This window comes from Anabrus simplex, chromosome 1 (genome assembly GCF_040414725.1).
Source record: "Anabrus simplex isolate iqAnaSimp1 chromosome 1, ASM4041472v1, whole genome shotgun sequence".
Lineage (NCBI taxonomy): Eukaryota > Metazoa > Arthropoda > Insecta > Orthoptera > Tettigoniidae > Anabrus > Anabrus simplex.
Window position 1 is genome coordinate 1014783701 of NC_090265.1, and position 144179 is coordinate 1014927879.

At 39.1% G+C, this 144179-nt stretch overlaps 1 protein-coding gene across 1 annotated transcript; it reads right to left on the reverse strand.

Annotated features, from left to right (window-relative positions):
* Positions 1 to 5960: 5960 nt before the first annotated feature.
* Positions 5961 to 115978, reverse strand: LOC136875677 (ATP-dependent RNA helicase DDX54). The gene is made up of 13 exons (XM_067149234.2): positions 115553 to 115978; positions 108512 to 108679; positions 101676 to 101884; positions 93475 to 93621; positions 89101 to 89269; positions 68879 to 69089; positions 60530 to 60741; positions 47835 to 48035; positions 45653 to 45791; positions 26214 to 26397; positions 16064 to 16202; positions 6276 to 6429; positions 5961 to 6196 (listed from the first exon to the last, which is right to left on the reverse strand). The coding sequence occupies exons 1-13, from the start codon at positions 115745 to 115747 to the stop codon at positions 6024 to 6026; spliced, it is 2301 nt and encodes a 766-aa protein (XP_067005335.2). The 5' UTR covers positions 115748 to 115978; the 3' UTR covers positions 5961 to 6023.
* Positions 115979 to 144179: the final 28201 nt, after the last annotated feature.

A 144179-nucleotide genomic window follows, 5' to 3' on the forward strand; every position in this document is an offset into this window, starting at 1 on the left:
ACACACACACACAAAATTATCCATGTTTGATGTTTCCCAGGATATAAATGGTGATCTTATCAAGAAACTATATCATATGCAATCAAATTAAACTGTGAAATAGGTTCAATTTTCTTACATGCAAAAACATCGAGCCGCCTAAGTTTAAGAAAACGAATGTGCTGCGCCTGAAAGATATTTTCGCGACTGAAGTAATAACAGCCTTACAATATTTAAAAGACCATTCATGTACATATATTCACGATTTTTAATGCAGGTACCACTGTCGAATAAAGTTTTCGATAAAAAATTGATTCGACATACGTGTCAGTAGCACAAATGTAGCAACATTGCAGCCGGACAAGATGCTTGATTCTTTTGACAAGACCAAGGTGCTCAACAGTGCTAATGGACTTGATTTATAAAAGAGATTAAAACAGCAGGCTGCAGTACCCATCTGATATGCCACTGTGGATTTTGAAAGTTGTTCATGATTTTGTATTGAAAGCACAACCATTTGTGTATAAAAATCCTCTTGCATCTATGAGTGACTATTTAGTGCCTGTGTTGCATGATTTTCCTCACTTCAGTTGTTCTGAAATCGGACATTCATAGTTATTGAGTGAAGTTATTTTCCTTTTTGCTAGTTGCCGTACGTCGCACCAACGCAGATAGGTCTTATGGCGACGATGGGACAGGAAAGGCCTAGGAATGGAAAGGAAGCGGCCGTGGCCTTAATTAAGGTACAGCTCCATTTGCCTGGTGTGAAAATCGGAAACCACGGAAAACCATCTTCAGGACTGCCGACAGTGGGTTTCGAACCCACTACCTCCCGGATGCGAGCTCACAGCTGTGCATACCTAACCGCACGGCCAATTCGCCCGGTAGCGAAGTTATTTGCGAGTGTGCTATTCCTGTATTCTTAAATAATATAGCCACATAAATAACAGAGATCTTTGAAAGATTTGAACTCGAGAACGCGAAACACTTCAACAGAAAATTGTGTGAATATAATTCTCTACAGTATTTACTACCAACCGTTAACATTATTTTGTACAGCTTATCCGCTGCGGAGGGGTACGCTCTTCTCTGAATTTCTTTATTAAGGTGTAAGGTGAGATTCATATATGTTTTTTGAGTGATTGGCTATATATTTGAACAGAAATATACTAAACACTTAACGTGTGCTGTAATGAACAATCGTGTTTCAATGCCAGTGAAGCAGCGCTCCGCGGTAGAAATGGGAACTAGGCCCATATCGCTCATATTGCTGTATTGGGAAGGCGTATTAGCGCAGTCATAGTAGAGGGCGATGGTTTTATACACAGACACTGAACATGGCGACCGGCAGCAGTACACGTGTTTTGGTGTACCTCCGAATTTGTTGTACATAATGTGTAAATATGCAGTGTTTTATTCATGTGTAATAAATGTTTGAATCACCTTGTGAGTGATGTGTATGTGTCTGCTCGTTTGGGGCAGTCTGGTCCTCCATTTGATTTGTTTCAAAATTGTATTTGTGCGCCTATGGAACTGAACTTTGTTATGTGCGGCCGATATGTTGTTTCGTCGTTCGCAACAATATATATAGATGGGACAACTAATAATAAATATTTGAGAATTAAATTTTAGGCCTTCCCCTAAACTACCATTTTTCTCAGTGTGAATAATATTATTTATGGCGTAGATTGTAGCGACTTATTTGCCGACTTTGCATACCTATTTTAATTAAGATAGGACCACTAATAACATAAATAATAGGGAATAAAATTTTAGGCCCTCCCCTGAACTACCATTTCTTTCAGCGTGAATAAGATTATTTATAGTTTATATTGTAACAACTTATTTTAGAACTTTAAATACTGGTTTTCATTAAGATAAGACCACTAATAATACAAATATTCGAGAATTACATTTTAGGCCTTCCCCTAAACTACCATTTCTCTCAGCGTGAAAAAAATTATTTATGGCCTATATTTTAGCGACTTATTCCTGGACTTTACATATCGATTTTCATTAAATTCTCTTCAGCCGTTTTCTCGTGATGTGTGTACAGACAGACAGACAATTTAAAAATGCATTTCCTTGTTACTATGGACATGACTGATACAGAAATACCATCCTTTTCAAATTTTGAGCAATGTACAGACAAAACTCTTATTTTATATATATAGATTTACAGTATGGCTTTTGGTGCTAAGAGTGTCTGAGGACATGTTCGTCTCGCCTGGTATAGGTCTTTCTATTAAACGTTCATGGGTGACCTGTGTGTCTGGATATGGGATAATTATGATAATGAGGTAGGGAGAAGGTAAAACCCGGTGTTGGCATATAGCCCACTCCTGTCGAAGGGTCTGCTCAAGGCTTTATGTCGCCATCCAACAGGCGAACCGCCATCAACACTGTCATATGCCTTCACTCCATATGAACACTGCAGAGAAGTTTGAAACTGAATCCAGATTTTGGTATGCAATCTAGTGAATTGTATACCATTACTTCTCCTACCCTGCTGGCCATAATTTCTTTTTCCACCAGCAGCAGCTAACTGCAGTATCGGCCCATACAGACTTGACGCCGTAACGATCATGGCCACCAGGTGAGCAGTTTACTTATGTATAACTTATCAGATAACCTGGAGTATGGCAATGACTGTAGTTGATGGTTATGAATTTCATGTTTTTGGTCCGTATTGAACTGAGAATAATATATAAGTAATAATAATAATAACGTAAAAGTTTCCACCTTTTCAATACTACAATATATTCACAAAATTACAAAAATTACAAAATTACAAATCCTAGGATTTCGCCACAAATGATCTTTGCTCCAATACGGCTGATGATGACCCCTAGATGGGTCGAAACTAGTACCGTATAATTTGTAATTTTGTGAATATATTGTAGTATTGAAAAGGTGGAAACGTTTACGTTATTATTATTATTACTTATATATCAATGACTGTAGGTAAAATTATGAGAGTCTAGGTACCTGAAATATTATATTAACTTAGCATTTTCCTCGACTGCAAAAACTCAAGGAAAAACTCGCACAAAATTTCATTATGACCCAGGATTGAAACATTTGGCTTTGATTCCTTGATCCTTCTCATAGCATTTAAGTTTACACACCACGAGTGGACTCACTCTAGTTTCCTGCATTAAATTCTTTTTAAAATTATATGGTGGCCAAAGTGACACTGAAGATGGTATAATGACCAAGTGAACATGTTTTTCAACATAAATGCACTGAATTTCATTCTCTCACTTGCATAGGTTGTCTGCCTCCGTAGCACAATGGTCAGTGTTATTAGCTGCTATCCTCGGGGAGCCCCAGGTTTGATTCCTGGTTCAGTGGAACCATGATTCTACATTTTTGGAGGGACCGGAAAAAAAAAAACCCACAACGTACAACACGGGAAAACAGAAAATCTGGGAACGAATGAACCATCAGCAATTTGGCTAAATGTCACAAAAATGAAATATGTATTATTATAATCTTATAAACACTCTTAAACCAAACCAAACTACAGTCCCAATGGACCTTCCGCCTACCAAGCGACCGCTGCTCATCCCGAAAGCCTGCAGATTACGAGGTTCACATGGTCAGTGTGACGAATCCTCTCGGCCGTTATTCCTGGCTCTCTAGATCGAGGTCCCATCTCACCATTCGATAGTTTCTCAATGAAAAGGAATCGTAGAGTGAGTGAACCTGGAATCAGCCCTCGTATGTAGGTAAAAATGCGTGACCTGGCCGAGAATTGAACCTGTGCCCTCCGGGTGAGAGGCAGACAAGTTGGATTGCGGGGCCGGCTTAAATTATTAATTACTGGTAAACGACTTAAAAGTCTCGAAACTTCGTAAGTTCCCCCTGAAAACTTCTCTTAGTTCAGCAACTTTGATCAGCCAAACTTCGAAAAATCTAATACCGGTAATGCCAAGCCAAACAACAATCGACCGAAGTAGTTTTTAATTCTGTAATCTAATAAAATAAAGCACATTAGATACAAAAGCACCCAACATGATGGCAAAATCCCTTCTTTTTTAATCTTCCAGTTTAATTTGGTCACCTGTATACAGTTCGTAGTAAGTTGATGGAAATCGTGTACCGCGTAAATTAGGCCTACATCGACTTTTAAAGGTCATGTTGAACTCGAGAACATGGTTTCGAATGTAAATATCGATTCTCGCAAGTTCTCGAATGCATTATATTAAATTCTCTCCATCACTAATCACAATCAAATTGGAAAGAGAAAAATTATCATCAAAACTTCAGAAATTACGGTTATTCGTAACCTTGAGCTCAGTTGAAAAGCGCGCTCGCTGTACAAGTCAGTACGAGTGTGAAATACTACAAACTTTTTAAATCTAACGTGCGCAAATAAAACGACTGAGGTTTTTACGACATTTTAACACAAAAACATGAAATTCCCAGTCACGGCAGCGCGTCGGCCTCTCACCGCTGGTCACCCCATGTGAGATTTGTGCTGGACAAAGCGGAGGCGGGACAGGTTTTTCTCCGGGTACTCCGGTTTTCCCTGTCATGTTTCATTCCAGCAACACTCTCCATTCTCATTTCATAGCATCTATCAGTCATTAATTAATCACTTTGGGGGTGGCAACCCCATTGTACTAATAGCCTATATCTGATTCATTCATTACATCTCTGACCCGGTCAAAGACTGGAAAACAGGTTGTAGGTTTTCATATTCATAATAGGACCAAAACAGTAATAGGCAATCCCAAAACCTTCCATGGCTTTATGTAAGGTGGAACATCTGTCCTGGTCTCGATAACATAATCGTAGATTCACAATTAAGTATTTATTTATCTTCCACCTAGTCGATAAAATGATTGCCTAAGGCAATTTAATGGTTAAAAATGGAACATGTTTCGTATATTATCAACATCTTCAGCCACATAACACTGTTTAGATTAGATGAAAAATACATAAATTGACGAAGTAATGCTTTAATGGAAATGTCTTTAAAATTAACATAAGATTGACAACATTAAAACAAACAAAAAACTCAAGAGAAAAAACAACAACACGTAAACATAATCGTATACGATGATATTAAAATAAACAAATTTGTGTTAAGAAGGAGCAGTTTCTATTTCTGCCTGAAAGCCCAGTGACTATACAATGCCCTGAGGGAAATGCCGGAAACCTGTTCGGCGATACAATTGGAAACGTAAAAAATATAAACATCTAACCCTGGACATAATGTAGATGTTTTGCAAGTACGAACATTTGATGAAACTCGTTCCGTCTCCAAGTAGAGCAGTCGAAATGCGCTCTGTTTCCTTCCAATTGTTGTGGCCACTCTCTGCTTTATGATTTCCGAGGATTCTCTAAACAATACCATCTGAATGCGATGCTAAGATGGTCCGTTATGCAAGTTCATAGCCGATCGCTTTTCCAGTACAGTACTTCCTCTAATTATCGCAATGATGGGACGTTAAAACCAAGATCCGTAAGTAAGCTGCAACTGTCCTTTCGTGAGATACAGTTTCTTGAAAAACTGTGTGATTGAGGATTTAGCGTTGATGGGACTGAAATTTCTGGAAGGTTGATCTGGGAAAAGTTTCTTCGAGGAACGGATAATGAGGGATTTTTACAATGTGATTTAATTAGGATGCTCTCGGGACCACGTAATTTGAATGAATAATACGGGAAAACATTTCCGGGAATGTATAATCGAGGCTTTACTGTACTGCCAGAAACTTAAGAATGGCAGGAGGGCAGGTTTGTGGTTGAAATGGTACAAGCAGCTTGCCTCCATTAGGGGTGTGCCTGAAAAGAGCTGCACCACCTCAGGACAAGGACACAAATTTACTTTACTTGCAAAAGAAGAAAATCCCCACATGGCTTAAATTCATCAACAAGAGCAACAATTTGACATAGTCAGGCAGGCATAGATAAACAACAAACGATTGTGCGAATATATCCAGTAGTATTAAGGAAATTAAATTTAACTAACATACAACCAAAAGACATAATTTATTTACACAATAATTAATCAGTTATAAAACAGATATATTTGATTATGATCTTCTTTTAGACTTTGATTTCTTTTTTCTACCATATTTCTGTTTCTTCTTTTCCATTTCTTTTCTTGCCTTTAGAATTTGTTCTGGCCTTTTAAGTTCTGACTTAGTTTTCAGACGAACTTTTTCATTGTGTCGGAACCAATGAGTATTTGGATGTCGATGAGAAGCTGTAATAAACAAACACAGTATTAAACAATTTTAATTACAATAGAGAAAAGCATAACCAAAAGAAAGAGGTGCACTTACTAATTTTCTGGTTTTTGCTCTCATCACCACTATCATCCTCACTCTCATTTTCATCCACTTTAGTCTTTTCCTTCCATTGAGCGTATCGATTACTCTTGTAAGTGGCTGGAATCCAAGCTCCAGACTCTGTGCGGATTTTTCCAACTTTTGAATCCTGAACAAAAATCACACCGGTTAAAACAATGCAGACTGAAATTATATAACAAACATGATGTTAAGTACTACCATCTCATAATTCTAATTATGCAGCTAGTATTTTAAATTACAGTACACACAATCAAAGACCAAGCAAAATAAACACACTTTTTTCAATACAACCTCACACAATACATCATGAGCCTTAAACTCCTAATGTACATGAGGTAGATATAATGGCATCCTTTCCAATTAACTATAAATACAATACAGTGCTTCTAAGTTAAATTAAAAATTGTGTTTCTGTGTTTCTTTTCATACTTTTCATACTTAAGCTGCTCATAAAATCAACACTGCATAGATTTAAAGAGTATATAAAGATTTTCCATTCTGAATTACAACATTTAATTAATGGATACACTGATAGTATACAGTACTGCGAAGTACGATTTTTAAGTAAGTACGATTTTTAAATATGTCCGCTGCAGTGCTTCAGTCGTCGTTCAGTGCACGCACGCTCAATACGTACACCTGTTCATATTTCTGCTTGTGCATACTGAAAATGCCCCAGACTACAAACGGTCTTGCCGAATGCAAAGTATGCGCTGTGATTAGTTTTCTACGTGAAAAAGACGTGAAAGCCGTTGCAATACATTGGTAGATTAGATAAGTGCATGGAGAACACACTACGAGTGAAGGAATGGTAAAAAAATGGTTTAGAGCATTTAAAGAAAGCCGTACTAATGTCCAAGACGAGAAGCACAGTGCTCAAACATCCATCATTACTGAAAACTTGGTGCAGAAAGTTGATGCAATGATTCAACAAAACAGACTTTTTACGATTTTGTTGCCTGAAATTTCAAGGAGCATTCTTTATGAAATAGTGGCATGATGTATAGATTATCGAAAGTTGTGCTCATGCTGAGTACCGAGGATGCTAATGGAGGTGAACAAAACCAAGCACATAGGCAGTGCTTTGACTTCCCTTGAGTGGTACAGTAAAGAAGGTGATGCTTTCCTAAGCCAAACTGTCACCAGCGACAAAACATGGGTAATCAAAACAGCAATCCATGAAATGGAGGCACTCAACCTCACCCAAGAAAGTGAAGTGCAAGCAAACATTTTCAGCTCACAAATTCATGTGCGCTGTGTTTTGGATAGCCAAGGTGTGTTGCTCGTGGAGTTTTTTTCACCGGGGTGGCACAATAAATGCCAAGACTTATTGTGAGACCTTACGTGAATGCCGTCGTGCAATCCAAAACAAACGGGATGGCATGCTCACAAGGGGGATTTTTTTGCTTCATGAAAATGTGCGACCTCACACGGCTAATCAAACCTGAGACCTCATTGCTTCATTTGGTTGGGAACAATTTGATCATCCTCCATATAACCCTGACCTAGCGCCTACCACTTGTTCCTTCTTTGAAAAAGCATTTAGGAGGTTAGGATCATGATGATGACGACAATGACTTAAAAATGGCTATATTGCAGTGGCTGGCACATCAGGTGGCAGATTTATACGAGGTGGAATTCAGAAGCTGGTTTCAGAATATGATAAGTGCCATAATATGCTTGAAACTTACGTCGAGAAGTAGTTTAAGGTACATGCTTACATGTAAAAAAAAATTAAAAATGGCAATACTTATTTCTATATTAAAACTGTACTTACTTAAAAAACATACCTCGTACCTTCATTCTTTGCAAGGCAACAAAAGATGTTCATAATTAGAACAGAGGAATGGAGAAACAGACTGATAAAATAGAATATTAGTTACACCATGGTATCAAAACAAGTTTAGTTGGTTAATATATACATTAAAACCTGTCTACACTGGAATTACTAGGGACGAGAGAATATTTCAGTTTTAGAAGGGGGTTCCATTTTATGCAAGTTTAACCAATATTTTAAGCTTACTATGTTCCTATTCAATCCATGTATCAAAAAATTGGATTAAAAGAATTTTCTTTGAAACAAAAAAATGTTTACACTGCATGTATGTAGTGTACTACTGTATGTTTTATTTTAACATCTTTCTCCATCTTCTTCCTTTCTCTTAAGTGTATCACAGACCCATGTTTTATTAAACTGAAATAACACTATGACAAGATTTCATGGACTGCTTCTGATTTCCATTTGCTTCCATGAGCTAAACTTTTTCATTAAGTTTTATGTTTTTTCCCTACCATATTTACTACCAGACTGAGGAATAAGACGTACAGCTCACTTGTGGTACAGAAGAAGCATGATTACACTGGTAGAAAAACAGGGCAACTGAGTTGAAAGTGCATTCCAGTGCACTTAAGGGGGAGATAAGCGCTCAAGATATGGGCAGGAGGTGATGAGTTCAACAAGTTGAACCAATCACATTATTGGCTTCAACAAATGTTCTATGCTCCTAAACTGATTGCAGAAGAACAACAGAAGAAATGAATTGCACGTTGTCCTTGCTTGCTGTTTCTATCGTACGTGTTACATGGAACATTATCTTGACGGGAGTTCAGTATTATTCAGAGATTATTCCCTCGCGGAACCGGAAATAGCTGTCCGTTTCCACGTTGGAAGGTTTCGTTTTAGGCTGCATAAAGTGCCATATACTTTCATGGGACCACAGAAGAAGTCTGTTTAAGGCAGGCAGGTTCCGTTTTTTTTTTTTTTTTTTCAGGGTCCAGTTTATAAGGGTTTTACTGTATGTGTAGGGGCGGAGGGGTATATACATCATGGTAGTATATACGGAAGACATTTTCAGGAATCCCCAAGGATGATTTATTAATTTCTACACAACCACCAGAACCCTTCATTCTTTATTAGGTAAGATGATGTCAGAAACACATACACTTTTTCAGTTACAATACAAATTTGTCATACATATTCAAGAAACCAATAATATACTGTAATGTCTAAGAACATTTAGTATTAGAAGAGCAAAGAATGATTCTGTAGATGGCCGCATATCCGTGTGTCCCCCTCAGGGGCTCTCATCTAGGGAATGTGGGTGATGACCATTTCCCCTAGCTGAATCCATCAGTGCTTCCACTTGTGCAGTTTTGTCACTTTTATCCATCCTATAAGACCTCCCTTGACGAACTCTTGTTTTCTTTTGATACCAAAGGTAATAGGTTTGTGAGGTCAAAGGTATTTTTCATTTTCAAGACCTTTGTGGTCTTTTCCTTTCTTTTATCGATACCTCCGTTCTTAAAAGGGTCAGACCTCTTGAAATGTTTTCCTCTGCTTAGTGGTTAGAGAAGATGGTTGCCCAGCTGGACTAATACAATAATTAACACCACTACCACTACTTATGTTTTACAATGGGGTGGTTGGAAGAATGGAGGAAGTGAAGGACACAAGTAGGAAAACGGTGGCTCTTCTCTACCACTGAAGTTTGTACCAACAACTTCTTTAACATACACACTTCTTCTTCATGTGTGTGTCAGAGAGCTTTATTAAACTAGAGACAAGAAACTTAATGATATGGAAATCTTGGGTCTATTAGAGGCAGGATGATATGATAACCAACCCTTCAACACTGCTCAATGAGCACTCTTTATTCTCAATCATAACATGATATGTTACTATGAAGTTTCCACAGTCATATCAGAAACGCTAAATAACACATTTATCAGCTTTTGTTGTTTGAGTCATCATTTCACAGATTGGTTTGATGGGGTGCTCCATGTCACCCTATCCTCTGCTAACCTTTTCATTTCAACATAACTACTACATCCTACAACTGCTGTAACCTGCTTGTCATATTCATACCTTTGTCTACACCTACTGTTCTTACTGCGTATGCTTCCCTCAAAAACCAACTGTACAAGTCCTGGCTGTCTCTCTCTATTCTTCTTGTCAAATGCAGCCAAATATATCCCCTCTCACCAATTCGATTCAATATCTCGTCATTCCATCTTCCCATCTCACCTTCGGCATTCTTTTGTAACACCACATTTTAAAAGCTTCTATTCTCTTTCTTTCTGAGCTACCTATAGTCTAGCTTTCACTTCCATACAATGCCACATTCCAGATGAAAGTTTTCAAAAACATATTTTTAATTATGCAATGTGAAGAAAACAAGGTGAAACTCTTTACATTTTGCAGAGAACTTTGCTCTTGTTTCTGTAGAAATCTTCCTTGTGAACAGCTGAGATTTTCTTCTGAAGAAGCAGAGCAAAGTTCTGTATGAAACGTAAAGAGTTTCACCTTGTTTTCTTGACACGGCTTAAGCCAAAAGGCCATACCATGTCTACAAGTACGGGCCGTGAAAGCATCAATGTTAACATCTTTCTAAATGCTATATCAATGTTCGAGGTGAGTAAATATCTTTTCTTAAGAAAGGCCTTCCTTGCTTGTGCTAGTCTGCATTTTATGTCCTCCTAACTTCTACCATCGTTAGTTATTTACTACCCAAGTAACAATACTCATCTACTTCCATTAAAATTTCATTTCCTAATCTAAAACTTCCTGCATCACCTGACTTTGTTCGACTGCACTCCATTACTTATATTTTGGACTTTATTTTTTTTTTTTTTTTTCAGTTCAGAGACCGGAACTCGTGGAGAAGCCTCGCTCACCGACCCATCGCTTAAGATGGAACGACGTGGGATATGTATGTACTCCTTCCCTGAGATTCTGTCCATACCATTCAATAATTTCTCCAGAGCGTTTACAGAGTTAGATAAACTAACAGTATTATCAGCAAATCTCAGGGTTTTGATTTCCTCTCCTTGGATTGTAAATACCTTTCCAAATTCCTCTTTGATTTCCTTTAACGCCTGTTCTATGTAAACACTGAAAAGGAGAGGGGACAAATTGCAGCCTTACCTCACTCCTTTCTGGATTGCTGCTTCTTTTTCAAAGCCCTCGATTCTTATCACTGCAGACTGATTTTTGTACAAATTATAGATAATTCTCTTTTCTGAGTATATAAGCCTGATCACCAGCAGAATCTCAAATACAGTAGAACCTCCATAATTCGAAATCGGTTAATTCAAAATCCCGCCTAATTCGAAGAAGCTCTCGTTCCCGGAAATATGAGATACAGTTTCGCATGTTATTTAAATTGTTTAATTCGAAATACGGATAATTCATAATTCGAAGTACAATGTCGGCCCCATTACCGAAATTCAGACTTTTAATTCAAAACTGCCTTTACATTTTAAAACAATAGTATGTTACAGAGTAATTTCAACTCGAAATTTATCCGCTCCGCGGCATAATAGAACGCGCGTTCTGAAACGTGGAAAGATAGCTTTCCGCACTTACACTCACTTCGGTGGGTCTACAGTGCGCTTCATGATTGCTAAGTTGAATGAAACCGGAATTCTTTTGTATTCAACCTCTTAAGGAACGCCGTAATATCACGCAACAGGCAGTGTGAGGAAAAACAGAATCCGCGAACATTGGTGATGCCGGCAGTTGACGAAAAAAACGTGGCTCATATAATAAATTCGTAGGCACAGAACAATATTGTCATTGCCGGTGAAACGGCACTGCTTTATTTTAATTTGAGTCCAAATGGTCTTATGGTTTTAAAGGAGAAAGTGCCAGCCGGAGAATCGTACAAGGGTGGGAGATGGTGGTCATAGGAGTGCGTTGGAATGCACTCGGAAGCGAGAAACTTTATCCCCTCGTCATAGGAAAGTTCGATAAACCACAATGTTTTAAGGGCGTCGAGCACTTTCCATGCCAGTACAAAGCATCTAAAATTGCAAACAGTACAGAAATCCAAAAAATAATGCATTTGCACAGGGGAACCAGTATAAATTTATCCTTGTCTTTGAACTGTGTGATTTTCTTTTCTTTTGTTGCATGAGGTTATGTTTGTCAGTGATTTATCCAAGTGCATTATTTGAACATTGTAAATGCACCTTGTTAGATTCATTTCGGAATGTTTTTTCCATGGCATTTGAAAGGTTTAAACTGTGAATCGAGGTGACTGCATGTATTAATGGGTCTTATAATACTTTGTGACGCGGCAAGTGTTTACATTTCTGAAGTACGAGAGAAGTGCCATGGCGGGAAATTGTACAAGGATAGAGTCATAGGGAAGTTCAATTTTAAGGGCATCGGGTACTTTCTGTGTAAATACAAGGCATCTAAAATGCATACAGTATAGTAATCCAATTAATAAAGCACTTGCTCATGGGAGCCAGCATAGATTTCTCCTCGTCTTTGAATCGTGCTTTTTTTCATTCTTTCGTTACATGAGGTTATGTTTGCCAGTGAGATATCCGAGTGCATTATTTGAATACTGTAAATGCACATTCTTGGATACATTTTGGAAATAGTTCTTTTTTCATGGCATTTGAAAGGTATAACTGTAAATCAAGGTTAACTGCATGCAGAAACAGGCCTTAGAATATTTTGTAACGCAGCAAGGGTTGGTACTTCTGAATTGCGAATTGGCGGTTAATTCGAAATCATGTAATTCGAAGTCCGATTTTTTAGTCCCAACGGCTTCGAATTAACGAGGTTTTACTGTACCTTGGTCCAATCAGCATTATCAAATGCCTTTTCTAGATCTACGAATGCCATGTATGTGGGCTTGTATTTCTTAATTCAGTCCTCTAAGATCAGACACAAAGTCAGGATTGCTTCACGTGTTCCTACATTTCTTCGGAAGCCAAACTGATCTTCTCCCAACTCAGTTTCAACTTGTCTTTCCATTCTTCTGTAAATAATACATGTTAAAATTTTGTAGGCATGGGATACTAAACTAATGGTGCAGCAGTTTTCCCACTTGTCCGTACCGGCTTTCTTGGGAATAGATACAACAATATTCTGCCAAAAATCAGATGACACTTCTCCTGTATCATACATCTTATACACTAAATGAAATAACCTTGCCATGCAGGTTTCTGCTAAGGCAGTCAGTAATTCTGAGGGTATGTCATCAATTCTTGGTGCCTTGTTCCTACTTGGGACTCTTAAAGCTCTGTCAAATTCTTTTTTTTTTCTTCTCGCTATTTGCTTCATGTTGCATCGACACAGATAGGTCTTATGGTGACGATTGGACAGGAAAGGCCTAGGAGTGGGAAGGAAGCGGCCGTGGCCTTAATTAAGGCACAGCCCCAGCATTTGCCTGGTGTGAAAATGAGAAACCACGGAAAACCATCTTCATGGTTGCCGACAGTGGGGTTCGAACCCACTATCTCCCGGATGCAAGCTCACAGGTGCGTGACCCTAACCGCACAGCCAACTCGCCCGGTCTGTCAAATTCTGACCTCAAAATTAGGTCTCTCATGTCATCACCATCAACAGCCTGTTCTTGTTCCAGAACCCTAGCACCTACTTCTTTCTTTATTTACCTGTATTCTTTTCTGCCCTCCTCATTTTTTGCATTCTTGTACTTTTGTCATGCGTCATCAGGTCTAGTATCTCCTGAGTTATCCATTGATTCTTAGTTGATATTTCCTTTCTTCCTAACTTTTCTTCAGCAGCCTTACTGATATTCTTCACGACTGTCCATTCTTCCTCACTGTGTTTTTTCAGCCTTTTCATTTAGTTCCTGTGCAACGTATTCCTTGAAACAATCTCTCACACTCTTTTCTTTCAGCTTGTCTAAATTCCAACTCCTTGCATTTCTTTCTTCAATTTCTTCAACTTCAGATGGCATTTCATAACTAACAAGTTGTGGTCAGAGTCCACGTCTGCTCCTGGGAAAATCTTAAATCCAACACCTGGTTTCTGAATCTCTGCCGAACCATAATCAAGTATATTTGATACCTTTCAGTGTCTCCAGGTCTCATCCATGAATATAGCCATCGTTTGTGGTGTCTGAACCAAACATTATCAAGGACTAAATTATGATCGGTGCAGAATTCAAACAGCCAACCTCTTCTTTCATTCCTTTGCCCCTTTATCTTCCTTGGCCTACCACTGCATTCCAGTCTCCCATCACAACTAGATTGTAGTCACCTTTTACATATTGTATTAAATCCCTTCATATATTCTTTTAATTTCTTCATCATCCCCTGAACTAGTAGACATATACCTGCACTACTGTGGTGGGCATTGGCTTGGTGTCTGTCTTAACAATAATCCTTTCACTAGGCCGGTTGCAGTAGCTTACCCGCTACCTATTTTCTTATTCATTATAAAACCAACTCTTGCACTTCCCCTCCCGTTTGATTTTGTATTGATAATTCTGTAGTTGCCTGACCAAAAATTCTGCTCTTCCTGCCAACGTACTTCACTTATAACAACTACATCTAATTTTGGTCTATCCATTTCCCTCTTCAGATTCTCTAACCTACCACAACAATTCAAAGTTCTAACATTCCATGCTCTGACTCGCAAAATCTCAGTATCTACTGTATCTTCTGGATGATTGCCCCCCTCTTGTGTAGTCTCCACCCAGAAATCCAAGTGGAGGACTATTTTATCTCCAGAATATTTTAGCCAGGAGGAAGCCATTATCATTACATCATTCATACAGAGGGAGGGAGCTGCATGTCCTCAGGAGTTAGTTACGGCTATAATTTCCTGCTGCTTTCGGCCATGTAGCAGTATCAACACAGGTAATCCATGTTAAGTATTATTACAAGACCATATCAGTTAATCATCCAGACTGTTGCCCTTGCAACTTTCGAAAGGCTGCTACTCTCCTTCCGATGAACCATTTGTTAGTCTGGTCTCTCGACAGATCTCCATCTGATGTGGTTGCACCTACGGCTTGGCTACCTGCTTCACTGGGACACGCAAGGTCACATCGTTCACAGGAGAGGAGTTATCAGCTACTGCCTTTTTAATGACAGAGTAGTCTTTGTGAAGAACTTAACACCTTGTGAAAAACATTATGCAGGTTTACGAACTAATCTCCAAAACATTAGATGATAAGATTGTCACATTTAATTGTTAGGTAAAAAAGACAAAACATTATTTCACATAGAAAGGTTACAATGATTTAAGGCGACACTACTCCCTGCCACGAGAAACTATGCATTACTAGCACCTCAAAAGATATAATGGGTACTTTTGTCTTGGTTTGTAGTAATGTAAGAGGACAGTGACCACTGTAATTCTACAATGAATAGAATACTGGTAACTTTAAATCAGGAGTCTCCAAATTATTGCACCCTGAGGGCCACATTTCAAGCTATGAGTCTCAGTGGGGCCGGATCAAGACAATTTATCAGAAATAAAAGACTGCAAAGAAGTATTATACAATATTTTCAGAGTAAAGTTTATAACTCAAGTACATTTCACGGAGAGGTATGAAACTTGCTTTTTAACCCTAGAAATAGCAATGTTCAATCGTGTGATGGCAAGCATATTTAGCAGCATTTTCTTGTCTAAATAAAATACAAAATATACGTTTCTTCTTTCCTAGCCGTATATGTACCCATAAAATGGGAACTCCCGAGCTCACTCAGGGTCGGCTCGGAGAGAGAGTATGCCCGACGTTCTTTTACCAGATTTAATGGCACTTCATATTTTAGAATTACCAGTGTAATTGTTCATATTTAGCATTTGTAATCAATGGTTGCTATGTTATATTATTAAATGTTTTTGACTGGTCGTCTTACATCCGTGTGACCGAAATCAGTACCTATGAAGCCCATTAACCAAAGATATCCTGATGCAGTCAAATTTAAAATAACCACTATTTCTCAAATGCCAAATTAACCCAAAACAATTATTAATGAACTAAACTCACCTTGTTTACAGCAACCATCTTCTTCTTCTTTCGGTCCCAGCGCATGAGCTGCTTGTTTAGTTTCAGCATCTCCTCTGAGTCCCCAGTTAGGTCAAGTTGTGCTTTTGAAGCCTCAGACTGAAAGCTGTTCACTGAAAGTCTGCAACATAATTCATAAATTAATTACAATTTCAAAATACACATTACTTCACAGATATCAAATTAAATCACAAATGAATCCTACAGTAATTTGACAATGGTCTCTTGTATAGTCACAAGATATATGAGTGTAAACATGAAGACCGTTGAGGAGGAGCAGGACCAGGAGGAGGAAGAAAAGAAATAGCATTTATATGTTTAAAAAAATTTAAAAAAAGTTAAATGGGTATTAATAAGCTAGGCAGCCAAGGTTTTAACATTTGATCTCTGGAATTATACCTTCCCTAGTCGACTACTTCACCAAATCACAACTAGTCTATTAAAATCGGATGGCACTTCTCCTGTATCATATCTTACACACTAAAGAGAATAACCTTCACATGCTGGTTTCTCCTAAGGCAGTCAGTAATTCTGAGGGTATATCACCAATTCCAGAGGCCTTGTTCCTTTTTAGGTCTCTCAAAGCTCCGTTGAATTCTGATCTTGAAACTGGGTGTCCCATGTCATCAGCATTAACAGCTTCTACTTGTTCCAGAACTTTATCATCTACCTCTTTCCCTTGATACAACTGTTTGATATACTCCTGCTATCTCTCTGCCTTGTCTTCCTTCCCTAGGAGCTCTTAATATTCATACACCTAGTTTTCCTTTCTCCAAAGGTTTCCTTGATTTTTCTGTATGGAGCATCTACCTTTCCTAGGACCATACAACCTTCAACATCCTTGCACTTGTCTTTCAGCCATTCTACCTTAGCTGTCCTGCACTTTCTATCTACTTCATTCTTTATTCGCCTGTATTATTTTCTGCCCTCCTCATTTTTTGCATTCTTGTAGTTTCATCGCTCGTCAATCAGGTCCAGTATCTCTTGAGTTATCCATTGTTCCTTAGTTGATCTTTCCTTTCTTCCTAACTTTTCTTCAGCAGCCTTACTGACCTCACTCCTCATAACTGTCCATTCTTCCTCTACTATGTTTCCTTCAGCATTTTCATTAAGTCCTTGTGTTACATGTTCCTTGAAACAACCTCTCACACTCTTTTCTTTCAACTTATCTAGATCCCATCTTCTTGCATTCCTTCCTTCCTTCAACTTCAGATGACATTTCATGATACCACATTGCTTCTGGGAAAGTTTTCTGTTTCTGAATCTCTGCCTAATCATAATTAAGTCTATTTGATAACATTCCTGTATCTCCAGGTCTTGTCCACGTGTACAGCCGTCGTTTGTGGTGTTTGTACCAAGTATTAGCAAGGAGTAAATTACAACTGGTGTAGAATTGAACTAGCAAACTTCCTCTTTCATTCCTTCGTTCCAGTCTGAATTCTCCTACGGCATTACCTTATCTTCCTTGGCTTATCACTACACTCAAGTCTCCCATCACGATTCTTGCTTCCTTTAACATATTGTATTGAAAGTTCTTTCTCTTCATATATTCTTTTGATTTCTTCATCATATGCTGAACTAGTAGGCATACAGACAAGATGTCCACATTGTAATTGGTAACTTTGACAGCCAAAACAACGTCTGGGGATATGAACATGAGAATGAAGATGGAGAGGCTGTGCTGGAATGGGCTGAGACCCACCAGATGCTACTGTTACACGATGTTAAACTACCTCCTTTTAACAGAGGACGTTGGCAACGAGGTTATAACCCTGATCTAATCTTTGTTAGCGAAAGAATTGCTCAGCAGTGTATAAAGAACATCGGCACCCCTATACCACACACACAGCACGGGCCCATCATGTGTCAGGTACTTGCTGCGGTACACCCCATGAGCATACCTTTCCGCAGGCAATATAATTTTAAGAAAGCAGACTGGAACAAGTTCACTGCATATCTGGAAGATGCTGTATCTGATATAGGTATTTCTATGACTGACTACAACCTGTTTGTAGATGCAGTGAACAAGAGCTCCAGACAGTCAATTCCCAGAGGTTGTCGAATGAATTATGTTCCTGGTCTTAATCAACATTCCTCAGCTCTGCTGGCTGAATACATTGATCTATTTGAGACAAATCCCTTTGGCGAACAGACTTTGCAGAAACGTCTAGAGCTGACAACAATGTTAGCAGAAGATAAACAAAATCGTTGGATATCTACCCTTGAAGAGCTGGACATGTCCAAAAGTAGTCAGAAAGCCTGGTGTCTCTTAAAGAGGATTAATAATCACTTCACAAAAGCCCCTGTACACGTCAATTTGTCCCCAGATGCCATTGCACATCAACTTTTGCTCAATGGAAAAATAGGGGGTTATATGAATAGAGTTGAAATAGAACTCCAAATAGACAAGGAGTCCAGCGACCTCACTAATAATATCATCCTAGAGGAACTAGAGAAAGCCATAAAGAAATCAAAAAATGGCAAGGCTACAGGTCTGAATGATATGAGAGTGGAACAAATAAAACATTTTGGTTCCTGAGCAAGGAAGTGGGTTGTTGATTTTCTAAACAATTGCCTGCAGAGTAAACAGATACCTAAGGTGTGGAGGAAGTCTCGAGTGATGGCTATTTTGAAACCAGGTAAGGATCCATTAGATCCTAAGAGCTACAGGCAAATATCATTACTTTGTCACCTACATACGATATTTGAGAGGATCCTACTTGAGCGCCTCACATCTAAAGTAGATCAATATCTTATTCCAGAATAGGTGAGCTTTAGATCCGGAAGGAACTGCACTTCACAGGTGCTCAATTTAACTCAGCACATAGAGAATGGGATTGAAAGATGTAAAATCACAGGAGTGGTATTCGTGGACCTTACAGCAGCGTATGACACAGTGCATCATAGAACTTTGATCACCACGCTCTATAACTTCATCAGAGATTATGGTCTCACGAAGGTAGTTGAAACTCTCCTGCAGAATCGCCGGTTCTTTGTTGAGTTTCAAGGAAAGTACAGTAGGTGGAGGGATCAACGGAATGGACTTCCCCAGGGCAGTGTTCTCTCGCCAATCCTCTTTAACATCTACATGAATGACCAGCCAAAGCCTTCCTACACAAGAAGCTTCATTTATGCCGATGATCTGGCTTTAGTGGTCCAGTGTGACGACTTTCAAACCACTGAAATGCAGCTCTCAAATGAACTTAAAGAACTTTCAGTGTATTATCAGAAGAAACGGCTACTGCATTTCATCTTCGAAATCGAGAAGCTACTAGACAGCTGTGCGTAACGTGGGAGGGTAAGCAACTGAACCATTGTTTTACACCAAGGTTCCTGGGTGTCACCTTAGATCGGATTTTAACAAACAAGAAACACTGTGTTAACTCTGGACAGAAAGTCTCAGCCCGAAATAACATCCTCCATAAACTTTGCTCAAGCAAATGGGGAGCCCATCCAACTTTGTTAAGAACCTCAGCTCTCGCTCTGAGTTTCTCTGCAGCCGAGTATGCATGTCCTGTCTGGTTCAGGTCAGCCCATACAAAGCAGGTGGGTGCCGCCCGTAATGAAACATGCAGAATAGTAACTGGGTGTCTGAAACCTACTCCCACTGGTGTAGCCAGGAGTGTGGGGGCAGGGGGCCGGCCTCCCCCCCAAAAATGTTTCCTGAAACTAGAGCGAGGATCAGCCGTTGTTTTATGTATGATATGAATAACTTACAAACTTAAGCCGGAATGATAAATTAACGTAGCGACAAAGAATCTACTAGCAGGGATCAATAGGGACATACATAATTCTCCATATTTGTCCTGCTTGAATGAAAAGAAAACACTTAGGATTGTAATGCGCGGGGATGTTTCCCTGTAGAGGTCTCAGTATTGGGAATGTAACTATGTGTTGACAAATGTCAAAAGATGAGGAAAAGGGCAATTAGCCAGGGATTACTCAGTAGGGGGCCGGAACGTGACCACCGAGATAACGCTGTCCACGACCAGAAACAGTTCCAAGCTTACAACATCGTGTCAGCTTTTGCAGATCGGTTCCAGGAAACTGGGGTTGTACTGTGGTTGAAAGATGTGCCGAGTTTAAGTTGCAGTGGTCGGAAGACTGTGACAGGATTGTGAGCTGCACGTTAGTTCCTCATTTTGTGCCATATAAGTAACTTTTTTTTGAAGACGGACCCTTTTGTCACTAAGGGCAAAACTATATGCATCCTCGGTAAGTTATGAAAAAGTTTTTTATTCTAACAGTAGCAAGACAGATCACGGATGCGTGCCTAAGTTCTATAGGTAGGCCTAATATTTTGTCAAATGCCCGCGGACTGAATGGAACCTCAAATGGCACCATCAAAAGTGCGGGTAACTATCTTGTAATTAGCGGACGTGATAACTCAGTTCCAACGGTTCTATCTTCTCATCAAGACGGCCGAGGCTTCAATCACAATCGATGCATGAAACATTTTTAAAATGAGAAGTCACGTTCTATTGATTCGGATTCTACTTAAAACACTAGATCCCGTCACTTACCTTTCTTTAGTACTTTTGAGCCAATACCGCATCATTTATGGCGGTAAAAATGAAATGGCGTATGGCTTTTAGTGCCGGGAGTGCCCGAGGACATGTTCGGTTCGCCAGGTGCAGGTATTTTGATTTGATGCCCGTAGGCGACCCGCGCGTCGTGATGAGGATGATGATGATGAAGACGACACATACACCCAGCCCCGGTGCCAGCGAACTTAACCAATGTTGGTTAAAATTCCCAACCCTGCCGGGAATCGAACCCGGGACCCCTGTGACCAAAGACCAGCACGCTAACCATTTAACCATTGAGCGGACATTTATGGTGGTGTATTTTGAGTATCCAACCATTCTTTGGGCTTATCTTGTACCTTAAATGGTGAGAGGATGTAGTGGCATACCCACAAAATAATTTCAGTGGCCAAATCCAGGCCAGTAGCGTGGATACAACTTTTCCTTGGAAGGGGTTGTGAAAATATGTTATATTTTTTATTTAGAATTTGCTTTGCAGCAGGCCATTACAGGTATGGGATTTCTGTCGTCAGTCCTCTTTACCGATGAAGCAACCTTTACCAGAAATGGCATCATCAATCTGTATAATCGTCATCTGTGGGCTACAGAAAATCCACAGGGAATGGTTGAAGCGTCTCGCCAGCATCGGTTCAGCATTAATGTTTGGGCAGGGATTTTTGGCGACCACATACTTGTACCAGTTATTATTCCACAACGCCTCAATGGAGGAACGTACCTGGACTTCCTGCAAAAAACTCTGCCTGGATTGCTTGAGAATGTGCCTTTGGCAATAAGACAGGTTATGTGGTTTCTGCATGATGGAGCACCACCCCACTTCCGCATTACAGTTCGAACAACATCTTCCCCAGGCGCTGGATAGAACGCGGAGGCCCTGTTGCATGGCCTCCTATGGATTTTTACCTCTGGGGACATCTGAAAAGCGTTGTGTACGCTGCACCAGTTCCTGCTATGCAGACTCTTCAACAGCACCGTCCATTTCCGGACACATGTTTGTAGGACATTTTTTCCTCCATTTCCAGTCAGCAATCAGTCCCTGCAGTTTGTTGGTTTTATTAAAGTTCACCTTGTATGCTTAAAAAAAAATAATTAAAAAGTTAAATGGGCATTAATAAGCTAGGCAGCCAAGGTTTTAACATTTGATCTCTGGAATTATACCTTCCCTAATCGACTACTTCACCAAACCACAGCTAGTTTATTAAAATCGAATGGCACTTCTCCTGCATCATATATCTTGCACACTAAAAGGAATAACCTTCACATGCTGGTTTCGCCTAAGGCAGTCAGTAATTCTGAGGGTATATCACCAATTCCAGGGGCCTTGTTTCTTTTTAGGTCTCTCAAAGCTTCGTCGAATTCAGATCCTGAAACTGGGTGTCCCATTTCATCAGCATTAACAGCTTCTACTTGTTCCAGAACTTTATCATCTACCTCTTTCCCTTGATACAACTGTTTGATATGCTCCTGCCATCTCTCTGCCTTGTCTTTCTTCTTTAGGAGTTCTTAATATTCATACACCTAGTTTTCCTTTCTCCAAAGGTTTCCTTGATTTTTCTGTATGCAGCATCTGAATAATTTGGAATTGCCTTCAAAACTAAACGAGGCCTCGGATGGAAATATTGTAATGATATTAATGATGGTTCAACACCCGATGCTCCATCACAACCAAAGAGGAGAACAAACAAAATTTAACATGAGACTGTAATCAAAATTGCCACGCTAAACATTCTGACACTAACTGGCAAAATAGAGGAATGTGCAGACTTAATGAAAACAAGGAACATAAACATACTGAAACTAAGTGAAACAAAGTGGAAGGGAAAAGGATCAAATTGGATTCTTCCCAGAACATCAACAACATTCAGTGCTATGTACCACAGACTGGTTGTAAAGATGAAGAATAAACCACGAAACCCAGAAGGAACTAGACTCCTTCATCTCTGTCTGAGGAACAACCTTGTAATAGGAAACTCAGGGTATCAAAAACAAAAAAGCCATAAGGTCACAAGATATGGATGGAATGGAAAAAGTGAATCTCTATAGACTATTTTTTTTTTAAATCGAGAAACAACTACAAAATCGACTGTTAGAAGTAAAAGTGATTCCTAGTGTCTCCCTGGAAAGTGATCATAGATGCCTCATTGAATACTTCAAGTTCAACAAATTAAAAGAAGTAAGAACCACAAAGATAAAGAAACTCAAGACATGGAATCTGAAGGACAATGATAGAATAACAGAGTTTCAAGACATCAAAACAGTACTACCAAAGACAGATGACAAAGAAGTTGAGGAGGAATGAAGGATCTGAAAGAAAATCTAGTAACGATAACTGAGAAGGTGTGTGAATGAACCAGTGGCACAAGAAGATGGAAGGAAACTCCATGGTGGAATGACAGAACAAGAACTGCTGTCCTGAACAAGAACAACATGTTTAGAAAATATTACAAGGACCGGACTGACCATAATAAGGAACTATACAGGGTTGCTAAAAAATAAGCAAAACAAGTTGTTGCAGAAGAACGAGAGAAGTGGTTGAACAAGAGGAGCAATGAATTAATTGAAAGAGGATTAATGTTAATAAGAAAATATTATATGGGATGATGAAAAATAGAAAAAAGAGATAAAGAACACTCCAAAAACCTAAGAGATGATAATGAAAATCTGATCAATGAAGACGATAAAATCAAAGAGATTAAGAGGACTTACTCTGATGAATTGTTAAATGTGAATTGCATGCAGCCTACACAAAAAGACAGTACTATCTCATACATGTCTGCCTATGACAACGGGTCAGACTTAACATGGAATGATGTGGAATATGCCTGAAAATACATCAAAACTGGAAAATCAGCTGGTGCTGATGAAATTAATGGAAAAATGATCAAGGCTATGGGCTATTCTGGAAAACATTGGATCTACAGACTCTTTCATAAGATATGGAAAGAGGGGGACATACCAGTTGATTGGAAAACAGGCATCGTAATTCCAATTTTCAAGACAGGAGGTAGAAAGAAATGTTTAAACTATAGAGGCATCACTTTAACATCTCAAGTTTGTAAACTTCATGAAAGAATTATAGAGCGTAAATTCAGAGCTCTTATTGAAGAGAACCTCTTCGAAGAACAGTATGGATTCAACAACTGGCCTCCACGGTATGCACCAGCCATGCGTCTTGGTAGGTGTGCTAGGTACCAACTGATGAGCCCAGCCTGGCACACGAGGGCGAAACGCTGGCAACCAGGAATGAGTTAGCTGGAAAATTTATAATGTCCAATAACGGACCATTTATATTGGTATTATAAATTTACTCATTCGGAACAAATATTACAGATTCCCAATGGGAATCAACATCTGTATCATCTGATGGCCAAGCAGGCATCAATTTTTAGTAGTGAGACAGAGTGTCTCATAGTGCATTGGCACTGCCGGTGGCTACAATTAGCCAACGCAGTGGCCTCCATGGTATGCACTAGCCATGCGTCTTGGTAGGTGTGCTAGGTACCAACTGATGAGCCCAGCCTGGCACATGAGGGCGAAACACTGGCAACCAGGAATGAGTTAGCTGGAAAATTTATAATGTCCAATAACGGACCATTTATATTGGTATTATAAATTTACTCATTCGGAACAAATATTACAGATTCCCAATGGGAATCAACATCTGTATCAACTGATTTAATCTTTACCGTCCGTCAATCAATGGAAAAATACTACGAACACAACAGACATTTGTGGTTAGCCTTTCTGGATATCAAGAAAGCATTTTATGCTATGAACAGGGAGAAGGTGTGGGAAATACTGAAGAAAATTGGAATACAGGATGACACAATACACAGGATCAAGAATTTGTATGAAGATACCTGCAGTAAAATCAACACAGCTGTGGGAATGACTGCAACATTTGATATACAATCAGGGTTAAGACAGAGCGGTATTTTGTCTCCTCTTTTTTTTCATCACTGTGATGAACGAGATTCACAGCAAAGTACACCAAACCATTAGAGGTAAGAAAATGAAAGTTATCTTTTTCACTGATGATATATGCTTGTGGGGAGACTCTAAAGAAGACCTTTGAAGAACAAATAAACTCCTGGACAGAAGATGCTAAAAAATATGGACTAATCTTCAGCCAAGAGAAAAGTGAGGTTATGGTCATGAAAAGATACGGACAACCAGTGGGACACATTGAAATGGAGGGAAAACAGCTACAGATGAACCATCAATTCAAATATCTTGGAAATGTTATCTCTGATACTGGTTTTAGAGACAAAGAAATTTCCCACAGAATTCAGACAGGTGGCAACTTCTACAAAATATTTAAAGACATAATATGAAACAAAAAAATACCAACAAAATGTAAGAGAGTCATATATATATATTTTTTTTGCTATTTGCTTTACGTCGCACCGACACAGATATGTCTTATGGCGACGATAGGGTAGGGAAGGCCTAGGAATTGGAAGGAAGCGGCCGTGGCCTTAATTAAGGTACAGCCCTGGTATTTGCCTGGTGTGAAAATGGGAAACCACGGAAAACCATCTTCAGGGCTGCCGACAGTGGGGCTCGAACCCACTATCTCCCGATTACTGGATACTGGCCGCACTTAAGCGACTGCAGCTATCGAACTCTGTGAGAGTCATATGAAACCTATTAGTACCAGTCATGACCTATGGTTATGAAACATGGACCATGAGAAGTAAAGATGTCAGTAGAATCCAGGCAGCAGAAATGAGATTTGTCCGTAGCATGATCGGTAAGACATGGAGGGACAGAGTCCGTAATGAGGAAATCCGCAAGGAGGCTCAAGTTGTAAGACTGCAGGACAGAATAACATATCAGCGACTGAGATGGTATGGACATATGCGAATCATGGAGGATAACAGATTACCGAAACAAGTGTATGACCTAAAACTTGAAGACAAAAGACCAAGGGGGTGACCAAGACGCAGGTACAAGGACATGATGAAGACTGACATTGAACAGCGAGGACATACTTTGGAAAGCACTGAAGAAGGAGAGAAGTTCAGAGACCGGAACTGGTGGAGAAGCCTCGTTCACCAACCCATCATTTAAGATGCAACGACGTGGGATATGTACGTATGTATGTATGTATGTATGTATGTATGTATGTATGTATGTATGTATAGTCCCAGGGTATTGAAACGGATAGATCTGTTAACATAATGCAACAGGCCTGATACCTAGCATCAGACACCCTACAGTCGCAGGTTTATGAGGGATTTCCTCTTGCGCCAACTACCGACGTATTGAGTGGGTCCCTTTCGCAAACATTGTTCCTTCCTTCCACTAATTGTGGGCAGGAGCCAGTTAGGCTTAGGTCAGATTTATGATTTTATGGTCTCAAGGCTCTTTATGTATCACCATTCTCCTATACCAATGTCAAGGGTCGCCTAACCACAAGCAATAAGAGTATACCTCAGTGAAAATCAATAAACTTCATTATTTAGAGCTTATCAGCAAAATTATCGCAGTGCCATCCAGTTTGCATCTGCCAAGACATTAGCTTTGCGGATACCTGCATCCATGCAGGGCTCTACTTATCATGTTTTAATGTAAGCGTATCTTACCCTAGTTCTGAATGGTGATCAGGGGCAGTGTATGGGATGAAGTTTTCAACATCCACTGTCATTTTCTTCTTTTTCTTTGGAGGTTTGTACAGAGAGTCCAGCTGAGGTTGTTTTGGTACAATAATACGATGAAACGTTTCATTGATATCTTCTGTATTACTGCCAGGAAGTGAAGTCCTTGGAACTGTAGACACAAGAGAGAAGTGGTACATTCACAAATTTTACACAGATATGAAAAGTATGGTTCCCAGAAAAAGTTCAATGTAGTTGCATAAAAAAAATATTCTGACTCACAAGTAACAAAGAGTACATATTAAAATAATACTTTCTTCTTGTTAACTGGCTACTAGTCTAATGAGTGGGTTTTACTTTCATCCTAAAATGTTCTGATTACCATGAATTTTGTAAGTACATACATACATACCTATATCATTATAGACTTATGTCTGTCAGCATTCAGTCTGAGTCTCTGTGAATTAATGAAGCACCTCCACAAACCTCTATTTGCAAGAAGCTCGGCAGCCTTGCTTAGTTCTACACCTCTTATCTTAAATCATTCAAAAATGAGACGAACCATCATCTTCTTGGTCTCTCTGTGCTTCTTCTCTTACCCATTATGCATGAGTCCAGTATTCTCCTAGGTAAACCTATGCTCCTCCATCTCACATGACCCTACCACCGAAGTCTGCAGTCCATACAGGTTATGTATCTGCGAGGCCCAGCACGAAGATTGAACGCATGAAATGATGAAGACTACTAGAACATCGAGCTACCATCAAAGAAGCATTGATATCATCAATATCAAATTCTACAATGTCATCCGTAGAAAATGGCTGGAACACACAGACTGAATCCATCAAGACATGTGCGACATCCACCCTAGGTATTACCAAACCAAATCGATGCCTTATTGACAAGCAGACTTGGTGGTGGAATAATGATATGCAGCAGGTAACTAGGAAAAAGAAAGCTGCTTACAAGACATGGCAAATTTAGAAAGGTACCAGGCTCTTAAGTCCAGTGCAAAACGAGCTGTAGTAACTGTAAAAACAGCACATTACAAAGCATTCTATGATGAGCTGGATAAGCCTGGTAGCATGAATAGAATCTACAAACTTACCCGCGCTCGCGAGCACGCCACACAAGATCTAGATCATGTTATCAACATCAAAGGCAGAAATGGGCTCCTCCTACAAAAGAGACATGACATACTACGTTCCTGGAAGGAATATTTTGAGGATACATGCAACAAGGAGCTCCCTCATCCACCTCTACATACAGCTGATCCCATTCATGACCCAGTGCCCACTATCACTACAGAAGTGTCCATTGCCATCAACTAAATGAGTCTGGGAAAGTGCCTGGTGCAGATGATATCCCAGCCGAAGTATGGAATCTTCTGGAAGAACAAGGTGTAGTATGGATTACTGACTTCTTCAACAAGATTATTATGGAGGAAACAGTACCAAAGGCCTGGAAGAACAGTATCACAATTCCAATTTTGGAAAGGACAAGGAGATATACAGGATTGCTCAAATTATAGGCCAATCGGCCTCTTATGCCATACTGTGATCATTTTTGAGCGTTTTCTTGATGCGAGATTACAAAACATCATCACTGTTTCATCTAACCAGTGTGACTTTGTTAAAAACAGCAGAACAACAGACTAGATCAATGCACTTCATCTATTGATGGAAAGACACCACGAGAAAAGGAAGAGAGTTCACTTGGCCTTTCTTGATTTGGAAAAGGCGTTCGACAGAGTACCACATGATCTCATTTGGCTGGCAATGAGACTACACAATGAACCTGAAGCCTATGTCAACTGGGTGAAACTTCTGTACCAAAAGACCATAAGTTCAGCACAGTGTGCAGCAGGAATGTCTGAAACCTTCCAAATCAATGTTGGTGTCCAAGGATCAGCCTTGTCCCCACTACTCTTCATACTCTGCATGAACGCCATCACAAATGACATCCAGACCAGACATTCATGGACATTATTATATGCGAACGATATCATGTTAGCTTAACGAGACACGTGAGGGCCTCGAACAGCAAGTACAAGAGTGGAAGATCCGTCTTGAAGAATTTGTGATGAAATTAAATCTGAAGACTGAGCACCTGGAATGCGGTGACCAAACTGATGGCAACTTAATAAAGTGACCCAGTTCAAATACCTTGGATCATGCATCACTTCAGACTGCAGTACGATTCCTGATGTCAAGACAAGAGTCAGCGCCCCATGGATGAAATGGCCCCAAGTTACTGGAGTCCTGTGTGATAAGAAAATTCCAATGCATCTAAAATCTTAAGTCTACCGAACAGTTATTAGACTTTATGGATCTGAATGCTGGCCTACAGCATCGAAGTACGAACAGGCACTTCATGCAATGGAAATGAAGACACTGAGGCGGTCCGATGGCTTGACTCAACTAGATCACATCAGGAACAATACTGTGCAAGAGAAATTCAAGATTACTCCAATCACAGAGAAAATGCGCGATTCACATCTGTGATGGTATGGGCATCTACTCCGTAGCAATGAAAGCTCAGTCGCAAAGACTGCCCTTCAACTGAACGTGGAGGGTCAGCGACCTCGAGGGCAACCTCAAACATGCTAGCTGGATAAGGTGAGAGATGACGTGCGGCTAACCAAACTCAGCCCTCGGGACGCTATGGATAAATTGAAGTGGAGGAAACACCGTAAGAAGGCAGACACCACATTAATGGGAAACTGCAAAGAAGATGATGATGATAATGCTACAGCCCACACTGCTGGTGTCATCAAGAATTGTGTACAGCAGTGGGGGTGGGAAATCCTATCCCACCCACCCTACTCATCAGACATCAGTACATGAGACTTGCACCTCATTCCACAACTGAAGAAACCACTGCATGGAGGCGCTTTGCAAACAGGGTGGATATCATCACGGCATATCGGCTACGATGGCACACATTGATGGCAATGCCAATGGCATTCAATGCCTTCCCCATCGTTGGCAATGCTGTGTGGATGCACTGGGGGACTATTTCGAACGATAGTAGTTGAGTTTGATTTTGATTCATTTTTGTACCATTTGTAGTTGTGTACAATAAATTTACACAGAGTTCCAATGCATGTGTTTCATTTCAACCTTTGCCATGACCTCCTGTACTGGAACCCTATTTTATACTAACATTCAGATACACACTGCCTTAGCAGTTCAACGCACATCTTTGAATTCCCATGTTGTCGCCTTATCGCAAGATATACCATGGTTGCCATGACTTATGGAATAACCCTTGCATTAACTGAGCTGACACAAAAAAAAAGACTTCATTCTTAACAAAACTCACATACATACATATCTATGGGTAGTGGTACTGCACTCACAGACTGTCATACTAGTCTAACATCTGGTGAGGTGATACGTATGGATTCTAGTTCAACTCACATCAAGTAAGCACTGTTGGTACACTGACCAGCCACTGTTCTATCTTGGGGCTAACCCATCCACCGACCAGCTTGCGTGGCATATTACATCTGACGATTCCTTAATTGGAATGTTTTATATTCCCACCATTTAGTATTTAATAAGATACAAAAACATAATATATTAGAATATGTTTCAGTCTGCAAGACCTCCTTCAGTTAATGAATTAATATACAGGGTGTATCCGTGATGATGTTACAAACTTTCAGGGATGATGGAGGACGTCAAATGGATCGATTTGAGATAAGGAACTGTAATTCGGAAACATTAGAGTCAAAATTTATTAATAATCAAGTTGTTTAATGTTTGCCTTCTTCCTCCCTGCCTAAATGCAGCAGTGTACACAGTCGTCAATCAATCAATCAATCAATCAATCAATCAATCACTACTGATCTGCATTTAGGGCAGGCGCCCAGGTGGCAGATTCCCTATCTGTTGTTTTCCCAGCCTTATCTTAAATGATTGCAAAGAAACTGGAAATTTATTGAACATCTCCCTTGGTAAGTTATTCCAATGCCTAACTCCCATACCTATAAACGAATATTTTCCCCAATTTGTCCTCTTGAATTCCAACTTTATCTTCATATTGTGATCTTTCCTACTTTTAAAGACACCACTGAAACTTATTCGTCTACTGATGTCCTCCCACGCCATCTCTCCACTGATAGCTCGGAACATACCACTTAATGGAAAATTCTAAATTCCCATGGAGGGAATTAGATATTTTTCACCAATAGAGCATGTCAAAAATGTCAAAAACATATCAGATGTAATCTGATATATTTTTGACAATTTTTTTTACATACCACTTAGTCGAGCAGCTCGTCTCCTTTCCCCCAAGTCTTCCCAACCCAAACTTTGCAACAATCTTGTAACGCTACTCTTTTGTCAGAAATCGCTCAGAACAAATCGCGCTGCTTTTCTTTGGATACACTGGAACCATACTCTAGTTGGGGTCTCACCAGAGACAAATATGCTCGCCCGTTTACATCCTTACTACAACTCATAAATACCCTCATAACCATGTGCAGAGATCTGTGCCCTTTATTTACAATCATATTTATGTGATTAGCCCAATGAAGATCTTTCCTTATATTAATACCTAGGTATTTACAATGATCTCCAAAGGGAACTTCCACCCCATCAATGCAGTAATTAAAACTGAGAGAAGTTTTCCTATTTGTGAAACTCACAACCTAACTTTTATCCCCGTTTATCATCATACCATTGCCTACTGTCCATCTCACAACATTATCGAGGTCATTTTGCAGTTGCTCACAATCTTGTAACTTATTTATTACTCTGTACAGAATAACATCATCTGCAAAAAGCCTTACCTCTGATTCCACTTCTTTACACATATCATTGATATATATATAAGAAAACATAAAGGTCCAATAATACTGTCTTGAGGAATTCCCCTCGTAATTATTACAGGGACAGATAAAGCTTCACCTCTGAGTTCTATTTTCTAGAAACAGAGCCACCCATTCAGTCACTCTTTTGTCCAGTCCAACTGCACTCATTTTTGCCAGTAGTCTCCCACGGTCTACCCTATTAAATGCCTTAGACAGGTCAATCGTGATACAGTCCAATTGACCTCCTGAATCCAGGATATCTGCTATATCTTGCTGGAATCCTGCAAGTTGGGGTTCAGTGGAATAACCTTTCCTAAACCCAAACTGCCTTCTATCAAACCAGTTATTAATTTTGCAAACATGTCTTATATAATCAGAAAGAATGCTTTCCCAAAGCTTACATGCGATGCATGTCAAACTGACTGGCCTGTAATTTTCAGCTACTATAGTAACTCTCCATTCATTTGGTAAAGTTCCTTCATACAAACAATAATCAAACAAGTACTTCAGATATGGTACTATATCTCAACCCATTGTCTTTAGTATATCCCTGGAAACCGTATCAATTCCAGCTGCTTTTCCAGTTTTCAACTTTTGTATCTTACTGTAAATGTCATTGCTGTCATAGGTAAATTTTAATACTTCTTTAGTATTAGTCACCTCCTCTATCTGGACATTATCCTTGTAACCAGCAATCTTTACATACTGCTGACTGAATACTTCTGCCTTTTGAAGATCCTCGCATACACACTCCCCTTGTTCTTTAATGATTCTTGGAATGTCTTTCTTGAAACCTGTTTCTGCCTTAAAGTACCTATACATACTCTTCCATTTTTCACTAAAATTTGTATGGCCGCTAATTATGCTTGCCATCATGTTATCCTTAGCTGACTTCTTTGCGAGATTCAATTTCCTAGTAAGTTCCTTCAATTTCTAATTACTTCCACAGCCATTTCTAACTATTTCTTTCCAACCTGCACCTCCTTCTTAGTCTCTCTACTTCTCTGTTATAACATAGTGGATCTTTACCATTCCTTACCACCTTTAAAGGTACAAACCTATTTTCACATTCCTCAACAACTGCTTAAAACCCATCTCAGAGTCTGTTTACATTTTTATTTACTGTTTTCCACCAATCATAGTTAATTATTAAAAACTCCCTCATGCCTGTTTTATCAGCCATATGGTACTGCCTAATAGTCGTAGTTTTAATGTCTTCCTTTCTTTCACATTTATTTTTAATTACCACAAAAACAGCTTTGCAATCACTAATACCATCTATTACTTTGGTTTCTCTATAGAGCTCATCTGGTTTTACCAGCACCACATCCAGCATATTTTTCCCTCTAGTTGGTTCCATCACTTTCTGAATCAAGTGCCCTTCCCATATTAACTTATTTGCCATTTGTTGGTCATGCTTCGTGTCGTTCGCATTACCTTCCCAGTTGACATGGGGTAAATTGAGATCACCCGCTACAATCACGTTCTTTCCTTATCGTTCCCACATAGCTGATTATCTTATCAAATAATTCTGAATCAGCAACTCCCCTACCCTTTCCTGGTCTGTACACTCCAAAGACATCAAGTTGCCTATTATCTTTAGAGAGGAGCCTAACCCCTAGAATTTCGTGTTTGTGATCTAACTTTTTCGTAGCTTACCAATTCATCTTTCACCAGAATGCATACTCCCCCTCCTACCATTCCTATCCTATCTCTACGATACACCCTCCAGTTTCATGAGAAAATTTCTGCATCCATTATATCATTTCTCAGCCATGATTCAACTCCTATTACAATATCTGGTAAGTATATATATCTATTAAATTACTTAATTCTATTCCTTCCTTTACAATACTTCTACAGTTGAGCACTAACATTTTTAAGTCATCCCTACTTGATTTCCAGTTCCCTGTTCCCTTAACACCGCTCCCGAGGCCACCCTGTTTCCCTGAATGTACCACGTACGTTCCTGGAACACATCCCACTTGCCCTTCATCAACGGATGTGGTTTCAACGTGCTGAAGCCCCACCTCACTTTGGACTGAGGGTTCGTGAACACCTGGATCAGACATTCACGGCAAAGTGGATAGGAAGAGGAGGTCCAGTTTTGTGGCCTACTTGTTGACCTGATCTAACCTCACTTATTTCTTCTTGTGGGGCCAAATGAAAAGCCTTGTGTATGACACACCTGTCGAGACTGAAGAGGATATTCTTGGCAAGAATTCTCGCTGCCTGCGGTGCTGTTCAAACGACACCGGGGATATTCAAACAGGTAGGACAGAACTTTGTGCGATGATGTCATGCCTACATTTGATGTAGGGCGACACCATTTCGAAAATTTTTCGTAAATGGAGCAGCTTGTGAAACCTGTGCATGTAAACAGATTAAATGAGTAGAATTTTGCTTAATTTTTGACTTGATAGTTTCCTTAATATGGTTCCTTATCTCAAATTGACCCATTTGCCATCCTCCATCATCCCTGAAAATTTGTAAGGTATGTATTTATATCTTACTAAGTACTGAATTTTGGAAATATAAAACATTCCAATTAAAGGAATAATTATTTTATTAGTTAAAGTCAATACGGAACAAACATGACATTCACAGGGAGTCTACTGAATTCCACTTTCAAAATTCCAGTATATTTCCAGTATATTCAGTATAACTATCAGCAACATTCCAGTACCTAAAGCTATGCTTTTTTTAATGCTTTTTAAGTTCTTTAGGAAAAATTACACCCTTGATGATTACAGGTTTGTAACTTTTTGTGAACAAATGCATATTTTGTATTTAATAAATTCAGTTAGCTTTGATTTCTTAAACACAAACAATTTTTTAACATTTTTTACAGGGCCTCCCAACTCCCCTCATAGCCCTCTACTCCACCCATTGCTTTTAAATCTCTTTAATTAGAAAATTTATACAACTCTTGCTTGAAAAAAAAAAAAAAACTGCAAACTCAATTAATACAAAATTATTTGTAAGACTATTAAAACAATTAGAAGACAAAAAGTTGACAAATTGCCAGTTTTATATAAATGAAAAAAAAAATGTATTTATAGCTTTATACTATATAACTCTTTGTTTTCAGTTTTCAATGCTATATTTATATTATACACACACAAAATACACTTGAAAAGTCTTATCTAACATCACTGCTTCTAAGTAACAATGCACTTTTGGCTATTTGGATAATTTCGTCAACACTTATAACCAATAAACACAGCCAAAGAAAGAGTATCACATAACACACACTGTGGAAATAAACTGTTTTTGAACAGATTCTGTACCAGGCTTATTCTAAGTAAAAACTTATTCTAGATAATAAGTCACAAGAAATATATATGAAATCAATCCCCTTTATATGCATCACAGAAACATAAAATGTTACTCTATATACAGTAGTTTTTATGCTGTATGATATATATGTAATGTACAGAGTTGTGTGCTATGCTATGTAGCTTATACATTTTATAAGAAATTTGTGAATTATTAGCATATGTATTTAATTATCAATTCACAATGACTATAGCTTATACTCAAAAGGTACACACGCACACCCTTACGACAGTATTTTTTTCAGTCTTTTCACTACTTTCTCCAGTTCTTCTGTCTCTTCCTTAGCACTCTGCATAATACATCGTTTCTTCAATTCTATATGTTTTATTTCTTCTGCTGTTAACTTTCTTTTGGCTGCGTGGATCATCTTTTTCGAAACACTGACAGCTAATACTCCACCAGCTGCAAATACACCAGATGCTGTGCAGTCAAGCTATTTTCATGAAGATTCTCTACTAGGCATTCTCTGTTTATTGTAAAACCTCTTTCTACAGTAGCATTGCTGTGAACCAAAACAAGTACTTTTTGTGTGAAGTGGATCAGTTCCTTTAAAACTGTGTTGAGAATAGGCCGTGCTAAGAAAATCGTCCAATCGATCAGTTTTGGGATCAAACTTCTTGAGATACTTCACTACTACTTCCTTTAATGAGAAATCTAAGTAGTCTAGTTTTGCAATATCAGCTCTCATAGGAGATAATTGTTTTGTCTCAACAAGAACTTCTAATGCAGCGGTTACCCTGCAGGTCCTAATCGACGAATTGGTCATAATTGCAGGATTGAAGCAGCTGGCACCTCTAACAAACTTGAAAGCAAGAGGGCTTTTGACAAAAATCTTCATACAAATATCAATAAGAAATTTTCTGCAGTCTCCATAGAACCGAAGAAATTTCACATCTTTTATTCCCTTATCTTTTAAAGCTGCTGAGGCTGCAAATCCAATGTCAACAATATGGAAGGGCTTGAGGTTTTCTGTTTTCTTCAAATCAATCGAGAGAAGTTTCTTACTAGTATTTGCTGACTCTAAAACCTGGTTCTTTACAAATCTTCCATACAGGTGTTCAAGTATGGTACTACTCAGATCAGAGAACATAAAAGGCAAAAGAAGATCATTACTCTGATACTTCGAGAGATACTGTTCTAGTTCAAGGGAAACAGAACACATGAATTCCAACTGTACTGGGAGCAGATCATTTCTTACAAAACTTTTTATAATTTTTATAATTCCAAAGTTTTCTGATGCAGGATGTTTTTCCTCAAAAGAATCAACATACTTCTTAATGAGTGGCAGCATTTCCAAAGTCTTTCACTAACTTTTGAGTTTTCGACCCATCTGATAGAGTAGAACTTCAGAGGAAAGAGAACACAGTCTGTAGTTGCTTCCTTGGCAGATATCATGTGAAACAGTTTTTTGCTGGAACTTGAAGCATTTACTCTTTCGATGTGCCTTTTGCCTTTGGCATGAGATCGAACTGAAGACACCCCCATGTTGCTAATATCAAAACTAGTCCTACACAAAGAGCAATACCCATTATAGTTAGCACTTTTCACTCTTTGAAGTTGATTCCAATCTGAATTTATTGTTCTGTCCAACCAGTCATTTTTCCTCTTATTTTACTCACTGTCTCTTAAAAATAAGTGTAACACTAATGTAAATAAATAAATAAATAAATAAATAAATAAATAAATAAATAAATAAAATAAAAATGGATGAATTATATTATATGCATAATATAGGCTACTTTAAGTATAGCATATACCCCTAATTCATCCATTGTTATTATACCTGAAGTACTGCAAATGAAAAAAAAAAAAAAAGAAAGAAAGAAAAAATGAAAGAAAAGGGAACAGAAACTGAAAACAGTATTAGTAGGAAAGGGCAGTTAGTGACTGTCTACAACACCAAGAGAGATGCTGGGCGATGAGGGCGTTACGTCCAGACGCCAGGTTATTAGAGAAAATCACAAGTTAATATTCTAGTAACTGTATTGTTACTACTGTACTACATAAGTATTACTTCAATAAAATCACTTTAAGTTATAATGCCAACCTAAACAATTGCTCTTATTACCTGGACTTTTGGAGTGCAAATATCCAGGGTAAATTATAAAGAATGATAATATTTGCTCCAATATATTTTATAATTTTTCCAGTATATGGTTCAAAATTCCAGTATCTATATTAAATTCCAGTATTTCCAGTATCAATAGACATCCTGATTCATCAACTGCAATTCCTGAATAACCAGGATTTATTTTTGTTTTTAAAAGAAGGAAGTCATTCTATGTAGTGTAAACTCAGTTAATATAACCAAGATAGACTACATTATCTCAGACTGTAATATCGAAACCAAAATGATGGATGTCATAGGGGGATCAGCTGCTGATAGTTCAAGGTTAGGGTGCCATCTAAATAAGTTCAGTAACTTCATTTCAAAATGAAACTTTTGCATATTAGAGTACTTTCCACCAGGAACTCCAACATTAATGTCAAAAACAAGTACTGTATGAATTGAAATGATGCACACTAAACAAGACGACTGTTACTAACAAATTTAATTCAATACCTAACACATTAATACATAAGCAGCCTCCTGTGGGATTCAAAGCGCTAATGTAAAAAGTGTGAAATGAATTTATGTAGCATCTTCGCAAATCAAGAAGTTAAAATAGGTTATATTTATCACTAAAAATAATATCTTACAAGATATTTTTAAATTAATTTCCTTACTTTTATTTAATCAAAATCATGAACTTATATTTACTCCCTAATACTCAAGAATACATTATAAGATGAAGAAGCAGCACTACCCCTTCCTACTCCAATGTAAAAAGTCTATGCACACAACATTTCCCTATCCCCCCCTACATCCTTTACATTCTCCACTAGTGGCTACAAGATTTCTCCTAACCTCACTACTAAACTACCAAGACCAGAGTTAAGAAGCTCGCATCAGTCCAAACGCAGCTGTTGAAGGTAACGGATGACAGCAGTTAAGTACAGAAACATTTTCATCAGCTACTAAAGTGACAGTGGAAGGCTACTACATTCATTCGTCCATTCGTTATTTTTTTTATCACCAATTCATAATCAATGACTAGTTTACACAACATAAACAATATTGTACATATATGCACAGGATTTAAAGTGATTTGATAGAATGTGAGGATGTTCTTGTAGAATGAAAAAAGCTATTCTTTATTTAACAGTGTGTATATTATAGTGTTATATACATTTTAACTTGTGTTTTTGGCAGACTGAAAATCTTTGAAGTTACATATCTCAGGTAGAAAAAATGTTTGAAAGTGTACTAGAACAGAGAACGAGAATAAAGATGGAAGGACAATCGCAAGAAGTGCAGTATGGCTTTTGAAATGGAAGATCGACACTAGACCCCATTTTCAATATGAGGCACTTAATGGAAAAAAAAAATTTGCATACAGAAGAGATATGGTGATGGTATTCCTTGATGTAAACAGATAGCTTATGATAGCAGACCCAGAGCAAAGGTATGGAAGTAAAACAATGGAAAATTTGGGGAACAAATATTAGAATATGTGCAAGCAATGTACAAAAATTGGAGTAAGGTGTCCAGACACCTGTGGGGAGAACAGAATGGTTTTGGAATGAAACTGGAGTATGCCAAGGAAGTGTGCTGTCACCACTGTTATTCATAATGGTTATGGACAAAATTGTGAAGGAGACAAAGGTAAAATATGAGGACAGGGAGCTGAATATAATTCTGTTTGCAGATGATGATATGATGTGGGGAGCAAACCGAGAGGAAGTAAAGGGTAGCTCGACATATTGAGTGAGATTATTGAACATTCCAGAGTGAAAAATCAGCGTGGAAATGGTGTTGACATAAGGAGAAAAGGAAGGGAACAAAATGAGAAAAATAAGGGGATAAAACCTTGAAATTGTGGAGAGCTTCAAGCACTTGGAAGTGAACTGATGCAGGATGCAGAGCTGGACACAGATCAGTAGAAGGATTCAATAGGGAAATGCATTATAACGGAGTGTGAGCAACAAGGTGTGGAGGAAAGAAGTACCAATGAAGGGCAAAGAGCTGATGTATAAATGTACTACTGCCCAATACTGACATGCAGCAGAGACCTGGACACTGACAAAAGACATGTTACGAGAAAGGAAGAGGGAAGGATACTGAAGTGGATGATGGAATTCCAGATAGAAGTAGTGAGGACAAGACTACAGTGGTTGAAAACGATCGAGAATAGTATAATTAGAAGAAACCTGGATTGGAACACAGTTAGGGGGGGAATAGTGGTGGTCAGATATAAGAAGATGGAAAGGTGCCATGAACATCTCAAACCAGTAGGAGCTGGATGAGGGAAATGAATGATGATGCTTATTATTACTATTATTATTGTGAGCATATAGGCATATCTCTATTAATCCAAATTTTGATATTAGATTCAGAATAATACCAATATTAATGGTCTATTATTGGACATTATAAATTTTCCAGCTAACTCATTCCTGGTTGCCAGCGTTTTGCCCCCGTGTGCTAAGTTGGACTCATCAGTTGGTACAAAGCACACCCACCAAGATGCATGGCTAGTGCATACCGTGGAGGCCACAGCGTAGGCTACTTGGAGCCACCGGCTTTGCCAAAGCACTATGAGAGACTTTGTCTCGTTACCAAAAATTGATGCCTGCTTGGCCATCAGATGATCAGGTTCCCTATGGGAATCAACATCTACATCATTAGATTCAGAAGCTGGATAGTACCCTCAGAAATAACAGTACCCTCAGTCTGTAACATCTTTAATGCTACAATAATTTTACAATAAATAGAATGCTCATAGCTACCGTAAGAGCAACTTTCTGCCTCTTGATGGCCTGTTCAAATTCAGAGAAGCTTTAATAACATTCATATGGATCTATTGTATCACAGATATGCAATGAGATAGACTTATGTTAGTTCTTTGTATTACTGACAGGCTCCTGGATATGGGTAAAAAATTGTAGCGGCTCTGCCTGGCCGAGGTGGTAAAGGCGTGCTCGGTTCGCCTGGAAGGACGTGGGTTCGAAAAAAAAAACCCACAAACACTCGTAACATACTTTGTATCCCTGTCAGGAAGTCGTAAAATTTAATAAATGAGATTTCCACTTCCGGAGGTGCATATGGCCCTGAGGTTCACTCAGCCTACACAAAAAATGAGTACCAAATTAATTCCTGGGGTCAAAGGCGGCCGGGCATAGAGCTAACCACTCTACCCCATCAAGTGCCGAGGTTATGGATAGTGGAAGCCTTTACCTTCCACCCCTTCCAGGGCCTTCATGGCCTGTACGGAGAACACTTTGCATATCATAAATTCTGGCAAATACTGTACATGTGGTGAAACTAATAATTCCAATATTATTCTAAAGCAAATTTTATTCTCCTATGTCTTACTATATCTATAAGACTATTAGAAAACAAGGCATCCTCAAAAGTATTCATCACGGTATAAATACTACTGGAGGGGAAAAGATGTTCATTCTAAATTGAAAACTGACTCACCAAATTGTACAGCTTATCCCAGCGGTTACACTTAAACGTCTCGGTTGGCGCACACACATTTTTGATACAACATCTTCACATTCAGAAAACTCAACAGTCGAAACAGGCATTCATTTCTGAACATGGCCAAATCCAGCACCATCCTCTACCTTAACAAAAAGAACACTATCATCCTTCATTACTACGTTAAATGGAACCAGCCGTTTGTTCTGAAGTCATCAAAAGTAGATAAAATCTTGTTGGCAGCATTTAGCAAAGTTCAACTTTTCAACTTGTCTCCCTACAACGCTCACCACTGTTCGTTGGAAGGAGATATTTCCTAACCATAAATCTTGGTTTGATATGTTTGACAGTTTGGTCTTTGACTTCTAAATTTCCCCAGTGTATATTCCTTATCTATTTCTCCCTTCAAGCTTTATATTCAGGGAATTTGAAAGCTGAAGTATCTGCAAGAGTATAATTTAATCTAAAAACCTAGTACGCAGCATTACGATCCATTTTGGGAAACGTTATAGCTGTTCATCATCATCTTCATTTGCCGTTTCCAGCTTCCAAGGTCGGGTTGTGAATCAAGGACCTCCATCGCTGCCTGTCTCTCCACCACTCTCTCCTTTTTTAAGTACCCCTTCTGGTTTTCCTCCCCTCTTCTCTATGCACTCCCACACTGAATCCACCTCTTTCGGGGTCTTCCTCATGGTCTCCTTCCTGTTAACTTTTCTGAAAAAGCTTTTTTGGCACACTCTCTTCTCCCATTCTCATCATATGCCCATACCACTTTAGCTTTGTTGTTTCTATCCTGTCTTGAAGTTTCAAGATTCCTGTCCTTTTCCTTATCTCTTCATTTCTAATTCTATCCTTTCTGGGCTTGCCCTCAATACCTCTTAGGAATTTCATCTCAGCTGCCTGTATTCTACTCTCCTTACCTCTCATTTTGTTGTAGTCCACGATCAAGCTGCATAGGTTAGCATGGGTTCATAATAGGTTGAATATAATACTTTCTTACACTTCTTTGGGACATCTTGGTTCCACAAAATACCCCATACACTCTGGTAGAAGCTGTTTGCTTGATGTATTCTTTTTTCCAATTTCCTCGGTAATCTTTCCATCTTCTGTGATCACACTTCCCAAGTAATTGAAACTTTTAACCACTTCCAGAATTTTACCATTCAGTTTTATCTATCCTCTTCCTTCCTTCCCTCCCCTTGTCATCACTATTCTTCTCTGTGCTTACTTTCACCCCAAATTTTTCTCTCTCTTGATTCCATACACCTACTTGTTTTTGAACTTCCGTTTCATCACCACCCCATATCACTATATCATCTGCAAACAACATGGCTTTTGTTGCCTGTTGCCCCAATCTCTGTTTAATGTTCTTATGAATTTCATCCATGATGAATAGTATGTGGGATAGTACACTTTGCTGTTGGAGACCAGTTTCAACTTTAAACCATTTTGTTTTTCCTATATTAGTCTTCACACTACTAACACAATTTTTGTACATAGCTTTTATCATTCGAACTTCCACTCTGTTAACTTGTTCTTTCTTTCATGTGTCCCATACCAACCGTCTGGGCACACTGTCATAAGCCTTCTTAATGTCAATAAATGTCATCACTATGTCCTCTCCCAACTCCAATTTTTCTCCATCATATGTCTTAATGTAAAGATCAGGTCAAACATTGATCTGTCTTTCCTAAAAGCACACTGTAACAGCTGTTATAGTAAATAGTAAGACTACATTATGTACGATATTATATATACTACGTATTTTAATACATACACTTCTAACAATGGTTCATGGTGTGGGTTACTGTAGTCATGTCCTAGTTCGTGAACCATGGGCAACGGCTGAGTGGCCTAGTAAGTGGTCCTGAGAGTCGGGATAAAAGTTGCTATAGAATGGAAGTGGGCATCTCTGACAATTTTGAGTCATGGCCCTCCTTGTGCTCAGGTGGCTAGGACTATACAATCCACCGGCGGCCCATAAACCGTTAGAGGAGAGATCCTCACATGGACTATGTGTAAGTAGGGTAGCATCCTGCTTCATGAATTAACTGAGCTCAGAACATTTTAAGCAAGCCTCGGACCTATGGGAGTAATGGAGTCCCACTCCCATATGACAGGCGAGGGACTCCTGGAAACAACTTGGCGAACGAAATGGAATTCGATGGGGAGCTATCAATATTAATGGGGCTTATGGAAGAAAGAAAGTAGAACTGGCTGAGTCAGCTAAGAGGATGCATCTGGATGTGCTAGGAGTAAGTGATATTTGGGTAAGGGGAGATAACGAGGAAGAGATAGGAGATTATAAAGAGTACTTGACGGGTGTTAAAAAGGGAAGGGCAGAGTATGGGGTAGGATTGTTTATCAGGAATACAATTACACGCAACATAGTTTCTGTTAGGCACTAAATGAGTGAATGATGTGGGTAGATTTGTCAGTTGGAGGAATTAGGACAAGAATTGTGTCAGTGTATTCACCATGTGAGGGTGCAGATGAGGATGTTGACAAGTTTTATGAAGCATTGAGTGACATCGTTGTCAGGGACAACAGCAAGGATAGAATAGTGCTAATGGGCGATTTCAATGCGAGAGTTGGGAATAGAACTGAAGGATACGAAAGGGTGATTGGTAAATGTAGGGAAGATATGGAAGCTATTGGGAATGGGAAGCGTTTGCTGGACTTTTGTGTTAGTATGGGTTTAGCAGTTACGAATACATTCTTCAAGCATAAAGCTATTCACCGCTACACATGGGAGGCTAGGGGTACCAGGTCCATAATAGACTATATCTTAACCGACTTCAAATTCAGGAAATCTGTTAGGAATGTGTGAGTTTTTCGGGGATTTTCTGATGATACAGACCACTATCTGATCTGTAATGAACTAAGCATCTCAAGGCCTAGGGTAGAGAAAGTGAAAAATGTCTGCAAATGAATAAGGGTAGAAAATCTCCAGGATGAGGAAATTAGACAGAAGTACATGGAAATGATTAGTGAGAAGTTTCGAACAGTAGACAGTAAACAGGTTCAGGATATAGAAAGTGAATGAATGGCATACAGGAATGCTATAGTAGAAACAGCAACGGAATGCATAGGAACAACTGTGTGTAACGATGGGAAAAGGTGAACATCTTGGTGGAATGATGAAGTGAGAGCAGCTTGTAAACGTAAGAAGAAGGCTTATCAGAAATGGCTCAAAACAAGGGCCGAAGCATACAGGGATTTGTACATAGATGAAAGAAACAGAGCGAAACAAATAGTTGTTGAATCCAAAAAGAAGTTGTGGGAAGATTTTGGTAATAACCTGGAAAGGCTAGGTCAAGCAGCAGGGAAGCCTTTCTGGACAGTAATAAAGAATCTTAGGAAGGGAGGGAAAATGAAATGAACAGTGTTTTGAGTAATTCAGGTGAACTCATAATAAATCCCAGGGAATCACTGAAGAGGTGGAGGGAATTTTTTGAACATCTTATCAACGTAAAAGGAAATCTTCCTGGTGGTGTTGGGAACAGTCAAGTGAGGAGGAAAATGATGTTGGTGAAATTACAGTTGAGGAAGTGGAAAGGATGGTAAATAAACTCCACTGTCATAAAGCAGCAGCAATAGATGAAATTAGGCCTGAAATGGTGAAGTATAGTGAGTAGGCAGGGATGAAATGGCTTCATAGAATAATAAGATTAGCATGGAGTGTTAGTAAGGTACCTTTAGATTGGACAAAAGTAGTAATTGCACCTATCTATAAGCAAGGGAACAGGAAGGATTGCAACAACTATCGAGGTATCTCATTGATTAGTATAGCAGGCAAAGTATTCACTGGCATCTTGGAAGGGAGGGTGCGATCAGTGGTTGAGAGGAAGTTGGATGAAAACCAGTGTGGTTTCAGACCACAGAGAGCCTGTCAGGATCAGATTCTCAGTATGCGCCAGGTAATTGAAAAATGCTACGAGAGGAATAGGCAGTTGTGTTTATGTTTCGTAGATCTAGAGAAAGTATATGACATGGGTACCGAGAGAAAAGATGTTTGCCATACTGGGGGGGGGGGGGGTATGGAATTAAAGGTAGATTATTAAAGTCAATCAAAGGCATTTATATTGACAATTGGGCTTCAGTGAAAATTGATGGTAGAATGAGTTCTTGGTTCAGGGTACTTGCAGGGGTTAGACAAGGCTATAATCTTTCACCTTTGTTGTTCGAAGTTTACATGGATTATCTGCTGAAAGGTATAAAATGGCAGGGAGGGATTCAGTTAGGTGGAAATGTAGTAAGCAGTCTGGAATATGGTGACGACTTTGTCTTAATGGCACATTGTGCCGAAAGCCTGCAGTCTAATATCTTGGAACTTGAAAATAGGTGCAATGAGTATGGTATGAAAATTAGCCTTTCGAAGAAGAAACTGATGTCAGTAGGTAAGAAATTCAACAGAAATGAATGTCAGATTGGTGATACAAAGCTAGAACAGGTCAATAATTTCAAGTATTTAGGTTGTGTGTTCTCCCAGGATGGTAATATAGTAAGCGAGATTGAATCAAGTTGTAGCAAAGCTAATGCAGTGAGCTCGTAGTTGCGATTAGCAGTATTCTGTAAGATGGAAGTCAGCTCCCAGACGAAACTATCTTTACATCGGTCTGTTTTCATCCCAACTTTGCTTTACGGGAGCGAAAGCTGGGTGGACTCAGGGTATCTTATTCATAAGTTAGACGTAACAGACATAAAGTAGCGAGAATGATTGCTGGTACAAACAGGTGGGAACAATGGCAGGAGGGTACTCGGAATGAGGAGATAAAGGCTAATTTAGGAATGAACTTGATGGATGAAGCTGTACGCATAAGCCGGCTTCGGTGGTGGGGTCATGTGAGGCGAATGGAGGAGGATAGGTTACCTAGGAGAATAATGGATTCTGTTATGGAGGGTAAGGGAAGTAGAGGTAGACTAAGAAGACGATGGTTAGACTCAGTTTCTAACGATTTAAAGATAAGGGATATAGAACTAAAGGAGGCCACAGCACTAGTTGCAAATAGAGGATTGCGGCGATGTTTAGTAAATTCACAGAGGCTTGCAGACTGAACACTGAAAGGCATAACAGTCTATAATGATAATGTATGTATGTACACTTCTAACACACCATACCCTTTAAAGAGTGTGGAATATCTCCATTATACACCATACTTCAATAACATTATGTTGTTATTCTCTATTCATTATGCAAACATTAACCATGTTTGTTTAGCCAACATTTGGAACCAAACCTTGGATAAACTGATCCCATACGACAATCAATACTATCCAATTTAATTTTTTTATTTGTAGAACATTTCCTTACAGTCAACGAAGATGCGAACGTAGTCATAAAAAAAAGACGTGAAATCTAGGAGTAATGTACCTTATTCATGTCAAAGGCATTATCACATTATGTTTAGAAAACAATATAATTTTTAGATTTTTTTCTATTTGCTTTATGTCGCACTGACACAGGTAGGTCTTATGGCGACAACGGGATAGGAAAGGCTTAGAAATGGGAAGGAAGTGGCCGTGGCCTTAATTAAGGTACAGCCCCAGCATTTGCCTGGTGTGGAAATGGGAAACCACGGAAAACCATCTTCAGTGGGGTTCGAACTCACTATCTCCTGGATGCAAGCTCACAGCTGTGTGCCCCTAACCGCACAACCAACTTGCCCAGTATTTATTTCCTTTTATGTAAAAGAGAAGAAAACCTTACAAGGAAAATGAGAAAGAGAAGCAATCCATTACCTGTTATATTCAATTCTTTCTCTTCTCTATCTGCCAACTTCCTCTTGTGATTAATGATTGCATCACGATGTTTCTGACGTGTAGTTTTCATAACAGAATAAACAGATGAACTTGATCCTTGGCCAATTTCAAAGACAGTCTAAAGAAACAGAATATGCTGATTTTAGAATTAATAAATCCTCAGTTACTTTAAGGTTAAGTCAATATTCCACCTTTACAATACCAAAAGTTTATTGTCTAATTATTTAAACAACATTATTTAAAATATGACGGGACATGTTTCGTCTAACTTGTAGACATCATCAGCCGTATAAAAGCACATAAAAGACAAGGACAGAATAACACATTGAAATAAATCGGGTTGCTGAATACGTCAATTAAAATAGTGAGGCTGTTCTAGATTGTTCCGAGCACAAACATTCAAAAGTTGTTGATGAACAAACTTAAAATTATACACATGAGATGACACAGTAATACTTGGTATTAAAATTCTTCTTGAGGGTGCTGTTGACATGCAGTATTCAGTTCCGTCTGTAAAAGCTGATAATTAGGTGCACAATGTTATTTCTAGTAGAAAAAAGACGATCAACGAGCATGTGTAGGAAATCCAGAGAGATGATATAAAGATCATCTAATTGGTGCAAAGTTGACATTTCTTATTAAAATTAGGTGGAATATCTGATCGTATGACGTATGGAGAAATACAGTGGATGGCCCTAGAATAAGAATAAGGACTATTGTAATTATTGAATTCTTATATCGTAAGATATCGTAAGATACAAAAAAACTTGCCTAATTTCAATAATTACAATAGTCCTTATTCTTATTCTGGGGTCATCCACTGTATTTCTGCATACGTCATACGATCAGATATTCCACCTAATTTTAATAAGAAATGTCAACTTTGCACAAATTAGATGATCTTTATATCATCTCTCTGGATTTCCTACACATGCTCGTTGATAGTCTTTTTTCTACTAGAAATAACACTGTGCACCTAATTATCAGCTTTTACAGACGGAACTGAATACTGCATGTCAACAGCACCCTCAAGAAGAATTTTAATACCAAGTATTACTGTGTCATCTCATGTGTATAATTTTAAGTTTGTTCATCAACAACTTTTGAATGTTTGTGCTCGGAACAATCTAGAACAGCCTCACTATTTTAATTGACGTATTCAGCAACCCGATTTATTTCAATGTGTTATTCTGTCCTTGTCTTTTATGTGCTTTTATACGGCTGATGATGTCTACAAGTTAGACGAAACATGTCCTGTCATATTTTAAATAATGTTGTTTAAATAATTAGACAAACTTTTGGTACTGTAAAGGTGGAATATTGACTTAACCTTAAAGTATACGTACGACACTACGGACTTTACAATGAAATTTATTTTATGCAATCCTCAGTTGTCAACAATATGAAACTCTTCCATGGAATATAACGAGAAATGTAATTCTGTCTGGAGAAAAATACTACATAAACAATTGACAGCAAATCTACCACCTGAGTGACAGCCCTAAACGCAGATCAATGATGACTGATTGCTGATGATTTGAGTGTACAAATTCATATATAAACTTCATGTGAGAGCCAAAACCTATTCCATACAAGAGTCACAGGAATCTTGATAATCTAGTCCTCCCTGCCTTTCAATATCTATTTGAAAAAAATAGAACAAAAGGTGCAGGAAATCTCTGCAAGACTTTGGAATTCACCACAAAATTTACATTTTAAATGAGTGTCAAAACCATAAGCCAAAAGAGGCACCAAGTATTTAAACTGAAACATTGTCTTATGTTACTTTAATTACATTAAAAAAAAAAATAATAATAGTAATAATTTTCAATAATGTTAATATTAATTTGCTAATAATTTCACAATGAGCTATACACTCAACAGAGGAATAGGGTCTTAAGATAATTCCTGCATCCATTTGGTCTTTAGCCCATGCATTTAATATGTATTGAAACCTATCTGGTAACCTGGTTTTATTAGAAGAACGTATGCTGTAATATGGTATTAAGTTTATGGACTGGAAAAAATATTGTGAATCTACAGAACTTGTTAATACAAAGAAAGACTCAACACCGAACCACTCAGTTTCAAGATTCTGAATCCTCTCATGGTGACAGAGGTTGCCGATCTTTACATTATAAGTGGTATGAGGTAAACTTACACCATTGGGCCTGTATTTCTTCATCTGATCCAATATCTGATATTTGTCATTATTTGTAACCTCTTCCAAACCAAAGACAGAATGTGGCTTTAGACGAGAAAAGTTAATTTCTTTCACTCGTTTCACACTTTCTACAGAAGCGCCAGGACGAGATCGCAGGTACTGCTTGTAGGCATTGTTACATACTCTACTCATGTTTGCCTGGAAAAAGAAAAAGAAACATTCATAGTAAAAGATGAAATTAATTCACTGCACAAGAGTTATAATAGCTTCAACAAATACAATACATTTTCACTAATGACTGGGCAAGCCCTGAAAGGAAAGACTGGTCTTCTTAGTCGCTCAAGTACAGTATGTCATGAGCCTATATAAGGCTGCAAGAGCTTGATAGAAATGTTTACTGGCTACAGCAGTTGAAATGGACATATGGTGAGCGCTTGGTGAGGCAGACACGGGCATGATTTTTGGTATTCACTGATTGGTCATTACATTCACAAGATTCCCGGCAAGTTTCAGACACTATCTTTAACAGTGAGTGATGTAGTTGTGAAATAGGAATGCCAGGGAGGTATTAAATCTCCACCTCGCCCAGGGAAGCCAAACCAATTAACAGAGGAACTGTTGATACCTTCAAAGAGTGGCGAACAGGCAAGCTTCATTAGACTTGTGGCCACACACTTTCAATTGGCATCTGGAAGTGATGCCAGTACTTGTAGCAGTTGTCAGGAAGTCTTAGTAGTTGCATTCCATGGGCTGGCTGCAGCACATACACCAAGGACCACAAAACTCAATAAAAGTCAAGAAGGGTAACATCAACTCAGATCACAACCTATCTATAATCAAAGTGAAGTTTCAACCTAATCAGGCCCAAATGTACATCATGGCGAAACCCACAAATCGACCCAGAGATTCTGAAGCGAAACTCAGGCTCTTTCATGGCCAATATATCTGAGAAAAATGCTTCTAGTTGGTCAGAACATAAAGACAAACTTGTAAAAGCAGCCAAGTGCACTAACATGCCACCGAGGAAATGTAAACATAAGGGGTGGAACGATATCTGTGATTAAGCATTAGAACTCTGCATGGAAGCATGGCAAGACAGCAATTCGTAGAAAACCACAGGCAAGTGGCATGCCTTCATCAAAATGGAGAAAGAGACATAAAAAATTATGAGATTCCAAAAACTGCACTATGGTCAGATCAGACAGGCAGAAATCAAGCAAGAGTTCAAGAAAAACAATACTAGAAACTTTTACAGAACATTTAAAGAAGAACCGACGAGTTATGGGCACCCACGCTATGTTTTAAATGACCAGATGGGACTTCAGAAACAAATAATGAAGAAAACTGTACGCTTTTGAAACATCAGAACCAAATCCAGATTCATAACTCCAACAATAGAAGCAGATGAAAAAAAATATACATGTGTTAAAAAACAACAAAGCTCCAGGGGAAGATGGTATAATTGCTGAAACATGGAAACTAGGTGGCAGAAATCTCCCTTAGAAAATCTATACAATTCTTATGATACCTGGACCAGTGAAACAATTCCTGAAGACTGGAAATGTGCAATAATTTACCCATTGCATAAGAAAGGGGATAAAACTAACATAAATAACTACAGAGGTACTGTATTTCCTTACTAACAGTCACTTACAAAATTTTTTCAAACCTCTTACTCAAGAGACTTGAAATGCTAGCATATCATTTGATTGGAGAAATCAGGCAGGGTTCAGGAAAGGCAGTTCGAGCGCAGAACAGATTCTTAACCTCAAGACGATCCTATAAATTTGTATAATAAAAGCAGGCAAACTGTGAATACTTTTGTGAACTTCACAAAGGCATCTGACTCGATAGACAGACAGATACTTTTCCGTGTACTGGAAGAATTCAAAGTAGATTGGAAAACAAGATAATTCATCATGCAAACACTAACAGGCACCACATCAAACAACCATTTGATGTTAAAACATCAATCTGACAAGGTGGGTTGTCCCTTTTATTATTTAATCTTATTTTTGAAAAAGTAATTAAGACTTGGTAAAAAGAAGTTAAAGAAATAACCCTTGGCAGATTACATAAAAACAAAATTTATTTACAGTGTTTGGCCTTCGCTGATGACTTAGCAGTGTTGTCCAATAACAGACTGGAAGTGATTGCATCCATCAAAAAACTCCATGAAATTGCATCTAGAACAGGACTCCAGATCTCATACCAGAAAACCCACTACATGGAAGGATCTCTTCAGTACCTAGATGGGCAACCAATGAAAATGATAATGGAAGAAGTCATCCAACATTCAGAACTGAATCGTGAAGCAAACAAAGAGCATACAGACTGACTTGGAGCAAATATAATTAAAAAAACATATCCTGAAATGCAAAATTAAGGCATTATAACACTGTAATCAAGCCTGAAGCACTATATGCATCTGAAACACTGATCATTGATTAAAGATGTAGAAAAGCAAGAAAGAAAAATTGTAAGGAAATTTTTTGGACCAGTCTGGACAGGCAGAATCTGGATGATAAGGAAATCTCATGACCTATACCAACACTCAAGAGAAAATCTCAGACACATTTAGGAAAATACATTTGAAATTTTATGAACATATTCTCAGAATGAGTAATCAGAGATTGATCAACAGAATGATGAACCTTGTCGTATCAATGAAAGTAAGAAAACAACTGGTTGCTCGAAGTTGGAAAAGATCTCTAGGAAATAGGCATCACAGACAGATTAAAGTTCAGAAAATTAGTTGACAATCCCCGCTGGACACACCATCCAAGCACTACCACCAAAAAAACCTGGCCACAAGATTGGCAAGAAAAGCCACAGAGAAAAGATGAAGAGATTTTGAAAAAAAAAAAAAAAAAAGGCGACATCAACTAAATAAGCTATGACTGAGCTCGATAGCTGCAGTCGCTTAAGTGCGGCCAGTATCCAGTATTCGGGAGATAGTAGGTTCGAACCCTACTGTCGGCAGCCCTGAAAATGGTTTTCGGTGGTTTCCCATTTACACACTAGGCAAATGCTGGGGCTGTACCTTAATTAAGGCCACGGCCGCTTCCTTCCCACTCCTAGCCGTTTCCTGTCCCATCGTTGCCATAAGACCTATCTGTGTCGGTGCGACGTAAAGCAACTAGAAAAAAAAACAAAAAAAAAGCTATGCCTTAAAAGTCAGGCATAACAAAGAAATAGTAACAAAAATAATGATAATAATCTACGTATTTGGTTTTAAAATACATTTGCACAGTTTCAATTACCCCGTTACTCCTATTATTTGATAATTATTGGTGATTATCGCTGCTCTTCGTATTCAAATACTGTACAGTTCGCATATGGTCGAGAAAACAAAAGTAATAATTAATCAGCAATTCCCATATTCTAACCTCTGTGGTTCTGCATAGTTCAAGTCTCTGGTGTACTTTGAACTTCCAATCTTGCAGCATTTAAGGGCAGTTTCAATTTTAGTTTGTTTGTAGAAAAATCTGTCTAATTAGTATTCAGTTTAAAGTAAATTTATGTTGTTTCAGTAAACTTTACTAGGATACAAATAAGCATAGTTTAGAATTGTAGTGCAGTTATTTTATCAGGAAAATGTAATCTTGCTCGCTGTAATGTAGTGAAGTGGGGGGGGGGGGAATCTCTCTAGGAAGTTAGTTCTAACTACATTTCTAAGGCTTCATTTAACTTACTGTAAATAGAAATACAGTAATATCATAATAATAATGTCCGGCTCCATGGGTAAATGGTTAGCGTGCTGGCCTTTGGTCACAGGGGTCCTGGGTTCGATTCCCGGCAGAGTCGCGAATTTTAACCTTAATTGGTTAATTTCTCTGGCACAGGGACTGGGTGTGTGTGTTGTCTTCATCATCATTTCATCCTCATCACGACGTGTAGGTCGCCTACGGGGGTCAAATCAAAAGACCAGCACCTGGCAAGGTGAACATGTCCTCTGGCACTCCCAGCACTAAAAGCCATATGCCATTTCATTTTCATAATAATAATAATAATAATAATAATAATAATAATAATAATAATAATAATAATAATCCATCAATTATTTAGTGTAATTACATTTCTATAGTTTCAATTACATTGATATTCTTATTATTTTATTATTAGGATGTGCCTAGTACAATTGTATTAGTTATTTATCAATAAGTATTTTGCTTGCTTTATTGTTGTGAAATACTTGCACAGTATGTGGCATTTCCTTGCTCTTATATATACAGTATACCTTTATTCACTGAAAATGTTATTTTATTTCTGTTATTTTCATATTAATTCATATAATATTTCTGTGAGGAAGATCAATGGCTGTGGGTGTGAGTGGACATTAAAGAGGGAGATAATTAGGCTTGTAATGGAGGACAGGAATGAAGGTAGGTCTCCCTCAGTCAATGTAAAGGATCCGATCGGTAGGCACGAGCAAGAAGAAGGAAGGGGAGAAGTTGGGAAAAACAGGTTGGCAAATGTCTTAAGGGGAAGGAAAATGAGGGCTAAGGGTTTTGCTCAGGGAGTGATACCAAGAGAGGTATTGGTGAGGAATCAGTATGAGTCACTGCAGGTAGTGGATCAGTGGTCGAGTGTTGGCCTCCAGATCCCAAGATAGTGGGTTCAAACCCGGCAGAGGTAGTCAGATTTCTGAAGGGCGGAAAAAAACTCATTTGACACTCCATGTCGTAGGATGTCGGCATGTAAAAGAATTCTGGTGACACATGTGTTGTTTACCTGACAAAATTAATTAAATCTCAGCCATGGATGCCCAAGAGAGTTTTGGTTTACTCAGTCTGCCATCCAGTAGGCCTAGAGTAAAACAGAACGTTGAAATTGACGAGCAGACAGCCAGATGGCATCAAATTGAAATGTCTGCACACAGTAGCTGAGGCCATACGATTATTATTACTATTGCAGGTAGAACAGCACAGGAAGATGAAGAACAGGGAACCGTTGCAGAGGAGGGAAGAGGGAGGAGGGAAGAGGGAGGAGGAAAGGAAAGGTAGGAATGGGAAATGCAGAGTAGAGGATAGCAAAGGGGAGGTGGAACAGAGTAATGGGAGATAGAAAGGGGAGGAGGAAGTATGTTTTGCAGCTGTCAGGAAAGATAAAAGAGACAAGGAGGGGAAGGGATCGAATGAGATGAGTGGGGTTGAGGCTCTGGTCATGGTGGATTCCACTGGTGAGCATGTTGGGAAAATGTGAAGGGTGTGGAGGAAAGGAAACCAGGGAAGAGTTGTATCCAGGAATTAGGTTAAGGCAGATGTTTAGGTAAGTATAAGAAAAGGAGGAGGATAAGGAAGTGGTAGTATTTTTTCACATTGGTACCAACACTGTAAGGCAAGCACGTATAGGTACCAACATAGCTGGGGATGTGTGGGATCTGGTGAGAAGTTTAAGGTAGCAGAGACTGTTATCAGTGGAATACTGTGTAGGAGAGATATTGACTGGAAGGTGATTGGTGATTTAAATGTGACTATGAAGTAGGTACATGGGAAACGGAGTGAAATTTGTAGATCGTTATGGCTGAGTAGGAGATAGAGATCTATGCCTAGATGACCTTCGCTTGAACTGCAAAGGTAGTTAGGGGGTTTGTTTAGAGGAGCTGTAGGAATGTACAATGTACATTCAGGGCTGACTAGGGAGCAAGGATGAGAGTACAGTAGAACCTCGATTATACGTTCCTGGAAACTACATTTTCCCGTATTATTCATTCAAATTACGTGGTCCTGCGAGCATACTAATTAAATCTGTTCCTCGAAGAAACTATTTCCCGGTTCAACCGTCCAGAAATGTCAGTCTCATCAACGCTAAATCCTCGATCACGCGTTTTTCAAGAAACTGTATCTTACGAAAGGACAACGGCATACATACGGATCTTGGTGTTGACATCCCGTCATTGCGATAATTTGAGGAAGTACTGTACCGGTACTGGAAAAGCGATTCATGGTGAACTTGCATAAGGGATCATCTTAGCATCGCATTCGGGTAGTATTGTTTAAAGAATTCTCGGAAATCATTAAGAAGAGAGTGCCCTCAACAATTGGAAGGAGGCAGAGCGCATTTTGACAGCTCTGTGTGAAGACGGAATGAGTTTCCTCAAATGTTCGTACTTGCAAAACGTCTACATTATGTCCAGGGTTAGATGCTAATTTTTTTAAATTACTTTTTTCGAGTGCATCGCCGAACAGGTTTTCGGCATTTCCCTCAGGGCACTGTATGGTCACTGGGCTTTCAGGCAGGAATCGAAACTTGTTCTCCTTTTAACATTTTCGTACTAGTAAGAGACTGGGAATTCCACGTTTTTGTGTTAAAATATAAAAACCGCAGTCGTTTTCTTTGCACACATTACATTTAAAAACTTTGTAAGACTGGGAATTTCACGTTTTAGTGTTAAAATGTTATAAAAACCGCAGTCATTTTATTTGCACACATTACATTTAAAAACTTTGTATCATTTTGCACTCGTGCCGACTTGTACAGCGAACGTGCTTTCCAGTTGAGCTCAAGGTCGCGAATAATCGTAATTCCGGAAGTGTTAATGATATTTATTCACTTTCCAATTTGATTCTGATTAGTGACGGGCAGAATTGAATATAATGCATTCGAGAACTTGAGGATTGATACATTCGAAACCATATTGTCGAGTTCAACATAACCTTTAAAACTCGATGTAGGCCTAATTTACATGGCAAAAGATTTCCATAAACTGACTAGGAACAGTATACCGGTGACCAAATTACAACGGAAGATAAAAAAATTTTTAAAAAAATTCGCCATCATGTTGGACGCTTTTGTATCTAACGTGCTTTTATTTTATTAGATTAGAGAATTAAAAACTACTTTTGGTCAATTGTTGTTTGGCTTGGCGTTACGGGTACTACATTTTTCGAAGAGTTTGGCTGATCAAAGTTGCTGAACTGACATAAGTTTTCAAAGAAATTTCACGACGTTTTCAGAGGAAAGTGATGACGTTTCCCCGGTAAAACTGACTTAAAGTTTCGAGACTTTTAAGTGGCGTATTGGTAATAGCCGCGGTCTAACTTGCTTGCCTCTCAGCCGGAGGGCCCGGGTTTGATTACTGGCAAGGTCAGGCATTTTTACCTGGAGAAGAGGGCTGGTTCCAGGTTCAGTCATTCTACGATTGCCTTTAATTGAGGAGCTATTTAATGGTGATATGGCGACCCCGGTCTAGAGAGCCAGGAATAACGGCCAAGAGGATTCGTCACACTGACCATGCATCACCTCGAAATCTGCAGGCGTTCGGACCAAGGGCGGTCGCTTGGTAGGCGTAAGGCTCATTGGGGCTGTAGTTTGGTTTGGTTTAGGGGCGTTTGTAAGATTACAAGTATATATATTTCATTTTTGTGATTTTTTTTTTTTGCTAGTTGTTTTACGTCACACCGACACAGATAGGTCTTATGGCGACGATGGGACAGGGAAGGGCTAGGAGTGGGAAGGAAGGCCACTAAGGTACAGCCCCAGCATTTGCCTGGTGTGAAAATGGGAAACCACGGAAAACCATTTTCAGGGCTGCCGATAGTGGGGTTCGAACCTACTATCTCCCGAATACTGGATACTGGCCGCAATTAAGCGACTGCAGCTATCGAGCTCGGTTTTTGTGATGTTTAGCCAAATTGTTGATTCATTCGTTCCTGGATTTTCAGCTTTTTTTTTCGTGGCCCCTCCAAAAACGGAGAATCGAGGTTCCACTGTATAGGGAGCTGGAAGCCAAGTAAGGATGACAAAGCTGTTAGTGTTAAACTGTCAAAGTGTCATAAAGAAAGCAATAGAATTAATTTATTCACCCAATATTATAATGGGAGTTGAGTTAAGGTTAAGAAGTGATATTATGGATGAGGAAATTTTCTCATGAACTGGAGTGTTTATCATAGAGATAAGATAGGAACAGTAGGAGGGGGCGTATTCGTATTGGTGAAAAAAGAATTTGTAAGCTACAAAAAGTTAGGGATGAGAACCACAAAATTCTAGGTGTAAGGCTCACCTCTTAAGATTAAAGGCAACTTTATGTTACTTGGTGTGTACAGACCTGAAAAGGGTGGCAATGATGCTGATGTGCAATTATTTGATATAAAATTCAGTTATGTGGGGAATGATGCATACAGGAAAGTGATTGTAGCAGGCTGTTAATTTACCAAATGTTAAGTAGGAAGGTAATGTGAATGACAGAAAGCATGACCTACAAATAAGTTGGGAAGGACTTCTAACATGAAATGGCGTAAGACTTTTAGTGCCGGGAGTGTCTGAGGACAAGTTCGGCTCGCCAGGTGCAGGTCTTTCGATTTGACTCCCGTAGGTGACCTGTGTGTTGTGATGAGGATGACATGATGATGAGGACACATACACCCAGCCCCAGTGCCAGGGAAATTAACCAATTAAGGTTAAAATTCCCGACCCTGCCGAGAATCGAACCCGGGACCCCTGTGACCAAAGGCCGGCGTGCTAACCATTTAGCCATGGAGCCGGACAAGTACTTCTGAACAAGAAAGTAATGGAACCAACTAGAGAAAAGAATATCCTAGTGTCGGTGCCAAAAGTATGTGCAGTCGAGTTTAAACGCTAATAAAATTTGAACCAGTCCACCAATCTAAAATATAATCACACCATCACAAAGCTTGTTTTATTCTGCATTCTTTGGTGGTACTTGCATATTTGTGTTATGTTTCTTGTGAAAGTTATATTAGGCAGAATACAAAAGTACCTATTTTTTTGCCCGTTTTCGTAAACAACAATTTTGTAGTACCATTACATGAAAACGCACTATCCGATTTTCATGAAATTTGGTTGGATTATAGAATGCAGTATTATAAATATATTTCTGAAGTTTAATTACTTTACACACTTTAACCAAAAAGTTGTTACTGTTTTTGTAAAAGGCTGTCCGTTTGATACTGGATGGTCTTCCGAAATCGAGACTGAGTTCATTAGAAAGGTCAAGTTTTTCATTTCAAATCGTTGTACAGCAGAAGTCTGTTATAGCGAGAATCCATAACGGCAAAAAATGTACTCGCTATAGTGGATTGTCGTTATGTCTGACTTTTTGTAAAAGTCGGGAAAACCCCCATACACATTAAAATCAGTATGAAATGGCAATCAGTTAGTTCAAAACTTGCATTTTCGCAGATAATAACCACACTACGGCTTACTTGTTTTTTGTTTTTCGAAATCCGATACTACGTGAAAGTGCGTGTTGAATTTCATTCTGAAAAAAATATATTACTGCATTTCTCCGAATCCCTCATTTTTACAGGTTATAACTCTCATATTTTGGTCCATATTGAAATGTACAATGAAGTCAAATAAATAATAAAGTTTAATTATTCCACCTATTCAATAGGCATCACAATATCAAAGGGAACTTGTTGAAAATTTGCTTTATTTCAGCGGGTTTAATAACCATTAATTTAAAATTGGCATCACAATATCAAAGGGAACTTGTTGAAAATTTGCCGGCAATACATACTGCACGCGTCTCTACAATACAATGATCCATCGGGAAAATATTCTTGCTTACTATAGAACTGTTACTTTCACTCAGCGTCAGATATAACTGGCTGCCGCTATACGTATGTCTTGCTTGCTGGATTCGGCCAACTTCAGCGGCTAGCGATGTATAGGCCTTAATCACGGACTTTGAAAGTCAACGAACGAGTTTAATGCGCCACAGTATGGCAATTCCGCCCTTGCATTTTTGTGCACATTCCTCAGAATTTCATCTTCGACTTTAAAGCGTCCTTGTCGTCGGCTACTGAATGCATTTTTTGTGCAGTACGCATTTTTAAGCTATCTTTGTCCTCACGGTAATGCCGAATATTTAGTTAGGCCTATGCTGTATTTTCTTGTGGCTGTACAATTATTATACATTTCCGCGTGTTTAATAGCCATTAACTTAAAACTGGCATCATAACATCAACGAGAACACATTGAAAATTTGTCTTTACAATATCTTTACAATATGACGATCAATCACGAAAATATTCCTGCTGTCTATAAAACTTAATTTTACTAAGCGTCAGGTACAGCAGACGTATTATAAGCTACTGAGTAGCCGGGGCCTTCCTAAGAATTCGAAGGCTCGCATGTTTTGATGCCATTCTGCAGATTTGAGAAACGTTTTTGTAGAGGATAATAGATTGTTATTCTCTCTTCACTATTTCCCGAGATCCAGTGACGTTACACATAGGCTCTGTATAACCAATCGCCGCGGCTAGTGATGTGTGATAAAGAGGCAGTCGTTTATTGTCAACGAGTTTTGTGTGCGCGCACGTGGGGGTGAAAAGAAACAGCGTGGTTACTGCGGTAGTTGCCAGTGGTGTTCATTACTATCAGGCCGCGAATGCAAAACTACCTTTGATTTTTCACCTAAGATTCTGAGGAAAAAACGTCGTCTTGGATTCGGAGAAGTATGGTATCACTCCAGAGGCTCCTATGGAAAACAATTCAGTTTTCTTCTTCAAAAGGCGTCACCTAACCTAACCGTATATGTATCATGAAAACCTATTTGAAACACATGTAGAGAAATGATAACCTACTCGCAAAAAATTGACATGGGAATAGCTTCCTGAAATTTAACTAGATGCGAGAAAATATGAAGTATCCTCTGAAATCAGTGATGTACCCTGCCATATCTTGAGGTGTATCACATTCTTACTTAATTTCAGTATACAATATACAATTGAAATTAAGAGATCGTTATTTTTAATGAGTTAACAACTGCTATCGGCCACGTTATTTACCCATTTGTTACAAAAACGTTATCCTCTTTCAGTTCAAATTTTCTTTAGAGAAGAGCAGTTGACGGGTATTACTAATCAACTCCAACATCGCCATCAAATGTTGACGAGAGAGCTCGCAAATGCACAAAGCGTGAAAACTATACCGTACCGAAGAGGGTCGATCGCATTTTGTGGCAAACGTTTCAGTTTTCTTATTCAAATAGAGTCACCTATCCTAACTTAACTGTACTATATGTATGATGAAAACATACTTCAAGTGCCAGTAGAGAAATTATAACCTCCTCGCTATAAATCTACATGATAATAGCCTTTCCGTAATTTAATGGACGCGAGAAAATATAAACTAATCTCGTAATCAATGATGCACTCTGCTATATCTTGAGGAGTAAGCCTATCCCATTCTCACTTAATTGCGCTATTTAGCATAAAATTAAGAGATCGTTTATTCAGCGTTTATCTTTAACGAGTTAACAACGGTTATTGGACACATTATTTATGCATTTATTACGAAAACGTTCTCCCCTTTCATTTTCCTTGTGGAAGAGCAGTTGATGGGTATTATTAATCGACTCCCGACATTGCCTCCGAATGTCAACGAGAGAGCTTGCTAGTGGGCATAGCGAGAAAACGATACTGAAGATGATCGATCACATGCAGTATAATGACTGGGTGCATAAATATCGGCAATGAAAAAAATCGAGCGTGCATAGTCGCTCGTAACAACAGATACATCAGTGATAGGGCTCTCGCTGTAACCGAAGGATAGCACACAGTTTAAAATAGGAATTTTGAAGGGACGGACAAAAATTATGTTATAACAGGGTTCTCGTTATATGCCGTACTCGCTATAGCGGACTTCTACTGTATATAAAAAAATACAATGATTTTTGTATGTTATACCGATTTTTATTTGAAAGCGAGCTATAGGCAATCTTTGCCAGGGGTAGTGCAATTAACAGATAAGGCCATTTAGCGCAAGCCTGTGTTCACTTATATTCTGGCACTCACGTGTTACATTAGCAAAAGTTTCTAATTGACCTGTGCAATATTTCCACTTTTTACATTTCCCATCAGCTTTTCACACGAGGGCTTTGGATATCCAACAGCACCTATAAAAATGGATTTATTTCATTTTATAGATTTTGTTTTTTTCATATTTTGTACATTTAGAATATTATGCACAATGTATATACAGCATTGTATAATGGTTACTATTTACAATGTAAGGATCTGTTTGCATAAGTCATTTATTCACCTACATCTGATATATCATCAATGAATCGTCACTTTCGGAAGTGTACCAATATGTATTATTATTTTTCTTGTTACACTATCACTGTCAATAAATATCCTTGAACGTAATATTGCACTAGACTAATTTGAGGCTGCTCTATCGACTGGACACAAAAAATTACACTTTAAGCAATATTTTGTTTTCAGTGAGAACCAAAATTACATTTTCAGTTGACACTAGATGCCACATGATATACTTGATGATGATTGTTGTTTAGAGAGGCCTAACATCAAAGGTCATCGGCCCATGATATACTTGATGAGCACACCTTGTTTGAGATGACTACCTACAGATTACAAAAACAAAATTGAAAATATCTTCCAAAACACAACAGAGAAGGTGCTTGACAACTCTTAGCTGGGATACCTGATAAACCAAATACTCATGAATATTCATACCACCTATTGTAACTTAGTGTGTTACATCCAAATATAATATCCCTCTTTCCTATCGTTCCCTCAATTCTGATGATCATGGTTTCCTAGGAGATTACACAGAAGTCTTCTTCACCTTCCTCGATTTCGTGTAATGCAGCCAAAGTGTAGAATTCTTTGTGTCACAGACAACCTAAGTATATGTAGAAGTGCTGTTTGGAAAATGGAATTTAATTTTATGGTCTCAATTTGCTGTCTAATACCTACCAAATCTGTTTCTATTCCTTGCCAAGCAGCAAGTTCACTCAGTTCCTCCTCCATCAGAGACTGGGGAATTACACCTATAGTGTCTTCATTCTCCTTGGGCTCGAGACTGAGAGGACGACCCAAGAATAAGTGCAGATCAAGAAGATAAGGATACTCATCACTGGACACTAACGAGTATGCAGTCCCACTCCGACCAGCTCGGGCACAACGACCTGGAGTCACAAACAAAAAGTAAAAATAAGTTGCAATGGACCTAGAAGTATAGCTTCTTTGGATTTAGTGATGAAATTTGAGATCCCAAGAGTACTTCCATAGTAAATTCAATAAACAATTCACTAGCAATCATGTCTAAAAGCAGTTCTTTTCTTATGATTTATCCATGAATTTCAGTTCTGACTTGAAACTCAATTGTTTTCAGGAAGAGGTACATAACACAAAAATAATATAAGGCACCAACTGTTACTGACAATTGGATTAGTTTCTTGTTGTACTTTACAACACTTGTCACCTCCAATAATCAAATAGGCAAGTTCAAGTCCGTCACGCTGTACTGATTTTCCACAGGAATCACGAAGAATGAATAGTGGCATTACAAGAATAATGGCAAGCAGTTTCATTCCTCTATCTTGAGTGAATGTAAAAACACTCAAACTTCCATACCTCGAGGAAAGCAAAGAAAAACTATTTTGTTCATTTTGCTAGTGTTCCTTTTCAATAACGCTGAGGCTTTCTATGATGGTGGACCTATTGGGGAGCTGGGCTGAGTAACTCAGGCGGTAGAGTGCTGGCCTTCTGAGGTCAACTTGGCAGGTTTGATCCTGGCTCAGTCCGGTGGTATTTGGTGCTTACATACGCAAGCCCTGTGTCGGTAGATTTACCAACACTTACAGGAACTCCATCAGAACAAAATTCCAGCACTTTGGTATCTCCCAAAACCATAAAAATGGTAGTTAGTGGAATGTAAAACCATTAACATTTATTATTCTACTGGTGATCCAACCAGTCTTTGGGCTGAAGATTCAACATATGTTTCTTTTGCCTGAAGTTATTCATATACCACTACAGGAATATAGAGCAGACAATGAACAAATCTGGAAGCAATAATGAAATCACTGACTTGACAGCTGCACGGAACAGGTTGTGTAGTTGTAAGTTTGCATTGGGAGATGGTGGGTTTGAACTGCAGCAGTTAAGATGATCTTCTTTTCTTTCTGTTTTCCATTTTCACACCAGGCAATGAAGAGGCTGTGCATTAATCAAGATACATTTAATTTACAAGGAAACATGTTTTATAAGACTGCAGCATCGACAAACACAGGGCATGCCAAGAACTATGGGAAATGGAGACACACTCAAGCAATCCCACATCAAATCAACACTATTTTCAATGAAATTCTACCAACACTGATTTTGATTAAATTTGGTAAGCTGAATACTTTGATGTATAAAATGAAAATCTTTCTATATATGACTGAGATACCAACCAGTTTTGAAGTTGTGTGGCTTTAATGCTTCAAATCTTACATATGAAGCATTGGGTAGCAAATATTATTCTGATGGAAAAAATTAAAAAACAACCTTCTAGGCCCAGCATGTCAAACAGGCAGCCTGCGAGCCAAATGGGGCCCCCAAGCTTGTGAAATGCAGACCTGCCTCACTTCTGAATTTAATGAAACAATCATACCTTGTGCATAAAATATGAAATAAATATTGCTTGAACTATAAATTTTCTAACTCCGCCACTGACGGTCCCAAGCCTGTATGAAAAAGGAGGAGGGGGAGGATTAACACCTTGTTAAAAAAAACCTCGGTTCACCTGTCCTGCGTGATAGTACCTTGTGAGGGACACTTGCCAGGGTTACGGTGAAGACAGAGATGGAGTCCATTAGTACGACGGAAACGGCGGAAGAAGCAACCCAAGATGCAGTGGCGGTTCCCAAATAGGGTGGCTGCCATCCTGGTAGTGAGCAGGGGAGTCTCATAGATGTGGTGGAAGCAACTAACCTATGGGACGGAAACACTAAAATCAAATGACCTGGTCCTCCAGGTTGGGGGTTGGGTGTAGGGATAACAACCCCACCCTAGAAAAAATGTGCACAGTTACTGAAACACATAATAGAGTAAATCGGACGGATACCTCGTTGACGAAATTTGGCTTGAAAACAAGGACAAGATTGAGTTTTTGGAATGTAAGAACGATGTTTGAGTAACGGAAATTGGAACAAGTCGCCAGGGAGAAGGAACGATATAAGCTGGCGATACTTGGATTGAGCAAAACACGGTGGAACAGTTTCAGAGAATACAGGGTGAAAGATGGCAAGACTCTTTTGTACTTGGGGAAGGAAGAAGAAGACCATGAAAATGGAGTGGGTGTACAACTGACAAGAGAAGCAAGGAGAAGCCTATTAAACGGGAAGCCGATCTCAGATTGGATCATTATAGCACAATTTAAGACTTGAGTAAGAAATATATACCTCGTGCAGGTTTATGCATCTACGAAACAAGCAGATGCCCTAGACAAGGACAACTTCTGTGGACAACTAGGGGAGGTACTAGCTAGTATTAAAAAGAAAGACATAAAAATTGTGATGGGAGACCTTAATGCTAAGACTGGTAGTGAAAATGAAGGGTTAGAGCGAGTAATGGGAAAACGTGGAGTTGGGGTCCAAAATGACAACGGTGAGCGTTTTATCAAAATGTGCTTAAATAACAGGCTGGATATTGGAGGATCAGTGTTCCCACACAAACTCTGCCATAAAATTACATGGGTCTCACCAGATGGCAAGACACAAAATCAAATCAACCATTATGCAATTAGTTAGATGTGGAAGCATTCCCTTCTTGATGTGGAAGCGATCACCACCTTGTAATAGCTGAAGTATGGGTGAAGATTGCTGCCACAAGCCATCAGAATGCAAAATGTAGTCAGAGAAGATTCAATATAAGAAAACTGCAGAACAAGGGCATCAGAAAAGAATTTGTGTTGGAGTTGAAAAACCAGTACTGTACAGTCAGTTGGAGACAGAAGATCAAAGAGGAGAAGAGGGTAATTCACACGTCAAGAAACAATGGAAGAAAATCAAGAAAACATTAAATGCCAATGAGATAGTATTGGGATTTCAAGACATCAGAAGGAAGCCATAGACATCTGATCATACATGGCAGAAGATTGAAGAGAGAAGAGGGGTAAAGGCCTTGATCAACCAATGCAGAGACTAAGAAGAGAAACAACGCCTTAGGGAAAGGTATAACGAAATTCATTGGCAAGGGAAGAGATGCCTAAGAGCTAATAAGAGAAATCCGGAGGAACAGCCTGCAGAAACGTGTCAAAAGACAGCGAAAAGGGGTGACTGAAAAGAGCTCTATGGTATCACCAAACAGCTGTCCTGGAAACGTTTTAATGAACGTAAGCCAGTGAAGTCTAAAGAGGCTGAGCAGTTGACTATCAGCGAGGAACAGTTTAAAGGATGGAGGGAATATTTCAGTGAACATTTTAATGAACGTAAGCCAGTGAAGTCGAAAGAGGGTGAGCAGTTGACTATCAGTGAGGAACAGTTGAAGCGATGGAGTGAATACTTCAGTGAAGTATTCAACAGGACCTTGGTCCAACAACAGGAACAAGAGCAGGAGGAATTTGACCAACAGGAAATGCCTGCACTGCAAATCAGTACTCACTCTCCCAGCAAAAGTGAAATTATCAAGGCTCTTCAAAGATGAAAGACTAACAGAGCACCTGGTGTGGATAATGGTGGCAGAAATGCTTAAGGCAGAAATGTTACTGCCATTGTTCCAAGAAATTTGGAACACTGAAACCATCCCAGAAAATTGGAGGAAGGGAATCCTTATCGTGTACCAGTTCAACCACATACCAGCTCTCCTGCCATTCTTAATTTTTTTTTTTGCTAGTGGCTTTACGTCGCATCGACACAGATAGGTCTCATGGCGACGATGGAATAGGAAAGGCCTAGGAGTTAGAAGGAAGCGGCCGTGGCCTTAATTAAGGTACAGCTCCAGCATTTGCCTGGTGTGAAAATAGGAAACCACGGAAAACCATCTTCAGGGCTGCCGACAGTGGGATTTGAACCCATTATCTCCCGGATGCAAGCTCACAGCCGCGCGCCCCTAACCGCATGGCCAACTCGCCCGGTCTCTTAAATTTTTGGCAGTACCGGGAATCGAACCCAGGCTCGAGGATGGCAGCTAATAACACTAACCATTATGCTACGGAGGCGGACTGTAGAGTACCTAGTAAAGTATTCTCAAGAGTTGTTTTCAACCATCTTAAGAGTGCCAATGGATAGTAAGCTCAGGAGGGAACGGGCTGATTTCAGAGAAAGCAGATCATGCACGGATCAAATCAACACCGTGATGACTATTTCTGAACAATGCATGGAATTATGGTCTGCACTATATCTGGCATTTGTTGACTTTGAAAGAGCCTTTGACAGGGTGCAGCGAGAAGCGATCTGGCAAACAATGCAGAGGTATGGAGGACCTTCAAAGATCATCAGTATTGTGAAGATGATGTACAGAGAATATACTTGCCAAATGAAACATGATGCAACCTCTCAGAACCATTTAATATAGATTCCGGAGTAGGCAGGGATATCTACTCCCACCACTGTTTTTTTTTTTGCTGACGTTAGATGGGGTCATGAGAAAGGTGACTCAACATAAAAGGAGAGGTATACAATGGAATCTAACTGACCGCCTGGATGATTTGGATTTTTCGGATGACATCTGCCGTCTGACCCACACTTTTACAGACATGAGTGAGAAGCGTAAGGAATTGGAAAAAGAAGCTCAGAGAGTAGGATTAAAAATTAACAGAGTCAAGACTAAAGAGCTTAGACTGAACAGCAAAAACAAGAATGTACTGGTCGTGAAAGAAGAAGAGATTTAGCAGGTGAAAAGCTTTTGTTACCTGCGAAGTATTGTTTCCAAGAATGGAGAGGCGACAGAGGATGTTGTAAATAGGATCAAAACAGCAGAAGGAGCCTTCGCTCAGCTGCGACCATTATGGAGATCTTGTGAAATATCATTAAAAACAAAGCTTATGATCTTTGACTCAAACTTGAAATCAGTTCTATTTTATGAATGTGAGACGTGGAAGGTGATAGTAGAGATTACAAATGCTTGAGGACTATAGTGGGAGTACGGTGGCCAGAAGTTATCTCCAATGAAGAACTCTGGCAGCACACCCAATAACGGAAAGCTGAGGTAGTCATAAAAGAAAGGAAATGGAGATGGACTGGACACACTTTGAGAAGAGGCCTACAACATATTCCAAAGCTACCCTCAAGGAGCAAGGTGGAGAGGCAGACCGAGGACGACCTGCCGCAGGACCAATGAAGCAGAGGTGACAGCCATTAGGTACTCCTGGACTAACATCAAGAAGATGGCAATGAACAGGGTCAGATGGAGAGGTCTAACGTGTGCCATATGCTCCACACCGGACTGAAAGGAATTAAGTCAAGTCATCAATTTCCTATCAGCCCAGATGACAAGGAATCACAAATTATTTGCACATATTTTAAGATTCTGAGAATAATATAAAAATGTGTATATTTGTCAAGGGCAAAAGTATTGTAAATGTTAATACAATGAAAGCTTTAAGGTTGGTCTGGGACTTATTTCTCTCAACCTCCTCTCACTTTGCACCTACTATGGTACTTACAAGGTCCTACAATCTTCTGTCCTTAGTCAGCCAGTGTCAGTGGGTCTAAGGAATCTTCCTTCCCTTTTGAAAGCCCGTTCAAATGATTGCTGCACTTTCAGGCTTTTTTGCCATCCTACTGAAGTTGGAGGCCAGTCCGCTAAGTAGTGCAGCATATTTGGCTTCACTAACTACTATGAGAGTGGCGTTTTTACCTTTTATGTGGCCAGTGAACACTACTCATTTGTAACACTTGGATTACCGTCCACAGTTACAGCTCTAGGAGTGAACCTTACACTGATAATGTATGTAACTTATGCGGTTAGTTGACAATAATTATAAAGGGTTTTTTTTTTCTGACAAGGTCATTCTTCAAATTCTCAAATAGTAAAAAGTGAACAACTGCAAGTGGTCACCGCATGTTCCAAGAAAGATGGTAACTTGCTTACTTCTGCTGTAAAGCAGAGGTAAAATAGCAGCCAAACTGAAAGTGTCCCAAAGGAATATATTTTAAGATGCCACTATGAAACCCATCACCAAAAATGCAATCAGTACCAAGATAAAAGCAAGAGATGATAAATTATGAGACTTGAAAGCTGCACATAGTAAGTAACAGTCTGTGTTCAAGAACTGAAAATGAGACAGTAAAAGCCTTTGTTACGCGAGTTTCATGATAGCACAGCTGATAGCAAAATATTCAAAATGATTCAGAAATAGCGAATTTGTAAAGCAATGTCTTGTGATAACTGCTAAAATTGTGTGTCCTGTTAAAGCAAAACTTACAAAAACATTTCCTAGCCACGAAATACAATTGCCAAGAGATACTTCTCACTTCAAGATACAACTGTTGAGAGTATCTTTGGAGAAGTATATAATCTCTTGGAAAGGTTTAATAATCCCTTATGAAAACTTTTTTTTTTTTTGCTAGCGGCTTTACGTCGCACAGACACAGATAGGTCTTATGGCGACGATGGGATAGGAAAGGCCAAGGAGTTGGAAGGAAGCGGCTGTGGCCTTAATTAAGGTACAGCCCCAGCATTTGCCTGGTGTGAAAATGGGAAACCACGGAAAACCATTTTCAGGGCTGCCGATAATGGGATTCGAACCTACTATCTCCCGGATGCAAGCTCACAGCCGTGCGCCTCTACGCGTACGGCCAACTCGCTCGGTCTTATAAAAACTGATGTGTGTAGTAACAGATGGAGTTCCTTCTATGATGGATAAGAGCACCACATTCGTTGCTAAGCTGCTGGCCAAGAAGAAAAAAAAAGAAGTCTCTCCTGGTAGTAAGTCGCACCATATTCATCAGGCAGTACTTTGCTCAAAAACAATAAAAATGGACCATATTTTAAGATCCGTAAAGAAAGGGGTAAATTATATTCACCCCTGGGGCCTGAATAAATGTCAATGTTCTGAAATGCTTCTGACTCTTCGTGAGGAGATTAAGAGTATTTCTGGAAGTGGAAGGAGAGTCGAACAATAAACTAAGTGACAATTGGGTTCAGAATATGGCATTTATGGTAGACGCTACAAGACATTTAAATGGCAATTTCAATGTATGACCATATCAGGGTTTTCAAATTAAAGCTAAAACTTTAGAAAGGGCAACTAAAAAGTGGCATCTTAATTCATTTTCTTACCTGTCAGGATTTCAAAAATCCCACCTGTAGCACTTCTGATTTTAATAATAATAATATTATTGCCTTTACATCCAACTAACTACTTTTACGATTTTCAGAGAGGCCGAGGTGCCGGAATTTGGTCTCACAGAAGTTCTTTTATGTGGCAGTAAATCTGCTGACACGAGGCTGATGTATTTGAGCATCTTCAAATACTACCGGACTGAGTCAGGATCAAACCCGCCAAGTTGCCATTAGAAGGCCAGCGTCTCAACTATCCGAGCTACTCAGCCCGGCGCTTCTGATTTTAGTCATTATCCTTCTAACATAAAAGAACTAATTAACGAGTTTTAAAACCAGTTTGAAGATTTCAACACATCTGAAAATGAGTGATTAGTGATAAATTCTCCTTTGTGTTTCAGAAAACAGATAGCAATGCCCAAATGGAACTTACTGACATCCAATGTGACACTGTAGAAAAACAAGGTGAATGAATTTGGAATCCATAAGTTTTTTTATTTGCCAAGCCAGTACTCCAAAATGCGCCAGTTCAAAGCGAGAATACTAGCAATATTTGATTTTTACTTATGAAGTTAAACAAAACTGCTCACAGATCAAGACTGACAGCACAACATTTATTGTCCATCCCGAAAGAGACATCATCACAAAATCAAGTAGCTGAAATTCAAACTCCTGGTTTCTACTAAAAGGTGTCAGATTTCAAGTAAGCAGTATGTGTTTACTCTGTCCTCCAGACCCCAGTTATATAAAATGTGTAGACTGTTATAGCTGTGCAGTGAAATTATAATAATTATATAAGTGTAATGTTTTTATTCCATATACTATAAAATTAAATTACATTATAAATCCAAAATTAACATCCAGTAAAAGAAATACAGTAAAGCCTAATATTTAATCTTCTCATTTTGCTGTACAACCTTTGGAGCTAAATTTATCAGTCAAATTGGTTCTATACATATGTTGAGTTCGACGTATCTTTTCTAGGCCATTCAATTACAAGCATTAGAGTTGCACTTGAAATGAGTAAAATATATTAATAATTGTATTACTTACCAACTCTATGTACAAACAGCTTTGGTTTTGCTGGGAAGTTATAATTAATAACGTTATCCAACTGTGGGATGTCAATTCCTCTGGCTGCTATATCGGTCACAATAAGTACTGATACCTTCCCTACTTGAAACTTAGCAGCATTTATTTTTCGAGCTGAAGGGTCAAGGTTTGAATAGATGTATGTATTGCTAATGTTAGCTTTATCCAGCACCTGTAATATTAATAGGATTATTCATTATAAATATACAGTATATTCCTGAAATGGAATTTGCTCAAAACTTAAAAGAACACCAAACAAGAGAGGAATAATCTACAAATGAAATTTGCTCAAAACTTAAAAGAACACCAAACAAGAGAGGAATAACCTACTCAATATCATAAGAGAGCTTGAGGCTCAATACGCACTCAGCCTAACTAGAGTGTACAGAGCTACTGACTTTTGTGAAAATATTCACTACCTCACCCTGCATTGCACTACAATTTAAACAACACTTCACAAGAGTACTTTGGAAATTTGATTCTTTCAATGTCTTATTCACACTGCCTTACCTTCTCCAGAGTGTTCTAAAACCTCATGTACATACACAAGAAATACAGACATAGATAGAAAATTAATTTTCTTAAAAGCTATAAAGACCATTCAAAAAAATTAATTAGTAGTCCAGCTATGTAAAATTGTTGGAAATATCTATTTTTAAACCTGCTTGTCCAGTAAATTGTAGTTTATTGGGGATAGGAACAGAATCTACAAATTTGGGGCAATTTACAGCAGTGTAAAGTCCTGTCACCATTACCTGTTGCTGGTGAAATAATATCGAGAATACCATAGCTCAATTGGTAGAGCAACCGACGCGAAATTGGGAGGTTGTGGGTTCGGATCCCACTGGTGTCTGGTTGGCCATTTTTGTTCTGTACTTAACATCTCTTCAATACGTACTAAATGTACGTAACACGACCTAATAGGTTGAAAGTCGGTTTCGATTACAATGCGGTCGTGAAAATTCAATATTCATTGACTTGGCCCTCAACGGGCAACTTAAACGCACTCTACAGTGAGATGGTAGTAGTACCAGACCTGTAGCTTAGATCCTTTCCAACAGAACAAAGATGGCCTAGGCCACCATAGCTCAATTGGTAGAACAACCGACGCGAAATCGGGAGGTTGTGGGTTCGGATCCCACTGGTGTCTGGTTGGCCATTTTTGTTCTGTACTTAACATCTCTTCAATACGTACTAAATGTACGTAACACGACCTAATAGGTTGAAAGTCGGTTTCGAATACCACTGTTGTCTTCATCATTATTGACATTTTCAACATCACTACATTAACTTGAACTCTCAAAAAAACCCAAACCCCATGGCACTACAGCCCTTGAAGGGCCTTGGCCTACCAAGCGACCGCTGCTCAGTCCGTAGGAATGCAGATTATGAGGTGTCGTGTGTGGTCAGCACGACGAATCCTCTCGTCCGTTATTCTTGGCTTTCTAGACCGGGGCCGCCATCTCACTGTCAGATAGCTCCTCAATTCTAATCACATAGGCTGAGTGGACCTCGAACCAGCCCTCAGATCCAGGTAAAAATCCCTGACCTGGTCGGGAATCAAACCCGGGGCCTCCGGGTGAGAGGCAGGCACGCTACCCCTACACCAAGGGGCCGGCCAATCGAACTCTCACTTTCACTAAATAAATCATTATTACAATACAATTCTCTTTCACTATTATTATTTAGCAAAGACGCGAAACATTGCACAATGATAAAGCCATAGAGTAAACAAATGGCGGCTAGAGTCATTCTTTTATCTCTGGTTTAGTCACGCAAGGAGGATAAATACTTAGAGCAGCACACTTGCAATCTTCCTGATTCCAATGATGTGCAACAGATGGAAATTGCATTAATTTCTGGCTACAAACAAAGCAATTACGGCAAAGCTGCACAAGTCCGAGAACGCATTTGGGCTGACACCGTGCGGCGGAAATGGGGAGCCCGAGTATGTACTCGGGTCGACAGTGAAGGATTTAAACCTAATAAAAATATACTACTGTATTTAGCACTAGATTTCATTAGTTTCAGACAGACACCAATAACATACATCCACACACGCTGGTCAGTCGAAATTGAGCCACTCTCCACGAAATGTTGTCTGGCTAGGAGAGACTTGCAAGGAGATGTTGTAGCTCATTAACAAAGCCTCCACCATCTGCAGTTTTGTAGTTACTCTAATAAATTTCTTCCAGAGGATGGATTTATTGAAATAGGTATAACACGGTCATTATTAATACAACTGAAAAAATATTCTTCATGCATATTATTTGCAACCTGGTACCAATTACCTTTCAATACAACTAATTGTATATTTTCTGAACTGAACTGGGGCCTATTCCACGAACGAACTTTGCAACTTTTCACTTTGCACTTTGCAATTTTCAGTTCAGATTTTGTTCCACCATAGCTTTTCAGATTTAGCTTGCAAAGTGAAAAGTGAAAAGTTAGAAATCTTTTCACTTTTCAAGCCTGTTATGTTCCTCCATTGGTACAGAAATGCAAAGTGCAAAGAAATGAAGTGAAAAGTTTTCATAAATCTTGCAAAGAGATGATTCCCTTTTCATATGTTAATTAACAAGTATGTACATTAGTTTCTTGGCGTAGAATTTGGTTTAGTGATATAAACACGTTACGACGTGAGCTTTTGTTAGCATCAAGTGAGGACAGTGATGAAGAATCCAATAATAGAACGTACAAAGACAGGATTAATTTTCATAACCTCACTTCGACGTAATATCGTGAGTGATTTCGTATTATCCCAACATAAAGAAGTAAATTCCTTTCCGAAAAAGAACAAATTCTTATGTTTACATTTTTTAGTAAATGGTGCCCAGCTGTACTGTGTAACAGCAATGCATGGGACATCAAAATCAATTATTTGCAGAACTGTTACCAAAGTCGTAGATGTTATAGTAAATGTAATATTTCCTAACAGTACGTTAGCCTGATAATCCACTTAATATAGCGACGGGATTTCTAATGAAGGGTGAATGTCTTTCTGTGTGTATATGTGTTGACTGTACTCTCGTTAACATTGATGTGTGTCATCATTTGAGAGGTTATCTTTAAAGTTGTCAAAAAAGGATGTCACGTTTCTCCTTGACAACTTCCAGCACAGCCAGCTTCTTATAATGACCTTTCTTTCCCATGATAAAAACTTCAACGATACGACAATTATACCGCCAAGTTCGCCGCGAAAAGTAAAGCATTAAAATCATAGAGTATTAGGCCTATACAGTTTGCTCATGGAATAAACTCGATCGGATCACTCATTCGCAAAGACTTCACTTTGCGAAGAAATTGAAAAGTACAGCCTAGTTCATGGTGGAACAGAAAGACTTTGCACTTTGCAAGAATTGAAAAGTGCAAAGTTGCAAAGTTCGTTCGTGGAACAGGCCCCTGGTATATATTTCAATGGAAACCAACCCTTTACCATTCTCTGTCAGTCCACCTTTCTCACTTCAACATGTCTCAAACCCTGTAGGATTCATTGTAGTTTAATATGTATTTCAGTTTCTTTTGACATTAATGAAAGGAGAAAGAAGTAGTTTTCTGACCAACTGAATAATGAAGGTATCGGAAAGGCTACGAGAAAATGAAACACACTCTAGGCCTCGCAGACTTACTACTACTGAGGATAGTATTACTTTTTGACCGTAGTAATCGGGGTATTAGATGAACTGGCACTCAGTTTCGGTACTTCAAAAACACAAATGATATAAGAGAGCCAAAAGTTCCCATACATATCAGAAAGCTTTGCTCCAGTCTACTCATGAGCATTCTACCAATAAATAGCCATTTCTTGGTTCAAATTTTGTCTCTAAAGTCCCAGACACTGCTATCATGTTGAGATTCCTGTTTAAATAGTATTCTTGTTTATGCCCTCAGGCTTCCATGTCACAGCACAGATAGAGCGTGTTACATTACAATTTAGAGAAAGATATAAATCATAGCCTATATACAGTGAAACCTTGTTAGCGCGTCCCTCATTAACACGTTTTCCCGCTTAGCACGTCATACATTTGAAGTACCGATTCTCATCGTATTAAATCTATATAAAAATATCTCACTTATCACGTCACGAATTTTTACTATTACTGCTTAGTATGAACACACTTTTCCTAGCCCTGAAAATGTTATGTCATCCATTATAAAACAAACGTGACTTTCAACTTGGGTAAAAATCCATCGCCAAAGTTGCGTGATTACGGAAAAAGGCATTACATTCCTGAACTTCAGAGGGTAAGGTGCACGTTCGGGGAGTAAGCTGTTAATCTCAGGAATGTTCAATTTTGCTTGCCAGTTAGCAGCAAGATTGCTGAATAACACAGCGAGTCTATTTGTGCTTGTATTTCGCATTCCATTCAGAAGTTCTGTAGCGAATATTTGTTGCGTGATACGGTAGTCTATATCTGGATTAGGAACATATAAACATACCTATTGCATCATTAATTTTCGCTTACTACGAGTATGATCACATGAAAATGTTATTTGTCATCCCTTGTGAAAGAACCGTGATTTACAACTCGGGTAAGAGCTGTTGCCACAGTTGCGTCATTACGGAAAAAATAAGCTTATCTGTGCTTGTATTCCAACCCGAAGTTAGAAATTTATTTGGGTTGAGGGGTACAGTTTAGTTTTTTGCCTATATCTGGATTAGGAACATAATCGTGTGAAACTGACCAGCATGGTGCATATTCGTCTTGTGATAGCCTAGGTATGGATACGGAAAAAGTGAAATCCCTTTCTAATGAAGACAACATTAAAATCTTTCAGAAAGTTGACGAGCATCTGCATCTCTAAGTGCGCAGAGGTCGCGAACGCTGAACTCACACCTTCGAATTTCGACTCTATCAATTCAACTTGGTCGAAGTTTTCAAAATGGTAGCCAAAGTCATTCTGTAGCAGTCGCACATGGCCGAGTATAACCTCTAATTCATTGCCTAAGAGTGTGACCAGAAAATAATGTTTCAGAATACCCAGTGCTCTGAAATAAAAGGTTTCTACTAACATTTGTTTTAGAAAGATTATGATTTGCAACAATACTTGGATATTTTTATTGGCCCCTGTGCATATGTTTTCATATTTGTTGCCTGGTGTTTTTCACACCGTTCAGTGCACTTGCTATTTTATAAGCCGCAGCAGAAAAGGATTTCATATTTGTTCTCTCGTGTTTTTCACACCTTTTAATACTTTCCTCTTATTTTGAAAAATGATATAGTTTTCACTGTTCCCGCGGATACAAGACCTAAAATGCCTTCATGTCGAAAAAAAATCGTATCTAGTGTTTCCATATCCCTGTTGGATAGTTTTTATTCGTATATTCATTAGCACGTTTTCTCGCTTGACACGTTCATTTTTGTTGTCCCCTGCAGAAATGTGTATATACATACATATACTGTATACAGTCGAACCTCGATATCTCAAACCTCCATTACTCAAATTTACAGTATCTCAAAGTAACTTAAATTTCCTGGCCGTTTCTCCTATTCTTCACGTGTATTTTTTCCTCTATTACTTGAAATTCAGTCACTCGAATTTCTCGATGCAAACATTTCCTCCCTTTTAGCAAAAAAATATTCTAACTCGAATTTTGTGCAACAACTGTGCAATACGGCATTTGTGGTTTGTGAAGAACAGTTAACAAATAAAGAAAGGGTTACAGTGATGCTGGGAGCTAATGACGGGAACCAAGAAACTAAAACTTCTAGCGATCGGAAAATCGGCAAAGCCTCGCCGTTTCTCGGGTGTGAACTAATTACCAGTCACGTACGAAAGCAACCCCGCGGAGTCGCAGATGACAAGCTCCATTTATGAATCTCGGCTGCATGGTATTGATGAGAAGTTTCAACATGAAGCGAGGAAAGGTTAACAGCAACAAACAGAAGAGACTAACGGATTTTTTCCAAAGGTGTTAACGGAGATATGTTTCTCGTTTCTTTATAGTATGTTCTATATTCTGTCTTCTAAAAGTTACTGTAATAAGGGTTATAATTAAAGTGATGCCATAAAATAAAGTTAGTAAATTTTTAAATACAGTTAAAAATAATATATTCAGAATAAGCCTGTAGATAAATGGTATTCTCTATAGCTCAAAATTTCGATAACTCGAAATAAAATTCGAGATATCGAGGTTCCACTGTATATCCAATTCTGTCACATACGGAAAATTGTGAGAAATCTACAGCATGTACAACGATGCAAAATGTCTCATTTGATTTGTTATTAACCCAAGAAGTGTGGTAAAAGTGCTCAGAACTCAAAATGATTCTTTATAAATTTAAAATATGAAAAATTAAAAGCATTAAAATAAAAGATGTTGGCAATAATAAGCATGCAGTTGCATAGCGTTTTTAAAATGTCTGTTCGTAACAACCGTAGTTTATTGTTCAAACCTGAAAGTGAAACTAACATGCCTGTTTGCAATACAATTAGTTAAATATGTTTTTATTATATACATAGCCAGATAGATAGGAGGAACATAAAATGGGTCAAACATAAAGGCAAGTCAGGATGTAAAGAGGGAGCAACAGAAAGAGAAGACAAGGATAAACATGAAAAAGATGAAAGGAAAAGGACAATCTCCATATATTTACACACTGCCAACAACAGATAGGCTCTCTGTTCATCAATCCCAGTTCTTCTACATCCATCTCTTAACCAGACAAGCTCATTTCTGCTTCCTAGCTTCATCAGGGGGGTGGGCATCAACACTCACCGAGGGGTCATCTTGACAGATCTTCAGTTTAGATGCAGGAAGTGGAGGATAAGAAGAAAGCTGGATACGTACAGGAAAAGGGAAGAAACATAAGCAAAATAATACCAACAGCAAGCACGAAACCTCCTTTCAGAAGGTGCAAGGTCTACTCTGACCACCTTGGAAAAAATTTCAAGAGAAAGAACAGGGGGCAAATATGGTTATGCATATGATAAGTGTAAGGTGGCATTGCATGTAGACAATTGTTTTAAGATCTAAAACACTGTGTTGAATTATTGTTAGAATGTGAACTGTGTTTCAGTGTGTTAAATTGCTGTAGCAAAGGTATTCTTTTTTTTTAAGCTAGATTAAATTGTTATCCACGTACATTTTTTCCAACGAAAATTGCAGTTCAATGAATTAAACTGAAATATTTTTGCCTTCAATGACAAAATACTATTTTCAAAAGGGACGGTTAACCATGGGCTCACCATTGGTGAACATACTCCCAAATAACATTGAAAATGATTTCTTAACCAATCAACTATCTATCTAATGGGGCGAAAGGGAATCCGGTTCCTATTCCGGAACCCGGCAGCGGAACCGTAACAAGTCGGGCCCCTCGAATGAGTAGCTCGTCGGGGTAACCCAAAAGGACCCGGAGACGCCGTCGGGAGATCGTGGAAGCGTGCTGGGCCCATAACCCAGAGGTCCGTGGATCGAAACCACGCTCTGCTACCACTTGTTACCGTGTTTTTGTGGTAGTTATGCGTGAAAGAAGGTGCGGGGTGGTGAACGGGTCTCAAGCTACTAAAGTAAAATTAATTTAAAATTTAATCAGGTTATATTTTCTTTTCAAAAACAAAGAAATAACAAGCATGGCAGGTACAAAGTAGCAAGTCCAAGGGTAGTTACAATATTTACAGGATTTGGGCTTCGAGCCCTGAAAACACAATGCTTGGGCAATCAGCTCAGTTTTACCTCCAAACACAAGTTTCAACAGAGGGGCAGAAAACCCCATTCATGCCTAGGAGCCCTAGCTCCAAATTACACTGAAAAGCCTCCACGAGGCATACAACACTCAATTTTCAAAAGAGCCACTCGCTCTAAAATTTAAGCCTCTCCCAGGCCACACCAAACTCCACCTTCAAGTTGTCCTCAACGGACATAAACACAGGGGTAAAATACCCAATCTACTGAGGTCTATTAAATGAAAAGAAGGTTACTTAAATGACCTCTAAGGTAACAATTTGAGAGGAGGCGAACTTGCACTCCTAATACACTTTGATTAAGACCTACTTGGCACTAGGCCGTTAATACAAGGGCTAATCCCATACTAAAGAGGTGACTTAAGAAGAGAACAATTTGTTTTACATTAACGAAGAATAGGTTGAGAAAAATAAGTTCACCTCAAAACAATATGAGTGGGAGCTCGAGAGGGTTAGCACTCTCTACCCCAGTATGTAGCTTTAAAAGAGAATATATGAAAAAAGTAGTTACATTTAGGAAAAGGTTACATGGTGGAACGCTTAGAACCCGCCCCGAGAGTTAAACTGCTGAGCTAGCAAAGAAAGAAGTTATTAATCGGCCATTACCTTGTTGTTGACCGCTGCCGAGGAAAGAGGCGCTTCCCGCCTCCTGCTATGTACTTTATACACTGAAAGATGGAACAGAAGTGGCCCGGAGACCCTAAAATTAGCAGTTTATATACTCTCGCGGAAGTTTCTAGGCGTTAGGGGAATGAGAACACCCTCCCACGAGGATTTTATTGGTTCATCCATAAACCCCCTACACAATACTAAGAAGAAACACATAATTGGTGGAAAATTAATTTAAGAAATTCGGGATAGGCTAGATTTAAAACAAGGGGAAAGAAGGGGTTAATATTGCCAACTTAACCAATGACTGAAAGAAATTTAGCAAAGAACAAACATTTGAAATAAAAATTTCTCCAACAAAATAGTTCTTTGACTCCGCACTAGGGTGCACTATTGTTGATCTTCAGTAGTGTCCTCTAGAAGAGAAAGTTCACACTTCTTACTTCAAGCAAAACAAAAACACATCAAAAATGACACAGTTCAAAAACTCAAAATTTTCCACGTGGTGACATCTTCTGAGAAGGTAGCGAATTAATAGCGTATATAAAATTCAGACTTCCTCCAGCAGAGGAGTTTCAACTGGCGCAAATTTTAAATTAGCGGCATGGAGGAGACATGCAGACGACATAATATGCTTCTATGACAATGATATCACAAACGCGCAGCACTTATTAGACACACAGAATTCCTTATACAGGTCAAACAAATTCACAATGGAAACAGAAACCAACAAGATCACTTTTTAGACATCACAATTAGTAGAAATAATGACAACCTGTCATACAAAATATACAGTAAACCCCCTCAGATCTCACGCACAACAGACAACGAATTCATCCACCTGAACATGCATAAATTAACAGGACTGAATACAGAGTAATATTTATATCACTGAACACACCAGATTTCAACAATGAAATACAGACAATAATTATTAAATATTTATTAATTTTTTTTTTTTTTAAGCAGGGTTCATATGGAGCAAGGGCATATGATGCTGCTGATGGTGATTCATCCACTGGATGGTAATGTTAAGGCTTGAGCAGACCCCTTGGTGCTATTCAACAGGAGTAGGCTATGTGCCAGCACTGGATTTCACCCACTTCCTTATCATATACCATATTTTCTCGCATAATTAACGCCCTTGCATAATTTACACACCCAATTTATCTTTGGCTCCAAGGTGGAGAAAAAGAAATATTCACGTATTTGACACACCCACTTCTCCGAACATCCATCATACAGTTCCGGATGTGTTTTGAAATAAAGATGTCAACTACTCAGGTAGCAGTCTTGCTATTGTGAAACCAGGCATTCCAAATACCGGGTTGCTGTTATCGGCCAGTAGGAAATACCACTGCACTAGTTCAGTGAGAGAATCACCACAGAAGTGACTAGTGACCCTATTTTCCAGTCTGGTACAAACATATTTTACGAGTGTTTCGGGTACGGGACATGCGTTTTTCTCCGATCTCAAAATTATTTGTTAGTCCACAGTGAGCAAGTATTCCACCAATACTGCATCATATAAAGTCGCGGTGATCAGTTACGCCAAAACATACGGGAATAAGGCAGTGGGCTGCAAGTATTCAGTGTCTGAATGCAACATGTGCTACCGCAGTAACAGAGAAGTGCACAACAAGTGACCAACAAGTCTTGCAAAGCATATCGCGGACCAAAAAGCTGCAAGTTTCTGAAAGAAGAGAGGATCTGCTTAAATATGTGATTTCGTAACGCAACGTTGAATATACTGTTTCTCACGAAATTATTTATTTTTTTATTATTATTATTTTTTTTGCTAGGGGCTTTACGTCGCGCCGACACAGATAGGTCTTATGGCGACGAATTATTTATTTTAAAGGACGAGAAATAGCTGCTGCACATGGAATCAGTGTCTTGGATTTGAAGGTTAGCCAAGGCTTGATGATTAATTTTATGAAGAGAAATGGACTTTCTCTTCGATGAACACCATTATGCCACAAAATGCTGAATGATTTCAACCAAAAAGTAATTGATTTTCATTGCTTCGTGACTGAGAAGCGTAAAGTGAAGGAATATTTGCTTTCCCAAATAGGAACCACAAGTTAGACGCCAATCAGTTTCCGTATGCCACAAAGTCGAACAATCAATAAGAAAGGGACATTGAGTGTTATCGTAAGTGCTACCGAAAGCAAAAAAGAATGATGTACTGCAATGCTATTCTCTTTGGCAATGCTTGATGTAACAGGTGATGGCAGAAAGCTTACACCTTATGTTGTTCAAAAAAACAACGCTTAAAGTAAAATTTCCGTAAGGGATCTTGTTCTTGGATACGAACGGTTTGGGGAAATAAAGCAGGGGTCCCTCTTTCGATGCCCAGCCCTTCTCGTGTTGGACAGTTTTCCTTTTTTTGCTGGCATTTCATTATTATGTACTTACATAAATTGTACTTTTATTAGTACACGTTTCTTTCACTTCAGGTCGTCTTGTCAGCTCGTAACGGGAAGAATATTTTCCAGTGTCGGTACTTCAAACCCACGTGTTCAACTTACCTGATGTACAATATTTGATTTTTCAGAAAAATCTCACCAATTTGCGTGTATATGATTTTTGATGTATCTTTTAAATGTAAATGAATTGTAAATATTTTTTTAAATATCTGAATTCCTCAATTTACGCATCCACAGTTTTCGCCTGCATTTTTTTGTCAAAGAAGTGCGTTAATTACGCGAGAATATATGGTACGTCATTAATTTCATCTCATTAACTCCTCTGATGGGGTTGATGACAGAGGATCTGGTTGTAAAAACTTGCTATGAAGATTCAACTCATTTCTTACCCGAAACAAAACAAGGATTGGACACACATATATACAGTACATATGCATGTTTAAAAGTAATTTGATAGAATTTGAGGATGTTCTTGTAGAACAAAACATATTCTGTGATTAGTATGTTCTTTTACTGGTATGTTATAGTGTTCTAAGGGTTACATTTCGTGCTTCGACAGACTGAAAAACTTAAAAATTATGTTAAAGTCTACAATGAATTACCTCTCTTAACCAAGTATTTTATTAGGTCCTCAACTATTTTTGCACTAAACAGTACTCTCCTTCAATTGAAACATGAAAAAGAATGACTTCCTTCTTAACAAATCTTTGTGTGTTGAGTCAATCATATGGGTTACAAGTTACACCATTGATTTTTACTTCAGGCACAGTCAAGCAATGAATACAATCTCAAGAATCCCATTGTACCTTTCTATATTCCATGCAGTCAGTCATGTAATAAAAGATTAGACATAAAAGGTGGCATCTATGCAATCTACATAACTGTCTAACCTTAGTTACATCATGATGTTTTTGATTGATTTTGAAGTAAAGGAACTTGGTGCCTTCAATACTTTACTGCATTTGATATGTCTTAATGATGCGATATCACAACTTGATGACGAACATGACTGTTGCACGCGTAACCATTTTCAACAATACAAAATCATCCAACCCATCCGAAATAGGCTTGGAAAGTGCCAACTTCAATTAATGAAATACATTTGCAAAAATTAAAAGTATCTTCATAACATTTTGCCCCCCTTGAAAGAAGTTCTTTCAACTAACTATTGTAATCTTATACCTATTGTAAAAATACTTAAATATTCTTATCATATGCATTAATACAAAACTCTATACATACATATTTTGATGATTAAAAGAAAGTAATATTGAAATTATATCTTTGATGAAAATAACACAAAGTTAGAGGCATCACAGTAAATCTTTAATTCAGTTCTCCTTGTCATCCCTTTCAATGGGAAGAGGGCATATCTTCTTGATGCTTTGGGTGAAAGTTCCACTAGCTATCCGAACAGTGAGAACACTCACCTCACCATCTCGTACAGGGTGAACTTGAACTATCCTACCCCTAGGCCACTCTAGAGGAGGGATGTTGTCCTCAATTAACAGCACCAAAGAATCAACATCAATACGTCGATTGGTATCATGCCACTTTACACGTTTTTGCAATTCCTGCAAGTATTCTCACTGCCATCTCTGCCACAACCGCTGCTGAATTTTCTGCAAATACTGCCAACGTGACAAGTGGTTATCGGGTTCTCTCAACAAATCCATTTGCACAGGTTGCACGATAGAGTCACTTAGAAGAAAATGTGCTGGTGTTAGGACTTCTAAATCATTTGGATCATTTGGCAAGGGAGTAAGGCGACGTGAATTTAATACAGCCTCTATATCGCAAAGAATAGTGTAGGTTTCTTTGAAAGTTAGCACGCATCCCTGTGTTTCAGTCAGCAAATGTCTCTTCATCATCTTTACAGCTACTTCCCACAATCCCCCCAAAGTGGGGTGACCGGGGAGGAATGAAACTCCACTGTATCTGCTGCTGAGCGAGTGAGGAGGTAATGGTCGTTGACCTCTTTTCCAAAAAGGACTGGATATCTTGTAGTGTATTGGCTGCTCCAATGAAATTCTTCCCATTATCAGAGATAAGCTGCTCGCACAAACCTCTTCTCACCGTAAAGAGTTGCAGTGCAGCTAAGAAAGCTTCGGTCGTCAGCTCCGACACCAACTCCAAATGCACTGCCTTGGTACTGAAGCATATAAATACAACTACATAACTCTTGTAACTATGAATGCAGCCTCTTTTGTGGCTTTCTCTTACAGATATTGGACCTGCATAGTCCACTCCTCTGGTAACAAAGGGGCGAACAACTAACCTAACCCTTTCTTTTGGTAAATCTGCCATGTGTACCTCCGGAACTGTAGGATGGTAAGAAAAGCACTTCAGAAACCTCTTGACAATCTTTCTCGCTTCTCTTCTGCCGCTGATAGGCCAATATCGTTGTCGAGTTGCATGTAGCAGTTGCTCTGGGGGACAATGCTTCAGATGACGATGTTCATTTTCCATGATCATTCTAGTGATGTGATGATTTGCTGGTAGAAGCACAGGATGTCTCTGTTCTGATGTAAAGTCCAAAAAACGAAGCCTTAATCAATCCGTCACTATCCAGAAATGGACTGAGTGACTTCAGAGAACTCTCCTTTGGGTGGTCTTGATTATTAATTAAGCAATGGAGTACGTGAGGGAATGCTTCTAATTGTGTCCATTTGACCACCTGTTTCTCTGCCTTACAAGTTTCTTGTATTTCTAGTGAACCTTTTTTCCTTTCTGGTGGTTTGAGTCTGCAATTATAAATTAATCTTTGACAATATGCTACTATACGGCATAATTTCGGAAATGACAAGAATTTATTCAGTAGAATGCTGGTTGATGTTGCTGTCAACGTAACTGCTGTGACCTTCAGCTCTGGTAGTTCCGTTTCAAATTCTTCTGAATGCTCTGGTTGTTGACGTTACGTGCGAAGACAAGAAGGTACACTCCACCAAAGCGTTTTGTCTTCGAGTTCTGCTGAAGTAATTCCTCTTGAGAGAAGATCAGCTGGATTTTCAGTTGAAGGAACATGCTTTCAGGTGGTTGCATCAGTGGCTTCTTGAATCTTTGCAATCCCGTTTGCCACAAATATCTTCAGCAGCCTTGGCTCAGTGTTGATCCATCCCAAAACAATTGTACTGTCACTCCATAATCTGATCTGGCCAATTTTTTCTTTCAAAGCACTGACTGTTGTTTTGACAAGTTGTGCAAGAAGAAGGGCTGCCTCCAATTCGAGTCTTGGCAACGAAATGGTTTTTAAAGGAGCTACTTTTCTTCGCACAAAGTAAATTGGAAATGTAGAGACCACTTTGCATTTGACAAACTGCATAAATGCAGCCCCTGAAGCATCACTAAATCCAAACAAATTGAGAGAGCCAGAGCAATTCCCAGGATTTATATTTCTCATAATCCTGATGTTGTTCAGCCTTTCTAATGACGTATAGTACTCGTTCCAAATCTGAAGGTGCTCTCGGGACAATGGCCGATCCCATTCAAATCCACCTACCCAAGTGTTGCATCAAGAACTTCCCTTTGATCAGTACTGGACCCATGAGTCCTACTGGATCAAAAATCTGTGCGATTTTGGACGCGACATCTCTTTTGGATCTTGGTGACTGCTTTGCCAGCTCAACAATAGAGAAATGGGAAAGTTAATATCCACCTTTTCAATACAATGTTAAATTGCCAGCTCAACTCGAAACTGAAGGTAATCTTGTGCTGAGTCCCAGAGACCTACTAGCTTCACCTTTGTCTAAAACCAGTAAAGTACCTTTGTCTCTTTTGCTCTCCAAATCCTGCAAGACCTCTTTGCTGTTGGACCTCCATTTCCTCAAATGCATTCCACCACTCTTGAGTATATTTTGTATTTGCCGCCGTAGTTCGATCACGTCTTCTGGAATGTCTCCTCCACTTAAACAGTCATCTACATAAAAATCATCGCAAATAGCCTTTGCTGCTGCTGAAAATTCATTTTCATGAAGAGTAGCCAATTCTTTTACGCATCTCATGGCATGGTAAGGTGCTGATGCTGTTCCATATGTTACCGTATTCAACTGATAAATCCTCACAGGGGCTGAAGATTCCTCTTTCCACAAAATCTGCTGTAATGCTCGATCTTCAGGATGGATGAGGATTTGCCGAAACATCTTTTCCACATCTGCCGCCATGACGTACTTATAGCTGCAAAATCTAAGTACAATGTGAAAAAGATCTTGCTGTAAATTAGGTCCTGTCCTGAGCTTGTCATTGAGTGATGTTTTTGCCAAGGCATCAAATACCACTCTGACCTTTGTGGTGTCACTATCTGGACGTACCACTGGTTGATGGGGTAGGAAGTGTGAATTTGGTACATCTTGATTTTGGTTTGTTTCAATCAAGCTCATATGCCCCAGCTTTTCATATTCGTCCATAAAATCTGCATAAGCAGTCTTGAGTTCAGGGTGTCTGCTTAATCTCTGGACTAATGATTCTAGTCTGTTTAGTGCATGTTTTCTTGATTCTCTGAGGATTACATCCGGCTTGATAGGGAGCCTACGATAAATCTACCTGTTGTATCTCTCGAAACGGTGTCCATGAACTGTCTTTCACATATTCATTCTTCTGATGTGTAATGCTGAATCTCCGGAATTGCTGCTTGTTTCCAGAACTTTTCCATCTGATCAGATAATTGTTGATTGCTAATTTTCATGCATGTTGTTGTTGATCCTTGTTTGTTCTCAAAAACTTCACCGCCTATAATCCAGCTTAATTGGGTGTTTTGCAGAGCTGGCTGTCCTTCAGCTTCATTCTTGGGTGGATTTATGACTATTTTCCAATAAAGTCCTGCGCCAATTAATATGTCTATGTCTCCGGGCTTGTTGAATGTGGGGTCTGCCAAGCAAATGTCCTTATAGTTGGCAGAACTAGAAATTCTGCTTCAACCTCAAATCCGTCATTCCTTCAAGCGAGGTGTACTCTCGTAATCCTTTTTGTTTCCACTTTGGAACAATCGACTCCAATAATCTGTGTATTTGTCTTGACATTCAGTAAACCAAGTTTCTTATACAGACCTTCCTTTGTTAGATTCTACTGAGATCCCGGATCCAATAAGGCTCGGCGTGTCATTCCTCTTCCGTGAACATCTTTCACATCAATTAAAGCTGTTGACAAAAGTATTTGAGATGTTATTCTTTTTGCCAAGCTCACATTGAGCGAAGCAGGTGAATGCTGAGATTCGACACACAGGTTTATGGGCACCTGATTTACTTTAACATTTTGTTTCTGTTTGTCATCTTCCTCAGTGTGTAAAAGTGTGTTGTGAAGAAGTCCACATTTCTTGCATTTTGATCCTCTGCAATTTCTTGCAATATGTCCAGGTTTCAAACAGTGACACTGTCCTTTTTCTCGGAGCAGTTTTCTTCTGTCTTCAACTGATGGCTTAATTAATTCTTCACATGTAAAAATGAGGCAACTTCCACCACATAGATTACAGCTTGCCTGAGTTGTCATCATAACAACTTTCTTGCTAGGTTGTTTGTCCTTCGGATTTGCCTGCGTGTTCAATGCCTTAGTTTTGTTGTGATTTAACAGCATATATGATTGGGAACGTTCAGTTAAAAATTTCAAGAAATCATCCAACGTTGGCATCTTTTCTGGAGTGTTGCCTTTCACACTTTCCTGCCAGTCTCTTTGCTCAATGAAATCCAGCTGCTTCTTTGCTAGATGAATAACCAATGTATCCCAATATTGTACTGGTTGCTTCATTGCTTTTAATGAAGCCATGTGAGTTTGAATATGAAATTGTAATTGCCTGAGTGATTCATATTTGTTCTCTTTAAAAACTGTAGGAAAACTGAAAAGTTCATCTAGATGTGTCTCGATTATCATCATTTGATTATCATATGTATCTACAAGCAAGTTCCACGCACTTGTGTAGTTTTCTTCTGAAATGGTACAACCTTGAATGACTTTGTGTGCCTCGCCCGGCAGAAGACCGATCAGATGCTGATATTTTTTAATATTTGTTAGTTGAGTATCATTATGAATGGCTGACTCAAAACTGTTCTTAAAAAGCAACCATTCTGTGAATTCGCCGTTGAATTCTGGTAATTTGATTTCTGGTAATTTATGTATTCTTCTGTTATGATTTTGTGGAAGTTCCTGTTGATGATTGGCATTGTTTACTGCCGTGTTCATTTGAGGTAGCAAATTATTTTGAACATCCTCTGCTTCATCTATTATTGTTTGCAGTTGTGTAACTGTGCTGAAATAAATAGATTCAAATAGCTCTCGCTCTCCCTCACATTCCTCTTCAAACTGTAGTGCAGCTATTTCATCAGTGTTTCCTATATTTTACTTTGTACTTCTTCAAAAGAATTCCATACCTCTTCACATTTTTTAATTCTAGCCTTCGCCTCTGATTTTGACATGTCAGCTGTAATCGACTTTATTATTCTTGTTAACGTGTCTTTTACTCGACTACGCGATTGTTTCAATTTTGTTAGTTGAGACATACTGAAATTAAGTTTATGCTGTGAAAGTTCGAAGGGATTGTGTGAAGGCTGTGGATACGTTCAAAGGAATCGTGTTGCTGAATTGAGGTTATATGACAAAGGAATTTGGATCTTTTATATTTATGACAACAGGAGGATCAGAGGAGTTCAATTATTATTTTCTTCTTCTTCTTTTTATTATTATGTTGATCAGTGCATGTTTATGTTACAAAAACATGCACTGAGGGAAAGAGAGGCTAGAATCTAAGAGTACCGTATATATAGCAGAGCAAGGATGGTGTAGATGACAAAGAGACTCACGGTCTCACGGAGATTCTTGCATTGAGCGGTGAGAAGAATGTAAATCTTGAAATCTTGTCTTTACTTCCTTGAATGTACTATGTATGTAACCTCAAATCATACTTGCTTGATTACTGACTTATGCTGCACTTCGTTGAAGTTGTTGGCCTCAGCAGTCTGATTTTCGTTATGAACGAGAATGCAATATCCGTGAATGATTCCACGAATTCGAGATGTGTTGTATTTTTACTCCGCTGCTTAACCTCAATTGTGACGCATTGTTTTCACTTCTGCATTTCACTTTTCATGATCTTGCTTGTATTGAACATCTCAGGTTATTGAGAGCCGTGCTGTTGGGCGCCAACGATGTTTTTGATTGATTTTGAAGTAAAGGAACTTGGTGCCTTCAATACTTTATTGCATTTGATATGTCTTAATGATACGATATCACAACTTGATGACGAACATGACTGTTGCATGCGTAACCATTTTCAACAATACAAAATCATCCAACCAATCGGAAATAGGCTTGGTAAGTGCCAACTTCAATTAATGAAATACATTTACAAAAATTAAAAGTATCTTCATAACACTGTCTGACCTTAGTTATATCATGGAAATGTACAATATATTAGGTACAGAATACTGAAGTGAAAATGCCTGAATGAAAATGTTAAATAATGGCAAAGTAACACTTTCTACCCTGTACCACAAGAAAATTATACCAAACGGAGAACAATTAAGATATAAAATGAATACTGGTATATGGCATATTTCTCTGCAAGATACAAATTATAAGTTGGATGAAGATCTGATGCATTACCTCACTATTTTTCACTACTACTGCTTAGTACGATCACACTTTTCCCAATCTTGTAAATGCTCATCATCCTTTATGTATGGAATGTGCTTTCCAATACAGGTCCTCGCCCTTTGAGGCAGGCCAGGGAAATTGTACGATAATAGAAAAAGGTTTTGAATTCCTGCACTTCATAGGGTAAATTCCACGTACAGGAAGCAAGCTGCTAGCTTCAGGAAAGTCCAGTTTAGTTTCCCGGTAAGCAGGGAGGATACTGAATAACCCATAGTGTATGTTTATGCTTCACATTCCCATCAGGAGTTGGGAATTTGTTGTGTGTTGAATTGTACAGTGAAGGGTACTGAATATCTGATGTGTGATCAGATTAGGAACATAACTGTTAACCGTAACCTATGAAGTCGAGTAGCATGGTATATATTTGTCTTGTATACTCATGTCCTCATCCTGAGGTGGTGCAATTCATTTTCAGGCACAGCCCCATTGTGGATGAGCTACATGTACCATTTTAACCACATACCAGCCCTCCTGACAATCTTAAGTGTTGTCGCTTTCAAGATGGTGGCCGAAGTCGTTCCCTTGCACATGAGCGAGTGTAACTTCCGAGTAATACAGTGGGCATCTAAAAATTTGTAATAAACGTCGTAGGTGTTTCCTGGGATCAAACCAAGAAAGGATGTCCTTACAAGCATATGTCTTACAATGTGCTGGTATGGGCATTGCACATGGCCACTACCATACTGACGTTTTTGTTGTCCATTTTGTTCACTGATGAGGCCAAATTTGGAAGAGATGACACCATGAACATGCATAACACACGTGCGCAGTTGAAAATCCCCATGGTATGGCTGCCGCTAATCATCATCAGTGCTTTGGATGCATCCTTGATCAACTGATCAGCCCATACATTCTACCCCGACAACAAACAGACTAGTGCATCAGTCCTTCAGGGACACGCCACCTGTAGTGTTGGAACATACAGCCCTAGTATGAGGGGGTTAGAACACATTTCAGTTTGCATGAACATTGGTTTTTGGACACCACTTTCCCATAAAGGTCGATCAGGCATCGAGGTCCAGTGCAATGGCCTGCCCGAGGTTTATCTTTGGGGACACATGAAAACTGTAGAGTATGCTATTCTGGTCAATGACACTGACAACCTGGAGCAGTGTACCAATAATGCCTATGCAGCTGTTCGAGAGGATCCAGGTATCTTCGAGTAGCTTTGCCAGACCATGTTTAGACTGCTCATAGTGGACACTGAGTACCACCAGTGATGTAGCCAATGTACGCCCTGTAACTCACATATAACTTGATGACACATTGTTGGACGTATGTTCAGAGACATATTTTTCTTGTTTTGATCTCAGGAATCACCTCATGATGCTTGTTACAATGTTAAATTACCCACCTGGTCCAAAACATACAGCTTCAACTACCAGTTCAGCATTATATACTTGTTTTAGAAAGAACATGACCTGCAATAATATGTTGTTACTTTTTATGGGCCTCAATGCAGAAGGTTTTCACATTTGTTCTGGTGCATTTTTCACATCTCTTAAAACTCTGTTGTTACTTTTATAGGCCACAGTGGAAAAGGTTTCCATTTTTGTTCTCTCATGTTTTTCACTTCTTTTAATACTCTCCCCTCATCTTCAGAAAAGTAGATGCAGCTTTCACTGTACATACAGAACATAAAACACATGCATATCAGGGAGGGGTGAGTGAAGAGATTCTATTTATTCCCGTTTAATAGTCTTCAATTCAATATTCTTTAGGACTTTCCTCGTTTAACAAGTTCTCTTTCCTCGTCCCCTGCGGAAATGTCTTAATGAGGTTTTACTGTATTAACTATTAAATCAAGGTAACACTCACCATGTGTAGGTACTCAACATGATGTTTTGTGGCTGCAAATAGCACAGTCTGCGAACCAGCTTTCACAACATTCTTCAATAAGCACAGAAGGGCACCAAGTTTTTCATCAGAACGGCATATTAAGAATACCAATTTCAATTTATCAGGTAACTTAGATTCCACATCCAACCTGTGAATTGCACAAATTTCTTTACACTTCTGAAAAATTCCTTGAATAATTACACACTATGTTTTTTATCACAGTACAATTAATAAACAAACCTATGATTCACCAGAATAAATTTTTTAAATAGTTTATCAATGGTTTTCTCCCAAGGACAGCAAGCAATCTTAGCTCTCACCTAAAGATTGCAACACCATCTAATAATAAATATAGAAAGACAAAGATCATCCTACAGCAGAATATTAAGCTCTCGCCTATAGACTGCTTCACCATCTAATAACAAATACAGAAAGACAAAGAACAACCTACAGCAGAATATTATAAGTGACAAAAATTAGCAGAAGCATACTTTCAATTTATAGAAAATATTCACTAATACAGGGGCAAATTTTGATTGACTATTTCAGTCTTTCAATCCAAGTGTCTTACTTTCCTTTCTTCATCCACAACATGGTTAATAGGTTTCCTTTGCAGTTCTTAGCTCTGATCTTTGGCTTTGCCAATACAGAAGCTGTATGTAGTTTTTTTCATACCATCGTAATGACCATTCTTATTTAACTTTTATTCTGAGAGTATTTTTTGGAAACCAATTAATATAAAGAGAAAGTCATGAAGATTATGGTGTCTGGATTAACAACATTCACTATACCAATGACTCAGCATTGAGAGATGATCATTTGGATGATTTACAAACACCACCTCCTATATCTATAAAATCAAGTTTTTTTGTTTGTTGTTGGTTGTACAAATCTACACGCCTCCACTGATCAGTACCAGAATTTACAGACTTAAGCAGACTTAACTGCACGTGGACAGGTCATAGAGGTAGTGAGTTGAAATTTGAATTTGACAGTCAGTGTTGTAAAGGGGCACAAAACAAAAAATCCATACAGGCAAAATATCAACACTCTGTGGTATAGGGGTAGCATGCGTGCGTCTTACCCGGAGGCCCCGGTTTTGATTCCCGGCCAGGTCAGGGATTTTCACCTGGACCTGGGGGTTGGTTTGAGGTCCACTCAGCCTATGTGATTAGAATTGAGGAGCTATCTGACGGTGAGATAGCGGCTCCGGTTTAGAAAGCCAAGAGTAACGGCCGAGAGGATTTGTCGTGCTGACCACACGACACCTCGCAATCTGCAGGCCTTCGGGCTGAGCAGCGGTCACTTGGTAGGCCAAGGCCCTTCAAGGGCTGTAGTGCCATGGGGTTTGGTCTGGTTGTAGAAGAACCGAACACAGCTCATTTTACACCCCTCACTGTGAGAAACAATACTCAGTCAATTCCAGTGGGACTCCAAAAACAACATTTTAAAGACCCTAAAATCAAGTTTCCAAGATATTACCAAAAACTCCCTGTTCTTCGAAAATGATCAAGCAATGGTCAGCCATAACCATGGTAACGCCAGCTCAAGGTGTCCCATTCAACTTTCCCTCTTATAGCTTATTTTACAGCTGGATTTTGCTCTTATGATACAATCTAGCAAGCATTCTCTGAAAAATTAACCTCAATTCCATGAATGGGTATGTAGTGATTGCTTCCAAGTGCAGATTACTTGCTTCACAAAGTATGTCTACCATAGTTTTATATTTCTTTTCATTCCTTAATTATTCTAAAACTATGCCCTTGTAACGTATTTTCTTGACTCTGTTTATTGCAACCAATGGAGACTTTGTTTTATTCGTAGACTGCGGCGTTTGGAATCTCAGCTCCTTCACCTGATCTTCATAATTATGGGAAATCATAACTACAGGGTTAGTAGCAATAACTGTTGCTGGTTTATACGATTGTACATCAGCGTAACGAAGCTTTCAGAATGACTGTAAACAAGGTTCAAGGACAATCACTAAAAGTAGCAGGATTTGGAAACTCCATGTTTCTCTTATGGTCAATTTCAGGGTTGGAACTCAGAGGAATTTATACATTTACATTCCTAACAGTGTGACGTGTAATACTGTTTGTCCTACGGCACTAGATTAATGATTTCACAATTAGAAACGATGTACAAAGTTAAATGAATCCATGTCAATAATTCACAATAAGTTCGAAAAGTTACCAAACTACAGAAAAACAAATGTAATTCAATTTCAATTTGTAATGTATTTTCAGGTGTTTGTTGCTATAATATTTCATATAGTCATTACCTTAAAACTTTGCAAGTATATCTGTAGAGATATTAATGAACAACATGATACAATGCAGGCAGAGCCCACGGGAAACTGCTCGTAGCACATAAGTGAATGTAGCTATCTATAATTTAGGCCTGAATATTTAACATCCAGAAAATAAAATTTGTAATTGTTACATGAGAGTCAGGTACCTTTACCAATGCTAGCCTAACACTTAATGGCTTAACAATAAATAGAGTGAATAAGTTTGGAGTCTCTATACTCCATTTTATCTCCATGTCTGATGTCCAAACATCACAATCCCAAGTAGTTGAAGTTTTCCACAATTTCAAGGTTTTGTCTCTTTATAATTCCCTTTCCTTTCTCATCTAGTCAACACCATTGTCTTACTCTTTTCCACACTGATTTTCATTCCAAAATTTTCAATAATCTCACCTAAGATATCAAGGTGCCCTTGTACTTCCTCTCTCTTTGCTCCCCATAGCACAATACGATCTGAAAACCTTCAGCTCTCCCTCCCCATATTTTAAGAGTTTCCCTTCACAATTTTGTCCATAACCTTTATGAATAACAATGGTGACAGCATGCTTTCTTGTCATAGTTCAGTTTCATTCTAAAACCATTCTGTCCTCCTGGACACTACTACAACAATATTATTGGACACTGCTACAACAATATTATTGGACACTGCTTATAGATATTCTATCATTTGTTTTTAAAATCCTTTCCGCTGCATTACTTTCCATACCTTTGCTCCAAATACACTATCATAAGTCTTGTCTTGTGAAATAATACAATATTTAAAAAAAAAGTATAACATCTACACATTCACAGATATCACGAGAAAAATCACACACATAGCACAAACAACAAGCATACGGCAAAATTATAGTTCATGGGCATGCCTTATCTATGAGGTTGAGGAAAAATTGTTGAAAAATATATATAATTTGCAGAAAAATATATGTTAAATAAAATAATACTTTAACATGTCCTGCTTTGGATCACATATGCAATTACATTTTAAAAACAACATAATTGTTCACACATCTATGTGACCTGATCCCTCTCTGTGCATTAGTTTCAGATTTGTTGAAAAAAAAAAAAAAAAATATATATAGCAAATTGTTCATAAGATAATACTGTGGTTATATTGCCTATCATATGATAGAATAAAACAGAAGACATTCATGATTGTCATTTCATTAGTACAAAAATAGAGGATCACATTAACATACTTTACGACTGAAAAATTCATGTAGTTATACAGTCGTCTAAATACTCTATATCACCAACATTTAGCCAAAATGACGACACAGTCATAATAAAGGAAACGTTCACATGAAGACTATATTTACCTATGATACAGCTAATTTAAACTAAAGCTAACACAAAAAAGGCTTCAAAAGGTATTTCTATAATTACACTAACAACCTTCTGACAACAATCTAAGAGTAAACCAATCAAATCAAATCAGCACCAAAAATCATTACGATATCATGACTCAATCTCAGCTAACCTTCTGTTCAATAAAATAAATTAACTTCATTTTCGTAGTGAACAAAAAAGAAACATTGTGCAAACTCTATGAGTAAATGAAGGTCGGCATCTAGCTAGTTTAGTTCCGCACGCTTGTGCCGTCTAACAAGCTTTTAATGGGTGCTCATGTGGTGCTGATATAGCGTTACCTTGACAGTCTTCACACTGTAAATGGGTAACAATATATCGTTACCTTGAGAGTTAAGAGAGTTAAGACGGAAGGGGGATTATGAAAGAAAAGGAGGACCAAGCTGACAAACGTCAGAGAATCTGCTAGAACTACAAGTAATGTTTCCTGGATGCGGAAATAGTCATGCTAATTGATAGAGAGGATAAGGAGAAAGATGAAATATGACAGAGAGTTGATCGGACATATGTTATTATTGAACTCTTCACTACAGTTACCAACAGTGTTCAAATCTTGAGTTCTAATTATGACTTCATGTGGTCAGAGCCCCAGGTGAATACATTTAGTATCTACAACTTAAGTTAAATGAATTGGAGTACCTTCAATTACACTGTATTATTAACAATAGATATGTACTTACCTAATCAACACAGGATCGCTAAGACCAGCCTTTGCAAATTCAACTAGCACTTTTGGTAATGTTGCAGAAAATAATACTGTCTGCCGATTTTCTGGAAGTCGTGTCACAATTTCTCGCAATTGTTCACCAAATCCCATTTCAAATAACCTATGAAGTAAATTCACAAATTAAAAATAAATTGGCTTAATCTTCTTTACAGCATTGGAAGGGAACAAGCAAGTATCAAACCAAATCATACACATATAGGCTATATGGATAGATAGGAGAAATAGAAAGGGAACACAATATAGGATGAACATAAAGGCAGGTCAGTGTGTGAAGAGGGAGCAATAGAAAAAAGGACATTAAGGACAAACATGGAAACACAAAAGACAATCTCTGCATCTTCATACACTGCCATCTTCGAAGAGATGGACGTAGAAACACTGGGATTGGTGAGAAGAGAACCTATCCATTTGAAGACAGCAATGTATGAAGACATGGAGACTGTCCTTATCCTTTTGTGTTTTCATGTTTGTCTTTGCCTCCTCCTCTTTCTGTTGCTCCCTCCTCACACACTGACCTGCCTTTATGTTCATCCTATTTTGCATTCCTTTTTTCTTCCTCCTATCTTCTTTACAGCAGTTAACCAAAATGTTTTGAAACAGTTATCATTTTATACAGGGCCAGAACTAGGAGATTTGTCAGGGGGGCAAAGATCAGTTTGCCGCCCCCCATCAACCTCCCTCCCCCTCCCTACACCACTAAAATATAATACCTCCGTAAGCTATTTTTTAGATGCGGCAGTTGAAATTACACACCATATGTATACTATTAAGGAGTTTCATTTATGAAAAACACTTATATACATATATTCTTATACATAATAATACATACATTACACTTATATTGAAAAATACTTATATAATATACTTATACATGACTAATACAAATAATTTGTTTGTAGTGTGACTCAATTGTAACTACGCAAAAATTTCTTATGTATTGTATCTGAAAATTGAATTCTTCGAGCCTTCTTATCTGCAAATGTACTGATGATGTCGTCAAAGTTGATAAGGGATGCTTGTTTGTGTTCAATTGATATTATACTTAGATTAGAGAGTCTCCCCTGTCCCATTGTACTTCTCAGGTGGTGATTATTGTTTTAAGAGGAAGTACAACTGGGCAACCATCCTCTATATAACACTAATCAGAGGGAAAAATGGAGGGGATCCGACACTTCGAAAAATGAAGATATCGACCAAAGTAAGACAAGGGCCACGAAGGGCGTGAAAATGAAGGACTCCCTAGCCCTCGCAAACCTAATAGCGTCAGGGTCGGAAAAGAACAAGAGTTGACCAAGAGAGGTCGGATAAGATAGATGAAAGTGAGGAGCCTGGCACAAGTAAGTGGAAGCAATGCCAGAACTCAGATAAGGCCCCGTGGTCGCCAACCCACGCTCAAAATTTCAGAGCCCCTAGGGCCCCTTTTAGTCGCCTCTTACGACAGGCAGGAGATACCATGGGTGTTATTCTTCTGCCCCCACCCACAGGGGGAATTGTACTTCTCATGTAGTTTTTGATGACTTTGAGTATGCTAAAACTTTGTTCTCCAGATGACATTGTAACTGGCAACGTGAAGAACATTCTCAGTGCAGTAGTAATGTTAGGGTAGCCTTCCTCTAGTTTATTTGTATAAGTAAGACTTAACATTTTTCTTGATGTGGCTTCCTTTAAATTTTCGTCAACTGATAAAGCGTGGTGCTTCAAACTTTCTATTTCCAATTTAAATTCTTCAATGTTGAGATCAGCAGTGTAGATGTTTGTCAATTATTCTGTTTTCATTTATAGATCATTTGTTTGCATTTCTTTAATTCTAACTCCATTCAAAAATCCAAACATGCTGTTTATTTGTCCAAAGCCTTAAACCTGCCACTGAGTTCCGTAATCATCTGGTCAATAACCTCTAACATAGCTACTTGGTACACATTCTCAGTACTTGTCGGAGCTTCATCGCCACACAGCTCATCAGACATTTTTTCTTTTTTCCTTGTCTTTTTTTCTGATAACTCAGATGGTAGATCACTCATCCTTGCTAAGAATTTACCCTCAATAATGGCCTCAGATGGAGCAAACTCTCTGCAAGACTTCAGTCAAATCTACTGTTACATTTTTTCTTTGCAAAAACTCATTGACATGATTGATCTTTTTGAAGAAAGCATGCCAAAAATACGTGAAAACGATGAATTCAAGTTTCCAATATTTTTCAAAAGGGAGCTGGCCTCACTCTTTGAGGAGTTGAGAGATCATGGTTTTTAAGATCCTCTAGAGCAGGGATGGCGAACCTTTTCCAACTAGTGTGCCATTTTAGGTCTGGATTACTTTTCTCAACTGTCTGCCATGCCATTTGATATTTTCGTTTGTAATGGATAAAACCCTCGCCCCCACTCACCACTGCCACCACCGACTTCCATCCTTAATTCCAAAGTATGTTTCATAGTATTTTATTATATATATTGTAAAATATACCGCAAAAATACTTAGTAGCTATGTCATTTATGTTAGGTTCATAACTTGTCTTCACAACGTTCATTGTAGAAAATAGCTGCTTGCAGGCGTATGATGACCCAAACAAAGTAAGTAGCGCTGTAGCAAGTTTCTTCATCGCTGAAAAGTTTTGTGGGAGGCTGTTCCACTGTTCAAGTATTAAGTTCTCCGGCTTCTGGAGAGAGCATTCACCATCAACAGCACACTCGATTTTCACTAATGCTTCATCCAAGTTGTACGAACATTTTCACCCATACATGCTTTCTTAAAATTCAGTCAACTCTATTTCCAAACTGTCAATATCTAACCACTCGAGAAAACAAAAGACTCATTTGTGCAACATGAGGTTTTGAAATACCTAAAGTGCGATAGTTTCTCCAAATCTCGAAACTGGGATAATTTCTTGGCAACTATTTATCTTACAAAATTCACAACAATAAACAGTTATTCACTAAGAATAATTACGCGATGCTGGCACAACCACACACAAGCCAAACTTCACTAATTCACTGATGCGGGTGAGCGAACAGTTTGTCGGCCGCATCTGACATTTATTTCACTTGACTTCCAGAACTATCAGTGTTTTAGTGTTGCCATAATGCACGTTCGAATTGAACTAGAATTTAAATTTTCATATTTATTTCTTAAACCTGAAACACTATGACTATACGATGCACGAGGTATGTATAGTCAAACGTACATAACAGTTTTAATATGTGTATGTGGTGTGCCACCGAAATCGTGTTCGCGTGTCACCTAACGGCACGCGTGGCATAGGTTCGCCATCCCTGCTCTAGAGCCTGCACAACTTTACCGTAATGATTATACACAGCTTCGACCGCATCTAATCTTGAAGACCATCTTGTATTGCTTTCAGGTTTCAATGTCAGTGGCACATACTTTCAGAGAACTTCCCAGCGTGAAGTTGAAGCCGCTAAAAATGTATACATACTGTTCAAAGTTCCGAAAAAATTCTGAGTCTCACTAGTAGCACTGGCTGCATTAGAACCAACTAAATTGAGGGAGTGAGCAGCACATGGGACAAAATATGCTAGCTCGTTCTCCTGAAGTAGTCTGCATTGAACTCCTTTATACTTCCCGGCCATATTTGCACCATTGCCGTAGGATTGGCCTCTACAGTTCTCTAAGTTTAGTCCATCTTTGTCAATTTTTTTAGGATTTTTTGGCTGAGACATTCACCTGTTTTGTCACTAACTGAGAAAATATCAATAAAACTTTCTTCTACCTCCGATGTATTTGTTTTGACGTAACAAACCACTTGAGTCATTTGCTCACTGTGGCTGATATCCGGGGTGCAGTCAAATATTAAGGAATAATATTTCGCATCCAAAATGTCTTGTATTATCTTTTGCCTTATGTTATTGGCAATAATTTCAAGGAACTCATCTTGTATTTTATGTGAGAAATGCGAGATTTTCCCTTTCTTATACCGCTCAATATGCTGTAGGAGAGGGACATTGTAATGCGATATAAGTTCTACTGTGTACAAGAACTTTCCACTGGATGGGTCGCTGAACTTACAGTCTTCTTTAGTTCCTCGGAATGGACTCCCTTGCTTTGTTAGGAACAGAATAGCATCGATAATGCAGCGCAATACCGCCTTCCATTGAGACTCTTCTTGATGGGTCTGGTTTTGGATTTTTTCATCAATACCTCCCTTTCCTAAACAAGATTCTAAGGCCCGGTTTCATCAACACATGTTAGTACTTAACAAGGAGTTAAATCATTTTAACATACGATTTTAAAAAAATTTGCGTTTCATCAACAACTGTTAACATTAACAAATGTTAAACTGCGTATTAAAGTTAACATCAGCCATTTCCAATGTTAAATGGCTAACATTAGGATTTAGCAACCTGTTCCAAAATGGCTGCTGTGAATCTCGCTTTCGATGCGGAATTGCTCTATTTAGATCTTTTACAAAACAATCCTGATCGAAGAAGAGTTCAGCGACGTAATGACTTTTGAAAATTTGACGGATGCGGAATTTCTTCATAGATACAGGTTATCGAAAATAGTCGTTGCTAAGGTTGTTGACGAAATTAGAGTGAGGTTAGAATATCCTACGAAGAAAAACTTAACCTCTTTCTCCAATGTTGCAGGTACTGATAATATTACGATTTTTTGCTACTGGTTATGGCAGGTAGGCCTACTGATATTACGATTTTTTGCTACTGGTTATTTTCACATAATGGTCGGAGACAATGCTGGAATTTCTAAAGCCACTGTTAGTAGAGTTGTTTGACGAGTGTCTGCAGCAATACCATCCATGAGGAGGCATATAACATTACATTTCCTTCAGTAGAAGAGTGTCAGCAAATTATCCGCGACTTCTATGAAATAAGCCGTTTTCCTAGTGTCTGTTCTAGGTGCAATGGATTACACACATGAAAGAATCCAATCACCTGGAGGCAATTGGGCTGAAATATATCGTAATCGGAAGGGATATTTCTATGTTAATATTCAGGTGATTAATGAGCCTAACCTCCAAATCAGGGATATACTTGCTAGGTGGTCTGGTTCTGCACACGACAATACAATATTTAATAACTCCCATATCAGAGCACAGTTTGAAGTTGGACAATTAACGAACTGATTTTGTTAGGTGACAGTGGATACCCGCTAAAAAAGTATCTGTTAACCCCATTGAAACCATCGCGGACTTTCTCCCACGCCTCATCCTTTTGTTTTATCGTCAAGCCATCCGTGCGCTTGCACTCAATAACTTATATACATATACTAACTAATTCAATTAACAACTCTTTTTCGAAGGAGGAAAAATTAGAACTACGATTCCGTTTCACTTCTCGCGCCATATTTTACAGCTGTACGCAAACAAAAGCGCATCGGAGCGCGCTGTAAAACAGAATGTTCGTACCACTGCCTCCTTGATTCGCACCAGTTCGCAATATTGGGAGAGTTAACAGTCGATTAGTTAACATTTCACAAGAAAAGTTTGATGAAACGCAAGAAACCTAGCAAGATGTTAAAATTTTAAGTCCGTATTAACTAACTACTTGTTAGTATATATTTAACATGTGTTGATGAAACCGGGCCTAAAGCTTTCTACAAACAAAAGCAAAGTTTGTGGTTGGATGAATTTTCATTTTCGGGCAATTTTTCACTGAGTTTTCTCCAATTAGTATGTCCTTTTTGTTTAGCTAAGGAAGGCACTTGATTTGATGCTAAGTGTGAAAACAGCCTGCAGGGAACACAATAGAGAGCTTTCTTACTTTCACTATAGCCTAACCATGATCTCTTTACATTTTCTCCATTTTTGAGAAGTTTATGAAACAAATCTTTGCTTAAGTTACGTCCTTCTCTGTTGCTATTACTTAAATTTGGCTCCATAAGATTTTCAAAACTCATTTTTGTTATGCAACACCTTTCAGAATCTGAAAAACTCTGTGGCCATGAACCAGGGTCTCTAAAATCAAAGGAAAACTCGGACGATTCTTGATGACCAGTTGTAGGGTCTGTATGAGATAATTCATCTTCATTCGCTTCGCTAATAGGACTGAGTTTCTTGCAAAGTTCGACATGTTGCGTGTCTTCCTCTCCAGCTCCAACGTCATCTAAAATATTAAAAGCCGGGATTAAAATACAATCAGCAATATGATATATTACAAAATGAAGTACTCAAAAAATTGTCGTAAAGTCCGATAAGGCACAATTAATTCATCTCTTCCCTAATGTGCTATAATTTAATTACTGAAATAAAAATTAATATTTATTTACCTGATTTTTCTTTTGAGCCTTCATCTTCATTAACATTAGGTTTTTAAAAAAAATGCTTCTAATTTTGGTGTTTGTGACAGCACATTGCTTTCTTTCTTCCTTTTTTCTTTGGCAAATTTTCTATACTCGGCTCCACTGAGTCATTTTCCGCCATCCATAAATTGGAAACTGAAAAAAATGCTGCTCATAGTGTACTAAACAATTCCGTTTTCAAAACGCTGATGAAAGGTAACACGAATAACTAACCAACACTCCAAACACTAATAGCTAAATGCAAAAAAATTAAAAAAATTGTTGGTTCGTATCAGCACACGCAGACAACAGTGTACGCAGGCTACGTGTGTAGCCGTCGATAACGACAACAATGACCGCAGGTGTCTGTTTACTTTACTGTTTATTGGAAGCAAAGGGGAGCATGGGGAAAAAGGGGGTGAGGTAGATGAGATGCTCGTGCATCGCGTCAAGGTCAGACTGTTTTCGAGTACCTGACCCCGCTGCTGAGCGCTCAGGCAACTAATTATTCATATCAGTAGTAGTCATAACAGTATAAGACTCGCTCAAGACCCATGAATTACGTTCATTCTTGTGTCGTGTCTTATAATGAAGAAAATAACTTGGTATACAGTGTCAGTGTAATAAAGTTGATGAATTGGACAACAACATTAAATAAAATTAAACTATATTAATTGTGGCATGAATATATTGAAAATATTAAATAATTATTTTTTAATAAACTTTCCAATTTTTTCCGCCCCCTGAAATCTGCCGCCCGGGACGTGCTCCCCCTGCCCCGCCCTAGTTCCGGGCCTGATCTTATAGCATGTAATAATATTTAAAATAATTTACTGATGTTTCTTCTTTTCAGGTTACATCTGGTTCCTTAGAGATCAGTAAAGAGGTACCAGAAATTAAAAATTAAATGGATACAGCTGTCAACGCTGCTAATAGTCAATGGGGCAGACAAGGGGTGACAGCACTGGATGGTTTAGTGTTCATGGTAATAGCAAAGAATGTGGTTGTCTGAGTCACATATCCGCTCAGTAGAGCAGACAGTTGAAGTGACATCGGCAGGTAACAGATGCGTCGAGCCAAGTACGTGCTCTGGCAAGAGAAATCTTTGGTCAAATACAAACTGTGTATGAGGATGCCTGCTGAAAATGAAGCATTGCGCTCAAGTGATGTGCTGAGCTTCAAGGTGGATGGTAGTGCACGGTGGACCCCTCACGACCTGGATGGGTATCTCTTCCAACGCAGGAAAAGATTGCCGATGTGGACATGATGGTGAAGAACAATCACTGTATCAGCATACATAAGCATCTTAATTTACCTGATCTGTAAATACTGTATATAGCTTATTGTAATATTTAAATTTCCCATGTAACTCTGTGAAGAAACGTACAAAACTAACAACTTATTTTGCCATACGAAATAATAATAATAATAATAATAATAATAATAATAATAATCTAAAATATAGATATGTTTTTGAACTTTGGGCCATCATCAGTATATAAAAACCTTTTGGAACATTAAAATGTAGAAATACAGTATGACAAAGCACTAGTGTGAGAAAGTCTCTTTGGAGAATTATATTTTCTCAGTGAGATCTTTTTTTTTTGCTAGTTGCTTTATACGTCGCACCGACACAGATAGGTCTTATGGCGACGATGGGACAGGGAAGGACTAGGAGTGGGAAGGAAGCGGCCGTGGCCTTAATTAAGGTACAGCCCCAGCATTTGCCTGGTGTGAAAATGGGAAACCACGGAAAACCATTTTCAGGGCTGCTGACAGTGGGGTTCGAACCTACTATCTCCCGAATACTAGACTGACCGCACTTAAGCGACTGCAGCTATAGAGCTCTGTAATAGCATTAATAATAGTCCCTATGTATACAGGAAAATACCAAAGGTAGCTCACCTGTCCGCCTCATCGAAGACAACATACTCAACACTTTTCAGTTGCAACTCCATTTCCACACAGATGTGGAGAAGACGACCAGGTGTTGCAACGATGATGTCTGGATTACCATGGATGGCACTGAACTGATTGTCCATCGAGTCGCCTCCTAATATAACAGCAGCCTGAAGGCCAGTGAACCTTCCCAGTTCCTTGATGAATTTCAAAGTCTAAATAAGCAGAAACTGGATCAGTCAAAATGACACCACCCTAATACCAATTTTCAGCAAAATTGTAATATGTGCCTGACAATCAGGTACTGGAAAGAGACAAAAGAAGAAAAGAAAGCATTTCTTTAAATTTTTACAAGTTGCTTTACGCCACACCGACACAGGCAGGTCTCATGGCGGACAATGGGAAAGGAAAGGGATAGGAAGTGGCTATGGCCTTCATTAAGGTACAGTCCTGGCATCTGCCTGGTGTGAAAATGGGAAAACACGGGAAACCATCTTCGGGGTTGCCGACAGTGGTGTTCAAACCCACTATTTCCTGAATGAAAGCTCACTGCTGCACACCCCTAACCACATGGCCATCTCGCTCGGTAAAGTGCTAAATCAACTCATATAGAGAATAATAGGAACATAACAGGATAAATACAATGACAGTTCAGCATCGAAAGAGGGAGGAACAACAATGTTATTGGCATTACGGCCCATTAATCACTTTTAGTTTTTGGGAGACGCAGAGGAGCCACAATTCCATCTTGTATGAGTTCTTATACGTGCTGGTAAATCTACCACCTCAAGGCTGGCGCATTTGAACACCTTAGCCACTCAACATGGAGTGCTGTACACTGCACGCAGACTCCCCAACACTCTCTGTCGAGGAGTGACATACATTGCACGGGCGTAGCAGCTTCTATTTGTGCTTCTATCTAGCGAACAGTTCTTGAACTATTATGAATGTAATAAGATATATCTACAGACGAAACATCGATCTTTCTTTTTTTTTTTTTTTTTTTTTTTTGCTAGTTGTTTTACGTCGCACTGACACAGATAGGCCTTACGGCGACGATGGGACAGGAAAGGGCTAGGAGTGGGAAGGAAGCAGCCGTGGCCTTAATTAAGGTACAGTCCCAGCATTTGCCTGGTGTGAAAATAGGAAACCACGGAAAACCATTTTCAGGGCTGCCAACAGTGGGATTCGAACCTACTATCTCGCGAATACTGGATACTGGTCCCACTTAAGCGACTGCAGCTATCGAGCTTGGTGATCTTTCTTTTGATGAGTATACCTGTCGAGTTCTTATCGATTAAATATGATATATCACACCTGAAAAAACTAACAAGTTCTGTTGTTGACATCATGGCAGCTAAACGTTTTCTTGTGATAACAAATTCGAAAATTAATGATGTTTTAACGAATGATGATACAGAAAGTTTTGTTTCGTTGAACAAGGACTTGGATATAGAATTTGAGAGTGAAAGTAGTGATTGTTACAGGATACACAGGAAATATTGGCCGTAATGTTATTGATGGTGGGTTTGTGTGAGAAGACATGGATAATTACAGAGGGCAAAGGAAAATGTTTATGGCATATTATGGGTCTCAGAATGCTGCAAAAAACTGCTTATATCCTGTGTGAAAATTTTCGGTTGCTTTCTAGTGTCGATTTCATACAGATGATAGTAGAACAGGCAGATATTTATGCTCAACATCACGTGCAGTCACACAATATGTTATTTCCATTCTGATCGAGGGTAAATGAATGTGTACCGGTTACTGTGGAGGAAATGGATGTAGTTTATGCATTGCTTATGCTAATGAGCATAGTACATGAACTTGTACTGAGGTCTTAATACTCAAACAAAAAACCAACAACAACAAAAAACATGTAGCTACTTGGTTCAGCCATATATCTTGTTCGATTTGAAAGCATCAGAAGATCCCTCCACTTTACTGACCTTAGGTAATTCCAGTAAATTATGCTGTTCATGTATTTATGCACTAATAAGAAAACTGAACATTTGGGTGAAATTCATCAAACTGCTTGTCATTTATCCCCGATTAACTAAAAGCCTGCACTCATAGTACGCTTGGAGCTATACTCCTCCCACATCACCGGGTAGCCAGGTAACGAAAGTTGTCCCACGCTGAGAGGTTAAAATACTGCTGGACTGAGTCAGGGTAAAATCTGCCAACTTGAGCTCAGAAGGCCAGTGCTCTACCATACAAGTTACTCAGCCCAGTGAGGGAGAAAGAACTGAAAGACAATATATGACTTACAGAAAATATTAAGAAAGGAATTTTGTTTCAAGACAGTGGTTTATAGTGGGCATAGATGAACTAAGTGCAGATATGCTGAAAGCAGCGGGAGTTCCAGGAATCCAATGGCTCTATAGACTGCTCAACAAGATATGGGAGGAAAATACTATTCTTGAGGACTGAAAGATGGGCGACATTGTACCTCTGTTCAAGAAAGGAAGCCGACGAAAATGTACTAATTACCGTGGTATCACACTACTGTCTCATGTCCTGAAAATATTGGAAAAAATAATAGAGACCAGAATCAGAGATATTGTTGAACCAATTTTGGAAGAAGAGCAGTATGGTTTCGGACCAGGAAGGTCAACTACAGACCTTATATTTGCAATTAGGATGCTAATGGAAAAATACTGGGAGAAGAACAAGCCTTTATTTCTAATAGTTTTGGACATTGAGAAAGCATACGACAGTGTACCAAGGGAAAGAATTTGGCAATGCATGAAAGAACTTCAAGTGCGAGACAGCCTCATAGACAAAGTGAAAATGTTGTATAGTGGGAACAGAAGCTGTATTCAAGTAGGATGTGGTTTGTCGGACTGGTTTCAAACAAAGAGAGGAGTGCAGCAGGGCAGCTCATTGTCACCACTTCTATTTATTATTGTAATCGATGTAGTAATGAAATCTATTAAAAGGAAAGAACATGGAGATAACAAAGCCTTCACATTTGCAGATGATGTTGCGATCTGGAGTGACTCAGAAGATGAATTGGGAGAGAGAATACAAAGCTGGAATGAGGAGTTTAAGAAATATGGTTTAAACATCAGCAAGACCAAGACGGTGGTGATGAAAGTGTATGGGGAAGGAGTAGAACCAATAGTCATGTTAAATGAAGCTCAACTGGACAGCGTTCCAGTTTTCAAATACTTGGGTAGCGTTATATCAAATGACAACCTAGCAAAACATGAGGTGAACAATCGAATCAATAAGGCAGCACAATTTTACCACCAGGTAAGACACCTGCTGTGGGATGAGCAAATACCCATGAAAACAAAAATGACATTGTACAAGTCCTATTATACACCAATTCTTACATGCAGTCTCGAAACCACAACACTGACCAATAGAGATAATTCCAAACGTCAGGCAGCTGAAATGAAATTCCTACGCACTATGATCCAGAAAACCAGGAAAGACAAGATTAGGAATGAGAAAATTAGAGAAGTAGGAATAGATGATTCTCTCCTCAATAAGATTCAGATATCAAGACTGAAGTGGTTTGGCCACATGAAGAGGATGCCAGTAAACAGAACTGCAAGGAAGGAATTTGACAGAAAGGTAGAAGGAAGACGACCCGTGGGAAGACCACGAAGGAAATGGATAGATTTAGTTAAGAGCGATGTACTGCTGAGAGGTCATGATTGGGACAAGTTGGTGGAGGAAGAATGATACAAGGACAGGATGAGATGGAGGAGGCTCATATATCACACCCGGGAAACTGGAGATGGTTTAGGATGATGATGATGATGATGACAGTGGTTTATGTGGAAGTGTCATGAGTGATGCTGATACTACAGTGGCAGATTGCAGTGATAGCTAAGACGGCAGTGGTAACGTATCTGAAGTGGAGGAATGAACAACATGATGTCTTGACATGACTGTCCCATGGAACATTTTTTTTCCTCATCACAGCAACCAAAAACAATATCTAGCAGTCCATGAATAACCAGTAGGTTAGTCTTCATGATGAACATTGTTTCATTACTCTAAACCCATAAATTCATTTACACAGTGTCTTTCAAAATTGCGTTGCCCTGCTGGAGTATGGCCAGCCAGAGCAGCAACTCCATACTTTGTCGTAAGTACGACATTCTAACTGGTGTAAAACCTTCAATTATTATCTTAGAAGTGAAGCTTCCACGGTGTGAAGAATTATTTAATTTCCGGGTTGAACCCTGTTGTACGTGATGTGGGCTAATTTCTGCCTGGGAGACTGATTACCTCAGATCGAGTAGGGGTATTTCAGTTGCCTTGACAAAGAATACTGCAATGTACTCGAAACGTCGGCAAACTGTACGTGATTTGCGTACAAGTACAACACGGTTCAACCCGGAAATTAAATTAAATAAAACTTCAATTATTATGTTTAATATATTTTAATTATGTTTTACTAAATGCTAAATTATCTTTTATTAAATGTTAAATATGATTAATACATGGTTTCCCTGTAAATAAGTATTATAAAATTTGTATAACCTTAAATACGTATTATGCATAAGTTTAACCTCAAAATCGATATCGTCGAAAGTGGTAGAAAACTCTATAATGTTTGTATATTAGATTTATTCTACTACAATTTGGTATATTTGAAGGGTTCTGGAAACTTACTGTAAGGTTTATTATCCACATACATGTAGAAACATTAGGAATGTTGAGATTTCTGTGTGTAGCCTATTGGTAAACAGTTACGAAAGTTCTAGCCGGATCCATTACCAGAGTACTCCAACTAGCTGGTCGATCGATGTTTCGAGTGTGTTCCATTAGAGTGTTATAAGAATCCTTCCAGAAATCGATAATTCTAGACGGTTGGTCGAACAGTATATACGAGGGCGTTTTTTTTTTTTTTTCAACCTCCGGAGGGTCATAAATGAAAGACAAGTGTACGTATTCAAATGAATTTATTACCAAATGTTAGGTACAAATGTGGTTACTTTTCAACATAATCACCATGAAGGTTGAGGCATTTGTCATACCTGTGGACAAGCTTTTCGATCCCCTCTGCACAGTATGTTGCCGCCAGCGAGTTCAGATAGGCCTGAACGTTGGTTTGAAGATCTTCATCCTCCTGGAACCTCTGCCCCCCCAGCCATGTTTCAGTCCCAGGAAGAGGTGGAAGTCACTCGGTGCTAAGTCGGGACTGTATGGTGGGTGGTCAAAAACGTCCCACCGAAATTCCTCCTGCAAAAGTTGTTGGGTGACATAAGCACTGTGAAGGCGTGCGTTGTCATGAATGAAGAGGATTCCAGATGTCAACATGCCTCGTCGTTTGTTCTGTATGGCCCTCCGCAGTCGTCGTAAAGCCTGGCAATAAACAGCTGCATTGATCGTACACCCCCGTTCCATGAACTCAACAAGCAACACACCTTTTTGGTACCAAAAGACTGTAGCCATCATCTTCTTTTTGCTTAAGGTTTGCTTAAACTTCTTCGGTTTGTTTGGTGAGTGTGTGTGCATCCATTGACGTGATTGTTGCTTTGTTTCGGTGGTGACCTACGAAACCCAAGTCTCATCGCCAGTCACAATTTTCTTCAACAAATCGCCACCTTCACCCTTATGACGGATAAGAAACGTCAATGCTGCTGACATCCGGCTACTTTTGTGGTCATCAGACAACATCTTCGGAACTCATCGGGCGCACAATTTCCTGTAGCGCAGGTGTTCTGTTAGGATCTTGTAAATAGATGACCTTGAAACTGCAGGAGATTTCTCACACAACTCACTTACGGTAAACCTTCGGTTCTTGCGAACCTCTTGGTCAATTTCGTGAATAATGTCATCTGTAGCGACAAACTTGCGTCCTTGCCCCCCTTCATCGTGAACATCGGTCCGGCCTTCTTTGAACTTCCTGCACCATTCACGCACAACACCATCATTCGTAACGTTTGGAACGTTTGGACCGTATACTCGACTAATTCGTCGATGAATGTCAACTGCACTATTCTCTTCTGCTTGAAGGAAACGTATCACACTATGCACCTCACATTTGGCGGGAGCGTCAATAGTAGCAGCCATGTTTCCGTGCCAATACCTCGGCTCACACTGGTGTGAGGAAGTTGGCTGTGACCAAGGGTAGAGGAGAGGACTTGCGCAGTCACCTTCCATGCGTGAACTGTTTCCACAGCTTGTGTGGTTCTTTTCCTGCACGATCGGAGGTTGGAAAAAAACCTCCTTCGTATATTAAGCTGTCAGTCAGTGAGTCAGTCAGGTTGGACTCGAAAGCAAGTGTTGGACTGCGAGTGACTGTTGGGCACCGAGGTGGAGACGGTGAGTTCAAAAGAGCGTATATTATAGTGTGCGAGTCAGTGTTGTTGACATCTGTACTTGTCAGAATCGACTTCAGGGTACTCCACTATTAAGTGTTGTAGTGTCACTTGCTAGTGTGTATAATTGTGTGTTGTGACTTACAGTGACATTAAAGTAATTTATATAATGAAGTGAACATGTTCTCGTGTGATATCATTTCCATCAAAATCACATTTGAGAACTATAACTTCATCACACAAAATGACTATGAAAGACATAGTGAAAGAAAAAATTAAATATACAAAGTGAGTGGCAGCGGTATTTGGGTCACGTAACTGTCAGCTTGCATTCGGGAGATAGTAGATTTGGGCCCCACTATCGGCAGCCCTGAAGATGGTTTTCAGTGGTTTCCCATTTTCACACTAGACAAATACTGGGACTGTACCTTAATCAAGGCCATGGACACTACTTCCCTACTTGTAGCCGTTTCCTATCCTGTCGTCACCATAAGACCTATCTGTGCCGGTGCGACATAAAAGCAAATTGTAAAATAAATTTAAATAGCTACTCACTTGTAAAGCAAGTTCTCTTGTTGGTGACAGTATGAGAGCTCTTGCCCCAGCCTTTGCAGTACGACTCTTCAGTTTTTCAAAGAGTGGAATTAGGAAACATGCAGTTTTTCCACTTCCTGTGCGAGCCATAGCAACTACATCATTTCCTTCAAGGACAACAGGAATAGTCTGTAAAGAAGAAATTATGGTTACACATTTACTCAACAAAACATTTAGAATATTGTTATCTCTTACCATGACCAGTAAAAAATAAATAAAAAGTAAACAAAATAAAAAACATTGACTGGTTAAGAGTATTTGTAGATTTATTTAGGGTGATAAGGAAGAGGAAGTTCAACTGGAAGTCAAGTTGTAGAATCAAGAAATTGAGGATTCTGGAATGTAGATAAGCACAGGTGAAAATAAAACAATAGTAGTGACAGTAGGATATACAGGGACATTTTTTTTATCTATTCAGGGGATTGTTGTTCGCCCGGTCACCAGCGCTGTGAGACTGTCTTCCGCCAAGCACTTTGCCGTAATGCGTTTCTCGGTGCCACAAGTTAACCTCGTTTGCAGTCTTTATTAGCATAAGGATCAGTTTAGTCAAGTGTTCACGTGTTTTGTGCTCAATGTGTTGTTTCAATGCCATTTGCATTACATTAACGTGTATATATACATAATACCTTCATAAATTACAGAAAAATCTTGTACAAAAACACTCTATGACTCAATGCCGGGCAAGCGCTGGCCGCATTGCGGCATTACTCGGTGGGAGACAGGCTTGCAGTGCAGGTGAACGGGTGAGGGGCAATCCCCTGAATAGATAAAATAATGCCCCTGAAGAATGAGAAGATGTAACATAAGGATCACGACTGAACCCCAGAACATAGTTGACAACTTTAAATATTTAGGTAGTACAATGTCTGAGGATGGAAAATTGGACAAAAAGATAAACACACTAACTGAACAAACAATAAAATCCTACCAAAGTGTGAGACAAGTTGTCCGGGACAAGGATGTGCTGATGAAATGCAAGATGGCTCTCAACAAGACATACACTAGTGCACCATCACTACATTGTAGGCTTGCAGTGGTGTCTCAACAGCGCACTAGCCGCCAGCGTCTTGGAAAGGTGTAGCAATCCAATTCATGAGCCCACTGCTACACTAGGGTGAAACGCTGGAAATTTCATGGTTGAAAAAGCCTAAAGAGCTTAAATGTTTTTAAGACATACACTGTTACTGACATATGCTTCAGCCCGGACATCAACTGATAAAAGCAAGAGTAGGATCCAAACAACTGAAATGAGGTTCCTGAGAAGCACCACAGCAAAAACCAGACAAGACAGGGTATGCAATGAAATTGCAAGACAGAGAGTTGGTGTTGGGAGACTGTAGGCCAGGACTCGTTCCTGGAGTAGTTTGGGCAAATAATGAGAATGCCAAAGCAGGTACAAAGGAAAGGATGAGAGGAGGGCTAGAGGCCAGCCCACAACTAGTGTACTGAGGAATCAATGTTGACACAGTGTTTGAAGAGAAATGGTGGAAGGACAAACTGAAGTGGAGAGTATTAGTACACTATCCTCCCCAGAGGCATTCCAGAACAGGGAAAGGATGATAATGATTCTCCAAGAATTCAGCATGCGATAAAGTAAGCTACAACTTATCTTACAATGAAACTAGTATGCTTATTTGGATTTTGTGCAGACAATCATTGTGTTTTCATGTAGTTTAAACCTTTCTTTCATTTGAATAGTCTTCTGGGTCACAAAAAAGAACTCTAAAGTTTCGACTGAAGTTCATAGATTGTTCATATATTCCAATGAAGATAAGTTGATAACGAAGGAGATCCGTACAAAGCATTGTCAGGCAATGATGAAGTTGTGACCATGAAACTATGAATATCTTCACACAGGATAAAATGTAGAACGAAGAATGTCCAAAAGACAAATATTACTGCAATCAAGGCTATAATGTGCCTTCAATAACCTGCAGGTGTTCTGAAGTCATCTCACAAAAATCTGGGGTAAAAAGGAATGGTCCAGGATTTTTAAAAAAATGTTTAAGACTGAAGCCATGTGTGTGTGTGTGTGTGTGTGTGTGTGTGTGTGTGTGTCTGGGGGGGGGGGGGGGAGTTTAAACCAGGTCTAATTTCAAAAATTCAAATTTATTTAAAACAGTTGTGACATCTTAGTAAATATGTACCTTCATTCTCAAATCATTATACTCTTGCTCAAAACAGTTACTGGCAAATTACATGGTGAATTACAAATCACAAATTATGGTATTATATTCTGGAAACACCTGTGGTTATTTTTTGATGGATGAAGTAGGCTATAGCCTATTTTCATCTGTCTTTTGGAATAGGCGAGAACAAAATGTGGCTTTCATTGAAGTCTCAGACTCATTTATGGCTGTGCCAGTACGGAAGCTACTGAGGCATATTGGGTGCTGAATAATGACATTCACAGCACGACTAATGTGTCTGAATGTTGTGAAAGGTGCTAATCAAAGAGTCAGTCATGTAGCTCAGTGAGGAAAGAAATGGCAAACGACCTCACTCCTCATCTTGCCGAGCATGCCTCATTATGACATTGCCATTGGTTTTTGTTCCTTATAACTGCACAACCTTCGGTGGTGTTATTTGAGGGACAAACTAGCTCCCAGGCAGACGACTTGATAGACAGATATTTTGAGAATTCCAGACACCAGTGTACTGATTTCACACAGAAATGTTGCTTCATTATTAGAATGTTAATAAGTGAAGCACAAAATAGTGGCTATTACACAATATTAAAACTAAATCTTTAAATCAAAAAGGACAACAGGTTTATGAATTATGATTTGTAAATGATTTAAACATCAAAAGATTAAATGACCATGCACAGTATATAAACACGATTTCACTTTTCTTTTCCGTTTAGTGTTTACATTTTCATATCACCATCAGCATTTTGAATTGGAACACAAGCTTATTAGCTTATAAGGTTTCTTTGTGCCTGATTATTTAATCCATTTACCCTCCAGGGTTGGTTTTTCCCTTGGACTCAGTGAATGATCCCACCTCTACCGCCTCAAGAGCAGTGTCCTAGAACGTGAGACATTTGGTCGGGGATACAACTGGATAGGAGGACAAGTGCCTCACCATGGCGGCATCACCTGCTATGCTAAGCAGGGGATTTTGGGGGGATGAGAAAATTGGAAGGGATAGGCAAGAAAGTGTGAAGGAAGCAGCCATGGCCTTTAGTTGGTACCATACGAAGAATAATTACCTAAGAACAGGAGGTGCACACACTGATCAGGAAATGGGAGGAAGACCCAAGATTTGAAAAGATTCAACGCTTGAACAAGCCTGTGCTGTAACAGTTCAATACAGGGAAAAACTTTGTCATTAAATTTGTTGTTTTTTTAAAAAACGTTTTCTGCCACTTGCGATGTGACTTCAGAAAAAGTAACTCCTGAATAGGCAAAGTTTTTGACTGAAACTTGACAATTAATGAAAGAAATGAACTGGATGAAGAAAGTGACTTTGAAAATCTAAATGCTGCTTTCTTTTCTTTACAACTGGCTTTACGTCACGCCGACACAGATAGGTCTTACAGCGACAACGGGACAGGAAATGGCTAGGATTGGAAAGGAAGCGGCTGTGGCCTTAATTAAGGTAGTCCCAGCATTTGCCTGGTGTGAAAATGGGAAACCACAGAAAACCATCTTCAGGACTGCCGACAGTGGGGTTCGAACCTACTAACTCCTGAATACTGGCCGCACTTAAGCGACTGCAGCTATCGAGCTCGGTGCTTTCTTTTCTTCTTCAGTTAAATTATAATCTACCAAATGAGTTAGTGTTAGATACAAATTATACCAGGTGGTTCACCAAGATCCTTGCAATTTAGTTTTATGCATCCCGTTGCGTTTACTACAATTCCAAAATACACTGGTTCCTCTCCTAAAACTGTGGCAATATAACGAGATGTGTGGTTACAGGATAAAAACCAGCAGGAATCATAACCACCACTATTAATTCATTGCGAGTACCCCGAATGAACCCGTAAAGCGAGCACAGATACAAAGAGTAAGTACCTTATAACAGAAGGTGAACACACAGACCAGGAACACGTACTGTATACGCTGGAAACTGCACACTGCATGTCAAGTCTAGCAATAGTCCACTACTATTCAACGTAGCAACGGCAGATATCACACAAATAATGACGGACTCTCCTGAGACTACTCTAATAATGTATGCTGATGACATGGCACTGGGATCGAGCTCAAAGGCCGAACTACAGACGACAATGATGAAGTTAGAAGCTTAGGCTTCAGAAAAATTTGAAATTAACCAGGAAAAAACAGTACAGATGGTGTTCAGAAAAGGTGGCAAGACACCCAAGGATGACACTATATCATTAAAAAATAAAACACTATAAATAGTCGAGAAATTCAAATACGTGGGCATCACGTTCCAAACGAGCATGACATCCTTCAACAACCATGTCAAAGACAGAACGACGGGAGCAATCAGAGCTGTTCACAATATCAAGAATATATCTATGCTATCCCTTAACACATATAATAGAGTTTGAGGATATTCCTCAAACTCTATTATATTTGTTATACATCAACACGGAATGAAACCTATGATCCCTTAACACAGCGGTGACTTTATTTAAGACCACAATAACCCCAATTGTCACATACGAAATCGAAATAATATGGGACAACCTGACAATCAGCAATTTGGAGAGGATAGAAAGAGTCAAAGCAAGATTCCTCAAGAAGGCCCTAGGAGTAGGTAAACTGGCACCCTCCAGACTTGTTTATGTACTGGCACGGGAAACCTACTTCTCTGAAGATCTACGACTCAATCTACCACTGCCATCTACCGGCCCATTCCAAGAGCTTCAGAAAAAACTTAAGAAACGCACGGAAATAGACCCCGAATTCTACGGCAATGACGCCATGATCAATCATAACTAGACCAAATCACTTCAAGAACAAAGACATGTCATAAGAAGATACGCGATACATGGCTTCCACCACAAAATATGCGCAAAGTCAAAATTCCACAATCCAACAAACGATTGTGTTTGTACACTGTGTAAGGAAAAGTGCGACCGCTACCATCTGCTAAAGTCCAAAGACAGACTAAAAACTCTTAACAGAATACAGCAAAATGTAAATTTTTTGCTATATGCTTTACGTCACACCAACATAGATAAGTCTTATGGCGATGATGGGATAGGAAAGGCTGAGAAATTGGAAGGAAGCAGCCGTAGCCTTAATTAAGGTACAGCCCCGACATTTGCCTGGTGTGAAAATGGGAAACCATGGAAAACCATTTTCAGGGCTGCTGCCGACAGTGGGGCTCGAACCCACTATCTCCCGACTACTGGATACTGGCCTCACTTAACCGACTGCAGCTATCGAGCTTGGTAAATGTAAATTAACACAACAAACTTAATACTCATTCAAGTGCTCCTTATAAATATATAAAAAGCAGGTTGCCCAACATGCACATCGTCACAGTGTGCTATACAAGGCTGCCAACTTAGGAACTTATATCCGACTAGTGACCAGATAATTGGTCTGTATTGATTAGATTTGGCTAGTGACAAAACAACTGATCTGGACTGGTTAGGTCTGGCTAGTGACAAGACCATGAGGCTGGGAGGCAAGAAAAGGATGCAGCGACCCACAGGTCTTAGGTATATGTTTGACGGTAGACAAAACTTCGATTAGTGGAACTCTGACTCACCTTCACTATCATCATCATCAATGTCCCATTCCAGTAGCTCGGGTGTGGTTACCTTCAGTATGGCATAATTTATTTAAAAATCTGTAAATTTCACTCCGGAACATAATACAGAGCTAACAATTTATACAAGATTTTTATGTCATTTCAACATATTTTACCTGTAATGTCTATAATACATATGGTATTTTATATTATCACACAAGAGATCAAATAGACAAACTGCCTTTCCAGTTTTGATGATGGCTCATTTGAGCCGAAACATTTACGCTTTTAGAATAATATTATGTTAATTAAAAAATCTATAAGATTATAATGTGTAACTCAGTAATGAACAGGTGAAAATTTTATACTTCAATTTCGATAATATGTTTGTGTCAGAAATACAGTACTCTTCATTATTTCCACAGAATGTGGCAGCCCCGTGGACAGATATGAAGCAAGTTCTATCAGAAACAACAGCAAATTACTCTTCATCACATGACGGCTAATACAACCAATAGGATCACAGAAAATGGCTGCATTTCCCTCAGTTACATAGTTACTCTACAGACCAATGGTACTGCCACTAGCTGGACCTAAGTTACTAAGTTCACAGCCTTGAATATCACGCTGTGAGGTTGTGTACGTTTGATGGCAACCTGTCTTTTGCTCCCCACTATTGCTTCTAGAGGCAGACTGGTAGATCCATGGAAAGCAAACATAAAGGAAGGATCTCTCCTCTCTACTACTTCAGGGATCATTTCACATCATACCTATATATATGCTTTTCTTATTACTAAACATGCACCTCTGTTGGTGAAGTGCTGCTCCTTAATTCCAAATAACATGGATAAGAAATGTTGGAGTGAAGTGATCTGGTCCTGAAAGGAGTTATGTGATATACATATACCAGGAAGTCTTATGGAGACTTTCTCTCAATAAAGTACATGCAAATTCCACCTGAACTAGTCTGGGTTTAAATCATGCAAGATGAAACATTAGACAGTGCCCAAAATATTGAATTACATAGTTAAACAGTCATAAGTCTTGTAAAGGCAGAAACAATCTGAATATTATTCACACAAGAATTATTGTCAGGCCTATGGAAATAAGTGCGACATTAATTATCATGTGCAAAGCATTTCATATAAGCCACAATATCTTCATGATAAAAACCGTGCACATTTCAATAGTATGGTACTCAGTGCAAGTCTTTTTGTATCTTTTAATAATCACTACACTAGCTAGAATACATTTCATATGAAAATACATGATAATGCACATTTTAATAAAGCTAATGTTTAAAATCAAATGAAGTTACTTCACCTTTCTTTGAATTGGAGTAGGTACTTTGTAACCCCTCTTTTGGATTCCTTTAAGAACTGGATAGCTTAGTCCTAGAGACTGGAACCCTCCAGACTTCTTATTCTTGCTACGGTTACTTTTAACAGAAAATCCACTTTCTGCTGCTTGAACGTCCACATCCTCGGGATTTACAAACCCACTTATTTGTGAATCCATCCCGATCAGAGAGCTGTCAAACTGTTTGTTGGTATCCGAAATATTTACCGCATACGTATACTCTTACAGTTATATCCGCAAAATCCGTCACAATGATTAACATACCAACACAATACGATTCCCTATAATAACTGCAAATGAAACAAGATTTAACATCCAGTATGCTGTACCACAAAAGTTAGCGCCTACATAGCAAACAAGCTGTGATGCTGTGAAGTGTGAACTTGGTATGAACCACGTGCACCTGCATGAACCGCCCACACAATCGCACGCGCACACACACACACACACACACACACCATTCTAACCTCTTTGCACTGCACTTCAACTTCTCCTTCCTCAGGAATTGTTGTGTTGGGCTCCTTGTGAGTTTTGCCCAGTCAATAATATTTGAGAGTAAAACACCATATTGATATGTGTATAAATATAAATAGATAAACAAATGGGAGCACTGCAGTATACACACGACAAAAGACACAAGGGGTTTGGAAAAAAAAGGTGCGCATTATAGATTTGATTAACTCATAGAGCGGTAAATCTATCGTCATCGCCCTCTGGTAGGACTGGGTAGGACTGCGCTAATACAAATACAGTAGAGATAATATGAAATACTTGTTAAAATGATAGATTAGTTTCAGTGGCGCTCCTAGTGGCATGACCAGAAAATTAAAGCTAAATTCAAATATCAATGGAAATGTATATACGGAAATGGATAAATAAATTACGTCTAGAAAGAAAGTGTTACCGTACTGAGATATTAACTTCAAAGTAGCTAAAGCAATTCTGGATACACGAATGAAGAATTATTTAACAAGTTATTATTTAATGACTGAAATTAGACACATAAGCAAGATGTGAAATGGACTGATGTGAAAGCGCTTGATCTTTCATTTATGCATTACTTTCTCAGCATTAGCATTCCTACCTGAACGTTCACGGCTAGATTTGTCTTTTCTTCATTCAAAAGCATTGCAACATCACATTAAAACACTTGCCAACAAATATATCGGCACATTCCTTACAGACATGATTCAATGAATTTACATTGAGATGGACAATTTTCCTTTTCACTTCAAGCCTACTAACAGGAATAAAATCTATAAATTTAGCCTCGAAAACAATCATACTTTGACTATAAGCAAAACTTGCCATAATGCCATTAGATTAGGGTAAAGCACATTTGCAACATCATATTATTTCAACAAAATATGTACATTTCTTAAATCACCCATATTTTCTTTAGTGCTTGACAACGCATTACAGCATTCCAAATGGGGTAACTTAGAACACAACCAGCCACACACATATGCGTATGTATTTTCCTGAATTAAATCAACCCTACAAATCACACCTACAACAACAATATACTCATTGAAGGTTAACTGCTCCAATATACAATAAAATAAGCTTATTATATTTTAAGCCAGTTAAAATGTGGCCGAGCAGGTCAGAAGTTCAGGAAGTACTATAAAAATCTCTTAGTAACTGGAAGAATATATATGCAAACACAATATTTACTTACATTTTCTTGTCACGAGGGAAACGGAAGAAAGAACGCGAATCCTTCTTGCACTTCATAGTAATTGCAGCCAAACAGAGCACATATCTTTCCACTCATATTGAGAGGAGATATAAAAGAATGGCACACGCTACTATTTACTTACCGCATGTCAACTTAATGCGAACGCATAAATAACGCCAAAAACTTCACAAACAAATGCACGTGCTCTTATGACAGAATCAGTAACTCTCATGTCACTCCGCTAGATAGAGCTCTAATCTCTGTCCCTCCATATCTCGCAGAGTGTCGCGTATTGTCTCTACTGTATTTGGCTAATACGCCATCCCAATACAGCAATATGAGCGACTATCAGTTACCCACGGCTTCGCCCGCGAAGAATTTCGTATTTTATAAAAAAAATTGTGGGATCTGGTAAATACAGCACGGGTGTAGTTTAAGGAAGCGGAGAATATTATCAGTGGAATACTGTTTACGAGGGGTACTGACTGGAAGGTGATTGGGGATTTAAATTAGACTATGGAGTGGGTATGTGGGAAACTGGGAGTGATACTTCTAGATCCTATTGGGTGGGTAGGAGATAGGGATCTGCGCTCAGATGGCCTTCACTTAAACCGCAGTGTTACATATAAGTTAGGAAATTTATTTAGAAGGGTTATAGGGAGGTACATTCAGGGAAAAAGGGTGTGCTAGGGAGCGGTGTTAAGGGAAGAGGGAACTGGAAATCAAGTAGGGATGACATAAAACTGTTAGTGCTCAACTGTAGAAGTATTGTAAAGAAAGGACTAGAATTAAGTAATTTAATAGATATATATACTTACCAGATATTGTAATAGGAGTTGAATCATGGCTGAGAAATGATATAATGGATGTAGAAATTTTCTCACGGAACTGGATGGTGTACCGTAGAGATAGGATAGGAATGGTAGGAGGGGGAGTATTCATTCTCGTGAAAGAAGAATTTGTACGTTACGAAAAAGTTAAAGATGACAAGCACGAAATTCTAGGGGTGAGGCTAATTTCTAAAGATAATAGGCAAGTTGATGTCCTTGGAGTGTACAGATCAGGAAAGGGTAGCGCAGATGTTGATTCAGAATTATTTGATAAGATAATCAGCTATGTGGGAAACGATAAGAAAACGAACGTGATCGTAGCGAGTGAACTCAATTTACCAAATGTCAATTGGGAAGGAAATGCGAACGACAGGAAGCATGACCAACAAATGGCAAATAAGTTAATATGGGAAGGGCACTTGATTCAGAAAGTGATGGAACCAACTAGAAGGAAGAATATGCTGGATGTGGTGCTGGTAAAACCAGATGAGCTCTATAGGGAAACCGAAATAATAGATGGGATTAGTGATCACGAAGCTGTTTTGTGGCAATTAAATATAAATGTAAAAGAAAGGAAGATATTAAAAGTAAGACTGTTAGGCAGTACCATATGGCTGATAAAACAGGCATGAGGGAGTTTCCAATAAGTAACTATGATCGGTGAAAAACGGTCAATAAAAATGTAAACAGACTCTGGGATGGGTTTAAAGTAATTGTTGAGGAACGTGAAAATATTTTTGTACCTTTAAAGGTGGTAAGGAAAGGTAAAGATCCACTATATTATAACAGAGAAGTAAAGAGACTAAGAAGGAGGTACAGGTTGCAAAGAAATAGAGTTAGAAATGGCTGTGGAAGTAAGGAGAAATTGAAGGAACTTACTAGGAAATTAAATCTCGCAAAGAAGTCAGCTAAGGATAACACGATGGCAAGCATAATTGGTGGACACACTAATTTCAGTGAAAAGTGGAAGATTATGTATAGGTAGTTTAAGGCAGAAATAGGTTCCAAGAAGGACATTCCAGGAATCATTAATTAGCCAGGGGAGTGTGTGTGCGAGGATCTTCAAAAGGCAGATTTATTCAGTCAGCAGTATGTATAGATTGTTGGTTACAAGGATAATGTCCAGATAGAGGAGGTGGCTAATAGTAAAGAAGTATTAAAATTTACCTATGACAGCAATGACATTTACAGTAAGATACAAAAGTTGAAAACTAGAAAAGCAGCTGGAATTGATAAAGTTTCAGGGGATATACTAAAGGCAATGGGTTGGGATGTAGTACCATATCTGAAGTACTTGTCTGATTATTGTTTGCATGATGGAACTTTACCAACTGAATGGAGAGTTGCTATAGTAGCCCCTGTTTATAAAGGAAAGGGTGATAGTCATAAAGCTGAAAATTACAGGTCAGTCACTTTGACATACATTGTATGCAAGCTTTGGGAAAGCATTCTTTTTGATTATATAAATCATGTGTGCAAAATTAATAACTTGTTTGATAGAAGGCAGTTTGGGTTTAGGAAAGGTTATTCCACTGAAGCCCAACTTGTAGGATTCCAGCAAGATATAGCAGACACCGGTATCCTGGATTCAGGAGGTCGATTGGACTGTATCGCGATTGACCTGTCTAAGGCATTTGATAGGGTAGATAATGGGAGACTGCTGGCAAAAATTACAATTGGACTTGACAAAAGAGTGACTGAATGGGTGGCTCTGTTTCTAGAAACTAGAACTCAGAGAATTAGAGTAGGTGAAGCTTTATCTGTCCCTGTACAAATTAAGACGGGAATTCCTCAAGTCAGTATTATTGGACCTTTATGTTTTCTTAATATATCAATGATATGTATAAAGAAGTGGAATCAGAGATAAGGTTTTTCGCAGATGATGTTATTCTGTACAGGGTAATAATAATAATAATAATAATAATAATAATAATAATAATAATCATATGGCCTCAGGTACCGTGTGCAGACATTTCGATTTGACGCCATCTGGCTGTCTGCTCGTCAATTTCGACGTTCCGCTTTACTCTAGGTCCGCTAGATGGCAGAGAGAGTAAACCGGATCACTCTTGGGCGTCTATGGCTGAGATTTAATTAATTTTGTGGGGTAAATACCAACTGTATCACCAGAGATCTTTTACATGCCGACATCGTACGACATGGAGTGTCGAATGGACATTTTTCCGCCCTTCAAAAATCCGACTACCTATGCCGGGTTTGAACCCGCTATCTTGGGATTCGGAGGCCGACACTCTACCACTGATCCACAGAGGCACGTTATTGTATAATGTTGTGAGATGGACAGTAGGCAATGGTATGATGATAAAGGGGTATAAAAGTCAGGTTGTGAGCTTCACAAATAGGAAAAGTTCTCTCAGTTTTAATTACTGCGTTGATGGGGTGAAAGTTCCCTCTGGGAATCATTGTAAATACCTAGGTATAAATATAAGGAAAGATCTTCATTTGGGTAATCACATAAATATGATTGTAAATAAAGGGTACAGATCTCTGCACATGGTTATGAGAGTATTTAGGGATTGTAGTAAGGATGTAAAGGAGAGAGCATATTTGTCTCTGGTGAGACCTCAACTTGAGTATGATTCCAGTGTATATGACCCTTACCAGGATTACTTGATTCAGGAACTGGAAAAAATCCAAAGAAAAGCAGCTCGATTTGTTCTGGGCGATTTCCGACAAAAGAGTAGCGTTACAAAAATGTTGCAATGTTTGGTCTGGGAAGACTTGGGAGAAAGTAGACGAGCTGCTCGACTAAGTGGTATGTTCCGGGCTCTCAGTGGAGAGATGGCGTGGGAGGACATCAGTAGACGAATAAGTTTGGATGGTGTCTTTAAAAGTAGGAAAGATCACAAAATGAAGATAAAGTTGGAATTCATCATCATCATCATCATCTGTTTACCCTCCAGGTTCGGTTGTTCCCTCGGACTTAGCGAGGGATCCCACCTCTACCGCCTAAAGGGCAGTGTCCTGGAGCTTCAGACTCTTGGTCGGGGATACAGCTGGGGAGTATGACCAGTACCTCTCCCAGGCGGCCTCACCTGTTATGCTGAACAGGGGCCTTGTGGAGGGATGGGAAGATTGGAAGGGATAGACAAGGAAGAGGGAAGGAAGCGGCCGTGGCCTTAAGTTAGGAACCATCCCGGCATTCGCCTGAAGGAGAAGTGGGAAACCACGGAAAACCACTTCCAGGGTGGCTGAGATGGGAATCGAACCCACCTCTACTCAGTTGACCGCCCGAGGCTGAGTGGACCCCGTTCCAGCCCTCGTAGCACTTTTCAAATTTCGTGGCAGAGCCGGGAATCGAACCCGGGCCTCCGGGGGTGGCAGCTAATCACGCTAACCACTACACCACAGAGGCGGCTAAGTTGGAATTCAAGAGGACAAATTGGGGCAAATATTCTTTTATAGGAAGGGGAGTTAGGGATTGGAGTAACTTACCAAGGGAGATTTTCAATAAATTTCCAATTTCTTTGCAATCATTTAAGAGAGGGCTAGGAAAACAACAGATAGGGAATCTGCCACCTGGGCGACTGCCCTAAATGCAGATCAGTAGTGATTGATCGATTGATTCCTCGGCACTGCACTTTGGCATGACCAAGATACTAGCAGAGCTAAATCTGGACCATGCGACATGGAATTCTGCATGTGAAAAACACTCCTCTTTTAAGTCGAAAAACAAAAGGGTTTCTTTATTTCTGAAGGAGCTACCAAATACCGATTTACACGTCTGTAACATTTTAGTTTTTGAGATATAAGTATCCTCATGGAGAGAATTCAACTCCTTCTGCACTTATTTCCGATCTCCAACTTAAGTTGATTTTACGAAAAAAAAAAGTACGTGTTCCTTTATTTTTGAAGGAGATTACAAATACCCATTTTCACGCCTGTAACATGTTAAGTTTATGAGATATACTGTAGATATACTCAATGTAAAAACTGCCCCACTCTTTGGCTGAGTGTTCAGCGTTGAGGCCTTCGGTTCACAGGGTTACGGTTTCGATTTCCAGGTTGGGTCGGGGATTTTAATCGCGTGTCATTAATTCTTCTGGCTCGAGGACAGGATGTTTGTGTTTGTCTTCTATTCACTCAACACACCACATTACGAACCACAACAGGAATACGCAATAGTAGGCCCTAGTTATATCCTTACACATAGGGTTGGCGTCAGGAAGGACATCCAGCTGTAAAACCGCGTCAAATACACATGTGTTACGCAGTTTGCACCCGCAACCCCACAGGTGTGTGAAAACGGGTAGAAGAAGAAGAAGATACCCATTTAAAAAATTCACCAGCTTTTTTATTATTTCAACCCCATAAGTGCATTTTCCAATAATGTGTTTAAAAGGGATTCCAAGTAACAATTTTAACGTCTGTAACATCTTCAGTTTCTGAGATATATGTATCCTCATATAAAGAATTCAACTCCTTCCTTACTTCTTTCAACCCCCCCCCCCTTAAGTGGATTTTCTGAAAACGAAAATTTGTGTTCTTCTATTTTTAAAGAAGATAGCAAATACCAATTTACATGCTAGGTTTTTGTGATATATTGCAGATAATCTCGCTGCTATAAGAATACTGGAGCTGACGTTGCCATGGTTACGGCAGTTCATTTCTTTATATTATTCCTAGAGCGGGGGTAGTGTGGTGCAAATATTTCCATAACGGTTGGTTTTAGGGCCCTTAGGGCTGACCGAGTTTTGTTATTCGGGTCAGGGGATTCAATTGAGCCTTGTCTCGTTCTTGTACGACAAATTCGATATTTCGGCTATGCTAGCCTAGTATTATATCTCTCCTCGTCTCCCCTCCCCTCTAGAACTGTTTTGAAAGTAAAATATAGCCTACAGCACTCAGGGATAACGTATCTTTCTATTAGTGAAATAATTTTTAGAATCCGTCCAGTAGTTCCTGACATTAGCGATTACATACAAACTAATTTTACCTCTTTATATAACAGTGTAGATATGGACCAAGTTCCCGTTTTTACCACCGCTGCTTCGCTGGCATTGAAACACGATTGTTCGTTACAGCACACGTTAAGTGTTTTGTATGTTTCTGTTCAAATATATAGTCAACCACTCAACAAACATATTTGAATAACACCTGGCACCTATTTTTTTGTGCTAGTGGTTTTACGCCGCACCGACACAGATAGGTCTAACGGCAACAATGGGATAGACCTAGGAGTAGGAAAGGAGCCCTGGCATTAATTAAGGTACAGCCCAGCATTTTCCAGGTGTGAAAATGGAAAACCACGGAAAAACCATCTTCAAGGCTGCCGACAGTGGAAATCGAACCCACTATCTCCCGGATGAAAGCTCACAGCTGCGCGCCTCTAACCGCACGGTAAACCCGCCCGGTTACACATTAATAGAGAAGTTCAGTGAAGAATGTACACATCTGCAGCGGAAAAACCGTACAAAATAATATTAACTATAGGTAGTAAATACTGTAGAAAAATAATTTCACACGTTTTCTGTTTAAATGTTTCGCGTTCTCATGTTCAAATCTTTCAAAGATCTCTCTTATTTATGTGGCTATGCTATTTAAGAATACAGAATAGGACACTCGCAAATAACTTCACTCAATAACTATGAATATCCAATTTCAGGACAACTAAAGTGAGGAAGATCACGCAACACAGGCACTAAATAGTCACTCTTAGACGCAACAGGATTTTTATGCACAAATGGTTGTGCCTTCAATACAAAATCATAAGTAACTTTCAAAATCCACAGTGGCAAATCAGATGGGTACTGCAGCCTGCTGTTTTAATCTCTTTTATAAATCGAGTCCATTAGCACAGTTAAATACATAGGTCCTGTCAAAAGAATCATGCAGCTTGTCCGGCTGCAATGTTGCTACAGCTGTGCTACTGACACGTATGTCGAACCAACTTTTTATCGATAACATGTATTTGACAGTGGTACCTGCATTAAAAAACGTGCATATCTGTATACGTATGGTCTTTTAAATATTCTAGGGCTGTTATTATTTCAGTTGTGAAAATATCTTTCTCGAGCCGCATATAAATTGTCTTAAATTTTGACAGCTCGATGTTTTTGCATGGAAGAAAAATGAACCGGTTTCACAGATTCATTTGATTGCATCTGATACAGTTTCTTGATAAAATCACCATTTATATCCTGGGAACAATCAAACATAGATTTTTTGTAAAGAATTTCTTACTTTTCAGAACACGCCATTTGCCGAAAGCAAGAAGAGGCATTTCAAATAAATAAATAAATAAAAAAATAAATAAATAAATAAATAAATAAATAAATAAATAAATAAATAAATAAATAAATAAATAAATAAATAAATAAGTCAATCAATCAATCAATCAATCAATCAATCAATCAATCAATCAATCAATCAATCACTACTGATGTGCATTTAGGGCAGTCGCCCAGGTGGCAGATACCCTATCTGTTGTTTTCCTAGCCTTTTCTTAAATGATCGCAAATAAATTGGAAAATTATTGAACATTCCTCTTGGTAAGTTATTCCATGCCCGAACTCCCCTTCCTATAAAATAATATTTGCCCCAATTTGTCCTCTTGAATTCCAACTTTATCTTCATTTTGTGATCTTTTCTACTTTTAAAGACACCACTCAAACTTATTCGTCTACTGATGTCCTCCCACGCCATCTCTCCACTGACAGCTCGGAACTTACCACTTAATCGAGCAGCTCGTCTTATTTCTCCCAAGTCTTCCCAGTCTAAACATTGCAACATTTTTGTAACGCTACTCTTTTGTCGAAAATCGCCAAGAACAAATCGAGCTGCTTTTCTTTGGATTTTCTCCAGTTCCTGAATCAAGTAATCCTGGTAAGGGTCACATACACTGGAACCATACTCAAGTTGAGGTCTCACCAGAGACAAATATGCTCTCTCCTTTACATACCTACTACAACCCCTAAGTACTCTCATAACCATGTGCAGAGATCTGTACCCTTTATTTACAATCATATTTATGTGATTACCCCAATGAATGTCTTTCCTTATATTAACACCTAGGTACTTACAATGATCCCCAAAAGGAACTTTCACCCTATCAACACAGTAATTAAAACTGAGAAGACTTTTCCTATTTGTGAAGCTCACAACCTGACTTTTAACCCCGTTTATCATCATACCATTGCTTACTGTCCATCTCACATCATTATAGAGGTCATTTTGCAGTTGCTCACAATCTTGTAAATATTTATTACCCTGTACAGAATGACATCACCTGCGAAAAGCCTTATCTCTGATTCCACTTCTTTATACATATCATTGATATATATAAGAAAGCATAAAGGTCCAATAACACTGCCTTGAGGAATTCCCGTCTTAATTTGTACAGGGACAGATAAAGCTTCACCTACTCTAATTCTCTGAGTTCTAGTTTCTAGAAACAGTGCCACCCATTCAGTCACTCTTTTGTCAAGTCCAATTGTAATTTTTGCCAGCAGTCTCCCATTATCTACCCTATCAAATGCCTTAGACAGGTCAATCGCGATACAGTCCAATCGACCTCCTGAATCCAGGATACCGGTGTCTGCTATATCTTGCTGGAATCCTACAAGTTGGGCTTCAGTGGAATAACCTTTCCTAAACCCAAACTGCCTTCTATCAAACAAGTTATTAATTTTGCACACATGATTTGTATAATCAAAAAGAATGCTTTCCCAAAGCTTGCATACAATGCATGTCATACTGACTGACCTGTAATTTTCAGCTTTATGACTATCACCCTTTCCTTTATAAACAGGGGCTACTATAGCAACTCTCCATTCAGTTGGTAAAGTTCCATCATGCAAACAATAATCAAACAAGTACTTCAGATATGGTACTACATCCCAACCCATTGCCTTTAGTATATCCCCTGAAACTTTATCAATTCCAGCTGCTTTTCTAGTTTTCAACTTTTGTATCTTACTGTAAATGTCATTGCTGTCATAGGTAAATTTTAATACTTCTTTACTATTAGCCACCTCCTCTATCTGGACATTATCCTTGTAACCAACAATCTATACATACTGCTGACTGAATAAATCTGCCTTTTGAAGATCCTCGCACACACACTCCCCTGGCTAATTAATGATTCCTGGAATGTCCTTCTTGGAACCTATTTCTGCCTTAAACTACCTATACATACTCTTCCACTTTTCACTGAAATTAGTGTGTCCACCAATTATGCTTGCCATCGTGTTATCCTTAGCTGACTTCTTTGCGAGATTTAATTTCCTAGTAAGTTCCTTCAATTTCTCCTTACTTCCACAGCCATTTCTAACTCTATTTCTTTGCAACCTGTACCTCCTTCTTAGTCTCTTTACTTCTCTGTTATAATATAGTGGATCTTTACCTTTCCTTACCACCTTTAAAGGTACAAAAATATTTTCACGTTCCTCAACAATTACTTTAAACCCATCCCAGAGTCTGTTTACATTTTTATTGACCGTTTTTCACCAATCATAGTTACTTATTGGAAACTCCCTCATGCCTGTTTTATCAGCCATATGGTACTGCCTAACAGTCTTACTTTTAATATCTTCCTTTCTTTTACATTTATATTTAATTGCCACAAAACAGCTTCGTGATCACTAATCCCATCTATTATTTCGGTTTCCCTATAGAGCTCATCTGGTTTTACCAGCACCACATCCAGCATATTCTTCCTTCTAGTTGGTTCCATCACTTTCTGAATCAAGTGTCCTTCCCATATTAACTTATTTGCCATTTGTTGGTCATGCTTCCTGTCGTTCGCATTTCCTTCCCAATTGACATTTGGTAAATTGAGTTCACTCGCTACGATCACGTTCGTTTTCTTATCGTTTCTCACATAGCTGATTATCTTATCAAATAATTCTGAATCAACATCTGCGCTACCCTTTCCTGATCTGTACACTCCAAGGACATCAACTTGCCTATTATCTTTAGAAATTAGCCTCACCCCTAGAATTTCGTGCTTGTCATCTTTAACTTTTTCGTAACGTACAAATTCTTCTTTCACGAGAATGAATACTCCCCCTCCTACCATTCCTATCCTATCTCTACGGTACACCATCCAGTTCCGTGAGAAAATTTCTACATCCATTATATCATTTCTCAGCCATGATTCAACTCCTATTACAATATCTGGTAAGTATATATATCTATTAAATTACTTAATTCTAGTCCTTTCTTTACAATACTTCTACAGTTGAGCACTAACAGTTTTATGTCATCCCTACTTGATTTCCAGTTCCCTCTTCCCTTAACACCGCTCCCTAGCACACCCTTTTTCCCTGAATGTACCTCCCTATAACCCTTCTAAATAAATTTCCTAACTTATATGTAACACTGCGGTTTAAGTGAAGGCCATCTGAGCGCAGATCCCTATCTCCTACCCACCCAATAGGATCTAGAAGTATCACTCCCAGTTTCCCACATACCCACTCCATAGTCTAATTTAAATCCCCAATCACCTTCCAGTCAGTACCCCTCGTAAACAGTATTCCACTGATAATATTCTCCGCTTCCTTAAACTACACCCGTGCTGTATTCACCAGATCCCACACATCCCCAACTATGTTGGTACTTATACCTGCTTGTCTTACGTTGTTATTTCCAACGTGAAACACTACCATCTTCTCCTTTCTCTCCTCCTTCTTTTCTACTTTTCTCAACATCTGCCGTAAAAAATTCCTGGATAACATTCTACTCTGGTACCCTTTCCTCCACACACTCTCCCGACATGTCTAACGATAGAATCCGCCATGACCAGAGCCTCAACCCTACACACCTCATTTGATCCCCTCTCCTCCTGGTCAGTCCTATCTTTCCTTACAGCTGCAGAAGCTACTTCCTCCTCCCTTTTCTCCATCCCCTGACCCTGTTCCACCTCTCTTTTCCTATCCACTACTCCACATTTCACTTTCCTACCTCTTCCCTTTCTCCTACTTCCAAACTTCTCGGCAACAATTCCCTGCTCCTCATCTTCCGTCGGTTGTTATACCTGCAGTAACTCGTACCGATTTCTCACCGACACATGTGTCCGACTCGTTGGCTGAATTTTCAGCGTACTGGCCTTCGGTTCAGAGGGTCCCGGGTTCGATTCCCGGCCGGGTCGGTGATTTTAACCTTCATTGGTTAATTCCAATGGCTCGGGATCTGGGTGTTTGTGCTGTTCCCAACATTCCTGCTACTCACACACCACACATAACACTATCCTCCACCACAATAACACGCAGTTACCTACACATGGCAGATGCCGCCCACCCACATCGGAGGTTCTACCTTACAAGTGCTGCACCCGGCTGGAAATAGCCACACGAAATTATTATATACCGACACATGTCCTGAATTTTGATCCTGAATGGAGCCCTTAGCCTGCAATCTCCTTCCCCTTAAAACATTAGACCACTTGTCTTCCACAATTCCCCCCTTTCCTTCCAATCCCTCTATTACACCTACGGTATCCTGTACATTGTTTGGAGGCCTACTTTCCTTCCTGTCCTCTGAGAGGATCCTAGTTATCTCCCTCAAGCTCTTGAACTCCTCCCTCATACTCCTTAATGCCTGTCCACACCCACAGTTCCTACACTCGCACTGCTTATCCATTTTTACCAGATAATGAAAAGAATAGGGAAAAATAAGATAACTTATTTTGTGCGAAATAAAAATGAAAGGAAAGAGATATTGTCTAGGTTAGTTCACAAAGATCACACGACAGTAAGTTACTTAATATAGGCTACTACTACACTACAATACTACTTAATTGTACTATTTTTATTGCTACAACACGCTAACCCGATGAATATTGCTATTAATTACTGGAAACAGAGAATAATTCACAGGAATTACACAGTTCTTAACTGCAGTTAAGTCTACCGTAATTACAACAGAATTTTTAGTAAGAGAGTTACTACAGATACCACAGAAACGGTACTATACTATACAAATATTTCACAGTAATAGAATAAACATACCGTACTACTTTCTAATAAGATGCTATAATACACTACAATAATTTTAAACTACGTTCAGACTATGTACAGATACTACATTACACTACAATAATTTTAAACTACGTTCAGACGTATTCTAATTACAACAGTTTATTACCAAGCAAAAACAGGAAAGAAACTTGCCATTAAAATTCGAAATTCGCAGAAGTACTCAAAATTATAGCGTAGGCACTCTGCATTTCTGCTTCAGGCATATCTCCGTTTTGTGCTCAATCAATCAATCAATCAATCAATCAATCAATCAATCAATCAATCAATCAATCAATCAATCAATCAATCAATCAATCAATCAATCAATCAATCAATCAATCAATCAATCAATCAATCAATCAATCAATCAATCAATCAATCAATCAATCAATCAACAATCAATCAATCAATCAATCAATCAATCAATCAATTAATTAATCAATCAATCAATCAATCAATCAATCAATACTGATCTGCATATAGGGCAGTCGCCCAGGTCTCAGATTCCCTATCTGTTGCTTTCCTAGCCTTTTCCTAAATGATTTCAAAGAAGTTGCTCTACAGTGAAACTGTCATTTGAAAATACATTTGTAAGTAAATCTCAACAATACCAGAATATATCATATTATTGTTTAATAGATTTCAAGGTAGTGTTATCAGCTTGTTAGTTGTAGTGGGAGGCAATAAATGATTTCTGAAAAGTACCTTAAGTTTGAAGTGTAGGTATTTCTGAAATGAAGGCTACAGACAACAGAAGAAGCAGAATTATTGTTAGGGACAACGTTATCGCAAGAAATTGCTTTGAGCCACTTTTCAGTTTTGTCCTGGTCTACAGGGAATTCGTAAAATGATAGTGTCCCTTTGCTCTTTTTTTCTGTTCGAAGTACAAAAAGCACATGGTAATACATGTTGCAATATTTCCAATCACAGTTAAGGAAAAACCACCACACAATAATTAAACAAAGAATTAGCGCATACATTATAATTCTTATTTAGGGCGAAGTTACGACGAGAAATCACTTTGAGGCACTCATTACATGTGTTGTTGTTTGCAGAACATTTCTGTTCGAAGTACCGTGCAAGAAAAGGCAAACATCGATATCACATATTCCAAGATTCATAAACACAATTTAAAAAATCAAATCGCCACACTACACAACAAAAATAAACTAATATTAGTTCAAAACTCTCAATAACAAGCCAACAAACACCTCACTGCGAGCACATTACCAAGGCTTACAATAGTAAAACAATATAAATGGAACTAGAAATGCAGTCATTAGCGGAATAGAGCTTCCTGTCAGCGACTTAGGAGGCCAGGGGCCTATTCCACAAAAGTATGGTCTTGTACATTACAAGTAAATTCTCTAGTAACTTGTACAAATACCAGAGTTTCTGTTCCACAAAAGAATTTTCTACAATTGTACTTTACTACTCCATAATTACAAATTACCACTGAATTTTTATAGGTATGTTCCTCAAAAGTACTAGTACTTGTAACTTACTGGTGAATTGGGAAGTATTCTCTACCAGTGAAAGGACAATAATAAATAAAACCTACTAGTGCTATTTAAATATACTTATTTTACATACAATTTGATAAATATGTGGTCTAGCAGTAGTGATAGTGATGGAGATGAAAATGAAAATTACCGTCTGTATAGAGAAAGAATAAACTTCCAGTTTAAGACTGTATTTGAATACAATGAGCGTTTTAGGTTAAGCAAAATACAAGTGGAAGAACTTCTGATGGATATTGGGCATAGGTTAGAACATCGTACAAACAGAAATAAATCTCTCTCTGCTAAACAACAGTTACTAACAACACTACATTGGCTAGGAAATGGTGGTCAGTACCACGGTATTGCAGATATGCATGGGATGGCAAAATCTTCAGTCTGTAGGTCAATACATTCTGTGGTAGCTGCAATAAATTATATAAAATGTCCTCAAATTGTTCGTTGGCCTGAAAATACTGAGCAAATAGTGCAAGACATCTACAATATAGCTCAAATGCCTCAAGTTGTGGGCAGTGTAGATGGAACTTTGGTGAACATTGATGCACCCCATGTTCATGAAGAGCAGTATGTATGGAAAGCATTCTATTAACTGTATGCTTGTATGTGGGCCAGATATGAAGTTCTATTATGCCAGCGCTAATTGGCCAGGTAGCGTCCATGATGCTCGTGTCCTTTGAAACAGCAATCTCTTTCGAATGATGGAGCAAGGTTGGAGACCCTTTCCGCAGTCAGTATTGCTTTGCGATTCTGCTTATCGTTTGAAGGATTGATTATTACACCTAAACTGGTCGATTTAGATGAACTCAGAGTGCAGAGGTTTAACAGGGCCCATAAGAGTACAAGAAGATTATTTGAAAATGCTATTGGTATTCTCAAAGAGAAATGTCCCTGTCTCAACCATTTGCGAGTACATCCCGTTTTTGCAGCTAACATTTTCAAATGCTGCGTAACACTATGTAACATTTCTCATGGAGAGTTACAAGTCAGTGCAATAGACCTGCAGGAAAACAACATTGTGGATGACTTACCTGAGCCAGAAGATGAAGGTGAAGGACTTGCCGAACCAGCTGTAGCTTACAGAAGAGATCAGCTAATTAACACTTTTCTGTGAAAATGAGTGATAATTCATCTGTATATCCAATTTATTAAAAACTATTAAGTACTAAATACTATATTGAAACTGTTACCGTGTTTTAGTGGTAGGTAGAGGTAAAAGAAGGTGCGGGCGTGAACGGGTCTCAAACTACGGAATCAAAGTTAATGTAAAATTTAACAAGGTTATATTTTCTTTTCAAAAAGAAATAACAAGCATGGCAGGTACAAAGTAGCAAGTCCAAAGGGTAGTTACAATATTTACAGGATTTGGGCTTCGCGCCCTGACTTCACAATGCTTGGGCAATCAGCTCAGTTTTACCCCAAACACAAGTTTCAACAGAGGGGCAGAAAACCCCATTCATGCCTAGGAGTCCTTGCTCCAAATTACACTGAAAAGCCTCCACGAGGCATACAACACTCAATTTTCAAAAAAAAAGAGAGCCACTCGCTCTCAACTCTAAGCCTCTCAAAGGCCACACCAAACTCCACCTTCGAGTTGTCCTCACTGGACATAGACACAGGGGTAAAATACCCAACCTACTGAGGTCTATTAAATGAAAAGGGGCAATTACATGACCTCTAAAATAACAATTTGAGAGGAGGCGATCTGCACTCCTAATACACTTGTTTTTAAACCCTAATCTGGCTCTAGGCCACTAATGCAAGGGCTAATCCCATACTACAGAGGTGACTTTAGAAAAGAGCAATTTGTTTTACGTTAACGAAGAATAGGTTGAGAAAATAAGTTCACCTCAAAACAATGTGAGTGGGAGCTCGAGAGGGTTAGCACTCTCTATCCCAATATGCAGCTTTAAAAGAGAATAGATGAAAAGATTGGTTACATTTTAGGAAAAGGTTACATGGTGGAAACGCTTCGAACCCGCTCCGAGAGTTAAACTGCCAACCTAGCAAGAAAAGAAGTTATTAAGAGGCCATTACCTGGTGTTGAACAGCTGGAGAAGAAAGAGGCGCTTCCCGCCCCCTGCTATGTACTTTACACACTGAAAGATGGAACAGAAGTGGCCCGGAGACCCAAAAATCAGCAGTTTAAATACTCTCGCGGAAGGTTCTAGGCGTTTTAGGGAAGAGAATACCCGCCCACAATCACTTTATTGGCTAGGGTACAGAAACATATCCAAGTTGGGGGAAGATACATCGGATTGGTCGGAAATTACTAAAAGAAATTCGGGATTGGATAAATCTAAAACAAGGGGAAAAAGAGGGGTATACAGCCAACTTAAACAATAACAGAAAGAAATTTAACAAGAAAAAAACTTTTGAAATAAGAACTTCTCCAAAAAAAATAGTTCTTCCACTCCGCACTAGGGTGCACTATTGTTGATCTTCAGTAGTGTCCTCTAGAAGAGAAAGTTCACACTTCTTACTACAAGCAAAACAAAAATACGTCAAAAATGACACAGTTCAAAAACTCCAAAATTTCCAGGTAGAGACATCTTCTGAGAAACTTGAAGATTAATACCATCAATAAGGTTCAGACTTCCTCCAGCAGAGGAGTTTCAATAGGCGCACATTTTGAATTAGCGGCGTGGAGATGTACCGCCCGGTACAGACCTCCCCCCCAAAAAGTTCCTCCAGGGGTGACACATGAAATTGTTTGAAAACCAGGTCCAAGTTTATATGAAGATTGATTGCAGAAACATTTTATAAGATTTCCTTAATTTGGTTTGATTCAGTTTCAAAATTTTGTTGTTGCAGGTGAAGTACAGTCTTTATGTTTGTAGAAGTAGAATTCTGAAGATAAACTTTTAATACTTAAAAGTGATGGAAAATTTTGCAATGTCCACCAAATATTGCTGTTGAATTCCCAAGTGTAGTCATTGCTTATAGTAACTGTTCATGTAGTTGATGTTGATGAAGTTGGATGGCCAGACCGGCCGTTGCAGCTTGCGTCCAAAGGAGGCCGCTCGGACCCCTCAAGTACCCTGAGATACCACTCGCCCGCACTATGAGGGGAGCAGTGGTGTTGAAGCACGCCGCGCCCGCGGTGAACATATACAGGCTGCGGGCAAGTAGCAGGTCGTGCGCCGCACATCAGCCTAGGCCGGGAGGAGAGCTCCGGCTCGCCGTGCACATGTCGTCCTCGCTGGGGCCGAGGGGGCCCTTCCTCAAACCCAGTCGCGGCACGGCGCCGCGCGGCTGCGGGGGCACTGAAACATTAAAACTAGGCGGCAGAATTTTGTTGGACCATCATCATTTTTTGAGGGCACAGGCTTCTTGGAGAGGTAGAGGGGCCAGCGGCGTGCAAATATCCATGGCATTTAATCTAAGCAAGCCACAGTGTGTATAGCAGGAGACGGGAGCGTGGTAATGGCCATGGTAAGGACAGAATGGCAGTTTAACGGATCGGGGAAGGTTTTACAAAAAATTCTTACATATAAAACAAAATAGAAGGAGCAGAATGCCTTAAGAGTGGAAACTCAAAAAAATATAACCTTCATATTCCTATCAAATTATATGAAGCAAGTTGACACAAAATTTACACCGGTTTCACCTGGGACAGGTGAACCCTAAATATCCTCTCGGTGGCTGGATTGCTTGCTAACAATGTAACCGGCGTAAGAAAATCGAGAATGATACAAGGCCCATGAAATCTGGGGGCAAGCTTGCCCGCGGGAACAAAGTTCTTGACCATAACTTGGTCACCTACCTTCAAAGGGGTGGGTCTCCGTCCACGATCATACCTTTCCCTAACCTTTTCATGAGACACTTTAAGATTGGCTTTAGCCTTCTTCCAAAGATCTTTAATGTTGTCCGGATCTATTGTATCGGGTAGAATGTCACTCAGAGACCAGAGGTTAGAGAGCGGCGTGTTGGGAACAAACTTGAACATCAACGAGGCTGGAGTAAATTTATGTGATTCATGAACCGCCGAATTCAAAGCAAAAGCTAACCAATGCAGGGACGTGTTCCACCTGGAATGATCTTCATGATGATAGGCAATAAGTGCGGACCTGAGATTACGGTTAACTCGTTCAGCCAGAGATGGTTGAGGGTAATAAGCAGAAGTAGTTACATGAGAGATGGACAAGTCAAAACAGAATTTACGAAATAAATTCGATGTAAAAGCCTTAGCATTATCAGATACAATATATTGGCACGGACCAAAAGAAGCAAAAATAGAATTTAAGCAAGTAATGGTAGACTGAGCGGTAGCCAGCTTAGTCGGAAATAACCAGGAAAATCTAGTAAAGCCATCTACGCATACAAAGATGAACTTGTTAGCATTTCCCTTTGACTGGGGGAAGGGTCCTACATAATCAATATACAGGCGTTCCATGGGGCGCGACGCTTGATGCGAAGACAAAAGGCCTACCTTGGTGGACATGGTGGGTTTACTGAGCAAACAGGATTTGCAAGCCTTCACTAGTTCACGGATTTCACCGTCCATACCTTTCCAGATGAACATTTCACGAATCTTTTCACGAGTTTTAAAGATACCCAGATGCCCTCCTAATGGGGTCTCATGATAATACTTGAAGATCATAGGTACAAGAACAGCTGGAACGACAACTTTCATCATCTTATCATGCCTCGATGGGCAACATAGAACACCATTCCTCAGAACATAAGGGACAACATGTTCCCCAGAAGAAAGGGTTTCCATTATCGGAGCCAGCGTCGGATCTTCACGTTGGTATTTCTCAATATCCCTAAAAAGCATGGGAGCATCTGTTAAGATGGCATTAACACCAGATAGTATGGACTCGGGAGGTGATGAACTGTCGACCGGTTCATGGGTCTCGACGTCGTTAGAAAACATACGACTGAGTCCATCAGCAACAACATTTTCGGTACCTCTGATATGCCTGACATCGAATCGGAAGGCAGAAGTACGGATGGCCCAACGGGCTATACGACCAGTACGACGCGGCCTACCTAAGACCCAGCTTAAGGCTTGATTATCTGTCTCCAGGTCGAATTTGACGTGTTCCAGATAGAGACGGAACTTTTCTAAGGCGAATAAGACTGCCAAACCTTCGAGCTCATAGATGGAATACTTGGCTTCTTGAGCCGACAAGGTCCTAGATGCATAGGCGATGGGTCGCCTCCCTAGTTCAGTCTCTTGAAGAAGGACTGCAGCTACTGCTGACGACGACGCGTCAGTTTGGACGATGAATTTCTTCGAGAAATCAGGCATAGCAAGTACAGGGGCATTACAGAGAACCAATTTAAGATCTTCAAAAGCGGCTTGTTGAGAAGGTCCCCACTCGAATTTGATGCCTTTCCTACGAAGAAGGTTTAAGGGCGCCGCTCTATTAGCAAAGTTAGGAATGAACTTTCTGAATAAATTCACCATACCAATAAACCTGGCGATGCCTTTAATGTCCTTGGGAGGTTTAAAATCACGGATGGCCTGTGTTCTCGAATGATCGACTGCAACACCATCAGGTGACACAATATGCCCTAGGAATGACATAGAGGGCTTAGCAAAGGCAACCTTGGACAACTTGACAGTTAACCCAGCCTTACGAAGGCGATTGAGAACTTCTCGCAGATGATCTAGATGTTCTTCGAAGGTTTCCGAAAATACGACGACATCATCCAAGTAGTGGTACAAGTATTCAAATTTGATGTCGGAGAAGACCCTATCTAGCAGCCTAGTGAGTACAGCTGCTCCCGTGGGGAGCCCGAAAGGCACGCGGTTGTATTCATATAAATTCCAGTCCGTGGCAAACACTGTAAGGTGTTTAGACTCTTCGGCAAGGGGAATTTGATTATAGGCCTGATTCAAGTCCAAGATAGTAAAGAACTTGGCCTTACGAAACCATGAAAAACAAGAATGAAGGTCGGGAAGGGGCACAGATTGTAACACCACCTTCCGATTGAGAGCCCTGTAATCAATGACAGGCCTGAAGCCCCCTTGGGGTTTCGGGACTAGAAAAATAGGCGAAGAATACGCTGACTTAGAGGGCCTAATAATACCATCCTTCAACATTTGATCGATAATTTCTTTCAGAGCCTTCATTTTAGGTGGAGATAGCCTATAAGGTGGAAAACGGACAGGAATCGAATCCGTGACCTCAATTTTGTATTCAATAAGGTCAGTAACACCAAGAGTATCAGAGAACACCTCCGGAAAGGACTGACACAATTTGCGAATACTATCAGCCTGCTCCTCAGGTAGATGTCTAAGGTCTAACAACATCTCATCCTGGGTAGGCGAAATAGATGAACATGATACAGAATTACACTTTAACAAGGGAATGTTACAATTGGACGCAAATTTGAATGTGCACGACTTACTCTGAAGATCGAGCACAAGACCAGTGTGAGAAATGAAGTCCGCTCCCAGTATGATGGGGCAAGACAAGTGCTTATCCACAAACAGTTTGATTTTCCATGTAAATTTAAAAATACGAATTTTGACCAGTAAGGAACCTAGAATTTCTAATGGAGATGAATTAGCCGAAACATATAGAACAGGAGATGAGACATAGTCAGGTAGTTTACAAACAGATTTCAATTTAGAATACCATTCAGCCGAAATAATCGAACAGACACTGCCTGAATCTAATAGAGCGGTTATAGGCTCATTGTTTAACTCAATCTTAAGAAAAGGAATAGGTGCGGGGGAATCCGCCGCAATCCTAAGACACTCTTTGGGGCATTCAAAAGATGCATTTGAAAATTGCTCGTTCCCTGAATTTACAACCTGTTTACTAGGGGCTGAGTCTCGGGAAGATGGATTAGTCGACTCAGCCGAAGCCACTAGTCACTTTTTATTATTGACATAGGTGGAATTTGCACCAGAAGTTGAGCAGGAGGGGGTGCTATTCGAATTTGGGCAATTCTTGGCGATATGTGAGAAAGCCCCACATTTAAAACCAGCCCCCATTACTTGTCCCACTCGACTTGATCAGTGGACACTTATTGCGCAGGTGGTCAGGCGACCCACAAGCATAACATTTACGAGGGGTGACTGATCGGCGAGGTGGAGGCCGAGTATTACTAAAGGAAGGCGGGGGTTCTTTCGCTACACGCAAAGAATCGGCGTATCTAACTCCTTCCGCTGAGACGGCCAATGCTTCAAGTTCCGAGAAAGTTTGCGGGCACGCCGCGAAACACAAATATGACCTGTAGGGTGGTGAAATCCCTTCCACAATAGCTTGTACAATCTGATCCTCAGGGAAATGAAGAGCAAACACCCTAGTATAAAACTTAATATCTTGGATGAAGTCTGCCAAGTTTTCATCCAAGCGCTGTACCCGATAATAGTACTTCTGAATAAGGGAGGACCTGGCCCTAGCAGGGATGAAGTTAGCTAGCAAGTGGGCATGGAAATCATCAATAGATGATTGCTCGGCAATGGCTCTTACGATTTTATCAGAGAGAATACCAATAGCATACGGATAGATAATTTGCAAAATTTGACATGGAGAAAGAGAAAAAACAAGGGCATGATCCTGAAATTCAACTAGAAATCTTAAAAATGTAATTACGTCACTGGTGGTATTAACGGAAAACTTAGAGATACCTCTGAGCAACATTGCCAATGGATGAGGCAAGCTACTAAACCCGGGTGACATAGTAGGTAAAGGTTTCAATGGCAAGGTAGTTAATTCAGAACGTACATTATTTAATGAGTTACGGCGTTCAGACTCGTCCAATGGGGCAGAGGTTGTTTGAGCAGCAATGGTTTTCCTATTGACTTCTCCCTTATGAGGCTCTTCCTCGCTACCTACATTCACCGTGACGGGTTGATCAGTTTTGGGAGGAACCTCCCCAGTTAACCATTGAGTGACCTTGCTAGATAATTCAGAAATGTTTTCAAGCAGCGTACTAGCTTCCTTCCTCTGAACGTCATTCAACTTCAGAGACAACAGATCATTAACTCTATTTGAAAAGTGATATAGCCTGGCTTGCACACGCTTAATTTGATTAGGAGAAGGATCATTTTCATCAAAAAAACTAACTACAGATGCTAGCCCAGTAATATTCTCGACGATCGTGGAAAGAGTGTCGTCAACTTCTTTCTCTCCCAAGGTGGGGATTGAAATAGGCAATTCAAGGGACTCTCTAAGTTTGTTTGTGTCTACTGCAACCGTGCCTCCAGATTGCACATTTCTAATAGTTAACTCATATATCAACTCCTCTTTGCGCAAATAGTTAAGATGGAGAACATCGCGAGGTCCGGGCATGATGACAGAACAATTTTGAAAAACTCAAAAAAAATTCCAGCAACTGAGAAAATTGTTAGAGTTCAGAATAAAACAATGTTTAACCGTCAAGAAGGGCTAAATTGACACCCATTGAACCACGCTCTGCTACCACTTGTTACCGTGTTTTAGTGGTAGGTAGAGGTGAAAGAAGGTGCGGGCGTGAACGGGTCTCAAACTACGGAATCAAAGTTAATGTAAAATTTAACAAGGTTATATTTTCTTTCCAAAAACAAAGAAATAACAAGCATGGCAGGTACAAAGTAGCAAGTCCAAAGGGTAGTTACAATATTTACAGGATTTGGGCTTCGCGCCCTGACTTCACAATGCTTGGGCAATCAGCTCAGTTTTACCCCAAACACAAGTTTCAACAGAGGGGCAGAAAACCCCGTTCATGCCTAGGAGTCCTTGCTCCAAATTACACTGAAAAGCCTCCACGAGGCATACAACACTCAATTTTCAAAAAAAAGAGAGCCACTCGCTCTCAACTCTAAGCCTCTCAAAGGCCACACCAAACTCCACCTTCGAGTTGTCCTCACTGGACATAGACACAGGGGTAAAATACCCAACCTACTGAGGTCTATTAAATGAAAAGGGGCAATTACATGACCTCTAAAATAACAATTTGAGAGGAGGCGATCTGCACTCCTAATACACTTGTTTTTAAACCCTAATCTGGCTCTAGGCCACTAATGCAAGGGCTAATCCCATACTACAGAGGTGACTTTAGAAAAGAGCAATTTGTTTTACGTTAACGAAGAATAGGTTGAGAAAATAAGTTCACCTCAAAACAATGTGAGTGGGAGCTCGAGAGGGTTAGCACTCTCTATCCCAATATGCAGCTTTAAAAGAGAATAGATGCAAAGATTGGTTACATTTTAGGAAAAGGTTACATGGTGGAAACGCTTCAAACCCGCTCCGAGAGTTAAACTGCCAACCTAGCAAGAAAAGAAGTTATTAAGAGGCCATTACCTGGTGTTGAACAGCTGGAGAAGAAAGAGGCGCTTCCCGCCCCCTGCTATGTACTTTGCACACTGAAAGATGGAACAGAAGTGGCCCGGAGACCCAAAAATCAGCAGTTTAAATACTCTCGCGGAAGGTTCTAGGCGTTTTAGGGAAGAGAACACCCGCCCACAATCACTTTATTGGCTAGGGTACAGAAACATATCCAAGTTGGGGGAAGATACATCGGATTGGTCGGAAATTACTAAAAGAAATTCGGGATTGGATAAATCTAAAACAAGGGGAAAAAGAGGGGTATACAGCCAACTTAAACAATAACAGAAAGAAATTTAACAAGAAACAAACTTTTGAAATAAGAACTTCTCCAAAAAAATAGTTCTTCCACTCCGCACTAGGGTGCACTATTGTTGATCTTCAGTAGTGTCCTCTAGAAGAGAAAGTTCACACTTCTTACTACAAGCAAAACAAAAATACGTCGAAAATGACACAGTTCAAAAACTCCAAAATTTCCAGGTAGATACATCTTCTGAGAAACTTGAAGATTAATACCATCAATAAGGTTCAGACTTCCTCCAGCAGAGGAGTTTCAATAGGCGCACATTTTGAATTAGCGGCGTGGAGATGTACCGCCCGGTACAGAAACAATACACTTCAAGTTATATTATGATATTGTTAAAGAAATGCAAAAACTTATCTAAGACATTAAGACCTAACTTTTAACCTATTACTTAGTATTGCTATTTTAATCAATCACTACTTCACAACCTTCTTCTAAGACTATAACACTGTCCACAGATAATTCAGGATAATATTTTTTTACTGTGTCAGATGGCTGAACGCAAAATTGCTTTTCCATTGCTAGCACTTCAAGGGCTAATTTTCTGTTTTTTAGGGTGAAGAAATCTATCTGCAAATCAATCTTCCTCCTTTTCTTTTCTGCCATGCTTTTTTCATCACTATTACTAACTGTTTTCCTTGGTTCCCTCTGTTCACTGCAGGAAAATGTTGGGGTGGAGATATCTACAACAGCTGTTGAGGGTGATTCATCATAACATTGTGGGGCACTGAGGCTGTCAACGGACGGTGAATTTTTTCCAAGAATGTCCAAAACGTTATTATCAATATCAGTCAATTTGGCATGTTTTCCACCACCTGTGCCAGTCTGCCTTTGATTATGAATCTTTGCCTACAAAAAAGAACTGTTATGTAGTAAATGTTAATATAATTACCCTAATTAAAATTGTGATTAAACTAAATTAAAATAAACCTAATTGAAAAATTTAAATAAAAACCTACTTACTAGTGTCACCTTCTTGAAATTAGGCCAGAATATATCTCTTACGTACATCCAACTTTTCCCCTCAAAAGCTCTTAAATGATCCTTGCGCATGTGTTCCGCGATAGTCTGTCATATTAGGCCTCTTATATGATCCTTGCGCATGTGTTCCGCGATAGTCTGTCATATTAGGCAAGGATCATATAAGAGAATGCGAGGATCGCGGAAGAACAGAACAGAATTTCCTATCATCAAAGAAACGAACTAAAAAATAACATTGTAGCATTACGAAATTCACAGAAAAATTAGAGTTCTTTGAATGTTTGCCGCATAACTTACCTTAAAATACGATATTACGATAAATGAGACACACATATCCTAATTTAATGAACGGAATACGAAGATGAACAGCTGATTCATATTATGACGTAGTATGTTTATTGATATGTCGTCACTTGTAAAACTTGTAACAATTCACTGGTAATATACAAGAGACTTTCAATCTTTTGTGGAACAGAAATGTACAACTCCATACATTACAAGAACCCGCACTAGTAACTTGTAATGTACAAGACCATACTTTTGTGGAATAGGCCCCAGCGCTATTATGTTGACACTTTCCAATTACAGCTTGATGCTGGGCTTCACAAGCGATTTTCAAGGTCGGTATAAGGTGCGCAGCGAGGAATCCAGTAGGCCGTGCGGGAAAAACATAGTTTTGAACCCTCCGCATAATGTCGCTACACTTGAACCATTCACGTGCTGCCCTCTGCCCACTGTTACCAGCTTGGAGAAAGTCGGAATATCCAAGGCAGCGTCGAGCGTGAAACACGGATTATCCTGGCGAGATGAGCTCCATTTTCCAGGACTGGCCTTACGACGATAGCCAGCCCAAATCTTTATGGAGGTTTTTAGGATTTAGATTATGTTGCTATTAATTCATTCAAAGATTGCCAGTATTTCTTTGCATTGTTCTAATGCAGAGTTGGAAGGTCATTTTTGTCAGCCGAACTTGATGAAAATAATGATGGGTAACAGATTTCACGTCAGAATCGCTTCACGTTTCACGCCAAAAAGGGCTCTTAAAAGTGTTAGGAAGACCTCTTATACATAATTATGAATCTTCAGAAAGTGCTTTGCGTAAAAATACGCGTTAAAAATTGTATGTCCTGGTATATCATAAATACTGAGTATAGCTCTTTTTTATGAACGGTCATTGCTCTCAGTTCAAAGCGCCCGGGGTTTAATTCCCGGGCGGGCTGGTTGTTTGTGGTCGTCTTAAATACACAGGTTCATCACATTACCAATAACCAGAGAATCACTCAGCTGCATATTCATATTCCAATTGCAACAACACAACGAGACCTCTGTGCTCTACCGCAACAACTACACTAGACGACGAACCTGATTGTTCTCATTTTAATTAATTTAATGCTTCAATATTCCCCCATGTATACCTAGTTCACAACATTTCATGTAGTGATATTTTATTTTAGCCCAGTTAATGACTTCGTTCCAGCCTCCGTGGCTGAGGCGGTATTGCGCTGGCCTCCTACCGCTGGGTTCCATGGTTCAAATCCCGGTCACTCCATGTGACATTTGGGTTGGACAAAGCGAAGGCGAGACAGGTTTTCCTCCGTGTACTCCGGGTGTCCCTGTCGTCTTTCATTCCAGCAACACTCTCCAATATCATTTCATGTCATCTGTCAGTCATTAATCACTGCCGCGGAGGAGTGCGACAGGCTTTGGCAGCGGGCGCAATTCCTATCCTCGCCGCTAGATGGGGTCTACATTCATCCCATTCCTGACCCGGTCGAATGACTGGAAACAGACTGTTTTTTTTAGTGACTTCGTGATAGTTAGCAACACTGAATGTAGCAGCTGCCCAATTTCAGTAAAGACAACCGAACATACACTTAAACTGAGCAAACAGGTCAGTTTACAGTAGTATTGGCTTCCTTGCATAAAGAAAATAACAAAAATATTAATAATATTCTATCTTAAGGTTGTTAATGTGGAGAAAAATATCTATTCGACTGAACCAATTTATAGGATAATCTAACAGAAATGTTAGGTCATATACGCTGGAATAAATACGTTATTAAACGCAGGATGGCATTTCATCAAATAAAAAGGGCATTTTCCATATTCTTTAAATCTTGCCAAATAAAAAAATAAAAACAATTTGAAAACTTATACAGGTACCAGGTTATATTGCCCGTTACGTCTGAAAGTATTGCTATGTGACAATGTTGTCGAGCAAGTACTGACACGCGGCATATATATCATTAAGAACGATAATTCTTTGACAGGCACAATATTGAACCTTTGATAACTGAACCTTACAGACTGAAATATGTCACCGGGTCAGTTGGACGTGCGGTTAGGAGCGCGGAGCCTGGAGCTCGCATCCGGGAGATAGTGGGTTTGAACCCTACTGTCGCCAGCCTTGAAGATGGTTTTCTGTTGTTTCCCATTTTCTCACCAGGCAAATGTTGGGGCTGTAACTTAATTAAGGCCACGGCCGCTTCCTTCCCACTCCTAGCTCTTTCCTCTCCCATCGTGGCCATAAGACCTATCTGTGTCGGTGCGACGTAAAGCAACTAGCAAAAATATGCCACACGATTTTCTGGGCACCACACAATGATTGTAAGAAATTTTAATCTTTTCTGGCGATTTTCCTAAAGAGCAATTCAATAAACTCATTAAGTCTATGGAAAGTAGTATAGTACGACTTAAATCCGAATTGAGGTCAATTTTCACTTCTGAACACTTCAAAGATAAGATTGCGGCTCAAGTTCCTCTTGGCCAGTCGTCTCCGGAGTGGTCTTCCTGAGCTTTATAAATTGTGCACATTGGTTACAAATATTCCCAGTGCATCACCACCTGTAGAACGCTCTTTCTCGGTCCTAAAAGTGGGTGTCCACAGGGAGGAGTATTATCACCAACATTATGGTGTCTGGTGGTGGACGAACTACTTACCAGGTTAAATGTTGGAGGAATATACGCCCAAGGCTATGCAGATGACATAAGCCTGATGGCGGTAGGAAATTTCCCCAGTAGGGTTTC

What these genes read in the sequence shown, in the direction of transcription:
- LOC136875677 (XM_067149234.2), bottom strand. Translation starts at nt 115,747, where the DNA reads ATGGATTCACAAATAAGTGGGTTTGTAAATCCCGAGGATGTGGACGTT. An exon ending in GTCTTCGATGAGGCGGACAG is followed by an intron (nt 93,622 to 101,675) that starts GTGAGCTACCTT and finishes TTTACTTCATAG; the next exon opens with GTTATTTGAAATGGGATTTG. An exon ending in GATCACCATTCAGAACTAGG is followed by an intron (nt 16,203 to 26,213) that starts GTAAGATACGCT and finishes ATTATGTTGCAG; the next exon opens with ACTTTCAGTGAACAGCTTTC.